Below are 144,179 nucleotides of genomic sequence, written 5' to 3'. Positions count from 1 at the left end.
CCGTCCCATATTAGACGTCCATGTTTATAATTTGAAGTTTTTAAGGGGACGTGCAATTAATGCATTGTCCCCTTTTAAAATTACTAACTTGTCCTTTGTAGTTTAAATATGTATTACCAAGTTTGAAATTTTTTGAAAACATAAAGGACAATGATGGAAAGATAATAGTTATTTGCTTTCACTTTTCAAAGGGGACTAATTTGGGACATCCAAAAATGGAATAGTGGACTACTAATATGGGACAAAGGTAGTATTTTGTTTATTTTGCACTTCAAATTGCTTTAAATATTTGTGTTTATATTTACAAGCATGAATGATTGGTATGGTGAAATACATGTTTAAGTTTTGACATCAATCAAGCTTGTGTCTTTATTTGTTCAGCCAGTTGAAGGAGATCATCTGTTCAATTCCACTCTCTCCCTCCTCCTCCTCCAGGTCTGTTAAGATAATTGTGATTAGAAAGATCTTGCTGCCCTTAGGATTTGATTGTTACTGTACTCTCGGTGATTGTTACTCTTCTATTGATATCGTTCCGTATTGAGTGATAAAACCCCATCAATTGGTATCAGAGTGTAGTACCAATTGTCCCATTATATTAAAGTAGTTAGAAAGAGCATAAAGGGGCAGTACATGCACTATGATAAGATTGTAGCTGCCTTATTATTCTTGAGCAATCTAAGATGACCATGGTTTACAAGCTATTCCAATAAATCATTTCTTCACTTTTGACATAGTGAGGGGGACCATAAAAAATTGCTAATGTTGACACTCAAAAGAAAATCATCTTTCTGATTCCAAGCCTCGAAAGTATGCAAGTCCGATGCTTATGATTTTTTCTACATCAACACTGCGAAATTCAAAAGTCAACTTTTCTCTAAATGTGGGAAGAATGGCGTCACACATGTAAAGGAGAAAAAAAAAAAAAAAAAAAAAAAAAAAAAAATGAGAATTTTGCATGGAGATCATTTAATGAAAGTTTAGGTTGAACAAGGTCTTAATTATTAATTTTATGGCATTTCTTATAAGAAATTTAATTTATGTTAACCTATGTCTTAGGAGTCAAGATAGTTTGAAATATTATTATGGATCTTATTTTATAGAATTTAGTTATTGGTTGATGGTGAATATTATTCAATATAGCACTGGATGTGTTTTAGTGATTATATATCTAGTGCAGGCACGCACTAAGTTTGGGTATTAGACAAGGTATTCTAATATTTAAATTTGCGAGCAAGACAGTTATGGCAGTGGCACAATACTTTGTTGCACATCATGTTGTCTCGAAAATCAAATACTTGCTAATTATGCCATTTAGGAATTGTAGACCCGCTAAGTACTTGAACATTATGTCTTCTATTACAAAAATTGATAAAATATGGCATTGTAACTGCCACATGGTTGGGCAGGAAACCTCTATTAGCCTATCCTATTAGCTGGTGGAACAAAACCTTGCACGGGAGAGAAAGAGGGGGGCTTTTAGAGAGGGACAGAGAGACGATAGAGGAAAAGAAGAGGGGTTTCTAGAGACAGAAAAGGATAACAAGAATGAAACTTTAGAGCTATATTACAATGACTTTTCGAAAGTAGTGAAGTACCAGTGTCGGACACATATTGCTCAGACATGGGTATGAGATATGTGTTGGACACTTTTGGTTAGACAAGTGGTTAAAAAGCACATCCAACAATTCAATTTTATTATATTACTACTTTAAAATGAGTTAAATACATATATTAAACACTATTACATAAAAACATTACTTTACTCTAGAAAATAAAATAAAATAATTAAATAAAATGAATATTTTGCAGTGTTCATGCGTCCATTTGTTTGAAGATTTGACACGTCCGAAGCAAGGATACATACCCGAGTCCATGTAACATAGATTTAGAGAGAAAAGGAGATGAGAAGAAAGTGGGTCTATAAATAGAAAGAGATAAGAAAGAAGGGAGAGAACGCGAACAAGAAAGAGAAGCAAAGAGATAGAGGTGATAAGAAAAGTAGAAGAGAAAAAAGAAGATAGATCTGGAATTTGCTCTTATACAATTGATGCAAGACTGCAGAAACCTGCGCTAGTAATTGATGTTAGAGAGGGAAGATGAAAGAAGAAAAAGAGAAGAGAAGGAAGAAGAGAAAGAAAGAAAAGGAGAAGAAAAGAAAGAAATTAAAGAGACAGAGAGAGCAAAAAGGAACGAAATCAGTAACTTCTAATGATTCTCACGTCATTCATATTTTTTTCCCATTACACCAATTTCTTTTATAGGGAAATCCAAGAGATAAATATTAAAGATAAGAACCAAAGACAAATACAAAATAAATACCAAAGATAATCAAAAGATAAATACTAACAAAATCTAACCCCTAAAGATAAGAAGATAAGAAAATAATCCTAAAACCTATCCTATTCAATCCCCATCTTTATATCATTCAGTTTATATGCTTTCATTAAACTGCAATAGAATCTCAATAAGAACAAAGCGTCCCAGCTGATGAGCTTAGTCCTTCCCTTAATCAACGACTTAACCTATTGTTCATTTCAAAATTTACCCCAACAAGAAGCCCCAATCAATCTTAACCCCTTCTGGCTTCCTCTAGATATTGGTATTCAGTTGTAACACTGACATGCCGTAAGTAGTAGCTGGCTGGAATTTCCAGCAACTTAAATTCTAAACTCTAGCAACCCATAATACAAATCCCAAGGACTTGAGCAGATTCCGACCTATTTAGTCAACAAATCATAAAACCTCTTTCCCATTCTTTTACCCATAAATTTACAAAATTTCCGTAATCTTTGTCTACAACTGAACTAATCATAAGATTCTAAGTTCTATAATATAGTCCTAGATTGTCATAGCCTCATAGGTGTAGGTAGTTTTTTCCGGAAAGGAAATGGTCGAATCACTTGCTCAAGCAGTTATGACTATAGTTGAGTCGAATGAGCACAAAAGACCTGGCAGGTTCAGAGATGAGCCACTATCCAATTATCTGAATAAGAGAACATGGAGATATTGACACCATTTCCCAAGGCATTCGGAAGTAACTACACAACTGGTCAACCTTCAGTATATCTGAGAGAGTTCTTTGTCAAAACTATCAAGGTCAAGGCTCAGTTCTTGATTAGGTTAACTGGTCCCACATTTTCTAACTTGATTTTTAAATGAGAATGCTTTTTACATGTTTGAAGTGGGGAATTTCAAAGAAACTTATACTTGTGCATCCAATATATTTGGTGCACACTAGCTTGTGACTGTTCATTCCATAATGTTGCCTTGCCATTACAAAGGATGATTGGACTCTAATACATTATTCAAACCATTTCTTTGGTTATATTAACATTTATGTAACAGTGGTTTATACTTTCAAGAATTTCTGTGCATTTCAAAATTTACAAAGCTTTTATTGTGTCTCTCAAACATTTAAGACATTTAGCTTATGAAAAGATAACATCAAATTTTACCCAAGTTGAAAATTATAAAGCTCCACATTGTATCGTGTAGATAGATAGCTAATGCAGAAACCATTTCTTTCTTCCCACTTCCAACTACAGGACAAAAACTCTATGAACATGTGTAGCCCAAGTATTCCAAAACAACATGCTAAAAATATCTGAAAATATAAAATGCAGCAAAGAAAAGATTCAAATGTCAAAAGTAAGTCCCACATGTTCAAGTAATGTAAGACTTTCAATTTGACAAATGCAGGGTGTGTTTGAATTGGAACTTCTGAACTGCATTCTTGCCAATTGTTATCTTTTTGGTCCTCCCATTTTAAGCTGCATTCAGGTCAATTATTAATTTTTCAAGAAAGCAAGTTCTATTCTAGTTGTTTCTGCTATTAAGTTGGAGATGGGCTGATGGGATGAAAATATAAGAGTCACCCACTTATGGACACACCATCCTCAACTTTTTCCGGAAAAAAGACTTCTGTTCTATCGCAGTTCTCTCTCTATTTTCACCTCTTTCTATCTATTTACACATAAAATCTCTCTATATTTATACATGTAAAATGGAATAGGTCATTCCATTTCCAAATGCATTACATAAACCCACATACAAGTTTAGAAACAAAAGCAACAGAAACATCATTGTCAGTTACTCACGATGTCCTGAGAGACCAGACCAACATGTCTCCTTAAACTTTCCAAATGGATACTCTGGATATTATGGTTATCTATAAGTATACAACCTGTTAACAAGGGAGGGAGAAAAATTCACTCACATAAAACTGAAAAAGATAGCCTAAATGGCCATAATTGAATGGTCAAAAACTCAAAACAAATTTGTGGAGGAAAAAACAAGGTTAGTAATGTTAGATGGCTCACCGCATATAGGATCATAAAGGCGAAGCAGCAGCTTTACAAGGGTTGTTTTTCCTCCACCAGAGGGCCCAACAAGAGCAACTGTCTCTCCAGCGCTGATATGAATGTCCAACCCATTCAAAACAAGAGGCATGTTGTCCCTATATCTGAATGAGATGTCACAAAATTTCACCTCTCCTTTAACAGAATCTAAATAAATTGCATCTGATTTCTCAATCACCTACATACAAAAACATAATAAGCAGCTAATTTGCAGTATCAAACTTATCAGGACAAAGTATGAGAATTGCAGTAACAACACTAGTTCTTAGCTCAACAAAGGTACACAAAGATAAACTTCATTAAACAGGCATGTTTCAGTTATATTGTATTATTATCTCAATATTCAATATCACCCATCAATAAAGTTGATAGCCTACTACATGGGATACATTAATATGGAGTTACCTACAAAACGAAATATTAATCATCAAGCCAAATATAATAGATATTGACAACAAACTCTACCTTTTCACCATTTATATAGCAATTCAAAGATACGTAGCAAAAATATCTAAAACAACACAGGATTTTTATTGAACATCTCAACACACGAGCACGCGCACACGTGCACGCGCACACACACACACACACACAAAAATCACTTGATTTTCCTACTTCTTTCATCTTTTTAGCAGAGCCTGTACTTTTAAAATTCAATACAGCAATATTGCCAAACCAACAAATGCAAAATTCTAGTGTGTACTCAATTTCATGAAGCCCCAAATTATATTCCAAACACATTGGTCTGAAGCCCTCAAACACCAAGAAAGCACAATAGAAAATTCACACATGCACTAGTACTCAACTGATAGTCACACAGAGAGAGAGAGAGAGAGAGAGAGAGAGACAGTCACAATGGAGGGATGAATTGTTCCACTGATTGTTAGCTCAAGGATTTTAGTTATTTTACACCTTATAGTTTAAATAAAATAAGCATTACAATATTTAAAACATTAGATTACGCGATGCATTTCCGGAAACGTATTAAATGCATTTTCAATCAAATCCTTGAGGAACAATTGTGGCATTAGCACCGATTCCGATATAATATAATATCACATAAATTAAAGCACATGTAAAGGTCTAGATCCTTTCAGGAACTCATCATATATGTAGCATCATTGACTACGGAAACCATGTCCAAGAAAATTCACATGGGTCTACCATAAGAAATAAGGGTCATTAGCACCATCTTCCTTGTCCCAAACATCACAGGAAAAGAAAATAATTCAACTCTTAATTCTGGGTCTCTTCATTATGCTAAAGGGGGAAATAATTTTTCATATAACCTAACAACCCAACTTCAAGACTGCAAGACCCTCTAAGATGTGGCTTAATAATCTTTTTCTAGATGCATTCAACATTATCAGGACAACTCAAACAAACCACTGCTTAATCAGGACAAAAGTGTGAGCATTTTTTTTCTTGGCAATGCTGAAGAAGAGGGATTTCTATAGGAGCATGTGATGCAGTAACAAGAGGAATAGAACATAAGTCTGACTTCTCTAAAACATTCGGAAGGAGAATCCCATCCCAGAGATGGAAAGGCAGAAAAGGTAGAATCAATTTCTTTAAAATCATAGAGAGTAGAGAGAGGTGTACAAGATGCTTAAAAAGGTAGTAATAGGAAAAAGTGTCGTGTGTCATTGTGCTGGGATATTCGATGAGCAAAAGTTGCGTCATGGTATATATGTGGAGTCACTTTAGTGGAAGGTTTGCTTCGACATTGAAAATTGTGATTGTAGATTGAAGACTAGCAGAAGGATCACATCCACATCTTGCTTCAACCTTCATCAATCACACAATATAAGACAGGTAAGTGGCCTAAGAGACCATGTGATCCAGAGTGAACAAATGAGAAACTTGAATTAGGTTGGATCTAATTTAAAACTAATTAGACTTTTTTAAAACTAATTATTTATTAGTTTAGATTTAAAATTGAATATTATTTCATTAGGCATGTATTTGGAAACCTTAATGTTGGTTAGAAAGCTTATATTTTGAGTTTAAGTTGAAAACCAATAGAAAAATTGATCTTGGTAAGGATTTCAAGTTGTGAAAACTGACCTCTGTGTCTTCAAAAATTCATCAAAAATAAAATAAATTCAATTGCGTTATAGCTTTATCAACAAAACTCAACACAATGAGCTTTCCGATGATATATTATATTCTAATTTCGAGTTTGTTTGACCCCTCAAAAAAGTGTCCGAAGTTAGACTTGATAGAACCTGAATGTCGATCAATTGAAGTTGCACCAAAATAGCTTGATTGATCGAACGGGTGCTCAGAGTAGATAAAAGATGTGTTTCCAAGTCCGAAAAGGTTCCAAAACTCATCCAAAACATTCCTAATCAATTTATAATCACTCCAACTCTATGATAAGGCACGTTAGCGTTATCAAAACACAAGAATAACACTAGAAAACACAATTGCACAAGTGTAAGAGTGATAGAGTGATAAAGAGCTTTGTTTTTCAATCACAAGTGAGGTTATTCATAGAATACATTATATTATTGTGTGATTGAGTTCTAAAGCAAGAAGTTTATTTGAATCTTTGAAGCATGGTCAACCACAATACCTACACATTAAAGGATTGTACAAGTAGTCATTTGAGATCAAATCACAGGTTGGAGAAGTGGATCGCATGAGGAGCAAATCTATTGACGAGTGAACTGTGTGCCTAGAGTCTGGTGGATCAGTTTGTGTCAAGAGTCCGGTTGTAATACTTCTTTCTCATATAGGATTTGGTTTGCCTGAATTAAGTATATTGAATTTTCCCATTTGGGGTTTTCAAGTAAAAATAGCGTGTTCTTGTGTGATTGCATAATTTATTTATTTCTACTGATTCAGATTGCTGTGTTTTACAATATAATTGAGATAATTAAAAAATCATTTATTGTTAGTTAAAATTTGACAAGATCTATTTAACCCCTTCTAGATATATTTTAGGCACTACCTATACTATCAGAGCCTTGCGTATTCATCCTGCACTTATCAGGTAAGCTTTTAATAACCAAGGCTAAGAATTATGCAGAAAATGGTGGTTGTCCAATTAACATTAGCCCCTCAAATGAACAATCCTACCCAATTCTCCAAGGCAAAAATCCACCACATAATTAAAAACACCATTTAAAAAAATAAAAAATAAAAAATAAAAAACTCTTTGGTACTTCCAACTCAAAACAAACAAAAATGTTCAAAGATAAGATGACGCCTTTAAGAAAAGAAAATCAATGATAGTGCCTCTAATTCCAAAGAGCCAACAAGTGACTTCCAAAATTAACTCTGAACTTCTATTCCCTTTTTTTTTTTTGTTTCCCCTGTGAGAGCAAAATAAAAATTCTATATAAAAGAAGAGAGATAGAAGAAGGAGGCATCCCTCATAGAGACGCCAGAGAGAGAGAGAGAGCTCCATAATATTTCTCTTAGTCAAAAACAAATTGTCATTGTCAAAGGCCATCACCCAGTGTGGCCACCATTAAGCATTGTCATTGTTCCAAACAAAAAATTATTATTAAAATGACACAAGAGATAGTTCTGCGCAATTAGGGCATCCAGTCAAGGCTTGTAAGCATTCCACAAGCTAGGAAGTATGCAACATAGCTTGAATTATCTACAAGATAGGTAAACAAGGAATTTGATGTTTAACCCTACTATGTATTGTGCTTCATTATCCTTTATTTTCCATTTTACTTATTTACTGTATAGCTTCTTACAGTGCGCATACCAAATTAATTAATAACCAAACTAAAATATAGTCAAAGAGATCAACCAATAAATTACCTGAGATTTGAACCTGGTCAAATCAAACAAGCGTTCAATAGCTGGCTCTCCTTGCTTCAACTCATTATATGCTTTTCCCACTCCCTGCGTGATTCTTTAATTTCAGAAAGATAATTTAAGACAGCTCCTCAGAGGCTGAACCATAATAACAGCAGAAAGAATTATTAGTAAAAGATATTTGGACTGTTATACAGAGAATATAAGATAACAAAAAAGCTGTAAGCTCCAGCTGGTAAATGTAATAAAGCAGACAACAGCTACTAAAGAATTCCTTTGCCATATCATTTACCATCATATCATTCAACAAGACTTTAGTTAATCAATCTATCTTAATAGTTGATGTAGCCCAAAACAGCATATAGTTAATGCAATTTCTCTTTTATCATGCATCACCCTTAAAAATCATAAGACCATCACTACAATCCAGCAACATTACATTATATACCCATATTCAGAACCTATCAACATCTTCATTAAATTTACAAACAAGTTTCCATAATTCCATTACATGTTTGGTGCTGAATAATCAAAATTCCAGACAATAACTATGCTTCAGATAGTTAAATAAGAGCCTTTGAAAAAAAATAAATAAATAACTCAGACAAAGATAAGGCACACTTTTAAAGAGTTATTGAGTTGGTCCTCTCTGCATTTCTTGATAACAGATTTAATATTTTTTAACAAGAAAGAAGAAGCAAATAAGTCAAAAGATGCTTGAAGAGTTACAAAGCCTAATCAAATCCTGCAAAAAGTTGTGTATTGACCCCATCCCACCATGTCACTATTTGCTTGGCCTGCGTGGCATCTCCAGAACAACTGGTATCGTCCAATTGGAGATTGAACAAGGATACACTTCCTCCTGCATGTGATCCACTAGGATCATGATGTGTATAATATCTCCATTTCTGCACACCAACTGAGAGTCTGACAGGTCTGTTCTTTTGCGGGACAACAGGCGTAGTTGCTTAATCTTCTACCTCAACCTGTGGACACCAAGAACATGGTTCACCTAGCTCACCTCTTGACTGAGAACCACCATCGTGGATCTCCCACTGTGCACTAATATAATGCTGATTCTTAGAGTTGTGTTTGTCCCCATTTCGATCTCTAGCACCTCAATATGCACAACCAAGGCCTTACACCAAAGCCGCCTCAAGGTGCATGCACCATGACGCATCATATGCCCACCTAGGCAGGAAGCAAGGAAGCTCCTCAAGCTCTGTTGCAGCCTTTGTATAATGCCAGAGTTGCATCATGGTTTGTAATGGGACCCTTGAGATATTTGGCTGATCGTTGAAACAAATGGTATGCCAATATTCTCAATCACAGCCTAAATTTTGGTTGGCCATAAGAGAGAGAAATGCCACATGCCCTCTGGAAATGTGTTTTCTATAGATTGTTTTTGGTGCACTTTCCACCTTGCCTACAAATACTTCCCTTTGTTTTGCTGGCATCTCCACATCCCACTTTTTTTTTTCTTAGTTGGTACTCACATACCCATGCCTCCACTGAGGCTTGAACCCCTAACCTCCCTATGAGAAGTAGGGGCTTGGTACCGCTGGACCACTGGCCCGTTGGTATCTCCCACTTTCTTCGACACGTGTGTGAACTACTATCAGCTATTCTCCGTACATGAATTTTTCAAATAAAAGGGCTTCACCCCCTACTTCAGGCCTGAATTAGAGGTAAGGAGAATAGCAATCACCTTGAGTTTATCTTGCATATCTACAGATCTCATCATCTCAGATACTGCCCATTCTCTCTCTCCTCTGAGCTGCCACCATTTTCACCATAATCCAATGTCCTAGGACCTCCCTGTCCTACATAGAACACCTTTATATCCAAAAAGTGACGGATACCTACATTTTGGTAACTCAAGTGCAAAAGTATTCTTGAAGGTTGGTGTGGAGAGTCACAACAAATGCAACACAGACAACATCATTGCACAATTACCAGTTCACACTGCTAAGACAACTACACCAAGCAGACACCATGGCTCCTCAGGCAATTCATTCATGTTTCACAAGTCTGATACTGGAATCTATTTTCAAATTAAGACTCGACTCAATTACAATGGAACTCAGTAGTGAAAAGTGGCAATTAAACAAAGGAAAATCCAAATCCTGCACCTATCCTCCTACACCAATAAGAGAGTTCAAATAACTGCTATCTCTTGATACTCACCCTACTTATCCCCTCAAAATTGCCACATCCAGCCTTTCCATACTCAAGCATTGGACCTTATTGGCCAATATCCCTGTGAGCATGACAGCGCTATGCATTAAATGAATTAAATAATCCCTCTGGCTCAATCAAGGCTCACCTATAGCACCCCAGCCAACAAAGGTCAAGACCCTTCGGTTAGGCTCACAAAAATTCTCGAGTTCCCACTTTTTAGAAGGCTTTAGTTCCCACAAAAAAAAATAAAAAATTAAAATTAAAATTAATAATAAAAGAGTGCCTTTTATTTTTCAATCACTCATAGCCTTTTATTTTTCTTCTTCTTCTTCTTCTTCTTCTTCTTCTTCTTCTTCTTTTCTTTCCTTAAACCATTAATTAACATGCTCTATATGATATCACGATCATATTCAGTGGATCCTACTACTCAAACTTACCAAATATTTAAAGCATATGAATATTGAAAAATGTGCATTGATATTGACCTGTCAAAATATCCATTTTCGAAAAAATAAATAAATAAATAAATTATTAGTTGCGTTACATATCATGAATTGTTCCAATTGTACATTGATTTGATTGAATTTATATGCGAGAAGAAAAGATAAATGTGTATTGATTTAGTTAGTCCATTGCAGTGGGACCCGACAACATAACAATAGAAGCTAGGAAATGTAGGAATTGAATGGCTAATAAATTTATTCAATAAAATTCTAAAACAAGGAATGATGCCAAGTGAATGTAGAAAAACTAGGATCGTTTCAATACAAAAAAATAAAGGTGATGTACAAAATTGTGGTACTTATTGAGGAATTAAATTAATAAGTCATGCCATGAAATTGTGGAAAATAGTTATAGAACAAAGATTAAGGAATGAAACGCCAGTGTCGGAAAACCAATTTGAATTTATGTCAAGGAGATCTACTATGGAGGCCATTTGTTTACTTAGGGAATTGATAGAAGATGTAGAAGTAAACAAACAGATATACACATGATTTTCATAGACTTACGATAGAGTTCCAAGGGATGTAATTTAGTGGGTTTTACATAGAAAACGAGTGCTTTTAAATCGTATAAATATTATGGATATGTATAGGATACAAAGACTAGGGTTCACACTGTATGTGAAGAAACTAACGATTTCTCTATAAAAGCAGGATTACACCAAGGATCAGTAGTTAACCCATACCTATTTACACTAGTCATAAACGAAATAACAACAGAAATACAGGAAGATACCACAGAGTGCATGTTGTTTGCTGATGACATAGTTTTGTCGGATATTTCTAAGGCTGGCTAAGGAAGCAAAATTAGAAACTTAAGTAATGCATTAGAAACAAAAGGGTTAAAAATTAGTAAGACAAACAAAATATATGGAATGTAAATTTAATAAAAATTTGGAAGTAACAATATAACAATAGAAATCCAGGACCATAAGATTAATCAAAATCATCATTTGCAATACTTAGGATCAGTAATACAAAAAAATAGAAAAATAGATAATCATATTGCCAGTAGGATGGACCAAATGGAGATAGGCTAGTGGTATCCTATGTGATATAAAAAATAAAAAATAAAATAAAAAAAAAAGTTAAAAGGAAAATTTTATACATCGTTGTTAGGCCGGCTATCTCATACAAGGCAGAGTGTTGGGCATTCAAAAAGAAACAAAAACAATGCATTCATGTAATGGAAATGAGGATGTGGGGTGGATGATAATAATGATTAGAAAAGATAGATTTACTAACCAAAGTGTGAGGGGGACTAGGAATAACACCTATTAGCTTGCATAGAAGGTAAGAAACAGCGAGGCCGGACTAAACTAACATGGAATGAAGTAATTAAAATAATTTTAAAAATTAAATATTAGAGGTGAAATGGCATATAATAGAACAGAATGGAAAAAGAGAATTTATGTGACCAAGCCTATTCATCTGGGAAAAAAAAAAAACAAAAAGGGCCGGGAAGAAGATAATTTAGCTAATCTATTGAATCGATACGTTAAAACGTTCTTATATTTTGATCTTGATTAGTTGCATTGCATATTTAAAAAAAAAAAATTCTACACTTGGATTTAATATACAATTTCATCAAACGCACAGTGTGTGTTGCGCTTGGGCTCTAGGAGACCTTGGCCCCTGTGTGCGCACTAGGCCTTTAACAACCACACCTACATGATGCCTAACAATTTTTTTCTTTTCTGACACCTCTAGTGCAATAACATATCCTCATTGATTGTCATTTTGCACTGTTGAACCTCCACTCAAATAACTTCGGAAGGTTTATTTGTGGAACTCTAAGTAACTACAAACAACTTAATTAAAAAGAATATCTCATTCTTTATTTTGGTCACTTCTGATTGGAAGTAAGAGATCTTGCATCTTCTTATCTCATGCGTCCAATAGTGTTAATACTCACCTCTATGCCACTATCAACATGCGACACATTTGATCTCATCTTCACAATGCAAATCCTTCTATTTTCAGTTATGGATCACAACTAATCGAAACTAAAAAAAAAATATTTAATTTAGCTTTTCACAATAAAAGGCAACTTCAAGCTTACCCTCTTCAACACATTGTTGGTAGCACAAAACATTCCTAGCCTTTGATATCTGTCATGGTAAAAATATCGATCGACTCTTCTTTAGGTTGCCATGAAGAAATCACCCAACTTTTTTTTTTTTGATAAGTAAAATTTTATAAAAAGCGCTCAAAAGGGGAGCAAATCCCAAGAGAAACACACAAGGCCAAAAAGAGCCTCTAAGCCTTCAAAGAGGCCAAAAAAACAACAATCTCCTCTACAGATCTATAATCTCTCCATGAAACCCAACAAAAAAGAGTGGAAATAATAGAGAACTTAAGCATAGAAATAGACATCTCCTTTCCTTCGAAAAATCTCCTATTCCTCTCAAGCCAAATATACCACCACACACATAGAGGCGTAGCCCTCCAAGCATCGTGAATATGAACCCCCACTGTACAACCTCTCCAAGCCTCAATCAACCCTCTAGAGGATCTAAGCATAACCCAAAGAATTCCAAACAAACCAAGCATCAAATCCCAACAATCCCCAGCCATGTTGCATTGTAAAAGAAGGTGATTCACTGTCTCCTCATCACGAAGGCACAAGTAACAACGATTGACCACCACCTGATTTCTCCTCCTCAAATTATCCTGGGTTCAGAACCTACCCAAAAGAGAGGTCCAAGCAAAGAAGGCCACCTTGAGGGGAGCCTTGGAACGCCAAACAGACTTCCAAGGGAAAAGGCCTTCAGGCTCTTCCGTAAGACACCTAAAAAAGGACCGAACATCGAAATGACCCTGAGAGTTAGAAGCCCAAATCCAACTATCAGAATCCCCAGCCATAATCACCTGGCGATATAACAACTCCAAAAAACGAGTGACATCCTCAATCTCCCAATCATGAAAGAGCCGCCTGAACCGAACATCTCAAGGCAGTCTCCCGTTATCAAGATGATAACAGTTGACCACCATGGCCTGCCTATCCAAAGCAATCCTGAAGAGTCGTGGGAAAGGGAGAGCAAAAGGAAGATCCCCACACCAAATATCCTCCCAAAAACTGATCCTCCTACCATCCCTGATTCAAAATCGAACATTGGAGAATTCATCCCACCCTTTCCGAATGAATTTCCAAACCCCCACCCCCTTTGGACCACGCACCTCAAGAGCGCTCCACCCTCCATTGCTCTCCCTATACCTACTCGCTACAACCTTCCTCCAAAGCCAATGTCTCTCCACCCCAAACCTCCATAACCATTTCCCAAGGAGAGCCTTATTGAAAGGCACCAATCTCCTAAACCCTAAACCTCCACTCCAAATCGGCCTGCACACTTACTCCCAACGAACCAGATGAAACTTGAACTTCTCAACCCCCCCCCCCCCCCCCCCCCCAAAAAACCCAAAGAAAATTTCGCTGCAATCTCTCAATCCTCTCACCCACAGAAGTGGGAATCTGAAATAGAGAGATAAAATAAGTGGGAAGTCATGAAAGGGTGCTCTTTATCAGAGTAACCTGACCACCCTTGGAAAGGTACTGCTCCTTCCGACTCGCCAACCTCTTCTCAAATTTATCCATAGCAAGATCCCAACTCCCCACACACCTCGAAGGAGGTCCTAAGGGCAAACCTAAGAGTAAGATATGGGAAAAGAACCAGTACGACATCCAAGAATATAAGCAAACATCTCGATCTCAGGGACCTCCCCACCGGCACCAAAACGTTTTTTCCGACATTCACCTTAAGCCCGGAGACAACTTGGAACCAGACCAAAACGCATCTCAGATATCTTAACTGGGACACATTCGCATCACAAAGCACTTAAGTATCATCCGCAAACATCAAGTGGGAGATTTCCAACTGACTAGCAGCATCCCTGCCCACCCGAAAACCTCTCAGAAAACCCAACTCAACAGCCCTCCTCATCAATCTACTAAGGGCCTCCATCACAAATAGGAAAAAAAAGGGAGAGAGCGTATCCCCCTATCTTAAGCCCCTCGAACTAGTGAAAACCCCATCGGAGCTCCATTCACAACGATAGAGAAACGAGCACTGGATATACAAAAATGAATCCATCGCACTCCAAACCCCATCCTCTCCATCAAGTAGAAAAGGAAGATCCAACTCACATGGTCGTATGCCTTCTCAATGTCCAACTTACACAAAACACCCGGAACCCCACTACTCAATCTGGAATCCACACACTCGCTAGCAATAAGAACTGAATCCAAAATCTGACGGCCTCCCACAAAAGCATTCTGAGAGTCAGAAATGACGCCATCCAAAACCTTCTTCAACCTAGAAGCCAAGACCTTAGCAATCAACTTGTAGATGCACCCCACCAAACAAGATTCCCAAAGACCTCTTTGTTTCAAATCTTAATGTCTTCCTTCAAAAGACGCAGTTTACCTACGAGAGAATGACTTGGAGTGCCAACCACTCCATACCCTTCCCACCAGGATCGGACTCTCTCCAAAAATCCCTCAGCACGAAGCCACATATTTTTGAATCTGAAAAGGGATCTTCTACTACGTAACCCACCACAATCCAACATCAACGGAGCAAGGTCAAATAAAGGGTGAGCCAAAGTAGCCTAAACAACATCAGAAAACTTCTCCCTCCTCCCAATCACTCGACACATGGAATTGTCAAGTCGAGAAAGAGTAGGAGGAGAGCGACCACTAAACCAAGTAAAGGGTCCTCCCACTAAGGGCAAATCAAACAGCCTAGAAACATCAATGAACGCCGAGAAGGACTCCATGTCTAACGTCCACCTACCCCCGTCGTCCTCTCAAAAGGAGAACGAACAACATTGAAATCCCCTCCAACACACCATGGCAGCGACTATCGCCTTTGAACATCCCCCAGCTCCTCCCAAAGCAAAGGGCGCACAATGTCCTCCGTAGACCCATAAACACCATAAAAAACCCAACGAAAACCATCCTCCGCCAAAGAGAGCACACACAAAACAGAGAATCTCCCAACCTGAGAGTCCACCTTAGACACCCATCTGTTATCCCACATAATAAGGATGCCACCCGAAAAGCCAGTCGCATCCAAAACAAACCACTCCACAAATCTCCCACCCCATAGGCTTCGAACAATCATGTCCGTCATCGATGCAATCTTGGTTTCTTGCAAACACACTACATGACCTCCCCCTTTACGAATAACCGACTTCACGACTTTTCTCCTAACCGAGTCATTAAGACCCCGGACATTCCATGATAAAGTTTGTAACTTCATAGGGAAACAAATGAGTTTACAGTCTCTCTCCTCCTCCCACTGTCCCTCTCCCTGACCCCCTATTCCTCCTTTCATAAGAGACAAAAGCCATGGGGCTCTGCATCTCCCTCTCACTCACCCCGGCCTGAAACTTCCCCTACTTCCCATTCTTTCCAAATGCTGAGAATTAAGAACATCAAGGAACATACTTGTCAACTCCTCCATCCTACCCTCGAAAGACACTCCCAAAAGAGAACCTACCTTTACACCCTTCTCCCTCACCCACTCCTCCAAACCTTCCACTCCCTCAACAGGAACAGCAACTTCCACACACTCCCCCTCCAGTCTAACGACGGCCAAAGGAACAAACAAATCATTATCCGGCTCAAATCCATTCCACTGAACCAAACACAAATCCCCATCAAGAGAAGAACACGAAACACCATCCCAATCCTTGAGGACAGAAGAGGAAGGTGAGCTACCAGCCAACGGAGTCCCAAAATCCTCATTAGATAGAGAACCCCTTGGCTCACCTAAAAACCTTTCAAAGCCAAGTGAACCCGTAGCTCATTTAACAAAACAGCGGCAATAACATCATCAAGATTAATCTACACATCACACCCCACACAGACAATGACATTCTCACACTCCATATCAAAAGACCGAGAGGTTCCCAACCTGTTGACCTGACATACACCATGCAACTCCTCCAACCCAAGCTCCATACCATCCTCAAAAACCGGAGATAGATTTTTGGAAACAGAGGTCATCACTCCCTTCTCCAACTCCAAGCACTTCCTCAACACCCCACAAGAGGGAGGAGGAGGAGCAGAAGAAAAAATAAGATGAAAGAGCCCAGGCAAAGAGATGGACTTACCCGAAACAGAGTCGGAGTTCAAACATAGCACCCATTTTTACTTCTCCTTACGTGTCCACCTTCTTCGTATTGCAGGAAGGAGGATCTTCTTCTTCGCTCTCAGATGGTGCCCCTGTGAAGGAATCCTTGCTCGTTGTCCAGCTCTATGAATGGGCAAACCAGGCAACTAAAAAACAAGGCCATCATCTGAAAAAGCCAAAGGCCCAAACCTATTACCCACAGCAAGCCCAGAACAAGCAGGATCAGAACCCGGCCCAGCCAAAAACCCACAGCACATGCCAGTAGAAACATCATTAGAGCAATCCTTTGAGTGGGCCGCCTCACCTCTATCCTGTCCACGAGACGATGGGTCATGAAACCCATTATACATTGGCCCAAAAACCGGCCCACAAGAAGATGGGTCATGATCACGAACAACCATGGCCCCATTCACCGGCCCAACAATAAGCCCAACTTTCCACATATGTTGTTAACTATGTTACTTGGACCCTCCAATTTCCCCTTCATGCACCCGTGTCGACAGAATACGACATGGATATGGGTATGGGTATGGGTATGGGATATGCATCTAACAAACAAACTCAATCAAACTCCCTAACCCTTCGCATGCCATGATTGAAGAAAAAAGAACTCAAATTTGATAGCAAAAATGGATTTCCTAGTTACTTTATTGATGAAAACCCTGTTTCATATATAACTTAAATAATAATTGAGAATACTCTTACCAAAAAACAACATAATATATAAAATATAATTTCTTGAAATGCTTATTGTGTGTCTATGCTCATATTCAACTTTTGGACGTTGTTAAGATAATAGAACTTAATGTTGCATATTCGTAACAAACTAGTAGGAAGGAATATTCACCTCATGAATCACTGACTTACCAATTAGGGTTTTATTTTATGCATTCAAATCATTAATCATGTTAAAACTCATTGCATGTATGCTTTGATACAGAATGCATAAAACTGTTTTTTTTTTTTTTTTTTTGATAAGTAATAATGAATTAAAAAAGGCGTTCAATAGGGGAACGCATCCCATAAACATTAGAGAAACGGGAGTCTAAGGCCCCAAAGAATCCAAAAAAGTAATTAAGTCATCAAAAGAGGAACAAGAACTCCTCTTCACATAACTAAAGAGAACGAATAACAAAAACTGTTTTAGAAACTTAAAATCCTAACTGAACTAGGACAAGAGTGTTCAATCTATAGAAGGATCGATTGTACGTCACTGGACTAGGTGTGATCAATCGAATGGTGCAGAATTCAGTTTCCTTTTCTAATTACAACTCTAAAACCCAAATTTTTTCTGGATTAGAACACTACATAAACATCCCTAAGCTCTGAAACTCATACAGAAAGAAAACAAACACATCTAGAGAGATTTATAGAGAGAATATAAGCACATAGATTGTATACTGTTCTTCTCATCATCTACCATGTTGCATTAAATTGTGAATTATTCTTCAGAGTATTCGTCGTCAACTTGCAAAGCCTAAATTGTCATCAACACCAAATCACAAAATAAGCAAGGGCTTGGATAACAAGCCAATGATATTAAAGCACTGTTGAAGAGCGAACTATGTGAGACGCAAGTGTGTTAACCGGCATCAATAGAGTTCGAGGAGCACGTTTGGCGTGAGTTTTGGCCAAAGGTAACTAAGGAATTCTTGGAATTAGAATCTGGTAACTTATGGTTATATTACATAATTTCTGTTGATCTGCCTAGACTAGATTTTTCTACGTTAAAGTCGTGTACATGTGTGATTGCTTACTTGTTTATTTTTGGTCTCTACAGCTTAAATAATTTATATTGTTGCATTTGGACTAAATTGCTAGAATTCAAAAATCAGTTAATGTTAGTTAAAAATTGATTAAGATCTATTTACCCCCTCAATATTTATTTCAGGACATAGTGTACTCTGACGTATCAGTCTTGGGCAACACTCCTAGTCTTCAGACATGTACCCCATATCCTAAAATTTGGGACAAGGAAGTCCAACACTTAGACACACAACTGGACAAAATACCACTAACCCGAGTCCATGTAACATAGATTGCTACAAAGCAACCACATGATACTTCCTGGTGGTAGCATTCCCAATCTGTCTTCTGTATCTCAGTTTGCTTAAGATGTCCACAAAAGACTACACATGATACTTCCTGGTGGCAGCATTCCCATATCCATCTTCTGTATCTCAGTTTGCTTAAGATGTCCACAAAAGACTAAGTTACTTAGCTGGTTGCCTTTCCTTCCGCAATTATGAAGTTAAGCTCCTCTGCCTAGTAGGTTAGTTACTCTTTTAAGTATTTATACAGGATGGGAGATTTTTTATCATGCTCAAAGATGTCTGAGCTTTCATCACTTGCTGCATCTACTACTCTAGAAAGAGAACTTTGATTGTATCCATTCATCCTTGAAGAGGATACAACTTGTAAAACCCATTTGGGATTGCTGTTAGAATGATGAAAGCGCTTTTAACAGTAGAGCTGCCACAAAATTGTTATCAGTAAAAATCATGTTATGTGTTTGGTGATGCATTTTATAAAGCACTTTATACTTGAAGCACGTTTAAATTTGTTTGGTAATAATGTTGTTTAAAGCACTTTTATTACTAATTTACTATATAAGACATACACTAATAACAATGTTGTATGATATTAACGTGCATGATTGCTGGTTAACAATTGCATGATTGCTGGTTAACATTGCATGATTACGGGTTATAAAACTAATTTAAATCCACGTTACAACTGAAAATTAGTTTAAAATTTTCACTCTACACAAGCTATAGTTTCTGTGTGGCTTACAATGCGAACAATGATAGTGATGCAGATCAGTAAGGGATAACACTATATTTATAAAGAAAAGTGAGGGACTAAATTGTCAAAAAAAAAGTAGTTACCTAATTTTGCCTAGAACGCAATTCCAAAAGCTACGATTTTTGGCTTGACGTTAACGCGCTTTTGTTTAGGAAATATCTATGGCCTAAACGTACTTTTTTAGTCACCAAACACATCTAACCGTATTTTTTTCAATCAAGGCGTTTTAGCCGTAGAGAAGCAATCCCAAACAGGCACGTACTCAAACTTATATATCTAAGATTTTTATAAAAGGGTTCTGAACCCTTGAAGTCTAGGTGAGAGGTGCTCACTTAGCAAAGGAGGAACAAGCTTGTGAAGCCTTGTAAGGGTTTGCTCCACCTGTGAAGGGGAGCTTGATAGTGGAGGTTTGAAAATCTAAAGAGGTGCTCTTGAGTTGTGGAAGTAGGCACGAGGTCCGAACCACGGAAAATCGCTTGTCCTAATGTTTGCATTCTTCTACCCTTGCCTCTTTACACTTGGTTTTATATTATTGCTATATTTGGTTGCACAGCAAGTGTTTGGGAAAAAGGCCAAGAACTACAATAGTTTGCCTAAACATCCCCCCCCCCCCCCCCCCCCCCCCCCCCCCCCCATCCCCCAAAAAAAAAAAAAAAAAAAACCCTACCACACCGCCCACCCCACCTCCTCCTCTTCTTGAGTCATTGTTTGGGCAACAAATGCCATGTAAGTCAGAGAGTAACATGGACTCTATTATCAACTCAAGTCAAAGAATCTTAAAAACCCTACCTAGGGAAATAAAAAGAGAAGAAAGAGTTATTGTTTAGTTAAGACAAACAAATTAAACTTCCACCAATATATAGATCATCAGGCAGGACATTATTTTAATCCAATTTATTTTGATCTACTTGTGTCAATATAAAATTCATGAAGTTCAAGTTGATGTTATGAAGTCCTTCTAGGAAGTGAAAGTAAGAGACATCAATATCATATTCATGCATCATTGCAGGATGCTATAACAACTCCTGAAGAGTGTGGATTCAAGACCATGGGTGTATGCCACCAACATAGAACCCGAAACTTATGTATTGCCACAAACGTAAAACTGGGATCTTTACAACAAAATCTATTAAGGTTATTGCACGAGTAAAATTGCATCTTATAACTCAGTTCCTAATGCAAAAAAAAAAAAAAAAAAAAAAAAAAAGGAGAAAAGAAAAGAAAAGAGAGGGAGAGAGAGAGAGAGAGAATGCCAAGAAACATCTCTTGAGGTTTCTAAATAATACTGGTCCCTCCTAAAGTTCCACCAATAACCAATTCACTCTAGCATCATTTACTGCCCCAGCCAGTGAGAAGCCAAAAACGACTGTTGCACCCTCAAAATAAAAAATAAAATATCAGATATACTTACTAGAATGGTGGCATCAGTATTATAACAATTCTATTTTTTTTTTCAATTTACTGTGAATATATCAAAACAACACCTAAAAGCAGCCCCCCCAAAGGGACCAAGAGAGAGATGGTATAAACCAAAGTTATTGTGAATAGATAACATTACCTGAATTGGCTCGATCAAGAGAACCAATGATGTTATAAAAGAAACAACACCAGAACAATTGAAAGAACTACTTGACACCACCATCGAGCCAACACAAAATATAAACAATGCCCCAAAATATATAATGTGTACTATCTGAGGAATTAATGCCTTCATTTTCTTCTTTCTCAAACATTCGGATAGATCAACATGAGCTAGCCATTGAAACCTGGCACTCTCGCAGAGCTCTGCATTGTTTGCCTTCACAAAGAAAATCGAAGGGAGGACCTAAAACATAGCAATATATACAACCAGTTGCATCAATGAATAAGAAAAAAACAATCTAATGAGAGCGTTCACCACACATTTGAGAAATGACAGAGAAGATACTGACTAGAACTACTAGGTAATCAAGATGAAAATCGCCTAGAATATCAAGAGAAAGGACAATGATAAACTGAATGATGAAGATCAGGCAGGTTAAGAGGGAATCCAAATAAAGAAAAACAAACAATGTCAATCTAAACAAGCTGGACATTTTAGCATAACCAATACAAATAATGAAGGTCCAAGTACTCGCAAGAAAAAAGAACCATAACCAAAAAAAAAAAAAAAATCCCCAGCTGATGACCCCCCGACCCCCCCCCCCCCCCCCCCCCCCCCCCCCCTCCCTCCTCTTTTTACCCACGAAAATAGGAAAAAAAAACATGGAAATGAAGCCCAAGGGATAACAGTGTTCCAAGTAAAAGGACTAGCAATAGCATGAAGGTAATGAATATTAGCCAGAGAAGATAAAGGTGGTGGCAAATGCCATGAAGTTAAAAATATTAACAAAAGAAAATCAAGCAGAACCATGGCTTTCTTGTTATGAAATCAAAATGTAGGTATGGGGAAGGAAAGAAAACTAAGACAAAACAAAAGGTAAGACCCTGGGTCCGTGACAAGCAACCCTATAACAACAGAGGCCAACATTGGCTCCACCATAGCCAAATGTGACCTGGGGAAGCATAATAATCTAATTCTTCTAGCAATGGAACTGAAGACTGGTCTATTACAACTTTCAATGTAAATTCTAATACTAATAGTCTGTCCACAACCCAAGCCTTCCCATTGGCCCCCGGGAAAAAGTACACAGGACCTCATTTTATGTTGACCTTCATGCATATTTATGTGCCAACAGAGTCTCACACTTCGAACAAGTAAGCATGTATGCCGGGGACTTGTGTGAGATTTTATTTTATTTTATTTTTGATAAGTAAAAATGTATTAGAAAGCGTTCAAAAGGGAAACGCATCCCAAGAGCTGTACAAAAACCAAAAAAGAGAAAGGGAAGTCCTATGGACCCAAAGAACCCAAAGAGTCCACGATTTCATCGAAAGATGTACAATTTCTCCCCAAACCCCAACTAAAAAGAGAACAAATAATAGAAAACTTCAACGCCCCAATGGAGGATTCCTCCCCGTCAAAAGATCTTCTACTCTACTCTTTCCAAAGGCTCCACCAAACACAGAGGGGGGTCACCCTCCAAAAATCGCGAACATGTGGCCTCACCCTTTGGCCCCTCTAAATGTCAATCAAATCCCTTGAGGTTTGGGGCATAACCCAGTGGACACCAAAAAGTCCCAAAATAAGACTCCAGTAGTCATGAGCCACAGGACAATGCAAAAAGAAGGTGATCTACAGACTCTCCATCATTCTTACACGGACAACACCGGTTGACAATGATTTGTCTTCTACTCCTCAAATTGTCCAGAGTCAAGATCCTACCCCAAGCTGCGGTCCAAAAAAAGAAGGCCACCCTAAGAGGAGCCTTCGAATGCCAAACCGTTTTCCACGGGAAAGTGGTGTGAGATTTAACAAATATATAATGGAACCAAGGCAAAAGGAAGCAAGGAAACCAAAAGGCTTTAATTAGAAATTGACAACCGGTGGCTGATTCTGCCAAGAGGAAAAATAATTTAAACAATAGTTATCAAAGTTTGATCATGACACAACTAAGTCAACATAATGTCACTGCACGTATATAACCCTCATTGTGGGTCCTATAATACCAAAAGCCCTTCCCATCACAAGACATATATCTAAACATAGGACAACTATATTTGTACATGAACACAGTTTGCACTACTATGAATTTGTGATACATACAAAGCCACTCTAAACAGACTCGAGTAGGAATATCAAATGTGAGTGCATGTATAGGTGCTAGATTTGTTAATCCCTAAATTACAGGAAGAAGGCGTGCCGCATTATTGAACTCTATATTTTTTCTTGTCTCAACCTTAGCATAAACTTAAGTTTCTATCCAAATTAAAATATTAAGCCTGCGTGCTTGATTCAAAGTTGGCAATACACCATGGGAACATATAAAGACAATCTAGATAAGTTCTTTCAAACTAGGAATCGTTCTTTGTTCTTCTGCATTGTTCAACATTAGGCTTTTTAAAAAATAACCCATGCCCAAACAGATGTCATGGTTTGTCAAAACAGGTATTTTATTGAAGTCTCCATGTAAAAGAAACACAAATGATAATTGCATAATTTATACATAATTGATCTCCGAAATTATATTTGTTAGTATTTTATTTTAGATTATTTTATAAGATGCCACCTTACCAAGAGGATACAATCAAATCGTCTTCACAACAATATTAAAACGAAATAAAAGAATAATGCTAGAAAAAGGAGAACTGCAAAGTTGCAAAGCAAACTTTATCTGCTGTAAACATAATAATCCATTCGCTAATCTCCAAAACTAAACTGATTGAACCCTAGAAATTACAAGGCTTTATATAGAATTTCTTCCTCGCCAATCCTAGCCTCAAATTAACTAACTACCAAATATAAAATAAAACCAAAATGGTAAAGCTGCTGAAAATCTGAAAACTACTCAAAAAGGAAAGCTGATGAAAATCAGAAAACTACTCAAAAAGGAAAGCTGATGAAAATCATTAAACTACTCAAAATAAGGAAACTTTCAAAATATGGAAACTTTATGAAGCATCACCTAGACCAGCTCCTATTCCATTTGAGGAAAGGTGTTGGGATGGTGGCTTTAAGGTAAAAATTCCTGAATTTGTAGGATATCTTGGTGTTTCTTTCAGGATTGGGAGATAGAGGAGGCCATTCGTTTCTTGGAGTTGCTGTATCGCCAAAGGATTGTGGAGGAGAATTCGGATTGTTGGTCTTGGGCAGCAAACTCTCAGGGGCTTTTCGAGGTGAGGTCTTTCTTCAAGTGTCTCTCTTTTGATCCTGATGTTCGTTTTCCTTGGAAGTCTGTTTGGCATTCCAAGGCTCCTCTCGAGGTGGCGTTCTTTGTGTGGACTTCGATTCTGGGTAGGATCTTAACCCAGGATAATTTGCGTAAGAGAAGCCAGGTGGTGATCAATCGTTGTTATATGTGTCTTAGTGATGAGGAATCAGTGGATCACCTTCTCATTCATTGCTCTTTGGCTAGAGCTTGTTGGGATTTGATGCTTGGTTTATTTGGGTTTTCTTGGGTTATGCCAGGATCTGCGAGAGGGTTGATTGAGGCGTGGAGAGGTTGCCCTGTGGGGGTTCTCAGTTGGAATGCTTGGAGGGCTACGCCGCTATGTGTGTGGTGGTGTATTTGGCTTGAAAGGAATAGAAGATATTCTGAAGGAAAGGCGATGTTGATTTCGGTGCTTAAATTCTCGATTATTTCCACTCTTTTTTGTTGAGTTTCAGGAAAAGATCATAGATCGTTGAAGGAAACTGTTGATTTTTTGGCCTCTTTGAAGGCTTGAGTCCTTTGTGGCTTTTTGTATTTTTCTTGGGATCCGCTCCATTTTTGAGCGTTTTTTATAAAATCTTTATTTATCAAAAAAAAAGAACCACCACCACAGGAGGAGGAACCTATCTATAACAATGATGACGAGTCCAATGAAAAAAAATTCATCACGCGTGAGGAGACATGGTTAGAAAGTTTCTATCATGATTCAGGGAATGATCCAACAAGTGATCAGTCATGGTTGTTCATAAAATCTACTACTGTAGAACCATTTGTTGAGTGGAGTAAGCCTCTAATTTTTTATGAAGAACCACACATTGAATCATACGAGTCAAAAATGCCTATGGATTGGGATCAATTAGCAATCTTTGAGAAGGAGGCTACAAAAGAAGAATCTCAACATGAAGGAAGCTATGAGAATGTGGTGTTAACAATAGCAATGGAGACACAGGAAGCGCCTAACCTTTCACCGACCGGAGTTTTGCAAGAATACAAGTCTGACTATTGGTTGGTGTTTGAAGATTCGAGCACTAAAACAAGTTTACATAGCTTGGAAAATGTGGTGGATCATAAGGCTTTTGGATTCGTGGAGGTCAAAAATAATGGATGTAACTTTTATGATATGATTTGGAGTAAATTCTTGGAGCGCACTACAACTGTTAGGAGTGCGTTGGAACAAAAATTAAAGTTGATTAAACTTCTATTTGAGGATACATGTTCCACTGAGTTTTGCAAATCTACCCAATTTCAAAGGAAAAAGAAATCTAGCAAAATCCATGCTGATTATGCAAATGTGTTCTTTGTTAGTGTTAGAAGATTATTATGTTTGATTCGAGTTCGGAAAAGTTCATGGAAATTTGCTTCTAACTCAAGGACGAGTTTTCTCTCACCTGGAGGGACTGATGCAGTGCAAATGCAAGAGGATTTTCTTCAAACAGTTGAACTGTTGAAGATCCTAGGAAGTCTAGATTAAAATTGCATTAGTAGGGGTAGCATTGTTTATGGGTCTTAAATCTGTCTTAATTTTATGTTTAATGTTTGCTTTAAGCTCTAGTAAGGGTATTATTGTCATTTTGGTTTTATTTTATAAGTCCTGTGCCTTTTAAGTGAGTCATTTTTTTTGATAAGTAATAATAAATTAAAAAAGGCGTTCAATAGGGGAACACGTCCCGTGGACAAAGGAACCAGGGATTAAGGCCCCAAAGAATCCAAAAAAGAGATTAAATCAACAAAAGAGGAACACGAACTTCTGTTCACCTAACAAAAAAGAGAGCGAATAATAAAAAGTTTCAATGTCGCTGTAGACGACTCCTTCCCTTCAAACATTCTATTATTTCGCTCCTTCCAGATACACCACCAAATACAATGTGGTACAGATCTCCAATAAGCACGAACGCTCCTACTCACACGACAACCTCTCCAACTATGAATTAGCCCCCTAGTAGAGCGTGGCATTACCCAACACATGCCAAATAGGCCAAGAATGAGATTCCAACAATCGTGCGCTACAGAGCAATGCAATAGGAGATGATCGACTGACTCCCTATCCTGCTTACATAAACAGCACCAATTAACAAGAAAATTTCCACTTTTCCTCAGATTATCGATCGTCAGAATTTTTCCCCAAACAACAATCCATACAAAGAATGCCACCCTAGTAGGGACCATGGAGCACCAAATAGTCTTCCATGGAAAATCATAGGATGCAAAATTAGACGGACATAAAAACAAGGACCTTACTGCAAAACCCCCGTGAGAGGAAGGAATCCAAATCAAATTGTCAAAACCCCTGCCAATTCCTTCTTGCCAATACAATTGATCCAAGAAAATGCTCACCTCTTCCAACTCCCAATTCTGAAATGAACGCCGAAAATGAACATTCCACGTAATCCCACTATTATCAAGCTGATAACAGTTAGCTACTATGGCATGTTTATCAACTGCAATACTATATAACCTGGGAAATGTACGACATTAAGGCTGGTTCCCACACCAAAAATCATCCCAAAAGCAAACGCAACTACCATCCCGGGAGAAGAAAAGGCATCCCATCCTTGCCGAATGGATTTCCAAGCCCCAACTCCTCCCGCAATAGAAACCGGACGTGTAGTCCATCCGCCAACATCTTCTCCATACCTGCAAGACACTAATCTACGCCAAGGACGATGTCTTTCCTTCCCGTATCTCCACAACCACTTACCCAGAAGAGCTTTATTAAAAGGGATCAATCGTCTAATACCAAGACTCCCCAACTTAATACGCTTGCAAATTTGCTCCCATCTAACAAGATGACACTTGAACTCATCTCCCCTTCCTCCCCAAAGGAAATTCCTTTGAATTTGTTCAATTCTATCAGCAACGGAGCATGGAATTTGGAACAAAGAAAGAAAATAAGTGGGAAGACTTGATAAAGTGCTCTTAATGAGAGTTACTTTATCCCCCTTAGATAAATATTGCTTCTTCCAACCAGCCAACCTCTTTGCATACCTATCAAGTACAGAATCCCAACTCCCCACTAACTTGGAAGAAACCCCTAGGGGCAAACCCAGATAAGGGATGGGAAAGGAATTCACCCTGCACCCAAGAACTGCAGCTAAAGAAGAGATGTCTTCAACATTCCCAACCGGGACAAGCACACTCTTGGCCACATTCACCTTTAACCCGGAAACTGCCTGAAAGCAAGCCAGAATACAGCTCAAATATCTAAGTTGAGACACATCAACATCACAGAAAACCAAAGTGTCATCTGCAAAGAGTAGATGTGAAATCTCCACCTGATTGTCAATATCTCTTCCCACCCGGAATCCATTGATAAGACCAAGATTCTCTGCCCGGTGCCGGCGCCGGCGCATGAGTCTGCTTAAGCCTTCCATAACAATTAGAAAAAGAAAAGATGACAATCGGTCACCTTATCTTAAACCTCGAGAACACCCGAAAAAGCCAGCTGGAGAACCATTCACAAAAATTGAGAACTTGACAGACGAAATACAGGTCTCAATCCATGTCCTCCATTTACTTCCAAACCCCATTCTCTTAAGCAAATAGAGAAGGAAACTCCAGTTGATATGATAATAAGCTTTCTCAATATCAAGTTTGCAAATAACTCCAGGAACACCGCTACACAACCTTGAATCCACACATTCACCAGCAATAAGAACTGAATCAAGAATTTGCCGTCCTCCAACAAAGGCATTTTGGGAATCTGAAATAATCCCATCCATAACTTCTCTCATTCTATGAGCCAGCACGTTAGCTATGAGTTTGTAAATACAACCCACTAAGCTAATAGGACGAAAGTCCTTAATATTTTAAGCGTTTCCCTTCTTAGGGATAAGGGTAATAAATGATGCATTGAGCGATTTTTCAAAAACACTAGTAGAATGAAACTCCTGAAAGGTACTCATCACTTCATTTCTCACAACCGCCCAGCTTTCCATCAAAAAGCGCATAGTGAACCCGTCTGGCCCCGGGCATTATCCCCATTACAACTGGATAAAGCCTTAAGAACTTCTTCTTCAGTAAAAGGAAGCTCTAACCCATCTCTCTCCAGCACAGAAATGGCCTCAAAAGGAAGACCATCAAGCTTAGGTCTCCAACCTAAAGGTTCTGTGTAGAGCTTCTAATAAAAAGAAACGATCCCACTACGCACCTCTTCCTCCCTCCACAACTCCACGCCTTCAACCCGTAGACGACCTATATGATTACTCCTTCTGTGAGCATTAGCAAGTCTATGAAAAAATGTTGTATTACGATCACACTCTTTCAACCAAAGAGCCCGGGATTTTTGTCGCCACGAAATTTCCTCCATGCAAGCAATCTCAGCAAGAACTGCCTGACAGGAAGCTCTCCTAATAGAAAGAGACCCCACATTCCCACCCGCCTCCTCAATCCGATCAATCTCAGAAAAATCAGCAAAGACTCTATTCTTCCTCCATTCAAGATTTCTAAAAACATCCTTATTCCACTGCTTAAGAGCGAGTTTGAGAGCTCTTAATTTCTGTGTTAATATGAAGCTAGGTGCACCTATAACGATCACACCCTCCCACCAAGAACGAATAGTCCCTTGGAAGTCCTCCGCTCTCAACCACATATTCTTGAAACGGAATGGGGTTTTCCTATAACATAAACCCCCACAATCCAAAACTAAAGGAACATGATCAGAGGTGACCCTTTCTAAGACCGCCTGAACAACGTCTGGGAATTTTTCTTCCCACTCCCCGGATATCAAAAATCTGTCCAATCTTGAGAGAGTAACTAGGTCTCTACCATTAGTCCAAGTATAGGTTGCACCTTCCATTGGTAGATCAATGAGAAGGTGCTCATCAATGAAGTCGGAGAACTGATCCATGTCTATGGACCTTCTTCCTCCAGTAGACCTCTCTAAAGGGAACCTGACTGAATTGAAATCCCCACCTAAACACCATCTAAGGACTATTTAGTCATTTTGTAGCTCCTTATTCTGTTGGAGAAAATACTAGCCTTTAGATTACATCTATTTGAAGGGCTAGGATTATATCTTTGCTAGGGTATCCCTTGTGTTTTAAAAAAGGGCTGTTCCAAGTTGTAATCAGCAGCCTTTTATGTATTATCAATATATCTAGTCTGTTGTAGCAGCTTTTTATCTCTCCCTTTTGTTAGGGTTTGAGTTGTAGGTGTTTTAAGCAATTTGTTAGATGCTCTTGCACTTGGGCTTGCCACTAGGTGACTCAGCCAGGACGGCGGGCAGTTGGGACCCGATGATTGAGCGGTTTGAGAGAAGGTTGGCTGGATGGAAAAGGCAATATCTCTCGAAGGGCGGAAAAGTTACTCTAGTGAAGAGTACATTGTCCAGTCTTCCAACTTATTTTCTTTCGCTTTTCTAGATTCCCTCCTCTATTGTTGGAAGACTTGAGATGCTTCAATGGAATTTTCTTTGGGGTGGTCAGGGGAGGAGTTTTTTATCATCTTATCAAGTGGGAGCGTGGGATTAGGTTTGCAGGCCCTTTCAGTTGGGAGGGCTTGGGATTAGAAGATTGGCCCCTTTCAACAATGCTCTCCTAGGCAAGTGGTTATGGAGATTCGGCAGTGAAAGACATAGATTATAGAGGATGGTCATTTCATGTCGCTTTGGGGAGGAGAGAGGGGGTTGGTCAGCTAGGCCAGTTATGTCTGTTGTCGGCGTGGGGTGTGGAGATCCATTGGGAAGGGGTGGGATGAGTTCTCTAAACATATTAGATTCAGAGTTCAGGATGGAAGGGACGTCCGGTTTTGGGAGGATACTTGGTGCGAGGATCGCCCATTGTCTTTTCTATTCCCAAGGGTGTTCAGGATTGTTGTTGACAGACATGCTTTGGTTGTTGACTGCTATCGTCTTGATAGCGGTAGGTTGCCTTGGGATGTGCGGTTCCGACAATCCTTTCAGGATTGGGAGTTGGATGACGTCACTGGTTTGTTGGCTATCTTGTATAGACAGGAGGAGGATAGTACTAGTGCGGATTCCTTGACTTGGGTGCCTTCTACACAGGGGACTTTTTAGGTCCGGTCCTTCTTTTTCTGTCTCTCCGGGTTTCACGGTACCACTTTCCCATGGAAGGCGGTTTGGCTGTCAAAGACGCCTCTTAGGGTGGCCTTTTTTGTGTGGACCGCAGTTTGGGGTAAGATTTTGACTCTGGACAATTTAAGGAAGAGAAGACAAATCATTGTCAATCGGTGTTGTCTATGTAAGAATGATGGAGAGTCCGTGGATCACCTTCTTCTGCATTGTCCTGTGGCCCATGACTATTGGAGTCTTATTTGGGCTGTTAGGTGTCCGTTGGGTCATGCCCCGAACCTCAAGGGATTTTATTGACATCTGGAGAGGCCAAAGGGTGGGGGCGCATGTTAGCGATTTTTGGAGGGTGACCCCCCTTTGTGTTTGGTGGAGCCTTTGGAAAGAGCGGAATAGAAGATCTTTTGACAGGGAGGAATCTTCCATTGGGGCGTTGAAGTTTTCTATTATTTGTTCTCTCTTTTGTTGGGGTTGGGGGAGAAATTATTCATCGTTAGATGAAATTGTGGACTTGTTGGGTCCTTTGGGTCCATAGGTCTTTCCCCCTTTCTTTTTTCTGGCTTTTGTACAGCTCTTGGGACGCGTTCCCCTTTGGAACGCTTTCTAATACATTTTTACTTATCATAAAAAAAAAAAAAAAAAAAAGCTATTCGTTAGCTTAATCTTGCTCTCTGTTTTCCCTTCATCAGATTTATTTCTTTTCTTTCAAAGCTGATTGCATTAAAATATCTATTTGTTCCAGGTGTAGTCACTTGTTTTGATCTTCTTATTGCTATCAAAGTTGTTAATAGATCAGATCATTAATTGTTCTTTGCATTCTATAGATTCCGGTGAATGGTTTTAAAATTCCCAGTGAATAGGTGTTATCATGTGTATGGATTGTGAGCATATACAAATTGTCTGGATTCTTTAGAAATTTGATAGACCCACTGTCCTAGTTTTTATCTCAGAAATATATATATATAAAGAGAGAGAGAGAGAGTGTGTGTGGGGTATGGGTTTACAAAATTACTTTTTCAAATGAAACCCCAAACAGGGTTTATCTTCGCATAAGGGCTTGATCATGATGGGCTCATGGAGATGAGAGTTCCTTTCCTTTGATATGCATATACATACATATATATATATATATATATAAACTTCAATTCAAATCCTATTAAAAAAATTCTAATGCTTCAATGTGCGAAAATGAAATGGGTTTCCCAATTTTATAACTAACTGTCTAATGCCAAAATGAAAAATGCATTTATCCTGATTCATTGCTCATCCATCTGTCTCTCTGTCTCTCGTTGCCTACACCAGCATCTCTCTCGCTGCCGAGCACCCGAAAGAATTTCCCCATCTCTGTCTCTCTAAACCTCTTCTCTTTCTCTCTCTAAATCTATATCTGTATGTATGTTTTACTTGTGTAGGAAAATTAGGTCTTGTGATAAACAATTTTAAAAAACACAAAACAAATTGAAAATGGGATGAGAACAAAGGAAGGAGAGAGTGTGAGGCGGCATTGTTTGGTTCTTGGGTCTCATTAATAAGAGATGGCAGTACAATAAGTTTTTGTTGTTATTTGAGGGCATTTAAGTAAAACACGCAATTCTGTTATTCCATTTGATGGTCCGTCACTATTATGGGAGTTCCCTTTTACAAGGTTTACTTTTTAGAGGAGGACAAAGTAATTTTTGAAACCATAGGGGAGGTCCGTGTAATTATGGCAAACCTTGGAAAGGTCAGTGACTCAGTGTAATTTACGCTATTTAATTGAAATTATGCCTAACCAAGGATAGATCATCTATGAATTTAAACAAAAATATTATGTATTGGATGTGTGGAAATTAAATTGAACATTTGGTAAATTTGCAATTAAAAATAGAAGTTGTGATGATTAGAGATGGAATTCCAAGCGTTGGTACTTATTTCCATTGTTTTTTTATTATTGTTCTTTTAGCTTCAATCACTCAATTTTTGGATTGAATTAGTTAAGTTATGATTTTAGAATTAGGTTGTCCTAATCAATCCCCGTGGGAACGATCTCGTAATACACACCATGTCTACACACGATTCGTATACTTGCGAGTTTACTTTGATTTAGATTGATCTATTAATTAAGTTGATTTAAATTTACATCAACAAACTATTAGGGAAATAGTGGATGATAATAGCATGTGAAATGAACATGGCATGCACCTCAAGTCACAACTCCTGAAATTAAACAGATAACAGTAAATCAACATGATACAGTTAGACAAGAATGACCAGGACTGCAATTTAACATGCATTGAGAATGTATTTGAGAACAGATAATTAGATATTAAGGACTAAGGACCAAGGTTGTTAGAATTGGAACCATAGGATCGGAATCGTAGGATCAGATAGATTCTATAAATCTATTAGAATTGTAACTCAAACCAACTTTCTAAATCAAATATTTCGATATAAGTAGAGAATAAGGCAAAATAACCAAATAAGACACTCTAGAAAAATCAATTAACATTCAAACATACTAAGACACATGACAAACATTTAAAATCAATTTCTTGATTTCAACAAAAAAATTCAGCAAAACAATCAAGCAAAATCTCAGAGAAGAAATTAAAGTAAAGCCTAAACAAATAAAAAAAAAAAAAAGGGAACAGAGAAGTAGAGAGAGAAAAGTACAATTTAGTTGCCTAATTGTGTGACCAATTTAGTAGAAAAGTTATACTTTGGTTAAAAAAAAAAAAAAAAAAAAAAAAAAAAAGAGGAACAAAATAGAGATAGAAAGAACAACGGAAATAAATGAAGTGTCACTTAGTTTTTGTTTCATAACAGACAAAGAATATGTGGAATAGAATTTATGTTCCTCGTGCTAAAAATAAAAAATAAAAAAGAAGGAGAAATTAAGAAGAATAAAACAAAATAGAGGAAATTTTTGAAGTTTTGAGTCATACCTTTGAAATTCAGAGTTTGATCATCTCTACATTTGACGTTTCGTTCTTTGGTTTTCTTTTTAAAAAATTTCCATGTAATTAAGCTAAAGAGTTGGGCTTAATATTTTAAAATGATTAAATTTATTAGTCCAAAATTAATTGTAGACCCAAATAAATCTAGAAGAAAAAAATAACACGATTAGCAGAATCGGTAGGATAGTGCGATCCTATGCAATTCTACAATCCTAGTTCCGATTCTACAGATACTACTAAGATTCTACATCCCAGCGATTTTGGATGGGACATCAGGATCAGTTTGGCAATTTGGGATTTTAATCGGGGCTTTAACAACTATGCTAAGGACAACATTTAATCTTTTGATAGAAGGGAAATATGCATTCTAACAAGGATGAAACAAGTACTTTCCTATGGACATGCTATGGGCTATGTTACTCTTCTTTCTCCACGACATAGTATTTCTTCTCTATGTAAAAATGCATATAAATGTTCTATATGTTTCAAAACCCGCAAGACATTATAACATGGAAGAAACAATACCAGCTATTCAGTTATTCAATAACAAAACAAAATATACCTCATTCAAGTAGGCTGACAGATTACCAATGCTGAGATGTGCCTTCTTTGATATCTTATGGAGCTTTTCACCAAGATATGCAATGACAAGAGCCATCGAAGGAATCACCTTGAGTATACCAGAGAAATTTTCCATCTCAGAACAACTATATGAATAACTCACATAAGAGCAAGAATAAAGGGCAAAAAGTATCTAGTTATTATTTCCTCACCAAAGCAGAAATCAATGAGAGACTAGGACTGATAACCAACATCTGGGTGGCCATTGCTGATAATTGCAGGGTACTAGGAATGATGGTCTGCCACACAAAGGAATAAAAATAAAATATTAAAGGAGGGGATATTGGGGGGGAGTATATGGACATGACAGTGGCTAATTTATTAAATGCTATTGTAGAAATTAGAATCAAATAAAATAAAAAATTAAGTAATAACATAAGGAATAAAAAGTTTGGAGGAAATTGTCGAAAAACCTGCAATCCGTGCTTGCTTAGATTTATTCTGTCTCCTAATCACATTCTTTCTGATTGCTCATTCTCTTAACACCCTCCACATATATCTTGCTGAATTTCCAGAACATCAATTTTACCTTTTTCTTTCTTCTTTTGGGTGTGTATTATGACTCAAAACCTTCAGGTCTTGGTTTGGCTGTCTCTTATATTAAGACTTTTCAACCCAAGTCCATGGAGGAACCTACCTATATCTTAGAAGCCACTAAGGCATAATGTGGATGTGATTTGGCACAATGACAGGAAGCCTGGAGATCAAAAGTCAAAAGGCGGGTACTAATTAATATCTACAAGTCAAGATGTAACAGCCCTCACCCTACTCAGACACAATATAGTCCGTTTTTGGCTCCCCCGGACCAGTGAGGTCACCCATCCTGATACTACTCCAGAGTAAGCACGCTTAACTTTGGAGTTCTGATGGGTTGTCATCACAGCTTTAAAACAAGTTGTGTCACAGAAGGGTGTCGAACCTTACATATAGCATTTCACCTTTCTCAAGTGATGTGGGATCATAATACCCTGTAACCTCCCAGTGTGGTAGCTCGTTCAGTGTCTCGCACCCACCCACATCATATAAGTCGTCACAATCACCCCCTATGGGGCCCAACATCCTCGTTGGCCACACTTCCAGCGGGACTCCAGCTCTGATACCATTTGTAACAACCCTCACCCTACCCAGACACAATATTGTCTGCTTTTGGCTCCCCGGACCAAAGACTTCCTAAGAGGTCACCCGTCTTGTCACTACTCCAGAGTAAGCATGCTTAATTTTGGAGTTTTGATGGGTTCACGGCCGTCATGGTTTTAAAAAGTGTTGTGTCATAGAAGGGTGTTGAACCTTACATATAGCACGCTTCACATTTCCCAGTCGTGTGGGATCATGATACTAGTGTGGTAGCTCATCCAAGGTGCCACATCACGCTCGCCCACAGAGGTCATCACACAAGATGAAGAAATGCTCAAAGTCCCCAAGCTTTTTCTATGCTAATCTGGAATGACTTAATAATCATAAAATCAACTCCACCATTCAGATACACACTTACCAATTCGAAGCTCAACATGCACTTAGATAAATATGCCTATATATGACAACTAACAATTTGTACTATAACCCAGAGTGACAGATTCTACCACTATTTTCAGTTCAGTACAACTCAACTCAACAAAGGCTTCCCCCAACTACTTGGCATCAGCTATATGAATCCTATTTTTTCCATTTTGCACTGACCAAGGCCATAACCAAAGTCAAATCAAACTTATCATATCCTTCCTTACAAACTCTATCCACAATAACTTTGACATTATAGTGCAAACAAAGAATGGTGCCTTGAAAACTTTCTTGTTGTTCAATGAATTCGAAGTGCATCCTTGTTTCTATAAAAAGTATTAATTAAGGTTTGGAAATACTAAGTGTTAGCTTAGAAAAATGGTAAAAGTGTTATTAATGTTGTGAGGGGATTCTAATGCTCCATTGGTTGGAGGGATATAAAAATGGGTGGAAGGGAGAGGGGGAGGGATGGATGGAGCATCCCTAGGCAAGGGAAAGTGTCTCCCTCACTTTTTGTTTGGTTGAATGGAAGGGATAGCAGAAAGGATTTTTCACGTATTTCTGAGTAGGTAACATCCAAAAGAATTTATTCACTCATTAAACAATTTGTGTTCAAAATAGCAGGAAGAATGTGTTCAAATTATCTAGATTCAGGATTGAAAATCTATGTTCAAAATATCTAGCATCTACAACATAACAATAAATGTAGATTTTAAGAATGAAAAAATCTAGATAAGGTAAGGAGTGAAATTTGGCTATAAATACTCCAATGGGTTGCAAAAATAAGAAATCAATGTAACCAAATTTCATTCATCCTGAAGAGAGACCAATATATTTATTTATTTATGTGAATGAAAAAAGCAACTCTAGTACCAAACAAACAAAATAAAGTTAAGACTCGAATCACATGGACTGATTAGTTCTACAACACAACCAAAACACGTATAAATGTGCGGAGTCTTTTGGCTTAAATCACATTGACTGATGAGTTGTACGACAGTGTTTGGGACCCAAATCAATTGCCATGCTTAACCACGAGTCAAAGATTTTTGCCTGATTATCAACTGTTTTCCAAAGGTGTACTATTAACGCAATTCGAATTAAGGTAAACAAAGTTCTTGTATTTGCTTCAGCAGCTTCGCAAAAACCCATGACTGTTAATGTTATTTATGCGAGAGAATTTGAAGTAGGGTTTAAATTGATGAAGGTTAAAATAAGTCATTTTCTAAATAAATTAGTGTTAAAATAGGTATTACACATTAATAAGTTAAATGATCATTCTTTCCTTCCTCTCTTCCACCCAATTTTGGGCGGATAAAAAATCAACAGCTAGCAGCGCTTAGGAGAGATGCTTCATCCCTCATTGCTTCCTCCCTCCTTCCCTTCCCTTCCTTCCAACCAAACAAGACAAACCTCTTCCATACCTTTTCTGCTCCATCCCTCCTCAATCCTTCCCTCAAACAAATAGAGCATGCAAGTCAATCTAGGAGAAATCAGGAGTCATTATTAGTTATAGGGTAAAGTGCAAAAAAAACCCCTAAACTATGTCGGAATTTGCAAATAACTCCCCTAAAGTATATTTTGTGCATATTACCCCTTGAACTATCACATTTAGTTACAAAATGCCCCAATGTCTTGACTATATTTCATTAAATGACCATAATGCCCTTTCTTATTGAATTACACTTAATCCATTTTTCTTATTGAAATAAATTATGAAAAAAATTCATACTTATTTGATGACATATTTTCCATTAAATTTGCATAAATTTACCTTTCATTTTTGAAATTAATTGTTTAAATAAAAATCTTAAGGAAAAAAAAAAATTAAAACAAATTGAGTAATTTCTTAAATTTCATTAATATATTGCATAAAAAAGAAGGTATTTTGTATTTAAGTAATTTATTAATTTTCGAATATATTGCATAAAAAAGAAGGTATTTTGTATTTATGTAATTTATTATTTTTTCATGAATATATTGCATGAAAAAGAAGGTACTTTTATGGTTAAAAGATTGAAGTGAGTATAATAAGTTTTATTATAAATAGTAAATTTTTAACAATAAGTTAATCATTTTATAAAATTGTAATTAGAATTTTTTTTTTTTCATTTTTATGATAAATTGATAGTAATAATAAAATTAAGATAAATGGTATAATTAATATTTTGATAAAAGAAAAGATAATAAAAATAATTTAATAAGAAGTCACAAATTTAATGAGAAAGGGTAAAATAGTCTTTTGTTATGGGTTTGTCCTTAATTACAATAAATCAATAGTTTAAGGGGGTAATTTGTAGTTTAGGGGGGTTACTTGCAAACGGGCAATAGTTTAGGAGGGTTTTTCTGCGCTTTACCCTTAGTTATATTATATAAAGGACAGCGTGTCTCTACTGTAACAGATCTTAATCAATATAATTTAGAGATATTATCAAATTATTAACTTTTCTTTACGTTTGTTGCAAGTAGTATCAAAGCCTTTCCAATGAGATCTATGAACATTGCGGATTTTTTTTTTTTTTTTGATAAGTAAAATGTATTAGAAAGCGTTCAAAAGGGGAACGCATCCCAAGCTATACAAAAACAAAACGGAACCTATGAACTCAAAGAGCCCAAGAGGTCCACAATATCCTCGAGAGAAGAATAATCTCTTCCCCAACCCCAACAAAAAATAATACAAATAATAGAAAATTTCAGCACCCTAATGGAGGACTCCTTCCCATCAAAAGATCTTCTATTCCGCTCTTTCCAAAGGCTCCACCAAAAGCAAAAAAGGGTCACCCTCCAAAAGCCTCTCGCCTGAGCCCCCACCCATTGGCCCCTCCAAATATCTAGCAATTCCCGAGAAGTCCGAGGCATGACCCAATGAATACCAAACAAACCAAAAATGAGACTCCAACAGTCATGAGCCACAGGATAATGCAGCAGAAGGTGATCCACTGACTCCCCATTAAACTTATAAAGACAGCACCAATTAACAATGATATGTCTTTGCTTCCTCAAGTGGTCCAAAGTTAATATCTTACTCCAAGCTGCAGTCCATACAAAAAAGGCCACTCTAAGAGGCGCCTTAGACATCCACACCGTCTTCCATGGGAAGGTGGTACCATGAAAACCAGAAAGGCACACGAAAAAGGACCGGACCTGGAACATCCCCTGTGTAGAAGGCACCCAAATCAGGGAATCTGCACCAGTGCCCTCCACCTCCTGTCTGTACAGGAGAGCTAACAAACCAGTGACATCATCCAACTCCCAATCCTGAAAAGATCGCCGGAATCGCACATTCCAAGACAACCTCCCGCTATCAAAGCGATAGCAGTTAGCAACCATAGCATGTTTGTGAACAGCAATCCTGAACAGCCTTGGGAACAAAAGAGCCAATGGCCTATCCTCACACCAGGAGTCCTCCCAAAACCGGACATTCCTTCCATCCCGAACTCTGAATCTAATATGTTTGGAGAATTTATCCCACCCCTTTCCAATGGCCCTCCCCACCCCCACTCCACTAACAGACCTGACTGGCCTAGCTGACCACCCCCCTCTCTCTTCCCCAAAGCGACACGAAACAACCCTTCTCCATAATCTATGTCTTTCACTGCCGAATCTCTAAAGCCACTTGCAAAGGAGAACACTGTTGAGAGGGGCCAATCTCCTAATCCCAAGCCCTCCCAACTGAAAAGGCCTACAAACCTGCTCCCATCTGACAAGATGATACTTAAACTCCTCTCCACGACCCCCCAAAAGGAAGTTCCGTTGAAGCATCTCAAGTCGTCCAACAATAGAGGCTAGAATCCGAAAGAGCGAAAGAAAATACGTTGGGAGGCTTGACAAAGTACTCTTCACTGACGTAACTTTACCACCCTTGGAAAGATATTGCTTTTTCTAACCAGCTAATCTTCTCTCGACCCGCTCAATCACCGGGTCCCAACTTCCCACCCTCCTGGCCGAGTCCCCCAGCGGCAAACCCAAATACGCGATAGGGAAGCGTTGCGTCCCACACCCTAAAATAGCAGCCAGAGTGTCCACCTCCTAAACCTCCCCCACATGAACAAGCACGCTCTTACCCACGTTGACTTTCAAACCAGAGACAGCCTAAAAGTAAACCAAAACACATCTCAGATACCTCAACTGGGACACCTCTGCCTCGCAAAAAACAATAGTGTCATCCGCAAAAAGCAAGTGAGAGATCTCCATCTGCTGAACTGAGTCAGGGCCGATCTTGAAACCCCTAATAAAACATAAGTCCACCGCTCTTCTCATCAACCTACTAAGGGCCTCCATAACGATAATAAAAAGGAATGGGGAGAGAGGGTCCCCCTACCTCAGGCCGCGAGAACTGCCGAAAAACCCTGTAGGAGATCCATTCACCAACACCGAAAATCTGACAGTGGAAACACATGAAACAATCCATTTCCTCCATCTCTCACCAAAACCCATCCTCTCCAACAGATAGAACAGGAAATTCTAGCACACATTATCATAGGCTTTCTCAATATCCAACTTGCAAAGAACACCAGGAGCCCTACTGCAAAGTCTAGCATCCACAGTTCCACACATTCACTGGCAATAAGGACGGAGTCCAGGATCTGTCTATCCCTAATGAAAGCATTCTGAGACTCAGAAATAACTCCATCCAGAACCTCCCTTAATCTAAACGCAAGGACTTCTGCGATGAGCTTGTAAATGCACCCAATCAGACTGATTGGTCTAAAATCCTTGATGTTAGAAGAACCACCCTTCTTAGGAATAAGGGCAATAAAAGATGCGTTTAGCGATTTCTCAAACCGCCCCGTGGAATAAAACTCATGAAAGGTGCCTATAACCTCGTACCGAACCACCTCCCAGCTCTCCAACAAAAATCTCATAGTAAAACCATCAGGGCTTGGAGCCTTATCACCATTACAACTCTTTAAAGACTTCAGCACCTCCTCCTCCGAAAAAGGCCTCTCCAACCCATCCCTTTCCAAGGCAAAAATAGAATCAAAGTGAAGACCATCAAGACGTGGCCTCCATAGAAGAGGCTCAGAATAAAGCCTTTGGTAGAAGGAGACAATACCGCTTCGCACCTCCTCCTCCGTAGTCAAGACCGCACCATCCACACATATCCGCCCAATGTGATTACTCCTCCTATGAGCATTTGCAGTTCTATTGAAAAACTTGGTATTTCGGTCTCCCTCTTTAAGCCACAAGCTCGAGATTTCTAGCGCCACGAAATTTCCTCCAAAACTTCAATCTCCACACATTCTGCCTGTCAAGCTGCTCTCCTACTGCGATAAGATTCAGAAAGATCACCCTCCCCTTCCAATCTATCAATCTCAGCAATATCAGCCAATGCCCTATTCTTCCTCCACTCCAAGCTCCCAAAAACCTCCTTATTCCACCTTTTGAGATTATTTTTCAGAAGTCAAAGCTTTCCTGCAAGAATAAAACTCGACGTACCCACCACCAAGTTCTCCTCCCACCAAGAATGCACAGATTCCTAGAAATTATCCGCACGAAGCCACATGTTCTCAAATTTGAAAGGAGTGCTACGAGATCTCAAACCTCCACAGTCCAAAACCAAGGGGATGTGGTCCGACGTCACCCTATCCAACACAGCCTGAACAACATCCAGAAACTTCTCCTCCCAGTCACCAGAAATCAAAAATCTATCAAGACGAGAGAAAGTTGGTGTTTCCCTTCCACTGGACCAAGTGAAAGAAGCTCCCTCAAGAGGAAGATCAATAAGCAGGTGGCCATCAATAAAATCAGAAAAGTGTATCATAGCCTGAGTCCACAGACCATCGGTAGATCTCTCCGCCGGGGACCTAACCACATTAAAATCACCTGCCACGCACCAAGGAAGAGACCACCTCCCCTTCACCCCACTCAACTCCTCCCACAAACCATCCCTCACACCATCATCAACCGGCCCATACACCCCAGAAAAGCCCCAAGTGAAACTATCCTCCTCCATCACAAAGGCACAAGACAGAGAAAAACTCTCCCTACAAACATCCACCTTAGCCATCCATCTCCTATCCCACATAAGAAGAACACCGCCTAATGTCCCAACAGAATCCAGCGCCTCCCACTCAACAAACCGGTTACCCCACAAACTTTTCACCACACGATCAGTCATAAAATCAATCTTTATTTCTTGAAGACACACCAAATGCACCCCCCATTTCCTCACCGCCATCTTCACCACCTTTTGCTTGCCCGGATCATTTAGACCACGGACATTCCAAGATAAAAGTCGTAGCTTCATGAGGAAACAATCACCCCCTTACCCCTCCCTCCTCCCCTAACACTACCCCTCTCCTTCTCCCCCCTAATCAACCTATCATAATTCACATCAAAACACAGGTTCCTTAGCTCCCTTTCCCCTCTCCACGGAGTAAGGTTCTTCTCCTTCCTGCTCCTCCTTCTGGAAAATTGAATCATCTCCCCCTCTCTCCCCCTCTACCGTGGCTGAAGAATTGCTAAGGCCTGATCACGATTGCCCTTGCAAGAGACACCCAACAGATCACTAGTGACCCCAATATTAGCCTTGACCCATAATCCAACACATCATTCTGGATGAAAGGGTACGGGTTGCAGTCAACAGTTTGATCATCAGGCAAAAATCTGTGCTTCTGCAGCTCCTTCAACAAAAGAGAGGCTGATTCATCGCTGAGGGAAATACAGAAATCTTTTCCTCCCACACAAACAGTCACCAAATCAGGCACAGGGCCCTTCAAACAAGACACTGGGCCACCTTTTAAAGATGAACACAGCCCTTCCGTTCCACCCAAAAAAGGCTTGGCCGGCCTACCCATCTCCTCCCCTGAAGAATCATATCGAGAAGCTAAAGAAAACTCCGAACAAGTCTCAGCAATCCCAACGCAATACCAGTCGTAATCCCAGTCCCCAGAGAAACAAACCGTCCCATCGCTTTCTAACAACCCAACAACCCCAAAATCAAAGCCAACCGTAGAGCTCATCACATCCACCGAGTCAACCTTAAGAACAGGCGATAACATCTGCTGCCTCCCATCAAGAACCCCCCCCCCCCCCTCCCCCTCCCCCTCTTACTTCTCAACCACTCACAAGGAGTAGAACTAGAGATAGAAACTGACGAAGAGTTCTGAACATGAGGGGAAAAAGACATACCTGGACACGAACGGGGTTCCTTACGGGCGACCCACTTCTGTTTGTCATTTCTGGTCCATTTCTTGCTGGGTTGCTTCAAGAAACTCCAAGAGAGACCATCCTTCTTCATGGAATTACAGTCGCCATTCTCATCATCACCCAAAAACCCAGACTGAAGAAGATCAAATCTGTAACCCGAGAGCCGATTCTGACAACACGATCCATGCCGGAAAGTCTTCGGACAAGCTCCAGCCCCCTTCGTCATGCTCAGACTCACCTTCGCCCAGTTCACCTTCTCTTTCCTCGACCAAGAATGTGAGGCCGATCTTCTCTGTGACGTGTCCGGAGGAGGTTCTTGAATAGTAAGGCTGTGAGTCGCTTCTGAAATTGGATTGGGCTGCCCACCTTGAAATGAAATTGAAAGATGATTGTTTGGGCCCCATTTAACCACCCTATCCTTAGCCAATCTTAGCTTAACCTGAGTTGGTCCAGAAGAAATAAGAGGCCCAGAAAGCTTAAGTCGTCCATCCCGCTTAACGGACTTTGAGGGCCGCCCCGGCCCAAAAGATGGCCCAGACCCACCCCGCTTATGCGTAGCCCTCCCAGTCACTTTCGAGCCCACTCCATGAGCCCCACGCTGGATAGGCCCAACTACATCTACCCAACAGAAGCAGAATTCAAAAAACCCCGAGGATCACGTGACTCAACACGTGGAAGAACAGCAGTCTTCCACTCACAACGGGCATCATTTCTCCTCCAACCACGTGTCACAGAAGCATCCTTCCCACTACCACTCGGCTTAGGCGCGTGGCGGCTCACACGTCCCTGACCTTGAAACTGGCTGTTCTGCATCTCCACCTTTTGGAACTCCGGCTTAGGTCCAACCCCACCACCAGACCTGCGTAACAGACGGACACTAGCCGATGCCGCCGGTGGTCCCAAATCACCTTTTCCGATACTTTTCCCAATCAACGGGACCATGATCGGAGCAATTTCTTCAGATAAAGAGATTCTGAACGCCCACCATCCATCCTCCACAACGATACTCGCCGGAATCACACCACCGTCAGCCACAGTGAGCACAATCCATTCCGTGTCGCTCATCTCGAAGGCCTCCACATCTCGAAAACCTGACACGCATCACCAATGGCGACGAAAAGCTTCTGGCACCAAAGATGCAATGGCAGGCCATCCAAAATGACTCGCCGGTAGTTATTCCTCAACCTTAACCCGGAACACCCGACCCTATAGTACCAGAGATCGATGAAAAGTTAAGCCTCACCCCAAGATTTCTTGCCCCAGTCCAGAACCTTATGAGCCTCCAACGCCGACGGGAACCAGAACAACAAAAGCCCGTCCAGCAGAGAGTTAACCCTAACCCCGCCCGAAATCAACCAGGTCTTCGTGCCCAACCTTCAATATTCTCCAAAGACCCCACCTCTCTATCAAATCTCCCAACAAGGCAAGCCCTAAGAACACGTTCTCGAGAGGAGATGTTGAGATTGTCCACCCTAAACACATGATCCCTAGGAGAAGGAATCCGTTCCACCTCCCCTTTCAGATCCAGGCGAGGAAGATAAGCAACCTCCAAATAAGACAACTTCTGATTGTCAAGCATTTTCATGAACAGATCCACAAAACAACAAAACAAAACGAAGCCAACAGAGAAAAAGAACGTAAGAAAGAAAAGTAGCAGAGGATTTCACCGTCGTTAATGACTTCGGTGACTGGTCAGAGCAGTAGACTACGGCCACATCTCTACCACGGCAAGCTTCCTCCGGCTGCTAGGGTTTATAAACCACTTCATTAAAACATAATTGTTGTGAAAAGTGGAAACAAAACATGTAACATTGCAGATTTATTACTAGGCAAGGAAGTAAGATTGTAATAGCCCACTCCTTCACATGGCATGATATTGTCCGTTTTGTGCCCGAGCCCACACGGTTTTGTTCTTTGGTTTTACCCCAAAAGGCCTCGTACCATTTGAAGTGTATCAATCCTACATATATAGCAATTCCCCTTTCCACACACAGGCGATGAGGGATCGTGCACTCGTAGCTTGCCAGTGGCTTGCCTCACACCCGCCAACCATTTCCCCCAAGCACCCGATCACAACAGCAACAGCACCAACCAATCGACGATTTGAAAAAGCCTTAATTTAATATTTTTTTTTTATGTGTAGGCAAATTTATTATTATTATTATTATTATTATTATTTTGGAAAATCATATCGGATTTTATGGGTTTTTTTTAATGCCGAATGAGTAGTCGAGCTCGATCAGGGGCAGCCAATGCTCGAGCAAGCTCGAATACTCCAAAGCTCAGCTTGGCTCAACTCGTTTATATATGTGTGTGTCATGCTTACGCATTAAGAAATCTATTTTACACATGATTAATTTCTATATGCTAAGTTTCTAGATCTTACTTATAAATATATATATATATATATATATATATATCCATTTGGTATTCCTTATGTTAGGAAAACGTTTCCAATATATGCTATAAGCTATATATACTTAGTTTACAAATTTTCTAAACTTACTTAGGCAAGTGTTTATGCGTTAAGAAAAGTTTTTAAATATACATATATGTGGTTATTTTGGCAACTTACTTGTGTTTTACTTAAGTATGAGAAAAACTTGTATGGACCTTAAAATTGCATGAAAGTTATTTTTCTTTACATAAGAGTCAAAAGGAGAGATTATCGGTCGAAGCTCGATCAATCGAAGTTTCATATATTTTGATCTCAAGTTGTGTTAGTAAAGATCGGAGACATCTCATCACCGATTGATCGACATCTTATTTATATCGATCACGAGATGAGGTGCCTTATGGTTATCGGAAGATCGAAAGGTTCATGCATGTCGATGGACCGACATGTCATATATATCGATGGATCGACATGTCATATATATCGATCGATCGACATGTCATATATATCGATCGATTGACATGTCAATCTTTAGACATTAAAACACTCTTGCAACTTCAAAGGGAACTCGATTAAGTTTAACTCAAAACTCTCATTTTCATTCAAATATTCAATCTTTATACATTAAAACACTCTAGTGACTTCAAAGGTACCTTGATTAAGGTATTTTCATTCAAAGACTCAATCTTTACACATTAAAACACTCTCCATTAAATTTAGATTCAAAAGTCTCATTTTCATTTCAATCTTTATACATTAAAACACTGTAGTGACTTCAAAGGAACCGTGATTAAGGTATTTTAATTAAAAGATTCAATTTTTACACATTAAAACTCTTGTGACTTCAAAGGGAACTCGATTAAGTTAAACTACAAACTCTCATTTTTTAATGTCATATGTATCGATCGATCGAAATGTCATAAATATCGATCGATCGACATGTCAAAGCTGTGAAATCACAATTAAAGCTTCAACATCATCGATCGATACCAAGAGTATTCCGATCGATCAACGCCGCGGTTGCTTCGTTCGTCGTACATAAAAATGCAGGGAAAACTTTCCTAAACCAGATTTTTCACTCATGAAAAGACCTAATACTTTGAGAACAGGTTGTTCACTTATATAAGGAAGCCTCGGTTAGACTTAAACATGGAGCGGAAGAATATTTTTCATATAACTACTCATCTCTTAGGTTTTGCATGTTTTTATATATTGAGTTAGGGAGAGTTGCTTAGAATCTCAAGGGTCTTCATATGTTTTATCAGTTGAAAAGAGATTCATAACCTAAGAGGCTGAGAGTGGATCTTTATTGTTATATGTTAACTCTCTTGGGTAGATTTGTTTTATTTTATTCAATCTAGAAACCATATAGAATATGTTTTTGGTTATTGGCAATTGAAGAAGCCGAATTCTCCTACAACTAATATTCCAGAGGCATGAAGCAAAAAGTTGGGATAAAACAAACACGTGGGTTGGAGTAAAGCAGTTGGTTCAAAACTGAGTGTGTAGTAGAACAATTAGGTCAAAATAGACACATGGGTTGAAGTAATACAACTGAGATGCTTGGAGCAAGTTAAAGACAATTCAAAGTAAGGATGCAGTGCCTAATGGGATTGATGTGGATCAATGGGATTATGTAGTTGTTAGATGGATGGGCTAGAGGATAACTAAAGAGATCTTCTAGATTGCACTAAAGTAAGGCAATTGGATTGAAACTGATGGTGGCGTAAATCAATTGGTCGTGGAACGGGCATTAAGGATTTGGTGTCTTGTAGAGTGTGAAGGTTAACTATGTTCGTTGGAACTAGACTAGTTATAATCTCTTTCTTCATAGTGGATTGGTCTTGGCCTTGCAAAAGGCTCCCGTGATTTTTTTTATCCCCAGGGGTTTTTCCACCTATATCGGTTGTGTTTTGTTCTCTCTTTACTTTATTTTTGTTTTTATTGCTCTTATTATATTTTTGAATTGAGAATGCATGCTTGATCTTTATTTTCACAAGTATTCTAAATAAACATATTTAGAAGTAAATTGAGATCTTAATAAGAGATCTTTTAAAAAGGGAGTTTTAAAAGCAAATCAAAATTTTATCCATATTATTTAGGGTAAAATGCACTCACACCCCACCGCCCCGGTTTGGGTTAAAGACAGATAGCTGCAACTTATATAATGAAAAGGACTGCTAGGGAAACCATTGCTAAACCCTTGTTAATTTTGCTTATAAAATAATATACAGATTGAATGAAGCGGGGGAAGAGAAATGGAGAGAGAGCCAGCAGATCAGTGAAGAAAAAATTACGGATATGGAGTTTTATGTTTGTAAAGGAGAATCCTTCAGTCCGAAAGTGACCCGTAAAGGATGCTATTTTTTGGGGACAAATTCAACCAGTCCCGTTGATGAGCTCTGAATAATGCATATTCGAGCCCTTAAACGTACATGTGTTAATGCCTTAGCGATGCCTTTATCTCGGTTCTTATGTTTGTTTTCGTTTATTAGCTATTTGTAGGTTTTTATCCAAAGAGATGGGCAATTCCATGTATTTAGAGCTTTTAGCGATGTTCTCGATGCTTAAGAAGATATTTGGGGCCTTCCAGGTCAATTCGGGACTCAACTGAGAAGATTTGATGAAGTTTCAACTTTTAGGGCTCGAGCACTATTTAGTGCTCAAGCACTAGGCAGCAGGGCTCGAGCACTAAACATCAGTGCTCGAGCACTGGTGAAGAAAAATTGAAAAAAAGCTAAGTGTTTAGCAAAAAGACGCTTCAAAAAATATTTTAGAAAATTTGGCTAAGTATGGAAGTAGTGCTCGAGCACTGATGTTAGTGCTCGAGCACTATCATCCTAAAAGTTAAAAATACATGTGGGAAAGTTGTGAAATCACTCCTTTTTGGTTCCATACGAGTCCAGTTGACTCCAGAAGCTGTAAAGCCCATCCTAGAAGGGTTAGGACTCAGTTTCTACTATAAAAGAAGATAAAAGGACACATTAAAGGGGACTCCTTCCGCTTAGCACTTTTGATATCGCTTGGCGGCTTTTAGGCTTTTGAAGATTGAAGAAAAAGATCCTAAGGAGTTTTTGGTGGTCCATGGAGATGGTTTCTACAACAACAATGAAGACATCCTTCCTCTCCATGAGTAGCTAAATTCCATCTTAGGGCAATGATGTAACCCTAGTCCGAGTATCATGGTTTGATTGTTCTCAACTTTGGGGAATTTTATAGTTTATGTATATTGATTGCATTATTGTGAACAATTGACTTAGTTTTCCTAAGCAATTAGATTTTTAATGAATAAAATTGGTTTTTGATAAAATTGATCTCGTCTTAAAATTAATTTTGCTTTAATCAAACTCAAACTATTTTTATTATCAGAGATTGGCGGCTAAAGGCTTCTCTTAACGGTTTAAGTAGTGATCATGCAATGGTGCCTAATTGAATTGTGAATGAATGTTTTGATACTTTATGCTTAGGAAGACGACTTATACTACACCCTAAATTAGAGTAGTTAGGTAGATAATTCGTGTCAACCGAAGATAGATTATTGCTTAATGTTGATTCATCAATTATCGTCTTGAATTGAATTAGAATGTACTTGTAGTCAATCAATTCCTGAGTATACATAAAAGTGAATTCCCCATAGTTAAAGCAATTGACCATGTTACGAGGCTGGCAGTGAAGTCAAGCCCTATGTTCCTCTTCCCTTGATCTCAATACTTGATAATTTAGTTTACTTTTCGTTTTAATGCAATTTAGACTTATTTCATTGAATTAGATTAGGATTAATTTTACACTTAACAATCCACCACAATGCTTGAGGTTCGAGACCCTCAACATAGCCCTATCTTACAAGGATTCATTCTATTGCGAGTGGTTTTTATCATTGATAATATACACATCACTCGTCAGCTACTAACTTAAATTTTTGGCTTATTTTCTATGACTCACACTTAAGTCGAATTTGTTTCCAACCACTAATAATTCTCATATTTATTTTTAAAACTTTTTACCTTCAATTTTTTTTATTCTTCAACGGTGCCCCCACTCAAAAAAAAATTTGGGTCCATTAAAATGATTTAAGAAGGTTAAAATGGTAAATTCATAATTCAAATAGATCAATTCATAAATCAAAGGGCAATAAGGTACTGCTACGTTTTGTACTTGATTTTTACAGTACTATCTTTGTCAAGTCCTCTTCAATTAATATTGCCTTTCAAGTTAATTGATAAAACAACTTTCACTATCGCAAGAGAACTTTGTTTTCTTTCTATTTGTTGCACATTGCCCTCCCCTTGGCCTTACCCTCAATATAGACCATGTCACTCATTCTAACTAGCTCGCGTAGCGGTCTTCTTTGTACATGTCCAAACCATCTTAATTGAATCTTCCATTTTATTTCAAATGGGTGCTACAGTGTTACTTCAACCATTTCACGAATGTGCCCATTTCTAATCCTATCCTTTCTTATATTGCCGCGGATCCATCTCATCATTTGCATTATGATCTATCTAAGGCTATAAACTTAGTAAAATCACATATTATCATATCCTTCCTTACCAACTCTACAAATATAAATTTTGGCATTCACGAACTATGTCACTTTTTCTGTTACGACAAACACAACAAACCAAGAACAAATCAAGAAACACAATACAAAAGTAAAAATGCCACACACAAAGAACACATGTTTACGTGGTTCACCCCAAAATCTGAGCTACGTCCACGGCGAAGATCCGACAAAAGATTTCACTATGCAAAAATCAAGAGATTACAATTTTCAACCCCCAAACCTTGGCTCTCGCTCTCTCTCTTTCTTGCGATTTTCAATGTTCTCTTATTACCCACTCCAAACCCTTATATAATAGGCTACAAGAGAGTTCTAAATAGGATCCAAGACCCGCAAGCAAAAAAAAAAAGGTCAAAAATTTTCCTTAGGGATCAAACCAAGGTCGCAGTGCAGCCCTGGCTGAAACAAAATTCGGGCCACAACATCGCACTTTCTAACTGGCACACTTGGATATCTTCTTTATAATTCAAACCAACTTAATCAATTCTCTCAGTTTACCTCCAATTAGTGCTACTGCAACTATTTCATGAATGTATTCATTTATAATCCTATTCTTTCTTGTCTTGCAGCACATTATCTCAGCATTCACATTTCCGCCACACTCGTGTTATGCATATGTTCTCTGTGACGTTCCACAACCCTTAACTATGTAGATGCGTTTTAAGGAAAATCGTTAGCACCAAGAGGAGAGTGTGTAAAGCAAACAATGTTGGGGCAGGTCGTGACAAGTTGTATAAAAGCCTTAGGTTCGAACACCTTAGGACGATGAGTAAGGATTTGAATCACATGTTGACTTGAAATTAGGTGTCTAACTTATTGTTATGTTATGTTTTGTGAAGCATGTTATGTGCCAAGTGTTAAGTCTGATGTTATGTCTGCAATAACTTGAGGACATTAAAATGTAACCATGATTAACCCTTTTCTTATGACTTTATAGAACGATACCGCCACGTAGAGCAAAAGGTAGGGCTGCAACTCGGGCGGGTTGGGCGAGCTAGAGACTTAATTCGGGCTCAGCCCATGTACAAAATCTTTTGCCCAAGCCCAGCCCAAGCCCAATCCTAGCCACCTAAGCCCAACCCATAATTAACTTCTCATGCCCAAGCCCGCCCATGAGCTCACGCCTCTGTATTCAGAATGTAAAAAATAATAAATTTGTGCAGCTACAAGGACTCGAACAGCATTCCTCCAAGAAAAATCTCAAACACACTACCAACTAAGCTATTATACACTTGTGAAATAACATAGTTTTAAAATAAATATACCCTTTTTGGGCTCGGGTTGGGCTTCGGGCTTTATATAATATCAATCCAAGCCCAGCCCAAATTTAATTCGGGCTCAGAATATCTAGCCCAAGCCCAGACCCAGAACAAAAAAACACTGCCCAAGCCCTGAAAATTTCGGGCTGGGCTCGGGTAAATTCGGGCTGGCCCAGCCCGAGTTGCAGCCTTAGCAAAAGGTGCAGCAGCAAAGGCACAACAGGTGCCCATTGATAGTGCCCAAATTGTGAAGGAAATGATTGAGGCCATGCAAGAGTTGGTGAGGAACGCTCGGTGTGAGGCTCAACCCCAAGCTAGGAAGCCGAGTCTAGAGCCATGACTGGTATGAGAGTTTCGGCGGATGAACCCGCCTGAGTTTCGAGGTGACCCTAATCCTATGGTTGCAAAGGATTAACTAGAGAAGGTGACCAAGATCCTGAATACTCTCCGAGTCCACGAAGATGAGTTGAGGGTTTCCTTTGCTTCCTTCCAATTCACTGGTGATGTTGCTCAGTGGTGGAAAACAATCAAGAACACCAACAATGTTAAGAATATAGAGTGGGACACCTTCACATGGTTGTTCCTTGATAAATATTTTTCATAGGTTGTGAGAGATAGTTCACGAATTTTATATAGAAGGATACAACGGTGAACCAATATGAGGCACGTTTCACAAGACTATCCCGCTTTGCACCAGAGTTTGTGGCTATGGAAGAATTTAAGTGGAAACAATTTAAGAAGGGACTTAGGATTGGTATCAGGGATAGGATTTACCACAAAAGTTGGGGGCTATTCAAAGCAAGTTAAGAGAGCTATGATAGTTGAGGAGGGTCAGCGGGACTCGAAGAGGTTTTGCGCAGTCTAAGGGTTCTAGCTCACACAACTGGGAGTCACCCTATTAAGAGGCAAAAGGAGGATACTTTGCATGTCTAGGGGCTCAGAACCAGCAGTTTCTACGACTGGGAGGTCTTCTCGAGGGTAGGGGGAGTGCCACCAATGTCGTCAGCCTGGCCACTACCGATCTGATTGCCCACAGCTATATCATCCATTAGGCAGAGATTCGAGGACTTGCTTCCATCCGGGTCATGTGAGGAGGGATTGCCGCAAGGAGATGTCACTCATAGCGGGACACGACCACAGCCACGTAGTACACAGTTCACACCCCAATTCAGTCAGGTTTTAGACCACCACAGCTACCACAGCTTGCATCCTTAGTTCAAAGTTCTAGGCTATGAAGGGAGACACCCATAGTACCGCAAGTCGACGGATAGGGTAATGGGGAGGAGGCTAGCACAGCCAGAAGACTCAGGGTCGGGTCTATTTAGTTATTTCATCAATGGTTCAAGGTATGTTCTTATTGTCCAGCTAATGGTTGGAGTACTGGTAGATTCAGGTGCATCTCATTCATTCATTTCATATGCCTTTGAATATGCTTTTGGGTCAGAAAGCAAGCACCCCACCCATTATAGTCTCTTAGCTGCCAAATATTCTCTCTCGTAAAGAATAGTTGGCTAATTGTTGTGTTATAAAACTTTCCTTTAAATTTTAGCGAGATACCCCGATCACATAATACACTGATGCACTTCTCTATTTAACCCATATTACCTTTGATTTTATGATCAACATCATCTAAGGTTTCTCCTTCAATATAGATAATTCAGCCAAATCACGAAAATATTCACTTTTATATACCTCTTGATCCTCAATCTTCACTTTTTTATGCCTCTTGATCCTCAATCTTCACCTACATCCCTATTTATATTTCTAGATTTACTTAAGTTCATCTTCATGTATTTAGTCTTATTCCTACTTATCTTAAACTTTAATTCTAGAGATTTCCTCCAAACTCCCAATTTAGCAATTACTTCTTCTCTATAACCCAATAACCACCATCATCCTGCAACTTAGAAAGAACTACAGAATTTCAAAAATGTCTTGAGCGAGAAATACATTTCTCCAATGACAATTCTTTTTAATTTCCATATTAAAAATTCAAGCACATTCTGATAGCAATATTTCTTGCACTCAATACACATATAGGTACATGTGTGAACATATAGAGATACTTACATTCAAAATAGCATACACAGTGTCAGCTACATCCAAAGCTTCAGCAGTGATCCGGTAGGCAATGTCGCCGGACGAAACACCATTACCAGCTTCAAAAAACCCTAGATCCCTCTGCAAAACCCTTTCAAAAACATGAACCCTGACCTTATACACAGAATTCAAAGCCGCGTCCCAGAGAAACGCTTGCTGCCAGTAATTGGCAACCAAGCGAACCAAAAACAACAGGCCCACTACCAAACCCTCCTCACTCAACCGAACCACATCAGGGTCACTCAGGATCACCGAGAAGTTTCCAATCCTAGGGACGATTTGGGAGAGAGAGTACACTGAGACTGCACTGCATAACCAGCCCTTAAGAATTGGCTTCCACTCGGATTGGACATAAGGTTTGATGGAACCGAGGGACGAGATTGATTGGTAGAAGCGGTTGGAACGACAGTAGATGGTGGATGATCTGACGAAATTGGAAGGTCTGAGAGTGAGTCTTGGGCGAGCATTGATGATATGATTTGTTTTCTTTTTAAAATTAAAATAGATTTCTATTGAAGAATAAGATGATGAGGATGAACACAGTGCCATTTTCTTTTGGAGAAAAGTTCACTGATCTGCTCTACCATGCCATTTGTACGACAAGAGAAACGCAGTCCATCTTTCTCCGCCGCCAATTCTATGAAATGCAAATTCATGACACGTGTAACTCTCGTCATCCTAAATTATTAACTAACAGAATTAAAAGATTTTTTTTTTTTTTTTTTGATAAATTAAACTTCCACGGTTTTTTTTTCTTTTTTTGAAAAAAAAAAAAAAAAACAAGACATGGTTGTAGAAATTGGATTCAAACAGCTCTTTAAAAATGTGAAAAGTTAATATTACTTTTTCATATTTTATTAATTTCAATAATAAAATATTATAATTTTTAAATGACATTTTTGCTCTTACAGTACACCTCACCACTCTCCCTCTCTCTCTAACCTCTCACCTCTTCCACCACACACCACACAACACCACGCCAAGCCGCCGCTGCAGTAAAAACAGAGGCAAGAAACAACCATGGCCTCTCACTCTTTGGTCAGTTGGCGTGGGTCTAAAATATATATATATATTAAGAGTGACAGATGGACAAGTCGGGTCAGATTTGGGCAAGGTTAAAAAATGGGCATGTCAAACAAGGGTCAAGACCCATATTTAACCCACTCAAAATGGGTTGAAAATTGACGGGTCAAAATTGTATAGGGTCAACACGTTATGACTCGTGGACTCTTTAATTATTATTTTATTTTATTTTTTTAAAATTATATTTAAAAAATGTAGAGGGTCAACCCTTTAAGACCCATATTGATATTTAAAAAATAAAATTGACCTATGAAACCCTCCTGACCCACCCAAAATATTGATATTTAAAAAATAAAATTTTCCTAAAAATTTTGATGTTTACAAACATGGAAAAAGAAAATGTAATTTGTATATTTGAAAAAAAAAAAAAAATTGACCAGTGAAACCCGATCTACCCGCCTAACATTTTGATGTTTAAAAAAAAAAATTTTCTTAAAAAAATTGATGTTTACAAACATGGAAAAGAAAAACATATTTTTTATATTTGTAAAAAAAAAAAAAAAATGGCCCCGTGAAACCCGATTGACCCACCCAAAATATTGATATTTACAAACATGGAAAAAGAAAATGTAATTTGCATATTTGAAAAAAAAAAAAAAAAAAAAAAAAAAAAAAAAAAAAAAAAAAATTGTCCGGTGAAACCTGACCAACCCATCCAAAATTTTGATATTTACAAACATAGAAAAAGAAAATGTAATTTGCATATTTGAAAAAATAATATAAAATAAATTTTGACCCGTGAAACCCAACCGACCTGGCCAAATTTTTGATGTTTTAAAAATAAAATTTTCTTAAAAAATTTGATGTTTACAAACATGGAAAAGGAAAACGTAATTTGTTTATTTGTAAAAAAATAATAATAAAAAAAAATTAAAAAAATTAAAAAAAAAAAAATTTGACCCATGAAACCCGATCAACCCGTCCAAAATATTGATTTTAAAAATAAAATTTTCTTAAAAATTTTGATGTTTACAAATATGGAAAAAGAAAATGTAATTTGCATATTTGAAAAATAAATAAATAAATTTTTACCCGCGAAACCCGACCGACCCACCCAAAATTTTGATGTTTAAAAAATCAAATTTTCTTAAAAAATTTGATGTTTACAAACATAGAAGAGGAAAATGTAATTTGTATATTTGTTATTAAAAAAAAAAAGACCCATGAAACCCGCACAACCCACCTAAAATTTGGGCTGGGTTAGCCGGCCCAACTTGCAGCCCTTCGTGAGAGAGAGAAATGGGTTGAGTGTAATATAGAATAGATGTGTGTTGTGTGTCTATTATGTGATAGTGAAATATAGGTTGAATGTGGGTAACCATATCTAACCCATCTTGACCCTCAAATTAAGTGGTTAAAAATTACTCAACCCATTTTTGACCCATCTAAAATATGGTTTACCCATAACCATTAAAAAGCAGGCGGATATGCGCGGGTTGATGGTTTCTGACCCATTTTGCCACCCTTAATATATATTAATACAACTTACCTTTTCAAAATCACACTTTCTTTACTTCACATTCCCTACCTAGAAAATGGAAGGTCAGTTGGCTTGGGTCTATATACGTGTGTAGGGCTGCAACTCGGGTTGGGCCAGCCAGAATTTACCCAAGCCCAGCCCGAAATTTTCAGGGCTTAGGCAGTGTTTTTCTATTCTAGGTTTGGGCTTGAGCTAGATATTCTGAGCCCGAATTAAATTCTATTTGGGCTTGGGTTGATATTATATAAAGCCTGAGCCCAGCCCGAGCCTGGAAAAGGTATATTTATTTTAAAACTATGTTATTCCACAAGTGTATAATAGCTTGGTTGGTAGTGTGTTTGAGATTTTTCTTGGAGGAATGTTGTTCGAGTTCTTGTAACTGCACAAGATTTCCTATTTTTTACATTTTGAATACAGAGGCATGGGCTTATGGGCTGGGCTTGGGTGGCTGGGATTGGGCTCTAGGCAGGCTCGGGCTGGGCTTAGGCAAAAGGCCCAAGTTGCAGCCTCAGCGTGTGTGTGTGTGTCAATACACATATTACACACCCCCAATTCTTCAACTTACCTTTTCTAAATCAATACTTAAGCACCCCGATTGCAATCACATATATACATAAAATCAAACCCTAGATTCACGCCCTCTCCCTTAAACCCACCACTAACTCCCTAGCCCTCACTAGTGACTACTATTGCCGCCATCACCCCCAAAAAAGTCGTCTCCGTTGAACCCTTGGATATAGCCGCCGAATCGGGTAGGGAATTAATTTGGACACACAAAATCGGATCTCACGCTTAGGGGCGAAGGTTGTAGGTGTTGTTTGCGCCCCTATCGCAGCCATCGCCAAAGTCGTCTGGTATATATATTAGGGCTGCAACTCGAGCGAATTGGTAGGTTCGGCGGGTTTGAAGTATAACTTGAGCCCAACCCACCATATGAAATGCTAAACCCAAGTCCAACCCTAACTCTTTCTTCAACCTTAAATACTCAACCAAAGCCCAATCCATCTTTCTACTTTTAAATTCGGGCTTGCAACTCAGGCTTAGATTCCGGGTAAAAACTTTAGATTAATTCGGATTACTCATATAGCTAATCCTTGCACCGAAATTTTAATATGATCTTGAATTAATTTTAGATAAAATTACTCTTAAACAATAAAAAGTTCAAAGACTTTTTTGTAAATTCTTAATAAATTGCAAATCAATTTTTTGAAAATTATTGCTCTTAAATGTTAACGTACAATAAGTTAAAATTTAACAAAAGAAGTTGAAAAGAAAAAAAGTAATCATAATTTAAATATTATATATAATGTATTTAAAAGTAAAAATATATATGAAAATAATATTAGAATTCGGGCTCGAGTCGGTTCGGGTTGCTAGTACCTCAATCCAAGCCCAACCCTAATTAAATTCGGGTTGAGCTTTTTCAACCCAAGCCCAACCCTAATTGTAAAATGATACCAAACCCGTAAAAAATCGGGTTGGGCTAGGGTTAGGTTCGGGTTATCTAACCCAAGTTGCACCCCTAAATTATATATTGAAGATTTGGATGTTTGAAGGTAATGGTATATTTACGTGTGTGATATTTTTTTTAATAAACATTATTTGGCTTCAAAAGTTAATTTTATTTTTCAAATAGGTCAATGTATAAGTTGGCAATAATATCAATTCATTATGTATTAGATGTGTCAGTTGAGGTGTATTTGTTAACTTTATTAAATCTGAGGGATGTCATTCTTCAGAAAAGACCTAACTTGTATATGGCTAAGATCATCAAGTATAATTTGCCAAATAAATGTGTTTGATAATAGAGTATTTATTATTATTTTTATAATAAAAATAACAACTAATTGTTTGTCAAAGCAATATTTGAAAAGGAGGACATTCTATTTTTCTCTAATTATACTCCACTTACTTTTTTTCTTTTAAAGAAAATGAGAAGAAGGTCTATAAACTCATTAATGCACCATCCCTTACTTTATAATACCACAACTACTATTTATACAACTTTAACTTCCTTATTTTTCTTTTTACCGTTTTTACTTCTTCTTTATTTATTTATTTATTTATATTTATTTTTTGTATAGGTTATGTCAAAATAGATAATTTATTTTATAGAGATTAAAAAAAAAAAAATTGTCTTATAAAAAGAGATAAATTTTTTTGGATCCTTTTTTTTTTCGTACCCCCTTATGTTTTGGATATTGATAAAAGATATAATTGTTCAATAAATATCTTTTTTGGGGTTTTTTTTTTATTTTTATTTTTTGTCTGGTCAAAAAAGGCAATTTATTCAACAAAAATAATTTTTTTGGTCCTGGAAAAAAAAAATCAAAAAAATTATTTAATAGAGAATTTTTTTTCATTTTTTTTGGTCTTGTCAAAGAGACATAAAACATTAAAGACAAAGCTAAAATCTGAAAGGGTAGTTGTATGATTTGAAAATAATAATCATTTACTTGTAAAGTTAGAGTTAGAATTACCATTTATTTTAAAATGGAGTGCAAAGATAGAAAAGTGGAGTGTTGATATCGCCTCCCTTCGAAAAAATATAATATATATATATTATATATACACACACATGTATTACTTCAGTCCTGTACAAATTTTAATGCATGGAGTTGCTAAGTAGAGAAAATGACCTATTTATGTCCTTTTCAGAAAGCCTTTAACTTTTACGTTATGTTTGGTTGGAGGGAAGGATTGACGGAGATGGATAAAATGAGGGATAAATGAATCTTTTCGTGCTTGGTTAGAGGGAAAGGAAGAGAAGGAGCTTCCTTCATGTTTTTCTATCAGCCCAATTTTGGAGGAAGGGAGGAGAGAGAATGGATAACTACCTACAAATATATAATTTACAATTTTAACCTTCCAAAAAAAATTGAAATGGATATCTACCTTTTATAATTTAATATAATGAGGGTATATTGGTAAAAATAATATAAAAGCTCTTTTTTCCATCTTTCCAACCAAACCAAAAAAAAAAAAGTGTTACACCATTCATCTTTTCTACCATCCATTTTACTCAACCAAACAAAAAACGAGTTAGGGAGACACCTTTCCCTAATGCTCTGTTTGGTAGGATGGAAAAAAATTGGATAGAATAGAGAGAAGAAGAGATGAATGAGTCATCCTAGGGAAGAGATTGTGTTGGTTAGATGGAAGAGAATGAGATAATACCTTATTTTATTTGTTATGAGAAGAGAAGAGAAAGTGTTAATTATAAGGAAAGTTTTGTAAATTAAAAACATTTGTAATAGCATTGTCTTTCTTCCTCCGTGTCTTTCGTCCATATTTGGAGGGAAGAAAATTTATGTAGGAGGAATGATAACTCATCCATCATTTTTTCTCTTTTCCCCCTTATCTCCTCCTTACCAAATAAAGGAAGTTTATGTAACACCCCCACATTTTCCACGCATAAGTTGATCAGGCTTATACACGAAAAACGAGGGATGTCAAAAACAATTGGCAATATACAAGTATGGAATACAAAATGATGGAAATAAAAGAATTTAGACAGGAAAGAAACATTAAATAATACAACATCCATCCATCCTTTATTTAAATACAGTCCTCCATTACAACTTGGAAATCCTATGTCAAGGATCCCTAAATATAAACCTGAGAGTTCGACGTCAAAAGTAAATAAAAAACTGAAATTGAAGTAATACGTAAAACTTCTACCCTGGACTGGATCGTAAGAGTAGATGAGTTCGGATGGTGGTCCCACACTGCTAACCTCAACCTTGAAACGGGTACTGACCGTATCCTGAAATAACAACAATGGTGGGTCAACCCCACGAGCAAGTCCTCTCTACTATGACCCAAATCAGAGAATCAAATAAATTAATCATTATGAATCGGATGAGTACTATATCTGTATACATCCTAAGGGAATTATCCGATGTATAACATGACCTCAACCAGAATAGACGGTGATCACTTAGACTCACACTAGGTGGTTAAGTGTCGCCTTTCCCTACCCGGGAAATCAGCTATTATACATGGTGTACGGTACTGACAACACAGACTATAACGAACTACACAGTGATAACACCTCGCAAAGTACTGATGAATATACTGAGCATATAAATTAGGCAACACATGCCAACAATATTAATAAATATACCGAGTATGTCAATTAGGCAACACATGCCAATAATATTAAACCACATACCCCGACAGCCACACATCTGTCTATCGCAACGAATGCATAAGGTATAAATGAATCTAAACTTATTAGCCAGCTCATATTATTCTATATGGCAACACATCCATATAATATAAATGCGACATAATTAAACAGTCCATTTATTTCCTGAAATGCACACAGCATAATGATCATGGTTTATATATCAATTAACAGTATAAACATCCCATAAGATATCATGGATAATTTATCTGACTACAACCATGGCCTTATTTAATTTATCAGTAATGGTTGATACCATTTAATAAGATAATAACACTATTTATATTTAACAACGTCGTTAAATAAATCACATTAGTATCTGTACTGTGAACGAGCCAATAAATGCTTAGAAAAGATTAATCGGCCATAAGAATAAGTAACGGGTATTAAAATAATAATTTCGTGGCCCGTTAAACCCGTAAATACCAACTCAGTACCTAAAAATCCAAGTTTAAGGTTCTGGAATTTACAAAACAGGCCCTAGGGGTATTCTGGTAATTTCCAGTAGCTGTAGAGACCCCACACGCGCCCTCACGCGCCTCCCAGAGCCTCCCCACGCGCAGCCCAACCTTCCCCACTCTCCCACGCGCCTCCACGCGCGTCTGGCATCAGCCACGCGCTCCCATGCGAGTCTGGAGAGTCCCACGCGCGCGCACGCGCTGCCACGCGCGCACTAATGCATCCTGATGACGCGGCGTGTGCTGGTTGGTCGGTTGTACCATTTCTATGTGGGCGCGCTACACTGGATTGATCCAAGGCTCCTCCTTTAATCCAACGGCTCCTGACTTGCGTGCACCATGCTATTGTGTGCTACGCTACACTGAATCGATCTGTGATTTAAAATCCAATCTAACCGCTACTGATGCGCGCGCATAGTAAGCCTTGTGCGCCGCACCACATGGGATCACTCCGGTCACCTTCCTCGTTGCCGGTGGCCGGAAATCTCGCCGGAGTCTCGCCGGAAATTATAGAAAAATCCCGAAAAATTCTAGAAAATTCTAGAAAAATCCCTAAAGCCTTATTTAATTATTTTTAGCCATTATTAATTTCATAGGACATTAAATAAATATATACCATCCTATATAATTAAAATTTCACAAATTTAATAAACTAAAATTCCTAATTTATTAAACTCCTTACATGGTCTCTATGCTCTAAAATCATATAAATAAACTAAACAATTAATTTATTAATTCAAAGGGGAAAAATAGATAATAACTTGCCTTTTTGGATTTAAAATAAATCCGCCGGTCTGCGCGTAGTCGGGTAAAATCGCCTACACCGGTCCAAGCTTCTTTCTCTTTCTCTTTTCCTTTCACTCTTATAAAATAGCTCACTAGAATTTATACTTTGCTTCTAACTCCCTTTCTTTTCTTCTAAGGTAAGCTAGTTAATTTATATACAAAATATATAATATAAATATTACAAATATCTAATTTTTTTCATCTACTAACCATCTTCTCAACCATAAGGCTTCAATTCCACCCATAAACATTGATGAAATCCTATCCTAATCTCTAATTTCATCATGACATTGGTTTAATACTATTATTATTATTATAACTATTACTATTATTATTACTAATATTATTATTAATAAACTTTTATTATTATTATTATTATTATTATTATTATATTATTATTATTATTATTATTATTATTAAACTAATATAATTATTATTATTGTTATTACAAAATAATATATTATATCATCATAATACTTTATAACACAAATATAATACTCTAATTAACTAATATTGCTTAATTAAACATAATCAACAAATAAAATTAATTATAATAATACATGCACAATTAAATGAATAAATTTACTATTTTAACATACACAATTAATTTACATGCACCATTAAATGAACTTAATATAACAATGTAGCATGCACAATAATAGGTAAAGGAATCCACACATAATTGAATTTAAATAAACTAAACTCTTTAATTAATTATGGGGTATTACAGTTTATTTCTTCATTCATGTCTTTCAGCCATCCATCTTCATTTATGCCTACCAAATGGCTCATAAAGATGCTTCATCCATCCCTCCCCCTCTCTCTTCCATCCATTTTTCCATCCCTCCAACCAAACGAAACATTATTTAACTTTTTCTTGCTTTTTATTTTTAAAAAGTTTGGCAATGAAAATGTGTTTTTGTAATTTTATTTTGTAGTTTTGCTACTTCCAAGACAAGTAGAAATGGTAAATGTTGGAATATGTTTTAAAATTATAAATATTTACTTTTATAAAATCTCCTAGAATGTTTTTAAAATTACTGTTTTATAATTTATTACACAAAGAACAAGTTGTCTTGTTGGTGGATGAAAAATCGAGTTTCATTTTCATCTTTCTTGATCGGTTATATGATCAAATGATCAAAATCATTTGATATCAAGTGAGTGATGAGTTGCTCAGACGGTTACATGATCTTAATCGTCAGATCAAATCTACAAACCGGATTTTTTTTTTTTCATTTTCCTTTTCTTTTCTCTATGTGTTCAAAGTGTTAAATGCAATGTGGGGAATTTATTTTGGGTATCTGGGATGGTTTTTCGTTGTTCTGGGAGTTTTCGACTCCTTGGTTTTCATGTTCAAGCTTGTTCATTTTAGTCAGGTAAATGGACTAAGGATGACGGGCATGTGTATATGATTCCTCGAATAGGTGGTTAAAGATCATGATGTTGTGGAAATGGAAGTTTTAAAAACTTTTAGAGGGTTTTTCAAATAAAGATCTTGATTCATGTGTAGAGACAAGTTTTATGCATGAAGAACATGATGATCCATTTAATTAGAGTTAGAAACTTACATCAAGGTTTGAGTAAACCTCAAATTTCTTCTCTAAAGTAAATGTTCTCACTTATTGTAGATCCCTTTGTAACCTAAACCATCAGCTATAACGCTGAATTAGTCTGCAATTACTGATACAAAGTCAGTAGTATGCACTAAGTCACTTGGAACGGAACTGGTTTCTTACTTACCGAAGCTTGCTATAGAACCTGGCTAATTCGATATCCTCTTGTATGTCAATTTAGCAAACCAATGCCTTAGTTGTAGGAAAATAACCGAACCGAAGGGCAGGTTGAGAGTGTATGCTTTTCTATCCTCCAATAAACAATCCAACACAATTAATCCTCCAATAATAATCTGAATCCTCTGATACTAATAACCATCATGATTACAATTCGGGATTCCATCATGTGGACCCCTAATAAAATTCCAACTCGAAATAACTAAAATGAAGAAATCCAAAAACTAAACATAAAGAAGAATCCTACGTAGAAGAGTGATGAAGACTGTCTTTGCTTAGCACGAACAATCTCTAAGTCTGGAACTGACGAACACCTGAAAAATAATAGTGGGTCAGGCCCACGAACAAGTTCAACTCTACTATAGTCTAAACAGAGACCCGATACACGTATACATCTTAGTCAACTCAACAATAACTACATAGTCCGTATATAAATAGATACACACTAAAAGACTTTCACTGGACTACAGAACGGCCTCAACCTGAATAGTAGGTAACATGCAAAACACACATATAGTGGGCATGAGTACCTAGATTTACTAGGCACACCATTATCCACTATATCTAGCTATGCAATATAAACTCCCTAACCACTAATTCTGAGACTTAAGCTCATATCATGGCACATATGTATACATATATAAATCCATCCTATCGACATAAAAGTAAACTATCCAACCATATTATTTCAATGACATGTCATCTAATTGGTTCTGTGGCCTGACACGAATAGGTAGGACTCAACTTATTAGTTAATCCGTCCCTAATATGCCTCCATATCCTAACAATGGTGCATTAATCCACACAAATAGGTAGGACTTAACTTATTAGTTAATCCATCCCTAATATGCCTCAATATCCTGACAATGGTGTATTACATCCACAATCCAACAATTGATGCAATATATATAAATTCATACATAAAATAATCCATAAATAGCATGGTATAATTCTTACCAATAATTCTTGCATAGATTTAAGCAATAAATAGCATGCAGCTAACTAACATCAAAAGTAATTAACTTACGTCTCAATTAAATTAATTATATACATCCTCCTAGTCATGATTAAAATCATTTAAACACAATTTCAACTGTTAAAACAATTAAATAACTAAAAGCATCCATTAAACCACATAGAAGTTATTTAAAATCCCTTATTGTCCAATCTTTAAGCATAGAAAATATATTATACATTTTGGGACTTTTCCAAGTCCATTAAACCTATTTAAATTAAATAAAATAGATTTAAAACAATTCTGGGCAATTAAAACAAATACCCAGGTCGCAGCCCAACTTAGCATGCTCGGTTGTCAATCGAGTCGGCTCGTTCTCAACCGAGTCGGCTCCTTTACCAATTGAGTTGGCTCAGTTCCAACTGAGTCGGCTCGGTTGCTATTGCATGTCGTCTTCTTCGTCTCCAACAACCTCTGTCTGCTCCGATTTCCTCTGTTAAGGGTCCTAATTGTCTGTACTAAGTCCCAAATGATCCCAAATATTTATTTTAATCCTTTGAGCATTAATTAGACCAATTAAAACAAGTAATCATGCATAAACATTCAAGAATAACAAATATATATCTATGAACATATACACTATGATTTTTTTCTTTTTAAGTATGCATACATAGTCCAATTTACTGTCCAATTAACCTGGAATTATCTTAGGCATGTATAGAATACGAAATCTAAGAGAAAGAGATAGAAGAAGAACTTGCCTTTAAGGATTTTGGATGGAAACCTTAAACCTCATTCTTCCTCTAATTTTTCTAGCGGCCTTGGTTGCTGTCAAACTCTCTGTTGCTCTGTCTCCATCCACGAGCAAGCCTCCCTTCCTTCCTCCTTGGTCCAGCCTTAACCTTTGGCCGCGTTTTCTCTTTCCTCTTTCGATTTTCTCTCTGTTTCTCGCCCCTCGCTATGTCTGCATAATGGGTTTTGCCAACCCTTAGTAAACTAATATACACACACATATATATATGTATATATATATATATATATATACATATATATATATATATATGTATGTATATACTAACTCCTAATCTAACTACAATTCAACTTACCTTAAGGAAATAGAAAATAAAAAGGAAAAGAATTGTAAAATATAAAATAGCTATACATATATATAAATCATTTGTTAAAACTAACGTGACATTACATATATATATATATATATATATATATATATATATATATACACACACACACACACACACACACACACACACATTATATTTAACATATAAATATATATATAAACTGACTATGTATAACTATTATTAGTAATTATTAATGATAATAATGATTATAAAATCCGTATATACATATATACCCAATTATATATATATGTACAACTATCCATGGGTATCCATCCCCATAATACTCCTTTCCAAATAGTCCATGTGACTCACTGGGTTGGTCCATGTAATACCCCTAGTTTTAAAAAGGATAAAATTGGAATTTAATTATTTTTATTTCATTTTTATGTGACTAGTTGCTTGGGTGTTTAATTGTTTTCTTTCATTATTTGATTTAATTGTGTAATTTAATTAGTTATTTGATTTAATTGAATTGGTTTATTTGGTAAGTTGATTTAAATGATGTAGTTTTAATTCTTTGATTTACTATTTTAATTTAATTATTTATTTTCATTTCTTTATTTAAGATTAGGGTTTTATTTGGGACGTCATATAGGTATCTGTTATATATGTATATGATTAGGATTTTATCGGCTGACTCTAGTTTGATTAGGGTTTCTGTCTTAGCTCTAGTTTAATTAGGGTTTTCTAAGTGCCTATATATATATGTGTATGAGTTTTTACTGAGGGTTGGGAGAACCTTATTCACGGCACAGTGGAAATAAAACAGAACAAAGAGAGAGTTGAGAGAACAGAGGAAATCTTAAGAGCTACCAAGGAGAAGAATAGAGAGGATCAAGGGAGGGTTGTGGTGGATTAAGTCAAACCCATAGGAGGCTTGAAGGAAGTTAGCAGTTGCCGAAAACTTAGAGACGACGCCGAGATTTCATTACTGAAATCACAGGCAAGTTCTTTTTTTCCTCCTTCCCTTTGGCTTGTATTCTGTGCACCTAGATAGTCTCTAGGGTTTAATTAATCAGGAACTGGAATTTACATGGTTAATATATGCTATATTGATGGCTGTTCATTGTTGAAATTAAATCTGTTACAATTCGCGCAAGTCTGTTTAGTTTTGTTTTCTTAAAGCATATAAATTCTATTGGAATTTTAGTTACTGTATTTTCTTTCAACAACTGTAAACGAATGATTGGGATGCTACTGGGATTAGATAAGACTCCTAAGTTCAGTAGTGAAGAGGAACAGAGGGGATTGGAATGGAATTGTTATTGCAAAATAGTTTCAATTTTATTCCTAAAGCATGTTTCGTTTCGGTAACAAATTTAGTTTTAATTTGATTTCAACTTTTGTAAACGATTCATGGGAGTGTTACTATGGTGTTATAAGACTCTTAAGATGAGTTTTAGAAATCAATAGAGTGGTAGGGATGGTCCAGAGACAGAGCAAACAGACTGAAACGAAGCACCAGGGACTGAAGGCTCTCAAAGGTGGTGAGAGCCGGCTCCATAGAAGTGGGAGCCGGCTCCCACAACAAGTAGAGCCGGCTCTAAGGAGTCCTAGAGCCGAGTCTAGGCTGAAAAAGAGCTTGCTCCAAAATTTGGAGCAGGCTCCCTTTTTATTTTACGATTTGTTTTAATTTTTTTTTAATTTTCTGCGTACTGTGCTTACTATTGGAGCATGGGTTTTAAATCTGTTGGGTTTGGGGTTCCACAGAGAGTTTAGAAGGCTGAATTTGGGTGTTATTAGGACCTTAAATTGATTAGGGTTTAATTCTAAATTGTCGGGACAAACAGTGTAAAAATTAAGACACTCCCTATGTTGCTAACAATTGGAAGATAAATTAATTGTTGAATTAAATTTCAGCAATTTGATGGAATATAATGTGTTTATAAAACTTGTTTTAGAATGCATTCAAATGCATGATAAGGTCATTTAATTATTAATTTTGATCTATGCATGCTTAGGAGGCTAGTTGCTGAATTATTAAATCGTTTCCTGCAACTATATGGTTAATGCTTGGATTTAAATTGCTGAAATATTAAATAATCTTCTGAAATTGTTTTAGCAATTTATTGAATAATAATAGGATTATTTAATCTATTCACATGCATGATGGAGTCCCTGACATATTAAATTTGGTCTATGCATGCTCTGGATGTTAGTTGTTGATTTATTAAATCGTCTCCTGCAACTATATGGTTAAATGCTTGGATTTAAATTGCTGAAGCTTTAAATATTTTTCTGCAATTATTTGGATGGTGGTTTTTGGGTCTGTAAATTATTGAACTGTTATATATGTTGTAATTTACATGGATATGGAGGATTGTATGTACCGGTATGGGACGGTAACATACTAGGGACGGTTTAGCTCAAAACGCATGAACCTAACCTAATGGATTAATGGAATGGATTGAAAGATATCGAATCCTAATTATGACTAAGTCAGATCAGCTGTAACCAAGTTGGATGACTTCCTGGATTAACGGATGGTAGTTAAGTCATATCAACTGAATAAGTTGAGTGACTAACTAGTTGGTTTATTGTATGTCAGTTTAATAAATAGTTGAACTGCATACCTTGGATTTGGACGGACTTTATATATATGTTTATGGTACCACGAGTTGAGCTTGAGTCTCAGACTCGTTGGTTAGGGTGCGTATATGCAGTGGATGCGTAGCTGGCTATAATAGGTTGAGGTGTACCCTGTTAGGTCTAGGTACTCATGCCCACCTTTGGGTGCGTTTTTGCATGTTGCCTTCTATTCAGGTTGAAACCCCCTACATAGTCCAGTGAATGTCCCTTAGTGTGGATATTTATATATGTATGGACTAGATAGCTATTGCTGAGATGCCTAGGGTGTATCTGCGTATCGGGTCACTGTCTGGATTGCAGTTAGGATAGAACTTGCACGTGGGCCTGACCCACTCTTATTTTTACAGGTGTTCGTCAGTTCCAGGCTTAGAGCTTGATCGTGCTGAGCAGATACAGTTATTCACTCCACCGACGACGTAGGAGTATTTTCTTCTCATTATGATCGTTGGTTGTCTTTGCAGTTGTTCATGTTCAGTATTGGAATATTTTTAGTAGGGGTCCACGAGATGGATTCCCGAGTTGTATTAGAAGTAAAGGAGAAGTTGGTGTATTCAAACTAGTTCTTGCATATAAAGTTTATTCGGAGGTTTTTTTTCCATTAAAGGATTTTCATTTTAGTTCTTTTCAGCAAAATTTTATTTATTCCTGTTTCCTATATTGTATTCTGTGTTCGTTAAATTGCTAATTGATTTGATATCCTTGGGTTATCGGGCGTGGGCCTGGCCAACCCGCATCCGAAAATCCGGGGGTATCACAGTCCATTACTACTATCCATATCCAACTCTATTAAAAATAAAATAAACAGTTAAATCATTTAATTCTAACAATTTATTTCAAATAAATAGAAATCATTTAAGCAAGCAAGTTCAATTAATAAACTAAATAAAACGCCATTTAAACACATAATCTAAAATAAACAAACAATTCAAATAAGCACATAACAATTAGCCACGTAATCAAATAATCAATTAAAATGCAATAAAATAATAAATAAATCTTGAGACTATCCTTTGAAAATTAGGGGTATTACACCTAGCTTCATGAGTTGAGAACACTAACCCTAAAATCTTAGAGAGAGAAAATATTTTATTGTCTTCCAAAAATATTGCAGAAAGGCGTAAACTAAAATATACATGGACCCCGTGTATATATAGGCAAAATAAAAATAATAATTGAAGACAATATATTTTTCTCAATCTCTAAAATTCACGTGATATCTCAAATCTAATGGGCCTCCAATATCAAGTTGGGCTATGAGTGAGAATTTTTTGGGCTTATTATTTTCTTGGTTACAATGAATTAATAATTAACCCGGTCCATTATACCATGGACGCAATTTAATTAATTAATAAATCAATTTCTACTCCACTAAAAAAAATTAATTGAACTCCAATTAAATAATAAATAACCTCTAAGTCAATATTGCATTTTGACCCCTCTATGCATAATTAGTTATCGGATAAATAAAGCTATTAATCTGACTACTAAAATAGTATATTTATTTTGGTACCTTTGATTATATCTGACTTGATCACAATAAAAATTTATTTGACAAAAGTAAATAAATATATAGATATTCATTTTATCTAAAACACATGAAGGCCTTCGAATTTTCATTGTGATCAACCATAATCAATACAAAAATAAATACAAGTAGTAATGATGCAAATGTTGAGAATATAACCCTCTAACTATTAATTACATAATTACCTAAAATGCTGATTTTTGGATTCCGAAGAATCTGCCAAACAAATTAAAGTAATTACTAATTAATAAAAAAGTTTATACTTCTCTCATGTTTAAGAGTCAAATGACATGACAGTGATAGGGAGCAATTGCATACGACAACTCTCGTAATATATCTTAACCTAATGCGGATCCGATTCAAGGCTTAGTTAATTAAGAGTCCTCTATAATTACCAACTATGAGCTATTTATGTTCATGTATTGATCGTCATTACATACATATAAATATCTCTTGCAATCAAGTGGACACTATCAATTTCATAATGAATCGAAATATAATATATTGAATTCACCAATAATGTAAAGCATAAATATTTCAGATATGTTAGGAGCATATGTCACTTTAATCTAAATAGGAATTCACTATGCTAGGGCATGTTATTGGTAATTTCGTTGTTAAGTTGTGAATGCCTGCCTTACAACCACATTGTGATTCTTGAAATTGCTAGCAGTATATACGAACTAGTAAGTAAGAAGCTTGATCCCTGAGGGTTTGAACTTGCCTTCTTAATATCTACTTTTATGATTACGGAGTAGGTTAGTGCACCATCTACCCGGCATAGTTTTGTTCACCCTATCATTTTTTAGGTTTGGAGCTTGCTAAGAGTGGTGCCTAGACATTATTTAGAAGAGAAACATGTTTCATTTTGTAATTTCTTTATCCTCAATGTAATTTGAAATAATGTATCCCTAGAAGATGGACTTAATTGGGCTTTAAAGAACTTGGTTCGTTCTAGCTTTGAGCTCTGTCAGAAATGGCACGTTGTTCACCAGAAAGTTTTTATTCTCGCTGATACTGGAGTTGCAAGCAACATGGTCACCAAAGTGGGTTCACCGTCACTGGAGTTTCAAGCTGATTATAAGCTTGAAGCTCGTTGGTTTGATGAAGGAGGACAGCCCCAATGGGGTATATTTGTAATTAAAAAAAAAAATTTTAAGTTTTAAATTTAATATTAAATAGTAAGGTCAAAATTGTCATTTTATAACCTGGTTAACGAGTCGGATACGGATACTAGGGCAATGTGATGACTTTTTAAAGTGTTGGAATTTTTTGAAATAGATTGAGAGTTTATTATCAAAATTTAAAAGTATTGGAGATGTTATGGAATTAGCCTATTATTAATGAAAACGATGGGCCGGATACTACGTGGTAGTAGTCAGTATTAAAACGAGGCAATAAGAAGGAAATCGCCGCATATCCCGCATCTCTTCACTCGGAAAATCACCTCTAGTGAAATAGTAACCCATTTGCTCCATTTTGGAATAAGTGGAGGAGAATTGGTCACATCAATTAAAAATACTGAGTAACTAAATTTTCATCACCCTTGTTTTTCATATATAAAACCTTTAAATATTGTATTCCATATATATAAACGCATTTAAATATTATATCCAAAATACGCCATCTTCTTCTAAAATACGTCGTCTTCTTCCTTTCTCCCTCGAAAAGCTTCATCAGCTTCCATTAATGGACTCTCCAAGGACTTACAACAACTTTTGAACTTTAAAATTTCACTTTAAAACCCAAATACACTCCAAAAACCCATGTAATTATGCGCCGTAGTCTTCCTTTTTCTCTCTAAAAGCTTCATCAGCTTCCATTAATGGACTTTCCAAGGACTCACAGTAACTTTTGAACTTCAAAGCTTCACTTCCAAACCCAAACACACTCCAAAAACCCATGTAATTTCACTGGGTTATTATGCAGAAACTCCAGAGTATCATCCATAGATATAAGCTTTGTTTAACTAAATCTCGATTTTGGGTCTGTTTTTTCTTATCTGATTAAAGAACACAAACATGACTGGTTCACACTCCCGTTAGTAGAATTTTGTTGGGATTTTACGTATAACATAAGCATGAAATATAGTTAGTACTGCTTGGGATACAAAATACGTATTGCTTGGGATGTTAAGTATGATTATGTTGGGATGTTACGTACAACTTATACTAACTTAAATTATAAATTGTTGGGATGCTATGTACGTATTACTTGGGATGTTAAGTAGGATTATGTTGAGATGTTACGTACAAATTATACTGAGTTAAATTATAAACTGTTGGGATGTTATGTACAAATAATCTATTAGGATTATGTTGGAATGTTTCGTACAACTTATATTGACTTAAATTACAAACTATTTAAGATGTTATGCAGTACACAAATAATTAAACAAAAAAACCATGCTAGTCCAGATGTTGCTTTATTCCAATATTGCTATGTTTATTTGGAATAAAATGACCTAGTATACGAAGAAAGGAAAGTAAAAATTTATAGAAACAAATGAATGGAGAAATAGATATGAGAAATTTATGAAAACGAAGGAATTGAGAAATAGATGTATGATTTGTTTGTGATTCGTTTTGGAAACAAATTAAAGAGAATTATCGAGATTTGAAAGAAGAAGAAGATAATAAGTAAAAAATGATCTCTTTCTCTCTCCAACTTTCTCTCTCTCTCTAAAACATTTGGGCAAATCTAAGCAACTGGCGGGATTTGGGTTGATTGATATTTTTTGTGAAAATTAACAAAAGACTCACAACAAACAATATTTTGGAAAGAAATCAAAATTTGGGTTGCTGAAATAGCGAGATTTTGGAAAGAAATCAAAATCAATATTTTGGGAGAGAAGAAAATGGCGGGATTTGAGTTGCTGAAAATAAGGGAGCGAAGAAGAAATAGTATTTATGAACAATGTACACACACATATATATATATACATATATATATGAAAATTGTATATAAAACAAATAAATATGTTTACCCATCTTAATAACTACCTGTTCATTAACAAAAATGAAAGAAGTATGCTTACTATAGGACTAGAGGTTATCCTGGTCCTTTTCACTCTTCCACAATCACAATTGGACAAAATGTTCGGTGGGTGAGAGAATAGTCTTAGGCTTATCTTACTTGCACTATACACACCAACCAACCATTTGTTAAACAATTAAACAAATAGTTATGCACACCACACCAATTGATGAAACTCCAACTTCGTATTTACCGAGAATATTTATGTACTAGTATTACAACAATGCAGTTAACAATGAAGTAGTAGTATTAGCTGCATGTTTTTTCAAACTTCCACTGAAATCATTAATCTAGTACAAGAATGTCTGTATGGATATAGCGATTACCAAGAAAAATGAAATGAAAAAAGATAATTATAATATAATAATAAACAGCGACAAAACTTGAGAAGAATGCCAATTAGTTCACTAGCATCCAATTGTAAGCTTCATTTCTCTTTCAATTTCTTAGTTATGGCAAAGACAGCCCCGGCCACAGCGACGATGATCCCAGAAACAATAATGGCAGACTTGAGCGTTTGCAGCACATCCTTCTTTTCCCTCTCTTTCTTTTTCGCCGCTTCACTTTGCTCCTTCAAGTTCAGTTAAACATTTTTATCATTATCAGAAAAACACCAAATTGTGAATTAGCATATAGCATAACATGTTTTTTTTAGACTATTGCATCATCGTTCACATCATCGTCAACAATTTGAGAATTATGGTTCATTGTAGTGTTTTATGCAAGGTGTATCTTCGACATCGGGTTAACCCATAATTATTTTTCTTGCATTAGTAAGGCATCGTTTTTCTGTTGACTACAATTATTATCCTTTAGAGAGTTGAGAGTGACGGAAATTAATTGCTTTTCAAATTTTTAGATGCCATTAGGAAATATATTGAACATAGTAGTTCATTGACTAATGTTAAGTGAAATTTCATATATATATATATATTTTCTGGTATTGTTGAGCTGTGGCTCAAATTTTATTTGTCTGATTCAGTTTTGAAAAGTTTATGATCTGTTTTTGGTTTTATAGGTATTGAATACGCATTATTGTCTCTATTGTAACTCGGTATAGAAAGGTGTCAAGGTTTTTATTGTGCACAAATAACAGTGAGAGAAAGACTTGTAATTTCCGTTTTTCTCCTGATCATTTCTTCAACGTAACGCAAGTTCTAAGTTAGATTTTTTTTTTTTGTTTTGTTTTATGTGGTGTGTGATTTTTCTTTCATGTCACTTCTTGATTATATTTGTGCTTTGCTGGTATTTGCCATAATAAGTATCACGATAAATCTCCACCCTTTAGGTAGGAGTGTTCTCCGGGAGTACTCCTCCTCAATGCACACATAATCCTGTGAAAGCTGGCATCAAGGAAAGGAAGACGGACCATTTGCCGCCCCTTCCGAAAAGAATGGTCCTAGACCAACCGTTTATAACCCCTAGGGAATTTAACCATCGGCTAGTTGTTCAATAAAAAAGTTTTTTGTTTTTTTGTTTTTTTGTTTTTTTTTTTTTTCCAGTAATATGAAGAAGTAAAACGTTTACCAAAATGTACCTTAATCTCGTTTGAGGTTGCCACTTGGGACGAAATGGGATCAAACTCAAAATCCTTGTTCCGGTCAGGATTCAAATCTTTATCTACGTCGGCAGCCGGAGATGTCTGATCAGAGCCGTCTGCAATTCCATTTGCTTCCTCCGTGCTTGCCATTTCCTCGAACAGAAAAGCTTTGCCTTCACGTATTGTTTTTTGCAGAGGTAGAGAGTAAAGATGGGGCTTTCAAAATCGTGTACAAATAATACTTCACCTATACGTGTGACGTGTCAGTATCCCTAAAAGGTTACTATTTGGACGAAAAAATAGGGCTCTCAGAGGCTCCCCATTTCTTGCTTTCAACTGCCCGCAAAAACTGTTGGAATTAATTAACCATGTCCAAATACTAAAATTACACTCCACCAGTCACCTCACAACAAGCCACATCTGCCATAGTGCCGTTAGTTTTTCCATCATTTACTTGTTACCGGACGTCCACAAATTTCTTGTCAAAGGGCGGTTGTCCTCGCCTACTTCATTTGATTAGGAGAATGTAGAAGAAAATGAGACCTTGCCATCTAAGCAGAGAAATGAAATGGTGAGTATTTTAAATTAGGCCAAATTAGTACTTGTGCACTTAGAGGTCACTAGCTAGTGTTTGTCCATCTATTTAGGATACTGGAAGGATGATCGAAGTACAATGGCTATATATGGAAGTGAAGACTGATTTCAATTTTAAACTCCAACTAGAATTTCTCATGTTTAATAACCTGAACATTTACTACTGTATTGTCATATAAGAGACATAAAGCATAGGACACACTAACAACAACCTATTCATAAAATTTGCATGGTTAAGTATGGATGTCAAATAAAAACAGGGAGGAACTTCCTCCCACCCCAGCTAAAAGAATGAAAGAACTAGAAACATAAGATTGAAGTTAATAACAAGCATAAGATTTGAATTCAGATCTGGTAACCGTTGACCTATGAGTTCCCACAGCTGTATGACCTGTGTCCATTGAAGTTAATTTCTCAATTCCTGGCCCCAAAACCACGAGGACTTGGCCTTCCCGATGCCGAGTCTGCAAACTGCCTCCTTGATTCTGATCTTCTCTTCCTCCTTGCAGTACCTGGAGGAGCCTGAGGTAGGGAGGAAAAATCATTTTACTTTGTCAGCCCAAACTGATGTAGCAGAGAAGAAGACAAGAGGAGAAGATCAGGTAGAAGAAGAAGAGGAATTAGGAGAGAATTCTCAATCTCAATAATCAATAATAATCAAAATCTGTCCGACTCATATATCAAGCGAACAAACATTAAAATACTATAGGCACTGAAATAAACTCTAATCAAACACTACTACCAAATAAACCTTAAAATTTGAAAATACGAATATAATTGCAAATTTTAATGTTCCAATATATATGTTTAACACTAACTTCATCAAAATTTCTAATTTTATCTTTCTCTTTCCTTTCTCCAAAAGTAAAAGTGAATCAATTACGTGCGGCTCATGCTTTCGGGTGGCATATCTTTCTCCATCACCAAGTTACTTCCATAATACCGTAAAGATAGCAAACCCAGGTCAGCAAATCAAAAATATAAAGTTTGAAGTTACTCCAATTTACTCCTGTAAAACCGTAAAGATAGCAAACCCAGGTTGGCATATCAGAAATAGCATTAAAGTTTGAAATTGCTCCAAGTTAGTCCTATAAAAACTGTAAAGATAGCAAACCCAGGTCAGCAAGTCAGAAATAGCATTTAAGTTTGACGTTACTCCCATAAAACCATAAAGACAACAAAACCAGTTCAGCAAATCAGAAATATGAAGTTCGAAAGTTCCAGAATTGCAATCCAAAACAAAGAGATAACTCGGGGACATACGACAAACTTCCATAAGTTATTTGTGTCAATTCCATTTCCATTGCCTCCAAAAGTAATTTACCCGCAGTAGTAGAATGGCTAAATCAGTTTCCATAAATCGAACAATTTTTAAAGATCTGTTTTTTTTTTTGGTTTTTTTTTTGAAGAGTTATCCTTGTAACAAGAGTGAAATGGTGTGGAGTTGACCTGAAACACCTTATTAGCTGATAAGGGATGTGGGTACAAACTATGGAAATGGCATAAAAAAAGGATACTTTTATCCCCCCTCCAGTGCCTCCACCCCTATAGGAGGAACAGGGGCCATAAAAGAGAAATTAAAATATTCATTTTTGAAGGCAACAGTTCAGAGGTTGAATTCCTACCATCATCTTTTTCCGCCTCATTTAAATAGTGATTTAGAAAAACAGGGAAAGAATTGGTGAAATATATTTCTTATTTTAGACAATGCACGACACAACAGAAACGAGGGAGTGCCTAAAAATGATTCCCCCATACCTGAAGGAATCATTGAACTTGGTACCACGTAAAAAACCTTCACTGAACACATTTATTGAGATAGATGTTTTATTCCCTTAAATTTGACTCCAATCATCCTTGCGACAAATAAATGAATGTCGGAATTGGACGCAAAAATGCATATTCATGAACTTTGCTAAATACGTATAGAGTGGCACCTATACATGCAATGAGAACATAAAGCATAGGAAGGCACCTTTTGTTCAGATTTAAGTGCCTCCTCAAGATTGTTCAGTGCAGGAATTGATCCACCTTCCATTACACCCATTAGATTCTTCATACGAATGCGCATTTGAAAAAGTTGAGCGACAAGTTGACTCACCTAATTGGTGTGATAAAAATAAATATCATTGGAAAAATATAAGAAAATATCGACTTGTCATGCTAAAAAAGGAGAAAGAAATAACATTTACAATACCAATCTATAAGTTCTATAACTTTAAATCACCATTCACCCCCTAACCTACATACCTGCTGCTCTGTTTTCCCAGACTCTTGGGCAACTCGCTTCCTCCTGGCAGGGGATTCTGCCAAGAGTTCAGGTTTTTCCCTTTCCTCTGTAAGCAAACAAGTGAATCAGAAGCATTTCACATGGAACAGTATTAATGTTGACGAAAAAAAACACCAAAACATAAAAGAAAGATAATTGAATTAAATAAAAACAAGTACGACTGCAAATAAATCGAGTTGGTCATGAACAGGTCGGGCTTGGCTCATTCAAAGCTCAGCTCCAGCGCGTCCGTTAAGCGAATGAGCTGAGCTTGAGCCAGATTTCTAAGTTCGTTTAACAAACGAGCAGATCAGAACATCATTAGCAGCCCTAAAAACAAGTGTTGCTCACATTTCGGATAGAGAAAACTCATCAGTCATCTCAGTTTGAGAACAACCCTCATAACTACACCCAGAGCTAGTCTTTATTTAATCAGATAGTGTTCACGACAAAAGATACAGATATAGAAAATGCAGCTTAAATGTGGATATTCAAGAAAAGTAAAAACAAAAGCATATTAAAATTTCATCAGAAGCACCAGAGGAAGGTTCAAAAGCCAACCAAATGTAGTTTAAAGCTGGAAAATATAATAAATACACATCTTTGAAGAGCAGAGGCATTTACAATGCTGCTCTAGTTTAGCACATTCAAGGGGTACAAAATTGCATAATTTGGCAAGAACCTAAACACGAAAAATAAAATTGGGAGGAAAAGTGCAAAGAAAGAGTGATTATAAGCAGAAATTAAACAGCAACCATCTTTTTACAATGACATGCATTGAAAACAAGGTATTATAGCTACATGTTATCTGATAGGATCCTTAATAGAGAACCTTAATATGGATGACCCGAGGCACAGGAAAGATGATATAGAAGGACTACTGCCATTTATGTGATATCTCATGTTCAGATTCATCACCTTTTCCTGACATCAATCATAATATTAACCTGCAGTCAAAAGGCCCCTCGGGTAGATACTAATGATGTTATCTTAGACACCCCTACTAAATTGCTCCATGGGATTACCCCCTGTTCTTTTCCTTGTCTGCCAGCTTCTGCTAGCCATTTCGTACAAAGGAAGAACATAGGATATGTAACTTTCACGGTACATAAAAGTTTAACAAGCATACTGTTAGCAGATCTGATAGCCACGATTTATGGAATGACTTACCATATTAGCAGAGATTTGATAGCCACGAATCATGGCATAGAATATGTTGTGATTTGATTTAGATTTGATTTAATTTCCTTTCTTGTAATATAAGCATGTGCTCTTTTTATCTATAAATACTAGAGATGTGAATGAGTGAATTATCTCATTCAAGCCTTTACATAATTCTCTCATTTCTCTTCTCCTTCTTCTATATTGTATTTCTACTCGTACATACAGCAATGTGGTTCTCTCTCTATGTCCCTTTCTACTGGTGGATTTATGAATTTTCTAAGGTATCTTCCTGCTCTTCATTTCTTATCTTTTACTTCCTCCAAATAACCATAACCATCTCCATCTCCATTTCATCTCTTCAGTGTCATTTCCCTTTCCTTATTCCTCAAAGTTGCCATTGTCTGCTTTTGCCTTGACTTTGGTCTCTTCTTCACCTCTCATCTTTATAGTACTCTCTTTTCTTAACCCTTTCCATTTTCTATTCTAAACAACTTCTGCCCAATTCCTTTCTCTCTGAATAAAACCTTGTAGTTTGTTGTTGTGCCCATGCACAATGACATTGTATATATGCTTCTCTTTCAGATTGAAAACAAAACAAACTTTGATCCCATGGATTGGTTCTGTGCCTCATCATGGCATAATTTTCACATTGGAGTTTTCAACTAATCTGCTACAAACTCGAGAAAATGTGGCTACCCAAGTTTTGGCTTAGGTTCAAATTGGAAACAGAGAAATGAACCCAAATTAGAACAAAAAGACCATCACAATAGCCAAACATTTAAACAGCAGGGCATATCAGAAAATTATTTGACATTTACTTCACTGCACCTACTTTTTGTTTTCCCTCCCATATATCCTGTTATTATCCCTGTTTTTTTTTTTTTTTTCAGAGCGTTACTGTCTAGCTTTCTGTTTCATTATTTATTATCATTCCATCTGTTTCCCTTCTTTTCTCAGTTCTTTCTCCATACTGTCTTCTGGTTTTTTTTTTTATTTTTCTGTTTAATTTTTTCCCTTTCTTTCTTTTTTTTTTCCCCTCCTAATTTTACCCTTTTCTCATATCATCCTTTGCAAGATGTATTGCCTTTTCTTACCTCTTTTATCATGTGTAATAATCAGGAAATCAAAAAAGAAGGAGAAAAAGAATAATAATAACCATGAAATGATTAAAAAGCCTAATTCTAATCCCAGCTGCTAGTATCACAGGTCCTAAATGCTCAGTAGCCAGATTCATTGGTGTAAACAATGCAGTATTGCACCCAACCAGTACATAATGCACCTTCTTCACATGGACTTTTGAAGTTTACACTGATAGTGAATATATGTAAAATGTAAATATGTAAGTCAACAATGGGTTCTGAAACTAGAAAATACAAAACAAGCAAAAAGGAAGTTTCATAAAGTACAAAGAAATAGTAGCAATAGCAGTGGAAAGCATGCTGGCCAAATTATTTCAATTCCAATAAAGGAGGCAGCATATGCCTAGGGGGGTGCAGCTGCCCCCTGTGAATTTTCTTTCTTTCTTACATTATGTATATTTGTAAAATTTTACAATGCACCCCCCCCCCCCCCCCCCTCGATTTGCAAAATTATTAATCTGTACCCCACCTTTTTACTTTGCCAAAACCCAAAACTATCAAACTGTTCCCCCCTCTCTCTTAGATGATCGCTGGCTTAAATATACAATTCTTGACCTGATTGTTTTCAGTAATGTGATTGTAAAATATATGGTTTTGATATTTCAGTAATCTTGATACTTCATATTCTTTAATTTCCTTCATTTTCTAAGGAACTTGGGTATAAATGGGGTCCAGCTTTGTTTGAATTACAAGATGGGTTTGGTATTTCTGTAAAGTTCCTTTATTACATATTGTGGATCAGTAATTTTGATGTTTTGGCCCATGGGGGGAGGGTAGCGACATCCATTCTCCGTTTATTGTTTTGATTTGTTGATCTGCTCTTTCTTCTGTGAGTTTAATTAGTATTTAATACATGTTCTTCCTTTCTTCACTATTGTGGGCTGAAAGAGCAACACGACATTTAAGTCTGGATCTTCAAAATCTGGCGATAAAGGCCTCAACCATCTCACTAGGTAATTGGCTGAGTCTAGAAAGATCAGCCAATGTGGATTCTGATTCTGTTCGATAAAATTGAGTATGAAACAATTCTTCCTTTTCACAACTTGAGGTTCCTAGGCCAGACCCTCCAATGATCTTTCCTTTCAAGGATGTACGTTGGCTGTAAAGCACAAGACGGGATCACAAAGTAGACTAAATAGCGTGTGTGCTGCCCTTTCAATCCTTAGACTGTGGTCTGAGCCTTTCACGACAAAGGGATATTCAATCAAAACCAGAGTGAAGATACAGATTAAGAGAAAATGAAAGTCGAGATAAAGAGATATAGACTAATGAGTCAAAGGCAGGCTAAGATCCTATCTTTTCTGAAATGGTTGGAAGACAGTTCTCGCTTAGATTACTGATTTTCTATGGGGTCTGGGCTTTGTTTGAATTACAAGATGGGTTTGGTATTTCTGTAAAGTTCCTTTATTACGTATTGTGGATAAGTAATTTTGATATTTTGGCCCTTGGGGGGAGGGTAGCGACATCCATCCTCGGTTTATTGTTTTTATTTGTTGATCTGCTCTGTCTTCTGTGAGTTTAATTAGTCTTTAATACTTATTATTCCTTTCTTCACCATTGTGGGCTCAAAGAGTAACATGACATTGTAAGTCTGGCTCTTCTAAATCTGGCAATAAAGGCCTCAACCATCTCACTAGGTAATTGGCTAAGTCTAGAAAGATCAGCCAATGCGGACTCTGATTCTGTTCGATAAAACTGAATATGAAATGTCGCGTTGCCCTTTCATTCTAATGCAATCAGCTTATGAAAGAGAGAATTAAATCACTAAGAAGGGAAAACAGAGAGCAAGGTTAAGCTAACGAATAGCTTAAACACCCACAACTCAATCCCAAAGAAAGGGAGAGATAAAAAGCTGCTCTAGCAAGCTGATATTATTGATAATTCGTAAAAGGCTGCTCATTACAACCTGGAACAACCCTTTTATAAGCCACAAGGGATGCCCAAGCAAAGATATAATCCTAGCCCTTCAAATAAATGTAATATAAAGGCTAGTATTCTCTCCAGCAAAATAAAGAGCTAAAAATTACAAGACAGACCTTAAACAGTCACATGACTCACTTAAAAGGCACATGACTTATAAAATAAAACCAAATGACAATAATATCCTAAGCATGAAATAAAACAGATTAAAGACTTATAAATGACTCGAGGCTAAAAACAATAACATAATCGGACTCATCATCGGTTGCCCTATTCATGGAAATTTAGTCTATTTATGAAAACTCAGTCGTGTCTTCTTAGAGTGTTCAACTATTTGAAAATAGTATTCTTCCACTTGCTCTACATCAGACCCTCCAGGTGAGAGAAAATTCGACCTCGAGTTAGCATCATCCTCGCTCGAAGAGTCACCTTGATAAGCAATCAAATGACGAACATTGAACACATCGGATGTCTTGATGTGGTTGGGAAGCTTCAACCTGTATGCATTGTCGTTAATCCTTTCAAGTACTTCACACGGTCCAATCTTCCTTGCACTCAGCTTGTTGTACTCGCCAGCCGAATATCGATCTATGGTCAAAACAGCCCATACATAATCTCCCACATCAAAGATCACACTTCTTTTTTTTTCTTTCCCCTAAATGAAAGGAGTTTATATATAAAACAAAGTAGTGCATAGAAACATATGAGGACATGCCCTCATAAGGGAAACAAACCAAGTCCTAAAAAAAGGGCAAAAACAACATAGACTAAAAGCAACAGAAAATTACAAAATGTCCTGCAGGTTAACCCCCAACACATCAAGAACCTCCCATAGTATACTTTTAGCTAGCTCCTTAGCCATTCTTTCTTGCTTATCACACTTCTTCTACCCTTGTTGACATGTTCTTTATACATCAAAGACTTTGTTATGAATTTCTTTGATTTGGTCTATCAATTCTTCAGCTTTTGTACTCACAAGACCCATTATTGGAAGTGGAACCAGATCTAAAACACCGTTCAGATTCTGGCCATAAACAATCTCAAAAGGACTCATCTTAGTTGTTCGATTTTTGGACCTGTCAAAAGCAAATTCTGCATGAGAAAGAACTTGATCCCACTGTTTCAAATTATTCCCAACGTGCCTTCAAATCAGATTTCCCAAACTTCTGTTAACTTCGGTTAGGATGATAGGCTCACCTAAAGTTCAAATCAGACCCCAATTTCTTCCAAAGAGTCCTCCAAAAATGGCTGATGGACTTTGGTACACCATGTAAACGAACAATTTCTTTGGAGTACAAATTAGCAATTTGAGAAGCATCCATAGTTTCCTGCATGGTATGAAATGTGCCATTTTAGAAAATCTATCAACAACAACAAAGACAGAATCCATACCCCATTGTGTTTGAGGAAGTCCCAGCACAAAATCCATACTAATATCTGTCCATGGAGAAGTCGGAACAGGCAGAGGCATATATAAACCAGCATTAGTTGCTCCACCTTTGTTACTTTGGAAAAGAGGTTTTTTTTTTGCATCAACCGAGGCATAAGTTTTATCTCTGCCAAAGTGTCCCTCATTATGTAACTGAAGAAGGATTTTCTCTCTTAAGGGACAATTAGAAATGCACAATTTTGCTCCTTTAAAGAGAAAACCAGATTGCAAGCAGTAGTCAATCCTCTTACTTCCCACTGCCTCTTCGGGAATCCTTCTAAAGAATGAATCAACAACATACAAATCCTTGAAAGTGTCAAGACCCACAACCTGAACTTACATAGTGAATAGTAAATGAGATCTTCGACTTAAAGCATCAGCCACCTTATTCTGGACACCTGACTTATGCTTCAAAGTGAAAGTAAATTGCTGCAAGTATGTGGCGCATTTGCCATGCCGACATTTCAACGTATGCTGCCCATTTATGTACTTCAAGGCCTCATGGTCAAAATACAATACAAACTCCTTTTGAATCAAATAATGCTCCCAATGGTGTAGTGTCTGTACAATAGTATAGAATTCCATATCATAAGTAGAATAATTCACCCTTGCACCACTTAACTTCTCGCTAAAGAATGCCACAGGTCTTCCTTCTTGGCTAAGCACTGCTCCTATGCCGACCCTAGAAGCATCACAGTGAACTTCAAAGACTTTGTTAAAATCTAGTAAAATAAGGATAGGCGCTTCAGAAAGATTTTTCTTAAGTAGTTGAAAACTTTCTTCCGCTTCAGCGGTCCACTTAAATGGTCCTTTCTTCATGCAACTCGTAATTGGTGCTGCAAGTGAGCTGAAATCCCTGATGACACGACGATAGAATGAGGCTAACCCATGAAAACTACGAACTTCATAGACATTTTCTGGACTTGGCCACTCAATGATAGCTTGCACTTTGGACTGGTCCACTTGAATTCCTTCTGAGGAGACTTCATATCCCAAAAACAGCACTTGATCTGTCATAAAGCTGCACTTCTTCAAGTTAATGAATAATTTTTCCTCCCTTAAAGTAGTCAAGAGAGCTTGTAGATGTTCAAGATGTTTCTTTTCGGAAGTTCTATACACAAGAATATCATCAAAATATACCACAACAAACTTCCCAATATAAGGTTTCAGCACACGATTCATCACTCGCATAAAAGTGCTTGGTGCATTTGACAAACCAAACGACATAACCAACCATTCATAGAGCCCTTCACGAGTTTTGAAAGTTGTCTTCCATTCATCTCCAGGGCGAATTCAAATATGGTGGTATCTACTTTTGAGATTAATCTTTGAGTACACTTTGGCTCCTGAAAGATGATCTAGCACGTGTTTTAGCCGAGGGATAGGAAATCTGTATTTCATAGTAATTTTGTTGATGGCTCTACTATCAGTACACATTCTCCAACTCCCATCTTTCTTTGGTACCAATAAAGCTAGTATAACACATGGACTCATACTTTCATGCACATAACCCATCTCCAATAACTCTGAAACCTTCATATTAAGCTCATCATGCTCTTTAGGACTCATTCGGTAATGAGGCTTATTAAGTAAAGTAGCTCGGGGCACTAGGTCAATGTGGTGTTGGATGTCCCTTATGGGAGGTAATCCATGGGATAAATTTTGTGACATAACATCAGCAAACTCCTCTCAAAGTGGATGAACAATGGTCAGACAATTTGTCCTTGCAAGCTTCTCTTTACCAATTAAAACATATACCACGCCACTCTCCTCCAATTCCTCTTCAAAATTGGCCACAGAGAGTAAATTAACACCCTCCCCCAATTTAGGTTTAGGGGTACCTTCTTCCTCTTTAGATGGAACCAATATTAATTTTTTCTCATCCTTAAAAAAAGTATTAAGTGTTTTTGCAGCCATCATATTGCACTTTATTATCAAATTGCCAAGGTCGGCCAAACAAGACATGTTATGCATCCATTGCCACAACATCGCACCATACTTTATCAAAGTACCTACTACCAATAGATAAATTAACTAAGCATCGTTTAGTGACGGATACCTCATTGCCTTTCTTGAACAAGGAAAATTTTTAAGCTTGAGGATGCACTTCCACCGATAGCTTTAACTTCATCACCACTTATTGAGAAATGATGTTTTCACAGCTTTCGCTATCTATAATCAGCTTGCAAACACGACCCCCAATGATACATGTAGTTTGGAAAATATTATGTCGCAGCCAATCCTCAGGATCTTTGTGTCGTGATGCTATAAAGGACTTTCGCATCACAAGAGAAAGCCTCGTGTCTCCTCTAACGACAGCATCATCCTCATCATCATCATAAATAGGTTCTTCTTCTCCACACCTTCACGACTATTTGCTTTTCGACATTCAGCCGACTTGTGTCCAGGTGCTCCACATTTAAAGCATTTAATTCCTACTCCATTAGGCTGCAATTTAGCAACAGTTGCTCCACCACCGGCTGTAATTGAGGGGCTGCATTGCTGCCACCTTGAGATTGCCCCTAAAAGTTGTAGCTCGATTAGAATTATTTGGTGCTCTATGTGTCCCTCTTGCTTCCTGAATTTCTGCGGCTTTGGCACGTTGATATTCTTAAGGAACATTCCAAATATCTTGCTGATTCAGTATATCCTGCAGATTAATTCGTAAGTCCCCTATATACCGTGCAACCTTTTGCTCATCACTTTCACTAAACTCATTCCTGAGAACAAGTCCAAAGAATTCCTCCGTGTAATCGTCGACAGTCTTCCTTCCTTGACGACAATTATGCAACCTTTGAAACAGTAGAAATATATAAAAAGAATAGAAAGGACAGAATTGCGTAAAGGCTTGAATGATATGAATTACTCATTCACAGCTCTAGTATTTATAGATAAAATGTGCACATGCTCATATTACAAGAAAGGAAACTAAATCAAATCAAAATCAAATCACAACTTATTCTAAAGCATATTCTGTGGCATATTCTATAGCATAGTCAAATCTCTGCTATTATGGTAAGTCATACCATAAATCGTGGTATCATATATGCTATTATATGCATAGTCAAATCTCTGCTATTATGGTAAGTCATACCATAAATCGTGGTATCATATATGCTAACACTCCCCCTCAAGTTGGTGCGTGGATATCTGAAACGCCCAACTTGGACAATGCATTCTCAAACACAATCTTGCTGACGCCCTTTGTAAGAATGTCTGCAAGCTGCTGAGAGCTTGTGACAAATGGAGTGCAAATTTGACCAGAGATGATCTTCTCTCGAATGAAGTGACGGTCCACCTTTATATGCTTAGTCCTGTCATGCTGAACGGGATTTGCTGTTATGCTAATGGCAGACTTGTTGTCGCAGTAGAGTGAGAATGGAAGCGACATTGGAAGGCACAAGTCTGTCATCAAGGTTTTCAGCCAAAGCAACTCACCTACCCCAAGAGCTATAGCCCTATACTCTGCCTCTGCACTAGATCGAGAGATAACATCCTGCTTCTTACTGCGCCAAGTAACCAAGTTACCACCAATAGTGGTACAATAACCTGAAGTAGACCTCCTATCTGAAATTGATCCTGCATAATCAGCATCTGTCCAAGCCTCAACACGTAAGTGACCATGATTGGCAAACAAAGTACCACGGCCTGGACACCCTTTTAAGTAGCGAATGATCCGAATAGCTGCATCAAGGTGTGGGGCACAAGGAAAACGCATGAATTGACTCACGACACTCACGGCATAAGCAATGTCAGGTCGAGTCATGGATAAATAGATGAGCTTCCCCACAAGTCGTTGATACTGACCAATATCTGACAACAACTCCCCCTCAGAATCAGCTAACCGATGATTCTGCTTAATCGGAGTTTGAACAGGACGAGCGCCAAGCTGACCAAAAGCAGAAAGCAAGTCAAAAATATACTTGCGTTGAGAGATGAAAATGCCAGAGCGAGCCCCCTCAATGCCCAAGAAGTACCGTAGGGGACCAAGATCCTTAATCTCAAACTGACGGCCAAGTTAGCTCTTAACCTCATTAATTCCGGTAGTATCATCGCCGGTAAGAATAATATCATCGGCATACACAATGAGAGCAACTGTCTTACCGCCTGAATGACGTAAAAACAAGGTATAATCAGTTGCACTTTGATGGAAACCAAACTTGAGCATAGCAGTGCCAAAGCGATCAGATCAAGCTCGAGAAGACTGCTTGAGGCCATACAGAGAACGACGAAGAAGACATACCATACCAGAATGAGCAGGAGAACGAAAGCCCGGAGGAGGAACCATGTACACCTCCTCCTACAAATAACCATTAAGAAAGGCATTCTTGACATCTAACTGAAATAAAGGCCAAGATCGAATTGCAGCAACGGAAAATAATACACGGTTGGTATTCATCTTGGCAACAGGGGCAAAAGTATCCTGATAATCTATGCCATAAGTCTGAGCATACCCCTTGGCAACCAATCGGGCCTTGTAACGAGCAACTGACCCATCTGGATTATGCTTAACTGTAAACACCCAACGACAACCCACAGCCTTTCGTCCAATAGGAATCGGAACCGTGTCCCAAGTCTGATTTTTCTCAAGTGCTTGTAGTTCTTCTGTCATAGCATCACGCCATTGAGGTTGTGCTAGTGCATTTGCAACACTAGAAGGAATAGGAACCGAGGCAACAGAAACAAGAAAACTCCGATAGGAGGGTGAGAGCGCATAATCAGAAACAAAATTAGAAATAGGGTAAGTACAAGAACGTTTACCCTTTCGAAGAGTAATGGGGCGATCATTAAGCGAAACAATAGCTTGAGAAGGCGGAGCTGGTGCCGAAGGAACAGGGTAGTCGATCGTGGGAGTAGAAGCTTGTACCTGTTGTCTTCGACTATAAACCTGTGAAAAAGGAACAATTCCCCCTGTTAGAGGGGTATCACGAGGAGGAATCATAGAAGAAGAAACAGGTAATGGTAGAGGAGTTGAAGACGGAAGAAGGTGATCATCCATTATATTCAATGGGAACCATTCAACTCTGAGAACCAACTGAACCACTATAGTATGGTGTATGCTCAAAGAAAGAAACATCCATGGATATAAACCGCCGACGACTGGGAGGATGGTAACACCTATAACCTTTTTGAGAGTGAGAATAGCCCAAAAACACACACTTCAGAGCCTTGGGGTCAAACTTTGTACGAGTTTGCCCCAACTGTTGAACAAAGCACACACACCCAAAAACTCGTGGAGGAATCAAAAAAAGAGATGAATTGGGATGTAAGATTGAGATGAATTGGGATGTAAGATTGAGAGTGAGGATCCACTCTTTTTTGTTGGGTTTTAGGGAGGGATCATAGATCTTTGGAGGAAATTGTTGATTTTTTGGCCTCTTTGAAGGATTGAGTGGCTTTTTGTATTGTTCTTGGGCTCTGCTCCCCCTTGGAGTGTTTTTTTTATAAAATTTTTTATTTATCAAAAAAAAAAGATTGAGAGTGGGGCTACAAAGTTAAGAATCCTAGAAGGAGTCCTATTAATGATGAAACAGCGGTAAGAACTGCATCTCCCCAAAATGACTGGGGAACATTCATGCCAATGCAGATTGCTCTAGCTAAGTCAAGGATGTGGCGATTCTTTCTCTCAGAACGACCATTCTGTTGAGGAGTTTTAACATTAGCCATCTGATGCTTAATCCCAAATTCTGTACATTACCATTGTACCTCCCCATAAGTGTACTCTGTACCCTGGTCAGATCGGAATTTTTTAATGGTACGACCATATTGAGTTTGAACCATTGTCATAAAATTTTTAAAAAAGGTGTATACCTCATTTTTGGTTTTCATAAGATAAACCCAAGTAACACGACTATGATCATCAATGAACAACACGAAATATCGAAATCTAAGACTAGAAGTAACTGGGCAAGGACCCCACACATCTGAATGAACAAGATCAAAAGGTGTTAAAGCAGATTTATTACTACTAGCAGGATAATTGGAACGAACATGTTTAGCCATATGACATGTTTCACAGGATAAATCTGACACTGCCACGTTACAAAATAAGGAAGGAAATAAATGTTTCAAATAACAAAAAGAAATATGTCCTAAACGCATATGCCAACGCATAAGCTGGGCTTTATTAGATGAAACAATATTAGAAAATGAAGCTGAATGTGCTTGAGGTGACGAAGGAGCATCCAACAGGTATAAACCGTCCACTTCACGCCCACTACCAATCATCCGTTTCGACACCAGATCCTGAAAAATACAATGAGAGGGAAAGAATGTTACACTACAATTTAATTGTTTGGTAACGCTACTAACAGAAATAAGATTTGTAGTCAACTTTGGAACATGAAGTGTATTTGACAAAGTTAATGAATGAGTAACTGATATGTGACCCTTCCCAGCAATGGAAGATGGAGAGCCATCCGCAAGGCGGACCTTGCGTTGGCCAGAGCAGATACTATAAGATTGGAAGAGTGAAGACATACCGGTCATATTGGCTGAAGCACCAGAATCAATGATCCATGGTGTTAAAGATGTAGATACGCTATGTGCAGAAGCAATAGTACCTGAGTGGGCATAAGTGGAGGTTGGTTAAGATGATGCCTCCATTTGGTTGAAGAATTGCTTGAACTTGTCCAAATCAGCTTGAGTCAAGGCAACTGTGGCAGAAGATGTAGAGGTAGGGTTGTCAGGAGTTGACAACCAGACTGGTTGTGTAACAGAATGCGCAGAGGATCAAGACTATTGTTTCTGTTGCGGTGGACGTCCATGTAGAACATAACAACGAGATTTAATGTGACCAATTTTTCCGCAATGGTGTCACCGTCCAAGTTGTCGTCCCAGAGATGGACCGATGGTAGTGCTCTGAACTGACTGGGATGGTGAAGTTCCTGAAAAGTTGGGAACCCGAATTGCCATAGCAGAACGATTAACGGAAGCAACACCTAATGGATGAGTCCGGCGGCTCTCATCTGACAACACATAGGAGTATGTATCCTCAAGAGTAGGGAATGAAGATAAGCCCAATAAATACACACGAGCATACTCAAACTCGTCGTTCAACCCGGCAAGAAACTGAAACATTCAATTCTTCTCCACAATTCCTGCATATAAAACTGCATCATCTGGATCCTTCCAAGAGTGAAAGGAATCATAATATAACATCTCCTCCCAAATAGCACGAAGCTTGGCGATGTAACCTGAAACTGTCAAGTCACCCTGAGAAATCCTGGTGATATCTCGCCCCAGCTGGAAAATTCGTGCATTATTTTGCCTCTGAGAATAAGTGCGTTGAACTGAATCCCAAATCTACTTACCAATTTTCATAAACATATAGCCAACAGCTATGTTTGGTTGCATCGAATTGACTAGCCAAGACATAACCATAACGTTATTTGCAAACCACTGTGGATATGCCTTCTCTGACTCAGCTGGCTCGTTCTCAAAACCAGTAATATAGCCAATCTTGCCTTTGCCACCAATGAACATCTTGGCAGACTGCCCAAATCAAATAGTTGGAACCATCCAACTTCACTGTGGTGATTTGAAGTCCTGGATTTTCTAATGAGTTGGTGGGAAAAATGGCACCACCACCCACACAACGTGAGCCAAGAGAATTAACAGTCGAGGACCTTGAATCTGCCATAATCTGTCACACGACAATAAATAAAAACTCCAAAAACACCACAAATTCTGTTAATAAATCAAAGGGTCTCCTCAGATCATAAACAATGTCTCCTCAAACCATTCCCGAAAAATCCAAATACATACCTTTTTAAGGAGCGCTGCCCGCTTACATATAGCCAGACAACCTCCTTCTTAATATTCGGAACGTCTTTGTAGACTAATTTTTTTTTTTACCCAAGCCCTTCTAGGTGTTGGAAAGCAACTATCCCAATTTACCCAACCCTAGAAGAGTGAAAAAGAAATTGTAAAACTTAAAAATACTTGTTTTCAATCACAAAACAGGAACACAGAAAAACATGTATAGGCAACGTCACACGATGTCACAAACAGCCTAAGGTAGCACAAGTAACAAGTCTGCTGAAAGGTGTGGAAAGGTGTTAGCTCTGATACCTAGTTGGCTAAGCACTGCTCTTAGCCGACCCTAGAAGCATCACAGTGAACTTCAAACACTTTGTTAAAATCTGGCAGAATAAGAATAGGAGCTCCAGAAAGCTTTTTCTTAAGTAATTGAAAACTTTCTTCCGCTTCAGCGGTCCACTCAAATGGTCATTTCTTCATGCAACTCGTAATTGGTGCTGCAATTGAGCTGAAATCCCTGATGACACGACGCTAGAATGAGGCTAACCCATGAAAACTATGAACTTCATAAACATTTGCTGGACTTGGCCACCCAATGACAGCTTGCACTTTGGACTGGTCCACTTGAATTCCTTCTGAGGAGACTTCATATCCTAAAAACAGCACTCAACCTGTCATAAAGCTGCACTTCTAAGTTAATGAATAATTTTTCCTCCCTTAAAGTAGTAAAGAGAGCTTGTAGATGTTCAAGATGTTTCTTTTCTAAAGTGCTATACACAAGAATATCGTCAAAATATAACACAACAAACTTCCTAATATAAGGTTTCAGCACATGATTCATTACTCGCATAAAAGTGCTTGGTGCATTTGACAAACCAAACGGCATAACCAACCATTCATACAGCCCCTCACGAGTTTTGAAAGCTGTCTTCCATTCATCTCCAGGGTGAATTCTAATCTGGTGGTATCCACTTTTGAGATCAATCTTTCAGTACACTTTGGCTCCCGAAAGATGATCTAGCATGTCTTCTAGCCGAGGGATAGGAAATCTATATTTCACAATAATTTGTTGATGGCTCTACTATCAGTACACATTCTCCAACTCCCATCTTTCTTTGGTACCAATAAAGCTAGTACAACACATGGACTCATACTTTCACGCACATAACCCATCTCTAATAACTCTGAAACCTACCTATTAAGCTCATCATGCTCTTTAGGACTCATTCAGTAATGTGGTGTTGGAAGTCCCTCATTGGAGGTAATCCATGGGGTAAATTTTGTGGCATAACATGAGCAAACTCCTCTAAAAGTGACTTATCAAAAAAAAAAAAAAACTCCCCTAAAAGTGCATGAACAGTGACTGGACAATTTGTTCCTGCAAGCTTCTCTTTACCAATTAAAACATTTAACAAGCCACTCACCTCCAATTCCTCCTCAAAATTGCCCATAGAGAGTAAATTAACACCCTCCCCCAATTTAGGTTTAGATAAATTAACTAAGCATCGTTTAGTGACGGATACCTCATTGCCTTTCTTGAACCAGGAAAGTTTGTAAGGTTGAGGATGCGCTTCCATCGATAACTTTAACTTCGTCACCGCTTCTCGAGAGATGATGTTTTCACAGCTTCCGCCATCTATAATCAGCTTTCAAACACGACCCCCAATGGTACAAGTAGTTTGGAAAATATTATGTCGCAGCCAATCCTCAGGATCTTTGTGTCGTAGTGCTATAAAGGCCTTTTGCATCACAAGAGAAAGCCCCATGTCTCCTCTAGCAACAACATCCTCCTCATCATCATCATAAATAGGTGGTTCATCTTCTTGTGGTTCTTCTTCTCCACATTCTTCCATAAGAAGCTGCTTTCCTTCACGACTAGTTGCTTTTCGACATTCAGCCGACTTGTGTCCAGGTGTTCCACATTTAAAGCATTTAATTCCTGCTCTATTAGGCTGCAATTTAGCAACAGTTGCTCCACCACCTGGCTGTGATTGAGAGGCTGCATTGCTGCCACTTCGAGAATGTCCCCTAAAAGTTGTAACTCGATTAGAATTAACCTGATTATTTGGTGCCCTGTGTCCCCCTCTTGCTTGCTGAATTTATGCAGCTTTGGCAAGTTGATATGCTTGAGAAACATTCCTAATATCTTGTTGATTCAGTATATCTTGCCGATTAACTCGTAAGCCCCTTATATACCGTGCAACCTTTTGCTCCTCACTTTCCTGAGAACAAGTCCAAAGAATTCCTCCTTGTAATCATCAACAGTCTTGCTTCCTTGACGACAATTATGCAGCCTCTGAAACATTGACCGGGTATAGTTATAAAGAAGAAAAGTTTCCCTTAGCCTTTTTCGCATCTTTTCCCAATCAACAATCTTTGGCTTTCCTTGCCTTTGTCGTGCCATAATGAACCGATCCCACCAAGCTGATGCTCTTCCTCTTAGTTTCACAGCAACCAATTTCACCTTTTTGTCCTCGGGTACATCCTTCAGGTCAAAGATTCTTTCCACAGTGGTTAACCAATTAATGAAACCTTCTCCTTTCAGATCTCTTGCAAATTCTGGAATTTCCACCTTAAAACAACCATCCCAACGCCTTTCTTCATATGTAAAAGGTGATGGTCTTGGTGCTGCGTTTCTGCGAAAAGGATTAACAAATTCCTCTTCCAAATTGTCCTCCTCAGATTCGACGCCATCTTGAGAAGGGGCTGGGGTTTGCGCAACACGCAGGGCTAAAGCTTCAATCTGCCTTCTTAGATCTTCTATCACAGGAAGCACTTCTTGTTGATTAACTGCTGCGTCCTGATCAGGATGAACGGCTGGTCTGCAAGGCAGATTTCTTCTTCTTGGTGGCATGTTGCAAAACGTAAGAGAGAAATTTGATAACCCTACACAAAACCAATGGACCAGAACTTGCTCTGATACGAACTAATGCAATTAGCTTATGAAAGAGAGAATTAAATCACTAAGAAGGGAAAGCAGAGAGCAAGATTAAGCTAACGAATAGCTTAAACACCCACAACTCAATCCCAAAGAAAGGGAGACATAAAAAGCTGTTGTAGAAAGCTGATATTATTGATAATTCGTATAAAAATGGTCATTACAACTTGGAACAACCCTTTTATAAGCCACAAAGGATGCCCTAGCAAAAATATAATCCTAACCCTTCAAATAAATGTAATCTAAAGGCTAATATTCTCTCCAGCAGAATAAAGAGCTAAAAATTACAAAAACAGATCTTAAACAGTCACATGACTCACTTAAAAGGCACATGACTTATAAAATAAAATCAAATGACCATGTTCGGGGAGTGGGAGGAGAGGTTCTCAGATGTTGTTCAGGCTACATTGGCTCGTCCTATCTCTGACCATGTTCCGTTGATGTTGGATTGTGGCGGATTGTGCAGTAGGCGCTCTCCTTTCAGAATCGAGAACATGTGGTTGCGGGCTGAGGGATTTCTGGAGAGGGTCCGTCTCTGGTGGGAAAGGTATGGTGTGGTTGGCACCCCTAGTCATGTGCTAGCAGGCAGATTGCATCTATTAAAGGATAATCTTAAGACTCGGAATAAAGAGGTTTTTGGGAACCTTGAATGGAGGAAAAATCGGGTTCTTGCTGAAATAGCGGCTATTGATCAAATGGAGGGTCAAGGGGATTTGGTGGATTCTTTGAAGGCTAGGAGGGCGGAGTGCAAGGCGGAGTTTACTGAGATTGCTGTCTTGGAGGAGATCTCGTGGAGGCAAAAATCTCGAGCTTTGTGGCTTAAGGAGGGGGATCGAAACACTAAATTTTTCCACAGATTGGCTAATGCTCATAGAAGAGGCAATCATATAGGGAGGATTCCAGTCGAGGGGGTCATTTTTTGTAAGGAGGAGGAGATTTGCAAAGGATTCTCAATATTTTTTGAGAATTTGTTTAACAAGTCTGTTGAGTGGAGACCTTTGCTCGAAGGGTTGCAGTTTGACTCCATTTCTGAGGAGGAGTGTTTGGGCTTGGAGTTGCCTTTTTCTGAGGAGAAAGTTCTGTTTGCTTTGAAGAGTTGCAATGGGGATAAGGCCACAGGTCCAGATGGTTTCACTATGAGATTTCTTCTTGAATGTTGGGAAGTGGTTAAAGGAGAGGTGATGGGCACTTTCCATGCTTTCCATTCTCGGGAATCTTTTGAGAAAAGCTTGAATGCCATGTTCATTGCTCTCATTCCAAAAAAGGGAGGGGCTTTGGATGTTAGGGATTTTCGCCCTATTAGCCTGGTGGGTTGCATCTACAAGCTGATTGCCAAGGTGCTTGCTTCAAGGTTAAGGAAAGTGTTGGATGGCATCATTTCGGACTCTCAAAACGCTTTTGTAGGAGGCCATCAAATTTTGGATTCAGTCCTTATTGCAAGTGAGTGTGTGGACTCCAGATTACGTAGTGGAACCCCGGGTGTTCTTTGTAAGTTGGACATTGAGAAGGCGTTTGACCATGTGAGTTGGAGCTTTCTTCTGTATCTGATGGAGAGGATGGGGTTCCGCGATAGATGGAGGAGATGGATTCATTTTTTTATTTCTAGTGCTCGCTTTTCGATCCTTGTTAATGGTGCTCCTACTAGTTTTTTCTCTAGTTCAAGGGGCTTAAGACAGGGAGATCCCCTTTCCCCCTTCTTGTTCTTGTTTGTGATGGAGGCCCTTAGTAGATTGATGAGAAGGGCTACCGAGTTGGTCTTTTGAGAGGCTTCCGGGTGGGCAGGGAGGCAGATTCTCAGTTGGAAATCTTTCATTTGATGTTTGCTAATGACACTTTAGTTCTTTGTGATGCGAACGTTTCTCAGATTAGATATTTGAGATGTGTTTTGATTTGGTTCCAAGTTGTTTCCGGCCTTAAAGTGAATGTGGGAAAAAGTGTTTTGGTGCCGGTTGGGGAGGTCCCTGAGATTGAGACTTTTGCTGATATTCTTGGCTGTCGTACTGGTTCATTTCCCATTTCTTACTTAGGATTGCCTCTGGGAGCTCCTTCGAGGTGTGTGGGGATTTGGGATCCAGTGGTGGACAGATTTGAGAGAAGGTTGGCGGGTTGGAAGAAGCAGTATCCCTCAAAGGGCGGTAGGGTCACGCTGATTAAGAGCACCCTCTCTTGTCTTCCCACGTATTTTATCTCTCTTTTCTAGATTCCCTCTTCAGTTGCGGAAAGGATTGAGAGGTTGCAGCGTAATTTTCTGTGGGGTGGTAGAGGTGAAGAGTTTAAGTTTCATTTGGTGAGATGGGACCAAGTTTGCAGGCCAATTCACAATGGTGGGTTAGGTCTCCGTAAATTGGTGCCCTTTAATAAGGCCCTCCTTGGGAAATGGTTGTGGAGGTTTGGGGTGAGAGACATCGGCTTTGGAGAAGGGTTGTGGCATGTCGTTTTGGGGAAATGAGAGGAGGGTGGAGTTCTTTGGAAGTTAGAGATCCTCGGGGAGTGGGGGTTTGGAAATTTATTCGGAAGGGATGGGATGATTTTTCCAAGCACATTCGGTTTCGTCTCAGAGATGGGAGGAGGATTCACTTCTGGGAGGATGTGTGGTGTGGAGATGTGCCTCTTGCCCTCGCCTTTCCTCAGCTTTACAGGATTGCTACGGATAAGCAGGCCATGGTGGTTAACTGTTATCATCTTGATAATGGAAAACTGGTTTGGGATGTTCGATTCAGGCGTTCCTTTCAGGATTGGGAGATCGAGGAGGTCATTCATTTCTTGGAGTTGTTATATCGCCAGAGGATTGTGGAGGAGGATTCGGACTATTGGTCTTGGATTGCAAACTCTCAGGGGCGCTTTGAGGTGAGGTCTTTCTTCAAGTGCCTCTCATTTGTTCTTGGAGTTCGTTTCCCTTGGAAGTCTATTTGGCGATCCAATGTTCCTCTTAAGGTGGCTTTCTTTGTGTGGACTTCGGTCCTGGGTAGGATTTTAACCCAGGATAATCTGAGAAGGAGAAGCCAAGTGGTGGTCAGCCATTGTTCTATGTGTCTTAGTGATGAGGAGTCTGTGAATCACCTTCTTATTCATTGCCCTTTGGCTAGAGAGTGTTGGGTTTTGATGCTTGGCTTATTTAGTGTTTCTTGGGTTATGCCTGGATCTGCTAGAGGGTTGATTGAGGCGTGGAGAGGTTGCCCTGTGGGGGCTCTCAGTCAGGATGCGTGGAGGGCTACGCCGCTTTGTGTGTGGTGGTATTTATGGCTTGAAAGGAATAGGAGATTCTTTGAAGGAAAGGCTTTGTCAATTTCGGTGCTTAAATTCTCGATTATTTCTACTCTTTTTTGTTGGGTTTTAAGAAGAGATCATAGTTCTTTAGAGGAAGTAGTTGATTTTTTAGCCTCTTTGAAGGCTTGAGGCCTTTGTGGTCTTTTGTATTTGCTTGGGTTCCGCTCCCCTTCTGAGCGTTTTTTTTTATAAAATTTTTTACTTATCAAAAAATAAAAATAAAAAAATCAAATGACAATAACATCCTAAGCATGAAATACAACAGATTAAAGACTTATAAATGACTCAAGACTAAAAACAATCACATAACCGGACTCATCATCAGCTGGCCTATTTATGGAAACTCAGTCTATTTATGGAAACTTGGTCGCATCTTCTTAGAGTGTTTAACTATTTGAAAATAGTCTTCTTCCACTTGCTCTGCATCATAAAGGCTAGTATTCTCTCCAGCAAAATAAAGAGCTAAAAATTACAAGACAGACCTTAAATAGTCACATGACTCACTTAAAAGGCACATGTCTTATAAAATAAAACCAAATGATAATAAAATCCTAAGTATGAAATAAAATAGATTAAAGACTTATAAATGACTCAAGACTAAAAACAATCACATAATTGGTCTCATCAGCCCTATTTATGGAAACTGAGTCTATTTATGAAAACTCGGTCGCGTCTTCTTAAAGCGATCAACTATTTCAAAATAGTCTTCTTCCAGTTGCTTTGCATCACAATCCTTAGACTGTGGTCTAAGCCTTTCGCGACAAAGGGATATTCAATCAAAACTGGAGTGAAGATACAGATTAAGAGAAAATGAAAGTCAAGATTAAGAGACATAGAATAATGAGTCAAAGATGGGCTAAAATCCTATCTTTTCTGGAACAGGTGGAAGACAGTTCTCGCTTAGATTACTGATTTTCTATATAACTCATACCCAGTATCAAAATATATGTTACATGAGAAGGAACTCTTTTTTCTAAGAATTCCTGAATTTAGCTTCTTGATTTCTAGTTTGGGCCAGCAGGAAGGATGTGAATTTCGATGTTGGCCGTCTCGAGCTTTCAATGATAGTCCTTCTTTCTCTAAACTACTGGTTGTCTTCAAAATCAGGTACTATTATGGTAAGATCATCATCATCTTTGTCATTATCCCATTTCAGCTAACATTTCTATTTGCAGTGATTCATTTTGTTCTATGCTTGTTTCAAATTTGGATTTGATCTGAATTCATAGCCAAGAGTTCTTTGATTCAGATTTATTATCAAATAACTAGATTGTTTTGGTTCAATAATTGCTATACAAATGGTCTTTATTTCTAGTAGTGTATTTTTTTTTTTTTTTTGGGTAAATTTTATTTCTAGTAGTGTTGATTATCAATCTCAGTCATATTGTGTGAGAGGCAAAGGATGGTGATCTTGATCGATTTTGTGATTTCACAAATAGAAAAGGGATCATATTGAACCCAATTAGAAGATTTGATTTGTATAATGTAAAATTTAACAATTATCTCTGTGGCAGATTTAAATTAGAAGTTGAATTACCAGGTAGAATTTTGGTAGCCTCTAAAAGTGAAAATGATTATGATAGTAATTTTTACGATGAGAGGGAATGGTTGAAGAATGCAGTATTGCTCAGTAATGCAATCAAGCGAGTTCCATTAATTCATTTGACTAGTAATCTTAAACAATGACTTATCTTTCGACGCATTTCCACCTTATTACGTAGATTGAATTATCTTATTGTTGTTCAAAGATGTCCCCTATACAAAATGGTGGTTAAAGAAGCTAGCACAATTTATTCCTACCAAAGATGCTTATAGAATTCTATACCAAAAACTTTCTTTGAACAGCTAAGCATAGAAAAGACCTGGGGTCATTGCTTCAATCATAGCTTCCATTATCTTCAAGCTCTTCTCTGCCTCCCGAATTTGAGCAGGAGTGATCTGTTTTCATAAAATTGACTGCAGAGTTTATTGTAATTCAATTTCTAGGTTGAGTCAAAACAACAGAAAGTATTGACAAGCCTTTTGGATCTTAGTGATTTGTCCCATCTCAAGTTCATTAAGTATATCATCCGTCTCTTAGTGAAAGAAATACTAGAACTAGAGTGACAAAAGATAGGAGGAGAGAATAAAAATAAAGGAAAACCAGGCTTTTATTATACCTTCCCCATGCCAGGAATCATTCCAATAACACGGCTCATGGAACCCATCCGTGCAACAGCACGGGTTTGCTTTAGGAAGTCGTTGAAATCAAAATTTGCACTCATGATCTTCTTCTGTAGTTCTTCGGCATCTTCTTGGCGCATCTACTCACAATTAGATTATGCGCTATGTCAAATAAATATCTTTACAATGAAAAATGATATGGGATTGACTGGAACCTACAACTTCTTGTGCCTTCTCCACAAATGACAGAACATCTCCCATTCCTAATATACGTCCTGCCATACGGTCTGGGTAGAAAGGTTCAAGATCCTCCATGCGCTCTCCCCGACCTACAAGTTTGATTGGCTTTCCTGATACCTGTCACCGTCCACTGTTAATAACAAGACAAACCTAAATTTCATAGTTACAGAAATTTTTATAATATAAAACCAACAATTATTAAGAAAAGCCAAAAAAAAAAAAAAACTAGTGAAATGAATTGTTGGAATTGCATCATTATTGTTAAATTTAGGAATTATAGAGAAGAAAAACAAACAATGCATATGGGATCTGAAAAATATTTTGGAGAGTTTCCCAGCTGCCCTCTCTCACTTGTTTCATATAACAACTTATATTACAAGGAAAGAGACCAACATGCCCTTATAAGAAATACAAAATACGCCTATATACATTCTAACACTCCCCCTCAAGCTGGTGAGTATATATCATATAATCCCAGCTTGGAACAAATTCAACTGCTTATAACTTAGAGCTTTAGTAAACATATTAGCAAGTTGATCTTCAGATTTAACAAATGGTGTAGAGATGTCTCCACTCAATATCTTATCTCGGATAAAGTAACAGTCAACTTGTTCTCTCACAAAACACTGGATTGAATGCAATGTGGATAGCTGCTTGGTTACCACAAAATAACGGAAGAGGGGTCTTCACTGTCAAGGCAAGTTCTTTAAGAAAATGTTGTAGCCATGTTAACTCGCTAAAGGTGTGGACCATCGCCCTGTACCCAGCTTCAGCACTAGAACGAGCTACCATTGTCTGTTTCTTACACCTCCAAGTTACCAAATTACCACCTAAAAAGGTGCAGTATCCTGTAGAGGATCTTCTAACTAAGGGAGAACCAGCCCAATCAACATCTGTAAAACCTTCCACCTTAAGGTATTCATTTGGTTTATACAACCAGCCGAAACCCGGAACTTACTTAAGATATCGGATAATCCGAAGAACAACATTCCAATGAGGCACTCTAGGAGCACCCATAAATTGACTCGCTACACTAGTTGCATACGAGATATCAAGTGAATAATGGTGAGATAAATTAGTTTTACAACCAGGCGACGAAATCTATCAGGGTTAGGGCTGCAAATGAACCGACCCATTCATGAATAGCTCGAGCTCGGCTCGTTAAAAGCTTGGCCCGGGCTCGTTCGTGAAGTAAACGAGCCGAGCTTGAACACATTTTTTAGGCTCGTTTAATAAACGAGCCGAGCTTGAGCAATGCTGCGCTCGGCTCATTAGGCTCATGAACAGTCTCATTTAAGAAGCCCATTATATTCTTATTTTTATATTGAAGATGCTAGCCCATATATATTAGAAGTGTGGCCCAAAGTTCCTTATGTTTTAAGCCTACTTGTTAAGGCTCATAAGACTAATACCATATGAGCCATTAGCTTACATTAAAATCCAATGACCCTAAACAAACTTTAGGGCAACAAATACCAAATTCACTTCACTTTCACTTGAAACCCTAATTGCCGCATCCACACTTCGCCTCCTCTTACACTGGGGTTACGGATTATTTCTCTCAAATATCTCTCCATCTTCTCTCTTTCTCTTTCATCTTTCTCTCAAATATCTCTCTATCTTCTCACTCTTTCTCTTTCATCCTAGTCTCAACTTTGAAGAAGACCAACAAGTGCCATACACATCACCAGCCCAAAACACAGACGATGGTTGAGAATCAGGCACTGACGGAGATCGACGGCCATGGGACTTTCATCTTTTAAGTATGTGTGTACATATATAAATAGATCTTGAGATGTTTTTGTGTGGTATATATGCATGTGGTTGTGTGTGCGTGTGTATATATATATATATATAAACGAGCTTGAGCCGAGCCCGAGCCCGAACATACCAAGCCAAGCTCGTCCGAGCCCGAGCAAGCCTTTAATTTTGGCGAGTCGAGCCCGAACAACCCCAAGCTTGGCTTGGTTCGATTCATTTGCAACCCTAATCAAGGTTATCAAATAAATCTCTCTCATCAACCAAGAGTTTAGAGTTTGGGTCCATAGGCACATCAATTGGACAACCACCTAACATGTTTCCTCCAATAAATCCAGCACATACTTCATTTGAGACAAAGTTATACTTGCTTAGATCGAGCAACTACAATACCTAAAGAGTATCTGATTTTACCAAAGTCTTTAGTCTGAAATCGATGTTGCAAAAATTAATTTCAACTTAGTCATCCCCGGTGATAACAATGTCATCCATATATACTGCAAGAAAAATGTAACCTGTTTTGGTATGTTGATGAAATTGTGAATGATCTATTTGACATCTATAAAGACCAAATTCTAATGTTGCCTAAGAAAATTTTCCAAACCAAGCTCTTGGTGACTGTTTCAAACCATACAAGGTTTTCTTTAGACAACGAACGGTATGTCGATACTCCCCCTGAGCAACAAACCTAGGTGGTTGCTCCATTTAGACTTCTTCAACTAAGTCACCATGTAAGAAAGCATTTTTAACATCTAACTAAAACAAGGGCAATTAAGATTCACAACAATAGAAATTAAAACACGAACAGAAGAAACCTTGTTTAGCAACAAGGTATGCTTTTAAACGCTCAATAGTGTTGTCAGGGGCTTATTTGTTATTACTTATATAATGTTGGGGCTTATGTGTAATTTCTGAAACTTGTTATTATAAATAGATAGTGGTGTAAGGATGAAAGTATTCTTTCATTATATCTCTCTTTCCCAATCTCTCTCTCTTTTTCAGTCATTCGCTTTCTTCTCTTTTTCTTCATCTTCTTTATCACTTACTCTTGATTTGATTATATCTTAAAGTCAACATGGTATCAGAGCATGGTTTGTAAAGCTCTAGATGTGTAGTTGAAACCCTAGGGCAAGTTTGTGAAAACCTTAGTGGGTGTGAAGGGTATTGAAGAGATTCCAAGATGGGATTTGTTTGCAAGGAAGTGATGTTAATCACATCCACACGTACCGTGTATTTGTTTGGACCTGTTTTTTTATCTATTGCCGTCTTGATTGGTGTGTTTTTTTTTGTGTTCGCGGGGTTTTGCAACAGCGGCTTTTTCTTTGAGATTTCGCGATTCTGGTATGGTCTACTTTGTTGCTTTCTAGGGTTTGTGTGGTGACTGTGTGGTCGCTTTTTTATGCATCTCAAAAGGCGGTAATCTTTCTAGTTGAAGTTTGTGTGTTAGAGAGGTGGTTCTCTACGTATTTTGTTGCTGCTTTTGTTTCTGAGGATTGTATACCCATAAATTGTTTGATAAAATGTCTGGCTCAGAGGTGACTTCAAAAGAAGCTGGGACTTCTCCTAGTCTGACTCAGAGGTAGTAGTGATCACCATCTAGTCCTTTGTATTACAACTCTTAGGCTAGATGAGACGAACTATATGGAGTGGGCTCAATCTGCTCGTATGCATATCACTGGTTGTAGGATGATCAATCATATCGAAGGGACTGTCACGTATCCCACCAAGAGCGATCCTGAATTCAAAGATTGGAGTGCAAATAATGCACTAGTTATGACGTGGTGGTTGCAATCAATACAGCCACAGATCAGCAAAGGGTTCCTGTTTGTGAAAACAGCTAAAGAGCTATGAACGGCTGCGGAAGAGACGTATTCCTCGATTAGTAATTTTGCAAAACTGTATGAACTCCAACAACAGATTTCAAGATTCAAGTAGGAAGACCAAACTCTTGCTAATATTAATACACTCTACGTGGTAAATGGGAGGAGTTAGACCACTACCAAGACTACATACCTGTGTGTGTAGCTGATGTTAAAACATTTCATGCTGTGGTAGAAAGGAATCGAATATATGAGTTCTTGGGTGGTTTGCATCCGAGATACGAGCATGCCAAGGTACAAGTGTTAGGCAGGTATCCAGCCCTACTTCTGTTAGAGATGTGTTTTCGTATATCCAGGCTGAGGAAAGTCGAATGAAGGCTATGTTTGCACCTGTATACACTAAGCCTGGCCCGAAGTACCATCGTCTGAGAAGTCTGTTCTTGCCACACAACAATGGAACAAGCCCAATCCTCCAAAAGGAGGGAAGCAGGATGACAAGAGCAAGTTGAGGTGTAATCACTGTGGGCGTACACGCCACACTAGGGAAACATGCTGGAATCTACACAGTCACCATACTCCAGCTCTAGCTCCAGCTCATGCAAATGCTAGGCCAAGGCTTGGTCCATTTAGGGGGTTATCTACAGCATATAATGCAAAGCGTGAGACTGCTTCTACTGGTCCTCAGGGCCATCGAGTTCTTTGTTCGTGGCTGAACTTGATGCTCTCCGACATCTATTAGCACAACATTCCTCCATTTCCACCTCTAACTTCGCTCAGACAGGTACCTCTCATTAGGCACATCAGGTTTCCACATTATCTGGTGGGCCACCCTGGATCATTGATTCAGGAGCCACTGATCACATGACTGGTATGGCATTTGATTGTTCTTCATACAATTTATGTTCTGGTGAGGATAAGGTTGAAGTGGCTGATGGCACCTTCACCTCCATTGCGGGGAAGGGCACTGTTTCTGCCTCTCCTAATCTTACCTTATCCTTTATTCTTCATGTCCCAAAGTTTACCAATAGCCTCCTTTCTGTCAATCACATTACAAAAGGCTTGAATTGTAGTGTAACCTTTTTTCCATCTCACTGTGTGTTTTAGGACTTCGACACGGGGAAGACGATTGGAAGTGGACGTGAGGACATGACTTGTACTTGCTGAACGCGAGGCCAACTTTTTATTATGTTGCAAATCAATCTAGTGTAAGGAAAAATAAATTTTGTTTTTTGATAATTAAGCAAATTCATTCAAAAAGCGTTCAAAAGGGGAACGCGTCCCAGAAACAACAAAGGGATCCTATGGTCCCAAGAAAGAAATAAAATCAATCATCTCCTCCGGAGAGGAACAAAGCCTACCTGAACCCCAAAAACATAAAGATGTAATAAAGGCCGACTTAAGAACAACAATCGAGGATTCCCTTCCTTCAAAGGATCTATTATTCCGCTCCCTCCACAAACACCACCATAAACACAAGAGCGCCATCCTCCAAAACCCACGAGCATGACCTCCCACATAACACCCTCTCCAAGCCTCCATCAATCCTCTCGCAGATCTAGGCATTACCCACGAAACCCTAAACATTCCTAACAAAAGACACCAATAGTCCAAAGCCACTGGACAATGTAGAAGAAGATGATCCACCGATTCTCCATTGCACTTGCGCATACAGCACCAGTTAACAATGCTTTGTCTTCGCCTCCTCAAATTGTTGAGCGTCAAGATCTTGCCCCACACCACTGTCCAAGTAAAGAACACTACTTTGAGCAGCACCTTAGATCTCCACACTATTTTCCACGGAAATGTAATTCCTGTACTATTTGAGAGGCATCAGAAAAATGATCTCACTTCAAACTTTCCCGAAGAAGCAGGCACCCAAACAAGCGAATCTCTATCTCTGCCACGGGTCTCGTACCGATACAAACGATCTAACAACCCACAAATGTCGTCCAACTCCCAATCCTAAAAAGCTCTCACAAACCACACCTCCCAAGTCAACCTTCCACTATCAAGCTGATAGCAGTCAGCAACCGAGGCATGCCTATCAACAGCAATCCTAAACAATCTGGGAAATGAACGAGCAAAGGTACAATCACCACACCAAAGATCCTCCCAAAACCGCACGTCCCTACCATCCTGAACTCTGAATCTGATGTGATTGGAGAACTCATTCCATCCTTTCCTAATGGATTTCCAAACGCAGACACCAGCAAGAGTCCTCACCAAACACGAGCACCACCCCCTCGTCTCTTCCCCAAACCGGCACAAAATAACCCTCCTCCACAGCCTATGGCGTTCCACTCCAAATCTCCACAACCACTTACCAAGGAGGGCCCTGTTAAATGGCACCAACCTCCTTATCCCTAGGCCTCCGGCCTAAATCGGCCTACAAACCTGCTCCCAACGTACAAGGTGATACTTAAATTCTCCTTGTAAGCCACCCCATAGAAAGTTCCTCTGAAGCCCCACAATCAAAATAGCAACCACGGATGGAATCTAGAAGAGGGATAAAAAATAAGTAGGGAGGCTTGAGAGCGTGTTTTTCAAAAGAGTGACCTTCCCACCTTTCGATAAGTACTGCTTCTTCCACCCTGCAAGTCTCCTCTGAACCCTCTCAACCACCGGATCCCAAACACCCACAGTCCTCGAAGAAATTCCCAAAGGTAGCCCCAAGTATGTAATCGGAAAGCTACTGATTCCACATCCAAGCACAGAAGCTAACTCACCAATATTCTGCACCTCCCCCACTAGAATTAAGGCACTCTTCCCTACATTCACTTTCAAGCTTGAAATCGCCTGAAAACAAATCAGCACCGATCTCAGGTACCTCATCTGGGACACCTCAGCCTCATAAAACACCGAAGTGTCATCCGCAAACAATAAGTGAGATATCTCCATATGATGAGCATCATCCCCACCCACCATGAACCCCTTGGTAAAACCCAACTCCACCACCCTCCCCATCAACCCACTAAGAGCCTCCATAACAATAATGAACAGGAAAGCAGACAAGGGATCCCCTTGGCGCAAATCTTGCGAGCTACCAAAGAAACCGGTCGGAGACCCATTAACCATCACTGAAAATCTGGTTGAAGATATGCAGGCCTCAATCCAAATCCTCCATTTATCCCCAAAACCCATTCTCTCCATCAAGTACAACAAGAACTTCCAGCTCACATGATCATAAGCTTTCTCAACATCAAGCTTGCAAAGAACCCCTGGGACACCACTCCTCAACCTCATGTCCACACATTCACTAGCAATAAGAGCTGAATCAAGAATCTGACGCCCACCAATAAAGGCATTCTGAGACTCCGAAATGATATCATCCAGAACAACCCTTAACCTTAATGCTAGAACTTTAGCTATTAATTTATAAATGCAGCCCAACAAACTAATAGGTCTAAAGTCCTTAACATCCGAAGCTCCCCCCTTCTTTGGAACAAGTGCAGTGAACGATGCATTCAAGGAACTCTCAAACCTACCCTGAATATGGAAGGCATTAAACGTAGCCATCACCTTTCCCCTAACCACACCCTAACTCTCCAAAAGAAACCTCATAATAAAACCATCCAGCCCTGGAGCTTTATTCCTGTTACAACTCCTTAGTGCCTTCAACACTTCCTCTTCAGAGAACGGAATCTCCAAACCATTTCTACTAATCTCAAAAAATGGAATCAAAGTGCAGTCCATCAAACCAGGGTCTGCATAAATAAGGCTCCGTAAACAAACCATGATAAAAAGAAACAATCCCCTTCCAAACATCCTCCTCCCTAACCAGAACCTCCCCATCAATAGTAATCCTCCCAATGTGATTGCCTCTCTTATGAGCATTTGCAAGTCAATGGAAAAACTTAGTATTCTTGTTGACTTCAAGCCATAAGGCTCTAGATTTCTGCCTCCAAGAGATTTCTTCCGACATTGCAATCTCAACAATCTCCTTCTGGCACGCATCCCTCCTACTTTTCCTGACCCTCATTAATGCCACCAATACCTTCCCGCCTATCAATCTCGGCAATCTCCGCAAAGGCACTATTCTTCCTCCACTTCAGGTTCCCAAACACCTCCTTATTCCACCTTTTAATCTCATGTTTCAATCCCTTAAGCTTTTTTGCAAGAATAAAGCTCGGGATACCATCTACCTTGATACCCCCCTTCCACCAAGACCTCACACATCCCTGGAAATCCTCTGCTCGTAGCCACATATTTTCAAAGCGAAAGGGAGTACTCCTTGTCCTCAATCCACCAAAGTCTAATACCACAGGAATATGATCAGATGTCAATCTAGCCAAAGTTGCCTGAACCACGTCTGAACCACGTCTGGAAACTTCTCTTCCCAGTCTCCCGAGAGAAGAAATCGATCCAATCGTGACAAAGTAGGAGACTCTCTACCATTCCCCCATGTAAACTTAGCTCCCTCCAGCGGTAAATCATGCAGGTGGTAACCATCAATGAACTCAGAAAACTGCTCCAAAGCCGATGTCCACCTTCCTCCTGTCAATCTCTCCATAAGGGATTTGACAAATCCCCCCCCCCCCCCCCCCAACACACACCACGGAAGACACCATTGATCCTTCACTAGCCCCAACTCCTCCCACAAAATGTGCCTCTCCCCATCCTTAACTATACACATCAGAAAACATCCAACAGAACCCATCCTTCTCCATGGAAAAAATACACGAGATAGAAAACCTCCCTCTCCGCACCTCCGTCTTCGAAATCCATCTCCTATCCCACATCAGCAAAATACCCCCAGACGTCCCCAAAGCATCTAACCCCCCCCCCCCCCCCCAAAAAAAAAAAAAAAAAAAAGAAACTCCCAAGAAATAATTCGGCACTTCATCAAGAACAAGTGGATAACCCTTCCCCTTTCCTTCTCCCTCTACCCCATTCACGGCCCTCTCCCACCCAGACCCATTACTTCCTTTATAATTCGCACCGGAAAACAAACTGCGAATCTTCTTTCCCCCTTGAAGATGCAAGAAATTTCTCTCTATTTTGACAGAATATCTTTACACTTCAAGAATTTTATCCCTTTTTCCATCTATTTTCAGCCTATTTATAGATTGTTACAAATTTCTTAGAAGCTTCCTAACTGATTCACTACGCTGGGCTTAGTCCCCGGCCTTCTCCAATTATGGGCTTGATTACTTTCAGGAGGCCTTCAGCTTCATTCTTTAACCTTGGGCCTGATTTACGAGGACTTGGTTTGGACCAAGATTACTTATCCAGCCCGTTTCTCATCATGTGGGCCGTACTCGGTCTGCGCCGTTTTTGGCATATCCTCATTTGCCCAGTAATCTCTCCCTAATTAATTAGGATGAGATTATTAATGTGAGCTAATCATGATTTGGCGGCTCAAGGTGATTGCATGGGGGTACGAGCGGTCGACTCAGGAATCAACGTTTTCGAAATTTGAAATCTCTTTACCTTCCTGACGTCTCGGTTATTGGGTCCACCTTTCGTTTATAAACCCCCAATCCGTATTCTCAACCTTCTTTACTGTCTCTATCACATCTCGCTGTCAATCAACTCACTGTTCATCCTTTCTGGCAAATCAAATCTTCCCCGGCGAATCCCTACGAAAGATTCTTCCTTCTCAGCTACCTTGCAGCATCTTTTACAACCTTCAATCCTCTTGAGGTTAGTTTTGTTTCCCTTTTCACTTTTAGAACTTTGTACTCCCTTGGGGATCGTGTTCGTCTTCACCATGCCCATCGATTTAGACATTCTTTGCATGAAACTCCAGCTCCCTAGCAACATCCATATTCAGGAGTGTCCCAAGAATATAGACATTAGAACTAGTGCCGGCCTTCTTCCTGGTGAAATCTTGTTTTCCCTTCTCCACCTAAACATTATTAGATTCCTTTTGCATCCTTTTTTCAGTTACGTCTTTAATAGGTTGAGGTTCTATCCGTTTTGCTGCTTCTGAACCGTAACAGGGGTCTAGATCTTGATATTATAGATCTTCTTCTCTGTTACAAAGTCAGCAAGATCAGGTTGGATGACATGTATTACCATTTTTACCCTAGTGAAAAAAGATCCATCTGTACGGACAAACTCGACTACGAGAAAGGGTGGAAGAAGAACATAATTGGGGTTCGGGGGGCTTGGTTTGCTCCGACTGCCAAGGATTAGCCCGTCCCGAACGCCTTCGGTGAATGCTCTGTTTCTTTTTACAAAAAATTCAAGAACCACAAGAGTGATTGCCCTTGTGAAATTTGCACTCCTCGCTTCTGTTCTTTTCTTTGCACTTCTTTGGATATTCCTCATAACGAACTTAGTTACAGCATTTGCAGGGATAGGATCAACCACCTGAAGGAATACGTTCTGAGCAACGTTCCTTCTTGCTCGGAACTCCTTGTGTCCGAGAATCTCAGCGATATTTCACTCCTCAGCACAACCATAAGTCAGCTCCGGATCCCTTCTTTCAGCAAAAGGAAAGACCCTCCTAGGAGTGTCACCGCTCCTGCCCTGGCTTCTTCTCCAGCCTCGGCATCCACTTCTACCACTACTTCCAGCACCACGCTAAACGTTGTGGCTGCCACCAACCCAGTTGTCAACGCTTCGCCTATCAATCCGAACACTGCTCCAAGGGCCAGTAACCCTTCAAGAGTCACTGCTCCTGTCCAAAATAAGGAACGAGGGAAGAGACCTCAGCTTGATAGTGAAACCAACCCCGATGACATCCCTCTCTCGAGAAGGATCCGACCCTCTGGGGTGGATGCATCCTCAACTCCCCAGACTATGGCTATCAGCACTCCTGGAACTGGCGGAACTTCTACTTCCCCTCCTAAACTAATTCCCCGGAACCCCGATTCATCCGAGGGAATGGGTCGGTTGTCAACACAAATGACACCATGTTCAAGGATGGCCCAACCACTATGGCTTATTACAAGAACTTGTGGTCCCCCAAGGACATCGAGGTGGCAAAGGCGCTGACCCAGAAGGAAACGTTCGGCCGTTTTCCCCTGGCCGCTATGGAGGTAATTCTCAATCTCTCATCTGGTAAGATTAAGTAAGCCTTCATACACTGACCTCTTTAAATATACGCTCGGCTAAATTAGTACTCGTGCATTTGTTTGCAGACTTTATTCGGGATGATGACGATGCAGAAGCATGTCGAGTCATCCAATGCCCAAGCGCGTAGGCTTGCTAGTGTGCTTGATGCGGCCAACAAGGAGAATAAAATCATCAGCACCAAGAATGCCGAACTGATGGTGCAGCTGAACAATGTTGAGAAAGAAAGGGACGTTCTGAAGAAGGACGCAAGTTCCCTTCAAGATGAGCAAAAGGCTCTTCAAACTGAGAAGGACGTCATGCTGACCGAGCGAGAGGCTCTCAAGGCAGAAAAAGAAAATCTCCAGCGCTTGCTGGATGACGAACGGTCAACGCAATTGGCTCTTCAGAAGAGAGCTTTAGATGAACATGAAGCCTTGCTCGGCGTCATAGGCAGGGTTGATGGAGGAATGAGGGCCCTCCATAGTCGTTTCTCTTGGATTGGGGCCCTCAGATATGCCGAAGGGTACAGAGACGGCAATACTTACCGTTCTCCTCCTGAAGGTCAAACTAGCTCCTATGCCGGTCCAGATGACGTTGATAAGGAATTGAAGATCAGCCCGCCTGGAGTTTATGCTGACCCTGACCCCACTCCTGCTGAGCATATCTTTGAGGAATGCCAGGAGATTGTATCTTCTGGGGTCATCCCTGTCCCCTTATCTGTCCAACCTCTGGATGTTCCTCCTCTATCTGCCATGGTCCCTCCTACACCTGTTGATAAGGGCGGAACCCAACCAGATGGGGTGATTATCTAGCTTGACTCTCCTCGAGAAGATGGGGTGGCTAACGATGGAGTGGATAATACCGAATGTGGTCAAGAGACCGAAGGAATTGATATGGCTAGTTGGGACCTGTGGATGTGCCATTTTTTTTTTTTTTTTTTTAACAGTACTTATTTCATCAGGATATTGCATTCTTGTAATCTATAACTTTATGAAATGAATGAAATGGAACTTTTTTGCCGATCCTTGTTCCAACTCTTAACACCAGTTGATTTCATTTTTGTGCAAGTGTTTGGCGTTCGGCTCGTAGTGCCACTTACTTTGCTAAGTGCTTGGCGCTCCGCTAGAATGCCACTTGCCACTTTCACTTTTCATTTTTGTGCAAGTGTTTGGCGTTCAGCTAGAATGCCACTTGCCACTTTCACTTTTCATTTTTGTGCAGGTGTTTAGCGTTCGGCTCATAGTGCCACTTGCCACTTACTTTGCTAAGTGTTTGGCACTCGGTTAGAATGCCACTTGCCACTTTCACTTTTCATTTCTGTGCAAGTGTTTGGTATTCAACTCGTAGTGCCACTTGCCACTTACTTAGTTAAGTGCTTGGCGCTCGGCTAGAATGTCACTTGCCACTTTCACTTTTCATTTTTGTGCAAGTGTTTGGCGTTCAGCTCATAGTGCCACTTGACACTTACTTAGCTAAGTGCTTGGCGCTCGGCTAGAATGTCACTTGCCATTTTCACTTTTCATTTTTGTGCAAGTGTTTGGCGTTCGGCTCGTAGTGCCACTTGCCACTTACTTTGCTAAGTGCTTAGCGCTCGGCTAGAATGCTACTTGCCACTCACTTTTCATTTTTGTGCAAGTGTTTGGCATTCGGCTTATAGGGCCACTTGCCACTTACTTGGCTCAATATTCTTTGCTCAGTCACCTTTTGCTTTCTCTTCTTTTCTTAAAACAAAATGGCATCTTTTATAGATTTTGGAAATTCCATGTATACATTTGTGAGTACATAACTTGAAGCGTGCATTGCTTGAAATAGAATTCAACTTCCTACTAGTAGTACCTTTTCAGGGATGTAGTGTTCCATGGTTTATTGACCAACCTTCCAGCCATGGTCACCAGAACGTATGCCCCCTTTCCTATGACTTCCACAACTCTGTATGGACCTTTCCATGGTGACATCATCTTCTTGACAATTCCCACCTTCTTCTTCAGAACTAGATCATCAGGGGCGAAATCCCTGTGCCTCACCTTTTTGTTGTGGCTATTCATGAGCGTCTGCTGATAAGCTGCAAGCCTTACTGCTGCTGCGTCTCTCTTTTCTTTTAGTAAGTCAAGGTTGAGTCTCAACATGTTATTGTTCTGCTCTTGATTCCATGCTAAGCTCCAAATAGTCGGGACTAAATGCTCGACCGGTATTACTGCCTCAGTGCCATATGCCATAGCGAATGGGCTTTCTCCGGTCGGTCGTCTCGAGGTTGTTCTGTAAGCCCACAGGACGTTTGGGAGCTCATCCAACCACTTCCTTTTTTCTTCCTCAAGCTTCTTCTTTATACAAGCAAAGATTGTTCTGTTCGTGATCTCAGCTTGACCATTTGCCTGTGGGTGGCTAATCGCTGCTAACTTTTGATTGATTCCATACTCTTCCAACAATTCCCTCGCTTGTTGTCAACATTAGTCCCATTGTCCATAACAATCGACCTTGGCACACCAAATCGACAAATGATATTACTCCAAATGAAGCATCTCACTTGAGTCTGAGTCATGCTGGGATATGGTTTTGCCTCCACCCACTTGGTAAAGTAATCTGTTGCAAGTAGAACATACTTATTCTGCGATTTGACGGTCGGTAGCGGGCCAACCAAATCCATCCCCCATTGCGCGAAAGGCCATGGTTTGGCCATTACGTGCAAGTCTTAAGGTGGTTGGTGGATCAATGGTCCGAACCTTTGGCACTTATCGCATCTTCTAGAGAATTCCTTCGCATCTCGCGACATGTTCGGCCAAAAATATCCCTGTGTCATCGCTTTGTGTGCTAGAGACCTCCCCCCTGAATGATTACCACATACACCTTCATGGATAGTTTGCAATATCTGCCTAGCTTCTGTGGGGGTAACACACTTCAAGTAAGGCCCTAAGTAAGACCTCCTATACAACTGGTTGTGCATTATGGCATACTTTGCGGCATTCGATCTGATCTTCCTTGCTTCATCCCTTTGCTCGGGCAGAACACCATCTCGTATATAAGTTATAATTGGATCTATCCAGCTCGGCTCATATGATATGACATTCACTTGGCAAGGATCCGAGCTCGATGGCTCTTCAAAGATAGACGGCTGGCATAACACACCAACCGGAATCACCCTTGCCAATGTCTCTCCAGAACTCGACGCACTGCATGCTAACCGATCGGCGTCCTCATTATGTTCCATCGGCAGTTGGATGAACTTGATTTGATCAAAACTCTTAGCCTTACGCATAACGGCAGAACGGTATGCCTCCATTGTTTCATCCTTGGCTCCATACTCCCCAGTCACCTGCCGAACGATCAGCTACAAATCGCTAAAAGCAACTAAACTTTTGACCTTTAGTTCATTAGCCAGCCTCAATCCAGCTAGCAATGCCTCTGCTTCATTATTGGTTGCCCTGAACTCAAGTCTAATCGCTTAACTCAACGTTGTGCCTTCTGGCGTCTGCAACTTAATCCCAATTCCTGCCCCCATCTGATTCAAAGAACCATCAACGAAAAGCTTCCATGAAAATTCTCCAGGATTTTCCTCCGGGTCCACTACATCACACTCCAATAGGAAATCAGCCACCGTTTGTCCTTTGATGGCCGTTCGAGGTTCATACGTTCTGTCAAAAGAGCTCAGCTCTATTGCCCACTTCGTCATTCTCCCAGACAAATCTGACTTATGCAGAATCACCCTTATGGGAAAAGTGGTCAGAACGACTATAGGATGGGATTCGAAGTAGTGTCTGAGTTTCCTCTTTGCATTCACCAAAGACAGAATCACTCGTTCGGCCTTTGAGTACCTACTCTCCGACTCGGACATTGTTTTGCTGACATAGAACACTGGGAACTGCTTACCCTCTTCACATCGTATCAGAACGGCGCTTGTTGCAATGCTGGAGACTCCAAGGTACAAGAAAAGCTTTTCGCCTAGTTTTGGAGCAGTTAAGACTGGTGGGTTTCACATGTACTCTTTCAACCTGGTCAATGCTTACCTCTGCTCATCCCCCTAAGATTGCTTTCCGTAACTCCTTATTGTATCGAAGAATGGTTTGCATCGGTCTGACAACTTCGAAATGAATCAACTTAGTGCTGTTATGCGTCCGGTGAGGGCTTGCACTTCCTTGACTGTGCTTGGTTCTGCATTTTTCAGTAGAGCCTCCGTTTGGGTTAGGCTAACTTCAATCCCTCTGTTGTTAACCACGTGGCCAAGGAATTGCCTGGAACCTACACCGAACGAGCACTTGGTCGGGTTCAACTTCACACCGTACCTTCTCAGTACTCCGAACACCTCTTGCAAGTGTTGCAAATGAAAGTCCTTCTTTTTGCTTTTTACCACCATGTCATCGATATAAGCCTCTACAGTTTTACCCATTTGATTCTTAAAAATCTTATTGACCAGCCTTTGGTACGTGGCTCCGGCATTCTTCAGTCCAAACAGCATGACCTTGTAACAGTAGATCCCTCGTTCAGTAACAAAAGAGGTCTTTTCCTCATCGTTCGGATCCATAGGGATTTGATTGTAGCCTAAATAGGCATCCAGAAAGGTTAGCCGTTCGTACCCAGTTGTAGCATCCACCATCTGATCAATCTTTGGAAGTGGAAAGCTATCCTTCGGGCAGGCTTTATTCAGGTTGGTGAAGTCAATGCAAACTCTCCACTTCCCATTCTTCTTTTGCACTACAACCACGTTCGATAGCCATGACGGATATTAGACCTCTCTAATGAACCCAGCCTCTAACAACCTATCAATTTCATCAGCAATGATCTGGTTGTGCTACGGGGCGAACCTCCTCTGCTTCTGTCGTACAGGCTTGACGCTCGGATCTACGTTAAAGGAATGAAAAGAAACAGAGGGGTCGATCCCTGGCATGCCCGAATGGCTCCAAGCGAACACATTTGCGTTCTGAGAAAGGAAATCAACTAATTGGCACTTTTCTTCCTCTGCAAGCCCTAAGCCTACTCTCGTGGTTCGATATGCCCTCAAAGGATCAATTTGCACTTCAACCAGAGGTTCTTCGATCAACGCCGGAGGCTCCTCCTCCCCGTTCGTGCTGGGAGGAGATTCCTGTAATTGCTATCTTGGGCTAGCGGTGCAGACGGGAGTTTTTCCCTTCCTAGCGGCTTTCAGAGTTACCGAGTAACACTCCTTGGCTGCAACCTGGTCCCCATGGATATCAATCAACTTATTCCCATCCGGGCTCAGACATCTCATTACCTGGTATAGGGTCGATGGGACTCCCTGGACCCTATGTATCCACCCTCTCCCCATCAATAGATTGTAAGACGGATGGATCTCAACTACCACAAAGCTTTCAACCAATTCCCTCTCGGCAGCTCGAACAAGCAATTCTACCATGCCAATCGATTCTACTTGCTTTCCATCGAATCCCAACAACGGATTTCCAGTAGGTTTAAGTTCCTCAGGCTTGATCTCGAGCGGATCGAACGTAACCCTTGGCCTGACGTTCGCACTGCTCCCTGGATCAATCAGCACCCTTCACACTAGGCAATCTGCCACCGTCAAACTAACGACCAAAGGATCTTCATGAGGAATCTGAACTCACAATAAGTCTGTTTTGTCAAACTTTATCTGTGTTGAGGCATTCTGTTGGTGCAGAGCGTTTACACTGCCTATTCTCCTCTTCATCTGTGCTTTACGGAGACGCGTTCGGAGTAACTCTTCTGACTCTTCGGTTTGTTCAGGTCGTCCATGAATTGCGTTTATAATCCGAACGGGTTGGGTGCTTTGGTGGCTCGATTTCTGATTTCTTTAACCTGTTTAGCCGGTCGGTTCTGCTCCATTGGTGGCCCCTGGACATATCCCTCGAACTCCCCCCTGGATATCACCATCTCCACTTCCCTCCTTAGGTTCCTGCATTCATTAGTTAGGTGACCGAAATCACTATGAAAAGCACAGTGTTTGGATTGATCCCTCTGTTCGAAAGGTTGTCTAATTGGTAGGGGAGAGCGAAACTTATCTTTGTTTTCTTGGAACAACCTAGCCAAGGTAACCTTGAGTGGAGTGACCAGTTCTTCTTCCCTCGGCCTCTTTTCTGCCTTCGGAGGTTTGACGCTGCGGCGGAGCTTGTTTCTACCGGATCTTGGCATTAGACTTCTCCTCTGTTGATATAATCGATGTCTTTCTCGCATTAGCTGCCTCCTCTTCTTCCAAACGCACGAATCCGTCAGCTCTTTCATTCAGCTCATCCATGGTCTTCGGCTTATTCACCACCAGGCTTATGTGGAACGGTGTCCCTCAGTTCATGGCCAGCTTGAATTTTTGAACCGTCGTGGACGGATGACATTCCATTACCATGCTCTTGACAAGGTTGAACCTGGTGAGGAAAGCTTGGAGCTTCTCATCTTCGTGCTGCTTCATTGTAAAAGGCTTGAAACATCTTTGGCCGGGCGCTTATTCCCATAATGCTGGCTTATAAACTTGTCGCACAAATCTTGGAAACTAGCGATTGAGCCTTGGGCCAAATTCTTGAACCAATTGAGTGCTGGCCCGGCCAAACTTGTAGGGAAGCACTTGCACATCAAAGAATCATTCTCCGTGTTCAAAGCCATTTTCAGTTAAATGTGGTAAATGTGATAGATTGGATCAGTCATTCTGTCAAACAGAATAAATACCGGCAAGGAAAATTTCCTCGGATTCGAAGCGTTCAAGATCTCGTCAATGAATCGAGAGGCAACCGTTCGTGCTGACGAACAGAGGGCTTCATTTTCCCTTGAAAACCGTAAGGGAATCCTCTGATCTTTAGATCTCCTCTCTAAACTCCTGTAATCATACGCAGCCATTGAAGGCCGGTAGGGTGGATCAAGCGATCTTTCCTCCATGAACTCCCTCTGCCACGATGACGCAGCTCTATGATGACCAAACTCCATGGCTTCCTCACGCCTCAACCTTCCTTGATTTGGATCAAACGCTGCGGCTTCTTCTCGCATAATCCGCTCGCGATGCGGATCCAAGTGGATAGATCCCTCTCGATCTTCCATTTGACGGACATTTGGCGGTAAATCTCCTGGCACGATCTCCTCACGATGAAGATCCAAGTAATTGTCTCCTTCCTGATCATTTTGATAAGCAACATTGGACTGCAAAACTCTCTCCCCTACTGGAGATGGTCGTGGAATGACCGGAGCTTCTCGACGCTCCATTCCAGCTCTCAATTCTGCATTCTCCCTTCTCAGGACCTCGATCATGCTCATCAGTTCATCAAGCTTCGACTGCTGGCCATTCTCCAATGGATTTGAGCTCTCACCTCCTATCATCATTCCTGATCAGAGCAAAGTCATTAACTGCAAGTTCCGGATCAGATTTGAGCTTCGCTGATGCGAACGTACTAGATCTAGACTCGAACTAGCTGAATTCTGATCTCCTTTGGCCGGATCTAAATTTCTCCTACCGTGAACTTGTCAGATCTAGCTTCACTAAACAAATCACAATTGCGTAGATCTAACGCGAATCTCTCACCACCAGCCAGAATCGAAACTCTGTAAGATAAATTCCGATCGCACCGATCTGGATTCAACTTTCAGAGATTAAGCTTTTTCTTCACGAACTACTCTTAATCGAATCAATCTTGATCGATTCAATCTTCATCGTTTCCCACAGACGGCGCCATTGAAGATGCAAGAAATTTCTCTCTCTACTTTGATAGAATATCTTTACACTTCAAGAAACAGCAGTGACAGACCATCTAGGTCGAGCTTTGCCCTAGCAAAAACTATACCACTCAACTTCCTCCACTTGATTTTTACAGACTTGCCAAGCTCTCTTGAATGAAAATTTTCCCTTGTCCCACATGAACTTATCAATGGAATCATGAATAGGCACTGCATTCAAAAAAGATCTAACTTGTTGTAATCCAGGCCACTGAAAACGTTGCCAGTCCCAAGTACCATTCCTCAACAAAATACTCAAAGTATTAGATCTAGAGATATGAAGAGATCTTAAAATCCGGTGACCAAATGAGAAACGGTCATACCATGACACCATGGATCTTGCATATGAAATATCAAACCATTCCCAACACAGAAATTAACATGTTGTAACATAATATTTCTCATTTCCACCATAGCTCTCCAAATGACAGAATGAGTGATTTTAGGAATGACATTCTAGTAACTTGATGAAGGCGTATATTTATTTCTGAACCAAGACACCCAAAGTCGATCTTTACTTATCAAGAAATCCTAAGTAAGAATAACTCTAGAGGCAGACTGAATATTAACAAGTTTTCTCAAACCAAGACCACCTTCAGCCTTGTCGCTAGTAATTTTATCCCAACTCATGAGATGAATTTTTTTGGAATGATCAGTACTACCCCAAATAAAGTTTCTACACATTTTTTGCAATTGATTGATAACAAAAACTAGAACATTGCAAATACTACACCAATACAAAAATATAGGATTGACAGTGGAGCGAACAAGCTCCACTTTACTAGCAACGGAAAGCAATCTAGTGCACCAGCAATTAATCTTTCCTGAAATTTTATCAATTAACGGTTGACAATTCACTTTCTTCAATCCATAAGGTCCAAGAGGCAACCCCAAATATTTAATGGGAAATTGTTCTTCAGAGCATTTCAGAACTCTGAGCATTATTGATTTCCTTCTAACTGCTCTAGAAAAAATTACAGAGCTCTTTTGTTGACTGACTTGTAACCGTGTTAACTTCTCAAACTTTTTAAATAAATCATCTAAAGCTTTAGCATTGGAGATAGAAGCTATACATGTAATCAATAGGTCACCAGCAAAGAACACATGGTTTAATACAGGTTGAGTTTGAGCAGCAACATGAGTAACAGAAACATCATTCCTTTGAAACGTATTGTTAATAATAGAAGAAAGGTGCTCTGTAATCAAAGTAAACAACAGAGGGGAGAGAGGGCATCCTTGTCTAAGACCTCTACCCGGCTGAATAAAACCATGAGGGGAGCCATTAATCAAGACTAAATATTTAGAGTGGCTAGATAACAATGGAATAGGAAGCGAAATAGCGTGTGTGGAAGTCTTGGGAGTAATATCAAGAAAATGACTTTTATCAGAAGAATAGGGAATAGAATCGCAAAAAGAGACATTAGAACTAGTGATATATTGCTAAAGGGTAGGACTATAACAATGATAACCTTTTTGGGTACAAGAATAACCGAGAAATACACACTTGGTGGCATGAGGATCAAGTTTATCAAAACTAGGTCCAAGATTGTGGACATAACAAACACACCCGAAGACTCTTGGAGTAATAGGAAATAAGGGAGAATCAGGAAACAAAATAGAGTGAGGAGATTTTCCACCTAACGCAGAAGATGACAAATGGTTAATGAGATAACATGCGGTAAGTGGCATAACTCTAAAACCGTTTTGGAACATGCATATGAAATAAGAGAGTACGAGTCACTTCCAATAGGTGACGATCCTTACATTCAACCACACCATTTTGTTGTGAGGTGGAAACACAAGATGATTGATGAATAATATGCCTTTTATCATGAAGATATCTATCAAAAGGAGCTGAGAAATATTCTTTAGCATTATCAGAATGCAAGACACAAATTGAGCATCCAAATTAGGTTTTCACTTCCTTGCGAAATATTTGAAAATGGAAAATAATTCAAAGCGATCTTTCATTAAGAACAACCAAGTCATACGAGAATGATCATCCATAAAAGTCACAAAATAACGAAATCTATTAATGGATGTATGTTTTATTGGGCTCCATACATGTGAATGAATCAATTGAAAAGAACTAGACACACGATTATCAACCCTAGATTTGAAGGGCGTACGATGATGCTTACTGAGTTGACAAGCTTCACATGACAAAGACAACATACGACTAAGACTTGGGACTTTGACACTGCAAAATCGAAAGCGAAGGGTGACCAAGGCGACAATTGCATTGAAATGGAGATAAAGAAGAATGACAAACCATGGGATGAGGCTTAAAGTCAAAATAGTATAAGCCACCAGCTTCAAGCCCCGTACCAATCTTATTCTTTGTCTCGAAATCTTGGAAAACACAATAAGTGGGATAAAACGTAACAGAACAATGAAGGGCTTTTGTAAGCTTACTAATAGACATCAAGTTAAAGGGAAATTGAGGAACATGTAAAACAGATGACATAGACAAGGAAGAATTAAGTTAAGTCGTTCCAACACCTGAAACTTTAGATGATGAATCATTAGCAAGAGTGATGATGAGCACTGAATACTGCATATTCGAGCCCCTAAATATACATATGTTAAGACCTAAAGTGATACTTCTATCCAGTTTTATATTGATTTGTGTTTATTTCATGTTTTTAGGTGTTTTCCCAAAGAAATGGTTAAAACCGAGCTTTTGTGATGAAAGGACTGACATTGAAGATTACAGAGTCGTTGCCGGTCATCTGAAGCAAGTTTGGAGACAAAATGGTGATTTTGGAGAAGTTCAAGTGCCAAGGCTCGAGCCTATGTTCCTTCGGCTTGAGCACAAATCCAACTAAAGCAAGAAAATCAACTAAGGCAAAAAGGCTCAAGCCTAGATCTTAAAGCTCGAGCCCAAACTCAAGGTGCTCGAGCCCTTGCAAAAGTGATCGAGCCAAAAGTGCGTCGAAATGCCAAAAGACCATAGTTGTTAAAGGCTCAAGGCGCACAAAAGCGCAAATGCCTCCTGGATCCTAAGGTGCAAGGCTAGACGCGCGCCCGACTGAAGCGAGGCGCACGTTGAAGAAAAATAGTTACCGGCACATCCTTGTGGTTTTTGCAAGATAAATTCATAATGAAAAATAGAATTTATTAATTCACAACAAATTTATTAATTAATTTTACATAATTAATTGAATTGCGATCGAATGATATATCACATGTTAAATGAAAGAATTGTGATTCACAACACATGTCAAGTTAGCATTCAGAAATATAATTTTTCACACTACAACATTATTTAAAAGGTGGATTGTACATTTAAATTGAAGCAAATTGTAAAATTTGCAGTCAAGGTTTGACATAATTATAATTTTTATATAAAAGATATATATGTGTGTGTGTGTGTGTGTGTATTATATATATGCGTGTGTCAGCGTTCAGAAAAGACTAATTAAGGAAAACGTGCAACCTAACACAAGATTACAGAAATGCACAAACTCACTCAATGACTTTTTTTATCAGTGTCAAACAATTAAAAAGAATAGACATTTGTGGACTATCACAATATAACTGTTTGGATTAATTAATTACTGTAAAACAAAGAAAATAAAAAAAGAGACAAGCATAAAAACAGAAACAGATTGATCATCAAAGTTCAAACACATGCAAGGCACTAACCTAGACAAGCCTTAAAAAAAAAAAAAAAATAGAGGACCAAAATAAATTAAAAAATAAAAAAAGAGCAAAGAGAGCCAAGAGAAGAAGAATAGAGAAATAAATAAATAAACAAATAAGAAAATAAAAGAAGAGCCGAGAGAGGCGAGAGAAAAAGAAGAAAAGAAGAAGGAGAATAAAATAAAAATAAATAAATAAATAAAATAAAAGAAGAGCAAGAGCCAAGAGAGGCTAAGAGCCGAGAGAAGAAGAAGAACTGAAGAAAAGAAGAAGAAGAAGAATAGAGAGAAAAAAAAAAATCTGAGAGATCCAGGCCTCCGGCAGATCCGAGAAGAGAAGAAGAAGCAAGAAGGAGAGAAGAAGAGAGGGAAGGAGAACTTGCAGACGCAGATCCGGCAGATCCGAGAGTCCAGGCTTCGCAAATCAGGCTCGTCACTCTTGTCTTGTACTTCTCTGTCTCTTCTTTCTTTGCTTTTTGGTTCGTTTTTTTTTTTTTTTTTTTTTTTTCGTTTGTGACTTGTAAGTCTTGTATAGGTTTTGTAATAAACAAATAAAAACTAAGAATAAACAAATAATAAACCATACACAACCAAAATAATAACAAAATAATTAAAAAAAAAAAAAAAAAACTATCTTTCAAGCAGGCGCGCTAAAAGCCTTGCGCCTTTCTCTCACAGGCGCTCACCTAGTACAACAGAGTCGCCTTAAGCCTTTCAAGACGCCAAGGTGGCGCCTGGCGCCTCAGGCGCGTGCCTTCGCCTTTAACAACTATGCAAAAGACGCTTCGGAAAACTCCAAGTTGCTAGATCTCGAGCCTTTATCAAAAAGCTCGAGCCTTTGCCAAAAGGCTTGAGCCTAAACCTCCAAGGCTCGAGCACCATGAAGATTCATCCCCAAAATATTCTAAGTGTTGATGAAAAAGACGTTTCGGAAATTATTTGAAGAAAATAGACTAAGTGTTAAAGTTCTACTTGAGCCCTATCTCAAAAGGCTCGAGCCATATTTTCTAGGCTCGAGCCCTTGCTGTTTTGTCAAACTTTTTGGATGCGGGATTTGTCTTAATTAAGTCATCTTCCATCCTAGATGGGCCCAAATTACCCCAGAAGACCTAAAAGTCCGTCCAACCCTTATTACAAGTTAATTCTTCTATAAAAGGAGGCACAAGGCCACATATCTCATATCTCTTTTCCTAGTTATAATTCTCTCAATTGGTGGTAGCTTTTAGGGTTTCAAAGGTGAAGATCCCAAGACGAGAATTGCAGTCCGTGACCATGAAGACCACGACAACATTAATGACATCTAGCGTCGTCATGAGTAGCTAATTCCTTTCTTAAGGCATTGATGTAGCCCGAATTCAAGCATTATGGTTTAATCATTCTAACTTTGGGGATTTATGCATTTATGTATCTTGATTGCATAATTATGAGCAATTGATTACAAATCAATTGGTGTTTTAATGAAATAATGGTTTTTGAATAATTAATACCTTGTCTTAGATTTAATTGTTCATAAATTGTTATCAACCTATCCTTAATGTACGAGAAGGCGCCATAAGGGCTTCTCGGCAGTAAAGATAAAGATTATGCAATGGTGTTCCAACTTTTTTCATGAATGAATGTTTTCATAATCTATGCCTAGGGAAGACAAGTTATACTACAACATTAGTTAGAAGTACGTAGGTAGATAATTCGTGCCAACCGAAGATAGGTTGTAGTTATTTGAAGTTCATGGAACATCTTTCTTTAAACCCGAATTAAATGAATGTTATTGAGTTTAATTCATCTAATACATAAATTGTGAAATCCCAAGGTTGAATGGTTGACCATAATACGAGATTTGTGGTAAAGTCAATCCCTAAGACTTTCACTCTCTTGATCTTATCTTTAATTTAGTTTATTTTTATTTTTATGTTCGTGACAAACAATCAAAACATTCAATCTGTCTCCTTGAATCAAAGTAATATTAATTGGATGCTTAAATAAACTACGACAGTCTCTATGGTTCGACACCCTTAATATAGCCCTATTCTGCGAAGATTCGTACTATTGCGAATGGTTATAATTTGGTACACATCAAGTGACACGTTGAGAGGGGGCGACTAAATGAAGTCTAATAAAAGATGAGAGCAACCAGTCATATGGTCTAACGCTCCTGAATCAACAATCCAGGGACTATAAGCCAAAGACAGTAAACATTCGGATGCAACATCTGATTAAGCAGAGATAGCCATGGAAGATGACGATGACATTGTTGCTAAGATAAAAGCTGAGTATACTTGGCAAGTGGGATAGTGATCATGTCAGATTGGCAAGAAACAGAAACTTGGGTATGTGAAATTGGAACATCCTTTTTAAAAGAAACCTGATTTGCATAGCCAAACGATTTGCCATGAAGATTCCAACAATAATTGACAGTTATGTTACATAGACTAGGGTACGTATGTTGGACACGGGTATGTGTCGGACGTGTCAAATCTCCAAACAGAAGGACACAAGGACACGGCTAAACATTCATTTTATTAATTATTTTATTTTATTTTCTAGAAAGTAATGTTTTTATCAAATAAAATGTTCAAAATAGGCATTAACTCATTTTAAAGTACTAATACAATATAATTGAATGATTGGATATACTTTTTAAGTACATGTCCAACCAAAAGTGTCGGACACGTATCCCATACTCATGTCCGAGCAATAGATGTCCGATGCGGGTACTTCACCACTTTTGAAGAGTCCATGTAACATCGATTGACAGTATGATTCATCTGTCTGCAGTAAGTCCGTGGTTCCATATTAGATGAAGAGATCATAACACGAGGAAGAAATTGACTGAAAACTAGTTTGCCTAAAAAATAACTGACTGGCCAATAGAAACAAAGTTGGCTTACTGTCCAGAACTGAACTGGGCTGCTGAAACTGAACTGGCCTGAACAGAACAACAAAATTTTTCTTTTGCCGGAAACTAGACTTGCCGGAACTGGACTGGCCGGAAACTGGTCGGCCGGAAATTGGTTGGCCGAAAATTGGTCTGGTTAAGAGGATGATCCAAGTGGATCAAATCAGGCTGATCCAGTCGGGTCAATATTAGTGGGTAATGATTGGGCCGAGTCTTGTCTCCTCAAATGAATATTCAATAGCCTCATTTGCAAACGATAACCCTAGCCGCCGCAGGATAACAACTTTCTAAACGACATTGATCACTCACAACCAAGCGATAGCCACTACATGACGAGGGCCGCCACCACCACACACCTATTACACAATGACGATAACGACCACCATGATTACAACGATAATGACAAACACCACGACAGCAACAACCTATGGCGACAAATTTTATGTACGATGATGGCAGCGGTTACACTCTTGCTGGCGACAACGATCAATGCTAACAATGACGAGCGTTCATATTATTGACCAGAATCTTGCTCTAACAACATGTTGAATTTAGGAATTACCGAGAAGAAGGAGCAATGTGTATGGCATATGGAAAATATTTTGGAGAGTTACACAGCCGGCCCTCTCTCACTTATTTTATATAACAACTTATATTAAAAGGAAAATGACCAACACGCCCTTATAAGAAATACAAAATACGCCTATATACATTCTAACAATAATCAAAAACTAAAATCTTTATCTATAAGGATCGTGTTTGCCAATAAGACTACCACATTAATGTCATACTAGCACCCCTTGCAATGACTTCAGGGTATACTAATAATAAATAGCGTATTAAATCAACTATTACGTTTTATAATGTAATATATAATTTCTTTAGGGGCGCCATACTTTTTATCGTTGCATGCATTGCATGTACATCGATCACACCCACTTTGGTGCTCCTTAATAAAATATTAAGATACCAGACAAACTTGAAAATAAGTTTACACTACAAAAGGTATCTAATGCTAACATGTAATTTTCTTTAGAGGCACCATACTTTTTATCATTGCATGCATTGCATGTACATCGGTCGCACCCATTTTTATGCTCCTTAAAGAAATATATTATGATATCAGACAAATTTGAAAATAAGTTTACACTACAAAAGGAATCTAATGCTAACACAGAGCCTAATTTGTAAGTCAGAAAGTATAAAACTCAAAGGGCAGAGATGTGCTGATTTCTTTCATGACAGAGGTAAAAAGAATTACAGAATTAGGTACTTAGATAATGAGGCTGACCTCTTTAACACTCAAAGCTGCTCCACCTCTAGAATCCCCATCTAGTTTCGTCAAAATAGCACCAGTAATTCCAATTTCAAGATTGAATGATGTGACCAAGGCTGTAATTCATTTAAGATAATCAGAAGAAATTAAACCACAGAATTTGCAACAAAAGTATGCGGTCAGACGACTAGTGAATGTCTTAATAGGAAACCTAAGCTGTATGTGATGGTCTGTATAAACTGTCAACAGTATTTAGCACACACCAACAAGACTGATATTTCTCTCATAATTAAAACCTAAGGCTGCATTTGATGGTCTGTATAAACTGTCAACAGTATTTAAGCATCAATAGGACATTATAGTTATGCCTGCTTCTCTCATAAATTTGAGTGACACTGGATATGACAGTTTGCATCAAGAATACCAACAAGACATTGCAATGATAACTTCTTTAAAGAAGTTTAGAAATTGCAATATATACAACAATTTCCTTTTCGTTGTTGAAAACAAATATTAAAAACAATAAAATTTGGTACAGAATATTGTAAAAGAGTCACCAGCTACATGGTGTAAAGAAGGAAGGGTCCATACCATACACCTCTCAGCATAGAGAAACACCCAAATTACACTTGCACAAGAGAGAGAGAGAGAGATGGTAGTAAAAACTCAAGGGTGATTATTTAAAAGGTACCCTGAAACTTCTTTTCCCTCATAATGACGAGAGAAAGTTGGCAACTGATTTATTTATTTTTAATTAATCACCCAATTATAATTTAGCAAAAATAAACACGAACACGCGAAAATGAAGACAACTTAATGCCCAAACCAAAACTTAAAATTGATGCAAAACAAAAAGGACAAATCCTTTAGATAAGAAATGAATTATAATGAATATCAATAATAAATCTAGGAGAGAAAGACAAATAACAAATCAATTTTGACTTCCAGTAATACTAAATTATCACAGTTATGTTATGCAGATATCAGATATAATTCTCTTTTTGAAGTTCTTGATTGCTATATTTTGTTAAAAGGTTGGCACGAGGGTAATATACAATCTTCTTACTTGTCACGTTATGCAGGTGTCAACCATAATGTTTGAAGCTGATGAATGTTTTCATGATCATCAAATAGAATCTGCCTACATGAAATTAACAGCAGTCTCTAAAAAGTGCAAAGGGTTCATGGTAAACTTCATTTAGATGGGTCTGATGCTGCCCAATACATTCTGAAATTAGGTAAAATGCCTCATTATTGACAGTCACTATCATTCCCACAATGAATGCAAAAGAAAACATCACTCTATGGCAATTTTGTAGTATATTCAACATTGTTCTATAGAAGGGCTTTAAATTATTTATTTAAATTGGAAGCTAATACACACAACATGAACCAAGTTGCTGTCGCGAGTAACTGTGAGCTAAATATTCAAACAATTTAGCTCAAATGGAAAATAGCAAATAAAATATTTACTGAAAATAAAAAGGACACAAATAAAGGTCATGATACAAGACATTAACTAAAATAGAACTTCATCAGACTCCAATGAGCAGCGGTGGAGCCAGGAATTTAATTTAGTGGGGGCAAAGGCCAAGATAATTTTCCGTTTATTTAACCAAAATTAAAATATGAAAAGGGTTTTCATAATTAGAACGTTGCATGATAATTTCTTCTGATACATGAGATAATCCCAGTAAATTGGAAGATTCTATCGTAGTTTTAATTATTTGAAAAAATAATTCACAAAAAAATCAACCCATTGATGTTAACAAAATCCTTACCATTTTATTTGTGACCTAAAATGAAATTTTTATTCACAAAGAGTGAGATTAGGTGAGAAAAGAGTATTAAGGGTTTTCCTTTACGGGCTTAGGGTCAAGAAATATATTGAAAGAAGACTTTTATAGTTCTTTCTTCTTGCTTCTGTCCTAGAGAAAGAATAAGAAGGTGAAAGAGAGATATAGAGATGACTAATGTAGAGGAGGTTAACTAGATGTGAGTTATGGGGAAGTGATGTGCAAAGAGGCTTTATGAGAGGAAAATAATAACTAATAAAAGAAAGGGCTGAAGGATTGAGGTTCAAGGCTTCTTTTTTTGGGTTTGGGTGGGGGGGAGGTGGTTGTGGTAAATTTTGAAGTTGAGGCAATTTTATAATTTTGAAAATAACTGATAAAAGAAAGGGCTGAAGGATTGAGGTTCAAGGCTTCTTTTTTTGGGTTTTCTTTTTTTGGGTTTGGGTTGGGGGGGGGGGGGGGGGTGGTTGTGGTAAATTTTGAAGTTGAGGCAATTTTATAATTTTGAAAAATTATATATACAGACCTAAAATATTAAAAAATATATAAAATCGAGTGGGGGTGATTGCACAAAACTCTATGTGGTTCTGCCACCGGTAACAAGCAACTAAGTTTGAACACCTGCAGCTTCTTGGCCGGTCATTGCATCCACAACAAGCAAAACTTCTGTAGGCTTCAGTGCCTGTTTAACTTCTTTTAGTTCATCCATCATTGCTTTGTCTATCTGATGAAAAAAAAAAAGAATAAGACCTAGAGGGGAAATATTACCAGTAGCAGTAAAGGCACACCTATTTGAACTATCTTGAAAACTACCAGAATATTTATGATATAACCTGAAGTCTTCCAGCTGTGTCCATTATGACCACATCCATATTCTTCCTTTTGGCCTCTTCTAGACCCTGCCTAGCTATTTCTGCAGGTTTAACCCCAGCCCCTGCTGTATAAACAGGCACATTAACCTGTCCCAAGCTTACCACTGAATATGAGAATGAATTAAATGGTCGAAGTTGAATAGAAAATAAACGATAACACGTCACAAAGCAAAATAATGAATAAAACAACCACTCAGAATTATTTCTTTCTGGCTAAAGATCACCTAATAGTTTCAAGTATAAGGTATGTTGGTCCTAGTAGCTAGTTGTCAATGGTTTGCCCTTTCAATGTCAAAGGTGTGTTCTCAGGTCCATTTCTTGTTTTGTTTCTATCTCTGACCTGCATTAATCTCTAAACATTGTTTCAAAGGTTGCATTATATTTCTCTAAACACTTGAGGTCCTTTGAAGTCCATTGGAGAAGGTACATTACTTTTAAAGTGGCAGAAGATGTCAAAAGTTCATTCTCAAGTCTATTTCTGGTGTATCTTTCTGGTTGATACCTGCATTGTTCACTTCTGTCATGATCAAGGATAGATATGTAATTTCCAGTGTGCTTTAGATTATTTCAAGTGCATCAAAGATGGTGCTTTGTGTCAGGAAGTTACTTCTCTGGCTAATCTGCTTTCAATTCTGGTTTTGCACATGAATATTGGTCACAATCACTATCAGAGGCAATCCAGTCTTTTCACATGTGCATATGTTCATGTTATGCTTGCCTGGGATGATTCAGTGTGCTTGGGAGCTCAGATTTTCAATTTCCAGACTTCTTCATGGGCTACATTACAGTTTAGCACAGTTCTTTGACAAGTGTCCACTTGAAGGGCACTATGGTCTTTTCAGTCTGAAGAACAGTGGGTTGACACGTATACAATGGTCCTAGAGGGAGAAAAAGATGGCTGTTATACATTTCTTAGGCAATAAGTCTGTGTGTATCACAGAATTGCTATACAGGAGCTGTCAAAAGTGAAGGTTCACTACATGACAAAAGTGAAGGGATTGGCAAGGGCAAATCTGTCATTTCCTTTTGTGAATGTCAGAATATTCTTCCTCAAATGATTGGATAAGAATGCCACATATATTGCCTCATTAGGGTTGCATCATCTTGTGAATGTGTGCCGATAAATATACCCTTATAACTGCTGAAGAAGAGTGCACCATGGGAGGCCAAGAAGTGAGCTGCCATAGAGAGTTTTTTGAGAGCCAAGAATGAGCATAGTGTTTCTGAGTTTTCATTGTTGATTCAAGCCCAAATCCACCCCAGAATGCTAGATTGAAGACCATATATTCTTGATGATACATATGGAGGTGGCAGATAATAATTTTCCGGTGCAAAGGTGAGGTTGAAGAGGTCCAAAGTTGCAGTGGTCACTTCTGGGGCTGATGCAAGTTTTAGACAAGTGTATTTGTCCATTTAACATCTGCAGAAGGTGCTCACATGTACACATTTGAGCTGCAGTAAGTTTTCATATCTCAAACCTACTCAAATCTGGTTTTCTGCTGTTTTACTGTTGTTATTGCACTTATTGATAATATATCTTGCTCTCTCATGGATGTCTATAATTTGAGCATGATTATGAAGTTGATTTAAGGCAGTACAATCTCATATTTGTCTCAGAAAAGTGACCATAAGGATTTTGAGTTATCAAACCTGTGAAAAGGTTTTCTGCAGAAATAGGCTTGATCTGTGTAGTATTTTGAGTATAGCTTGTTGTGATTGTGTTGACCATCATTTGTACAAGTTTGCTTTGCTGAATCAAGTCTATCAGAATCGTCTATGAGAATCACGTTCAGGTCAGGTCTCAGGTGAAATTACCCTTTTACCCCTCAGTCACAGATTTTACAGAAAATAAGGGATTGAGTACTCTAAGCTGTTTTAGGTCTGTTTTGAGTACTGGAAATGTTATAACATGCCACTCTTGGTGTGATTATCTTTTGAGCACGTGTATTTAACTGAAACAAGGTTGTGGGAACCAAGCTTTGAGGTGTTTTGTTGAGAATTGACAGTTTTACCCTTCAGACCTTGATAGCTAGGATTTTCTGGTGCATAAGCTACTGTTTTGAGCTGAATTCTTTGTTACCTTGCTATACGCTTCATGATCATCATTTGAGCAAGGGTAGATTGATGTTTGGGAACATATAAGCAATTGATTGAACTGAACTAGGATCTATTCTGGTTCTTAATCTTGAAGACCAAGCCTGTTAAAGGTTTTCTGCAGAAAACTAGTCCTGTTATGTACTGAATGATATACCTTGCTTCTTGCTGTGAGTTCATCTCTTTAACAAGTGTATTTAGTTATTTGAAGACTCTGTAAACCTACCTCAGGCCTGATTTGAAGCTGCATTGAATAATGTCTCCTCAAACCTTGACTGTTAGGGTTTGTTGTAGAATTTAAGCCTGTTGTGTTCTGTTATTACTATACCTTGCTATGTTCATTGTATCTGTCATTTGAGCAAGTGTGTATTGAGGTTTCAAGGCTGTGGAAACAAAGGAAGGGTCTATGGTGAAGCTGCATTGTGATTTGATATATCAAACCTCAGATTTCAAAGAAGTTGAGCTAGGGGTTCAATTGTTCTTCATCTTTGAGCTGTGATTTCATTCTTACTATATGTAACAGCCATTTTATGAAGTTGAATTTGATGAGCTGTGAGAGCTTGCAGGGTCCAAGCAGGGTTGCTTAGGACAGGGGGAGTGTTGTTAAGCACCAAGTAGAGCTAGTGTGTGGGTAGAGGCTGTGAAAACTAGTTTTCATCTTGTACAAGGGTGTGTGCAGAGAGTGAGACAGCTGAGTGTGTAACTACTTGCATACAACTAGTGGAGATTGCCAAGAACCAAGGTTTTTGATCCCCAAGTTGAGTGGGGGTTTTCCTTGTAAAATCACTGAGTACTTGTGTTTGAATGTGTGAGCCTTCATCTCTCATATTGAACCTACAATTTGTCCAAGTGCTGGAAGAAGATTTACAAAAGACCAATTCCCCCCCCCCCCCCCCCCCCCCCCCCCCGGTTCCGGTTAATCAAGATAACACTTCTTTGAGACTACAAAGTAAAACTCATAAAACATCTTACTATGTCTCAGTCTTAACCAAGAGAACAATCAGATAAGTGGCACAACTTCCAAAACATATTACTTTAACTAAATTAAACTTATTTTACTTTCACATCATTCCAGAACCTTGATAAATTAAACTTAAAGAGCAAGCAAGAAGGGTCTATGAAATACAAAAGCACAGCTGGCAATACCTTAAGCAAGACATTTAATTGTAAGATAAATTCCAAAATCACCTCTGAGCTGATTGCAGGCCCGCAGAAAGAAATCTATTCAGATATGCTAAAAATGCTACTCATACGGCCACCTTCCCCTATTTAATCATTTATAAGGGAATTGTAGATTAATTGACCATTGACATGCCATTGGAGTTGGAACTCCCAAGGCACACATTTGGAGACTTAAACAACATGGAGGGAAGTCTGCTGTTTGAAATAATATGTTCAGGAAATTCAAACCAGTATTAAATAAGGTCCAAAGTAATGTGAGGTCAAAATAAAATATGAGTAAGAGCATCCATGTAATTTGTCATCCTGAAGTAAGAAAAAGTTGGCTCGTTCAGCATTAACCCATCAAAAGTAAAGAAAATGATATCAGACTGTCGTGCCTGGTATCTTGTTAATGGAACTAATGGAGATAATTTTGATATTCTACATTCTTCTTTGACATCTTCAACAAAATCAACATAGAAGGAAAACATAGTAGAAAGCTATGGAATTGGAACATGTCATGGACAATAAAAGTCACATACCTGTTCGCCCAAAATAACAAGTTGGTCAATGGCAGCAGGCCTGTACACATCTCCAGCAATCAGCATGCAACTCTTCCCCTGAGATCCATGTCATATCATAGCTACAATAGACTAACAACAAAGTAACACATGCAGGCACCAGCCACACAAACATGTGTGAGCTTGTGTGTGTGAGAGGGAGAGAGATGCGTTTGGAAACACACCTGCTTCTTAAGATAAAAAGCTAATTTTGCACAAACAGTTGTCTTTCCAACACCTTGTAGACCAGCCAATAAAATTACAGTGGGGCCAGATTTTGCAAAAACCAATTCAGAAACCACTCCACCCATCAATTTTACTAGTTCATCATGTACAATCTGCACAAACCAGTAAATTTCTTAAACACAGTTCAGCACCAAAGATTCATTTATGTAAAATAACAAAAAACTTACTAGTCATTTTGCCCCACTTATAGTGATTTAAAGATGAGAGTGAACCCATTACCTCATCATTATATGATATGGTCATAACTCCTAAACAACAACAACTACAACAAAGCCTTTTCCCAATTACGTGGGGCTACATGAATCCCATATTTCCATTCCGATCATAACTCATAAACAAGCATAAAAATTCCTAACCAACAATTAACAATTACTTGCTCACAAAAGAATCTTGGATGGAATGAAATAAGTCCTAATATAATTTAGAAATGGAAAAAAGAAAGATAACTAAACCAAAGAAATAATAATTATTTGAGTAATTTGACAGTTCACTGACAATATCCACCTGTAATGATGGTTCAAGGCTTCATTCATATAGAAAGATTACAAGATACCCACATTATCAGTAAAACACTTAAGCCAAGACTTTCATCAAGTTCATACCAAGTTTCAGTTCCACAACACTAGCATGTGGGATCTTCATCATATACAGTAACATTGGAACGCATTATTAAGCACACAAGATCACTTTTTATGTACCAAGGCCTGCACCTAGTGGTACTTCCTCTCGTTTCAAAGTGAAAGGTAGAGGGTTCAAGTCTCCCCAAGAGCATTGTGGAGTCCTTTGCCATGAATATACATACATACATTCAACACTATGTTACCTGGACTAAGGTAAGTGTATCGTGTGCGATGTGTGTCTAAGTGTTGGACCTCCTCAAATCCACATCCCAAGGTACGAAGATATGCATCCAAACGTTGGATACGGGTATGTAGACATGTATTACGTATTTATATACATTACATGTTTTTCATTAGTTAATGTTTAATATTGTTGTTTTATAAGAATAAACTCAATTATTACTCAAATTTAATGGAATGTGGTAGAAGAAAAGGGTTTCCATATATCTCATAAAGAAAAACTCATATTTGCTATTAAATTTGAGTTTCTTCTTCCTCTTTAATATTGCCATGTGAAGGATCGGGGTGTCTGATTCAGGTTCATGCATTGGACACATATTCTATACTCATACCCATGTTGTGTAGGGTCGTGTCGTGTCGACACAGGTAGATGAAGGAAAAAATGTGAGTCCATGTAAAAGAGATTCAACAGTTTAGTTGAACTTCTGGTTCAATAAAAGCGCTGGAATGGTTTCTTTTTAATAAGTAATAGATATGCATACTTTGACCAGTTGCTGATCTGGTCTCACTCCTCGAATCAAGCCAACACCAACAGCCTGTTCGCTTACAGCTTGGACAAACCTCCTCACTACAGGAAGGCTTACCTGTTAATAGAATAGAGTTATATTTGAGACACAGTATAAAAAAATGTTATAATATAAAGACTCAATTGCAACTGTTAAACGCAAAATTACAAATATTACAATATAGAATCACTTACATCTGCTTCTAAAAGAGCTCTCCTAATGTCTCGCATAGGTTCCACAATGTTTTCCTTCGTTAATACCTCTGAAAGATAAGGAAAATGCATAATAAAATTATTCAATGCTAACAAAAACAATCTATTAGGGGTAAGAAATTCCAAATTCAGATCCATGTCGACAATTTTGACAAGAATGGCCTAAATTCTACCCTTCTTCTTTTTCTTTTTCTTTTTTTTTTTTGGGGGGGGGGGATTGGGAGAGAGAGAGAGAAGCCAGCACCAAGTGTCTACTTTTCTTGTAAAGATCTTAGTTCTGCCATTAAACTGGAAGAACAGACACAATCGTTGTTCTTTGCAAGGACCACAAATGTAGTTCAGCAGATAAAAGATATTCCCAAGTGATGGCATCTAGTACAGACACGGGTTCGAGAGGAAAAATACACCTCTCTAGGTCATAAGGTTATTTGTCATTAGGCTGCAACAAAATAATTGATTAAACTACAGAGACAATGCCAACACACTTCTAAGTTATAGGGAAATGTTCAAATTGTTAAAAACAATTGGAAGTTAATCTTTCTCAAATGCATAAGCATTTAATGAATTGAAATTCTCCTATTCTAGCAGATTCCTGACTAGTGTCGTTGATTAAGACCAATAGTACACTGTATCAACTCTTCAATAAATCACAATAGACAAAACTCAAAAGTTGTCTATTTTGTAGGTTGGCGTGCCATAAATCTTGTGGACTCCAGAGAATGAGATAATGTAAAACTAGCCTTCTCCAGTGCACAAAGTGACAAACAAATTATGCAATCTGGAATGTGATTCTCTTAAATCATATTCTCGATCCCTTCAGTCAAGCAGACTACATTAAATTGTCTTGGATTTCTATTTTTGTTCCCTAAAGTATAAGCCTAAATATCGATGGTCACATGATATCACAAAACCATTATTCTGGTATTAAAGAAAGAAATAGCTTCATTAAAATGAAATGAAACCAGCATAGCTGTTGCAGCCCTTGAGAGTTGATATCTTGAATAATATTATAGATACTATTTTGGACTGGACATATCCATTCATGAACAGAACAATCTCACCTTTATTTTTTCCTGCTGTATAAGTATTTGCATATAATCAAATGAAAAGGCGTCCTAATTATGGCTACACATATAATTCCTCAGTCTCTTTCTTTTGCTCCGCATCTATGCTACTAATTTAAGGTAGAAGGTCAAATCATGTACTTATAGGCTTATACTAAAAAAATAAAAATAAAAGGGAGAAGGAAATTAACGGCCTTATGCTTGAAAGGAAAAGTAATAAGAAAATTCCATAGCACTCCACCATAAGCCCATTAGAACTAATTAGCAACTAATAGAGTACCGCATACATAAATTTAACTCAAATTGGATTAAAGATCAACAACATGACAGAAAATGTTCTTCAATTTCACCATTACTATGCAAAAATCAATCATCAGTATTACATAACTCATTTCTATTATCTCGTCCTATAACCAATTGGCATACTATATACAGACACATACACTCACACATAAAACATGAGAACGAATAGAGGAGAAGCATAAACCTTCCCCTTTGAGCTTCTTCCACGCTGCTTCGAGGCCACCCGTAAGCTGACCGAACATTTCGGCCCTAACAACACTGCTCCTTTCTCTTCTAACAGTAAGAACACCCTTAGAATTCACCAAGCCCCAAATATCCCTCTGTTGGAACAATTCAAAAGACCAACAACTGACATCATAAAAGTTGCTTGCTTGTTAACCGAAATGCATGGTGCGATGAAGTTTGTTCGTTGGCTACTTACAGTGAAAGAATTTCTTGAAGAGAAGGCAACGGAGAGAGTTGAGGCAGTCCATGGAGAGGAGCACATGCTGTTGGTCGATTTTCTAAAATCGGAGAGGGTTCTATTTTGCGGGAGTGAAGTTGAAGTTGCAGAGAAATGACGGGAAGCAACGGATGAGAAAGGTACGGTGCCTTCCATGGCTGAAGACGATGAGACGAGCTTGCTCTCTCGCTATAATGAAATAGTATTTACCTAATGTGTAATGCTGGTTGTTTGTCCGGTTTTTATCCATTGGAGCAGAAATGTTATGCAATCCCTCCTTCTATCCGATCGATGTCTCAGATACGGTACCTGCCAGACCATCGTAGTTCTTGGTGTAGCAACAACAGACGCCCTCCGATGCATTTAAGGGATTCAAAAACGGATGACCACGGGCGGTTGACATGAGATATGTTATGCATTATGTTTTTAATTCATATCAAAACAAACATTGTGCAGTGTTTTGGATAAAAATTAAAATAGTAACGAAAATTTGTTTTAAGAAATTTAGAAACAGAAACATAGAAAACAAAACATTAGGGCCACGGGAATAATTCCTGATTTATACTTTTAATTTCTAAAATTGAAAAGTAAAATTAAAAATCATGATAAAGTAATTTTACTTTTTTTCTTCGAGAAAGTATTTTCTCTTTTAAAGAAGAAAGAAAAAGTGACAATTTGATACTTTCATTATTTTCTCCACTGTAAACATTAATTACTTTCTCTAGTATTATCCCAACAAAATTATTGTACTACCCCTTCTTCTTCCTCTAACCATCATCCTTTCCTGTCGCCAAGACCCACGCCACAACCACTGCAAGTTTGGAATCGGCCGATCAGTGACCGGCGACGGAGGGGACATCAACTCCTTTCTCTTCTTCTCTCTAACACCACAAACCGCTGCCGATCATCCAATGAAGACTGAAACCTCTTCCTCCTTCTACTGTTGACTCATTATCTCATCACCCCGATTTCTTCCAATTTCAGACCACTATGGCTCAATTTCTTCCAATTTCAGACATTTGTGCCTCAATTTCATCGGATCGCTGGACTGATGTAGGATTTGGACTGACGATTTCCTCTATCAAACTTATCTATTTCTCTATTTTCAACCACATCAACTACTTCTTGATTCCGGCGTCGTTGTTGCCAGAGAAGAAAAGAGGCCATAACTTTAGGACAAGAGATTATTCAACCAGGAAAAGGTAACGGACGACCAAAAATTGATGATAATTACATTGTCTACAACAAGGGTTTGTTTACATGCCTTTTCTACTCTGTGCATGCCAAAGAATTGAGATGACACTTATATGTACGGAGGAACAGATGAGCTCTTTAATCTTTATCAGGTTCTTCTTCGGAGTCATAGTTTCATGCCCTCACTTTTTTCTATGCTTAGTTCGCCGTTGAGAAAGCCAGACAATTATCATCAAACCCAGATACCCTTTTTAGAGAGAGAAAGATGACTACGAAAACAAAAATAAATTTATAATTTATTGAACTTACTTTCTATTTTTTTGCTTTCAAAATATTGAAAGTAGAAAAAATTATTAAACATGATTCCACTTTTTATTTCACTTCAAGGAATCAAAATCATGATTTTACTTTTAGAGAAGTAAAAATAAGAAAGTAAAAGCGTTAATAAACAGGCCTTAGGGATCCATTTAGTAACGAGAAATGTTTTTTGTTTCTGTTGTCAGTCCCTAAAAAGGCAAAACAAAAACAAAAAACGTCTTTAATAATATGTTTTTGTTTACGTTTTTCATATTTGTGAAGAAAGGAAGAAACATAAAAAATGTGTTTCTCATGTTTTCAACACTGTTAAACAAAAATGTTTTTACTATTATTATTATTACATATAAACTGTTCATTTTTATTCATGTTATATACTAATTCTACATATTAAATACTAATAAAAATAATTTTTTAATATACAATTATATTATATTATACATTAGGGTAAATTATATTTTATTTAACAAAAATATATTTTTAAAATATAATATATTATATAATAGTGAAAATTATTTTTTGGGACAAATAAAATTTTGATTTATTATATATTTATTATTTATTTTATATAATATTATTAAATTATTATGCAATGGATATAATATATTATTATACACCATATCTATATTATATTATATTATATTATAGTTATATTATTTAATATTTTTTATTTATTATAATATAATATATGTTAAATATATTATATATTTTATAATAAATGTATAGAAGATGCATATGCATGCACTTATATACATAATTGGTGTGAGTGTTTTTGTCCTAATATATCTTATTTTGTATTTTGTATTGGATATTATTAGAATTTGTGATTTTAAATTAAATATTATATTTTATTATCCTGCATTGGATATTTTTAATATTTGTGAAATAACTTAATTGCATAAATATTTAAGGTTTTTTTTGTACTAATGAAAAAAATTAAAATTAAAATAAAATAATTAAAAAAATGTTACGTAAATCTGTAACAAATATGCATTATTAAACACTGCTATTATTTTCTGGTTTCAAAATTGTGACAACAACAAGTGTTAATAAACGTTATTTTTGTTTTTTTATTGTCATTCGAGAAAACAAAATTATATTTATGTTTTCTTGAGATTGCAAAAACAGAAAACGAAAACATTATCAAATGCACATGTCAAAATTTCTGAATCAATAACATAAAAACTGTTTTATTTATGTTTTGAAAAAATAAATATATATTAATACAATTATAAGTTTTTATTTTTTTCTTAAATGATATTTTTTATAAATATAGAAAATAATGTACAAAAATAAAGTGAGCGCATACTCTCACCAGCAACAACTAGATCCCTAAACAGGATGAACATATCAAGGGCATACCCTTGATAAAAAAATAAAAAAGAAATAAATTCTCAACTCAAATGATATTTTGGAGGCATACCCCAAGACATCCAACGCTTCCGATAGGATACATTTCACTAATTCTCTAAGAACTCTAAATTTAGAATTATGTATCCTATCATTTCTTTCACACCATACAAAATATAAAGTAGCAGTAAAAATCAGCCTGACTAATTTATTTTTGTTAGTTCTTGCTGAGTAAATTGTTGAACTAAACCCAAAATGGATTCTTCTCTCTTGAAATCCCATTGGCATACCTCAAAAAATCCATCCCACACTTCCTTCACATATTCACAATTACAAAACAACTGGTCAATACTCTCTTCATTCTGCTTGCACATGAAACAAATGGAAGCTAGTGCGATTCCTCTTTTCTGCAGATTCTTACTTATGATCACAACATATTGAAGAACTAGGACTGTGTGAATAGACCATCTAGGTCTCCCACCATTCCAGCACAAACAATTCCAGAAAACCTCTAGTCTCTTCACTCTTGTAGGCTCTCGGGCTATCCTAAAAGAGAACTTTTTGGATTGCCACATCAACTGATCCAAACTTCCATGGATTTTGAAACCTGGTAAATTCTTGAACACACCTTGCGTATCTGCAACAAACTTAGTTGCACCCCATTGCTGATCCACCATAAACTCACTCAAATATATTAGCTTGTCCCTGCTAAGTTGTCTCACACCTCTATTTTTGAACCTTTCTGTCACAAATAGGCCATCACACCAGGGGTCCATATAGAGCTTTATGTTATGTCCACTCCCTACTCTATATCTGCAATTTAGTTTGACAACATCCCTAATAGAGATAATGCTTTTCCAAATTGAAGAATATGAGTCTTTAGACACCACATGCCAAAAAAAAGAAAAAAAATGCCTTCTTCAAATAAAGCTTCTTATACCAAGCCACCCAAAGCCTGTTTTTAGATAAAACAAAGTCCCAAGCAAGCACTCATTTGGAAGCCTTATCAACATCTGTCACGCCCCGAATTCGACTCGAGTTGCGAAGAAAAAATAAAAATAAAAATAGATAATTAAATAAATAATTAATTAATTATATTCACTTGAGTAAATAAATAATTAATTGGAGAAAACCGTTGTCATCCACCACATAAATAATAATAATAATAATAATAATGGTTTCATAAAATAAATAATAGCATGATTAATTAACCATTTATATTAGACTATCCAAATGAACCCACATGTACACAACTTAAACAATAATTGTTCAATCCCACTATATAAGTCATGGCCACCATGGCCTCATTACAATCCATAAGGTGATAAATAATGTTAAGGGATTACATGAGTAAAGATAAGAGAGGAAATTCCATAAGAACTCCAAAAGATAAATGAGTGAGTTCCTACGTCATTTCCCTCTTCCAAAAGAATATTACAAACATGTCATCAAATATAATATCCAAAATACACCGTGTGTCAAAATACAAGTCCAAAAGTAAGTTAAACAATGGATGTCACAATTATCACAAGTAGCTCAAAAATATTGTCAAGATCCCAATCAAGCTAGGGATGAGGAACCTCCTCTTGGGCAATGCCATTTCCTGAAAAATATAAGAATCAACTGGGTGAGCAACGAATTGCTCCGTAGGAATGTCTCATGAATATAAACTAGGTTTCTTAAAATTCTACAAACATTGCATGGTCATACAATATAAGGAACATGCTCCCTAACATCCAGTCTCAAGGGGAACCTAAACAGGATCATCCTAGTCTAGCATAAATAATATTAATTCATTCATCAAAACAAACATAAATAATATAGTGTAATGTACATAAATTCACAAGTTGCAATAACACATAAATGCCAACTTGAAAATAAAAGTCGAAATCAATTAACGGGATAACTCGAAACACACCCACACTCCCGGTCACATAGCCATGCTATATGCCTAAATAAAAATAGTCGTTTTCAAATTACTAGTCCGCCGAAAACTAACCGATTGGCCAATATAAAGTAGGGAAACTCTTGTTTCACCCGCGAGCGCCGAGCCCTCGCATTCTCAAAGTAACAACTCCCGAGTATCTCCCAAAATCAACAAACAAGTCCACAAAATAATCCATATACCATGATATGTCCAAATTGCACTTCACATGCGCACATAAATTATACTAATCACACAATCCATGTCATATGGTCCAAATCACTATAATGGCATACTCTTTGATGAAATGTCAACAAATTGGGTATTTTAAAGTTATTTAAATTCATGTTATCATTATATCAAATTTCAAGTGTGTAAAAGTTTAACATCATTATAGAAATATACATTTTCTAAATTATCCTTCACAAAATAACAAATACATGATAATTCCATGAATAAACACAAAATATAAGGCACTTTAATTATAAGAAATTGTACACATTAGGATCTAGGACTTTAATTAACATCCATAATATCAACAATGGAACAAATAACATATTACACATGAAAATTGATATAAAAATTCAATAAAACATTGTGGACATGCAATTAAATCATTACATAATCTCTCTAATTAAACCCACATACACAAGTGTATGCATAACTCACACAATGGTCATAAAATTCCAAAAAACTCCTAGGTTATAAGCACAATACACCCCTACCTCAAGCTAGGAGCAAACCCTAGCTACTCCAAAAGAAAAATGTGCTCCAAATCCAAAATTGATTGAGGGGTTTTGTTCCTCTCATAGTCCCCGTCAATTTTCCTTCTATGCAAGCTTAAAATCTCAAAGGTTAGAGGTGAAATGGTGGAGAAATGGTTGAAGTAAAATGAAAAATAAAAGAATGGGAGAGAGAAGAGAGAGTGTCGGTGGAGTGAGAGAAATGAGAGGATTTTTGGTCTATCTTACACTTTCTCTCTCTATACAAACACACATACATATATCACATACATTCCCATCCACACATATCTTGCTCACTAGTCAACCTAGGCCCCACAACATAACAAAATGCAATTAAAAAAATAAATATAAAAGGAAAATAAAAATGAAAATAAACTTGGTCATCACAACATCAGCAAGCTTCTTCCATTTAAAACCATGTAGCTTAACATTATCTTCACCATGCCCCCATATAAATTTTCCTATTATTTTCGCTATAAATTTAATCATAGCAGCAGGAATAGAATACACAGCAATCCAGTAATGCACCAGAGGAACAATAATAGCTCTCACCATCTTCACCCTACTAGCCATAAACACATTCAACCTTTGCCATCTAGTTGTAGTAACCACTACTTTGTCCATCGGATTTAAGCAATCTGTTCTCTTCAAATTTTTATCAGAATAGGCAAACCGAGGTTGGTGAAAGGAAGTTTACCCAGCTTACAACCTAAGGCTCTAATGATGGTAGACTTTCTCTTGATAGACCCTGTTAGATAAACTTCAGAATTCTCCTTTTTAACAGAAAGCCCAGAAACTAATTCACAATGCTTCATAATTCTTTTCAAAGTTAACACAGAAACAAGATTGGCCTTTACCACCACTGAGAGGTCATCTGCAAAAAATTGATGAGAAATATTTGATCCAAAAAGAAGAAAATAAAAAGAAAAAGTTAAAAGCGAAAAAAGACGATTTTCTTGAAACCCTAGGGTTAAAGTTTTGCATGCCGCAAGTGGTCCAAAAAGGTTCATCATCATGGATGAGGGTAACACCTCCTCCCTCCATCCTCCGACGTTGTCCGCTAGCCGGAATGAGTTTCCTTCACGTCTACGGTGAAGTCTGTTCACTCCTACTTCTTCTGACACTTTCAAGAATCTAAGTTTCTATAGTGCTAGTCATGGTTCAAAGGTAACCATTACAGATGAAGATGTGGAACAAGAAGTAGATTATGGGAAAACTGTTGTTGTTGATTATGTTTTGGGAAAGAAACCATACTAGCACTGATTCAAAGCCTTTGTTGAACGTTGGTGGTCCAAACAATTTACGTTGGTTTACTTGAAGAATTGTTTCTTCATGGTTAGATTCAATAGTGGAGAAAACGTGACGAATATATTATCCAGAATCTATGCCATTGCTAGGATATGGATGACGGATATAAATTTTGCCATTGTTGGGATATGGCTTTATATATATGTGTGTGTGTGTGTGTACTATGATATGAGCTTGAGTTCTCATGATCGATGGTTAGGAATGTTATATTGCCCTTGGGATGTTCTGGTAGATGATGGTACTCATGATTACATGTGTTTTGCATAATGCATAATATCGGGATGAGTCTGCCCTATCGTCCAGTGAGAATATTTAGTATGTATCTATATGTATACTGACTATGTAGTTAGTATATGAGTTGACTATGATGTATTCGATCATTAAGTTTTTGTGGGATGTACTAAAAAGAACTTGTTTATTAGTCTGACTCACTATTTATTTTTAAGGTCAATGTCAGTATCAGGTGTAAATATTGTTCGTGCAAAGCAAAGACTAGTTTCATCACTCTTCCAGTCATCTACGAAGGATTCTGTAGATGATTCTAGTTTATGTTTTTAGTTTTAAGATGTAGACAGTTATTACTGTTACTTATTTTAGTTTGGGTTTTTATAGGGGTCCAGTATGGATTTCCGAGTTGTATTTTGGAGGATTATAGTTATCAGAAGAGATTTTTATTTAATGAAAGTTATTTTGAGGATTTAATTATTATTCTAGTTTTCATTTCATCATTTTATTTATTCTTTTGTATTTTATGTTCGTTTATTGCCGTATTGTTTCTGATATCCCCGGGTCTTTAGGCGTGGGCCTGACCAACCCGCACTTAGAAATTCAGGGGTATCACAAGAGGCCAACCCCGAGAAAATCTAGGAGATTCTTAACATAAGGTCTCCAACATCGACCAAGGAGCTTCAAAGACTGATGGGAAGAATCACAGCTCTGAACAAGTTAATTTCTAGGGTAACTGTTAGGTGTCTACCTTTTTTCGTGTGCTTAGGAAAGCTTTTCAATGGACGCCTGAGTACGAGCAGCTTTTATAGAGCTGAAGGAGTATCTTACCTCACCACCATTACTGTCACGGGCGATGTAAGGAGAATAACTATATTTATATTTGGTGGTTTCTTTATTGGTAGTCAGCTCAGCTTTGGTCCGCCAAGATGAGGGGATCCAAAAACTAGTGTATTATACTAACCGTGCATTCAGGGGGGCAAAAGAAAGATACCCAAGGATAGAAAAGTTGGCATTTGCTCTAGTCGTTTCTGCAAGGAAACTCAGACCCTACTTCCAAGCACATACAATAATAGTACTAGCAGACCAACTACTTAAGCAGGTCATCCGCAAACTAGATACTTCAAGGCGACTCATGAAGTGGTCAGTAGAACTTAGAGAGTTTGATATCCAATACAAACCCAGAACGGCTTTGAAGGCTCAGGTACTAGGAGATGTTATAGCAGAGTTCACCCTAGAAGATGAGCACACGTATAACTTAAATGGGCAAGAAGAAACTGAATATACTTGGACATTATTTGTGGGTAGTTCAGTCAATGCCCGAGGGAATGGGGTAGGACTGGATATTGTCTCCCTAGAGGCAGAAATCATTAAATACACACTCAGGTTTGGATTTAAGGCAACTAAAAATGAGGAGGAATATGAGGCCCTCATGGCCGGCCTAAGGATGGCTAAAGCTCTCAGAGTCGAACAACTAAGAGCATACACTGATTCTCAACTGATAGCTGGACAAGTCCAGAATGAATATGAAGTCAAGGATGAAAAGATAAAGACCTATATGCACAAAATAGAAGATATCAATAATTATTTTGAAAAATGTTTCATTCTTTTGATCCCACGAGAAGATAACGAGCAGGTAAATGCCTTAACCTGAATAGCTACTGCAGAGGAAGATAAAGCCAAACCCGTAAAACACTTGGATAAGCCAAGCACAATCCGGGATTGGCCACAAAAAATCCACCAGATCATCTAAGGCATGGAATGGGCAGAATCCATTATGAGGTACATAAAAAATGGAGAGCTGCCGCAGAATTGCATAGAAGCACGAAAGGTCAGGATACATGCAACCAGATATTCCCTCATTGATGGGGTTCTTTACAAGAAGGGGTTTTCTTTACCTTACCTACGTTGTGTCTCTACCGAAGAGGCGAACTACATTATAAAAGATATACATGAAGGCCTTTGTGGAAACCATGTCGGGGGCAGATCATTGGCACATAAAGCTATCTAACAAGGATATTTTTTGCGTACTATGTAGAAAGATGCGCTTGACTTCGTATGGAGATGTCCGACTAACCCCTCCATTTAAGATATTTCCAAAAAAGAAACCAGAACATTATAAATGTGGCGAACATTCCATTTCTTCATTCTATTTCCTATACCTCGTAGTTGAAAAGGGAATTCATAGCTCACAGCCCCTAACTCTCAAGTGCTAGAAATTCGCCAATGTCCTAAAGGGTCGTGGCCTTTCGCTCAATGTAGAATAGACCTTATCGGTCCATTACCACTAGGGAAGGGACAAACCAAATATGCTATTGTGGCCATTGATTACTTCACTAAATGGGTGGAGGCTGAGCTGCTAGTTCATATTAAA

General features: G+C 38.2%; 3 protein-coding genes across 9 annotated transcripts in view; all 3 read right to left on the bottom strand.

The window, feature by feature from the left end:
* The window catches only part of LOC132313782 (ABC transporter B family member 29, chloroplastic), a 67,737-nt gene extending 14,001 nt beyond the window's left edge, over nucleotides 1-53,736 (bottom strand). The window contains exons 1-7 of one of the 5 annotated variants that reach the window (XM_059812727.1): nucleotides 53,071-53,736; nucleotides 34,289-34,375; nucleotides 34,078-34,185; nucleotides 21,323-21,589; nucleotides 8,142-8,225; nucleotides 4,320-4,536; nucleotides 4,098-4,183 (exon numbers count right to left, since the gene is read on the bottom strand). In XM_059812727.1, the coding sequence (XP_059668710.1) occupies nucleotides 4,098-4,183; nucleotides 4,320-4,536; nucleotides 8,142-8,225; nucleotides 21,323-21,589; nucleotides 34,078-34,185; nucleotides 34,289-34,375; nucleotides 53,071-53,649 (1,428 nt within the window). In that variant the 5' untranslated portion in view covers nucleotides 53,650-53,736. The remainder of the gene's footprint in view (nucleotides 1-4,097; nucleotides 4,184-4,319; nucleotides 4,537-8,141; nucleotides 8,226-21,322; nucleotides 21,590-34,077; nucleotides 34,186-34,288; nucleotides 34,376-53,070) is intronic. The other 4 variants (XM_059812725.1, XM_059812728.1, XM_059812726.1 and 1 more) reach the window with 4 other exon arrangements.
* Nucleotides 53,737-72,317: 18,581 nt separating this feature from the next.
* Nucleotides 72,318-74,340, bottom strand: LOC132313781 (uncharacterized). Its single transcript, XM_059812724.1, has 2 exons — nucleotides 73,674-74,340; nucleotides 72,318-72,707 (listed from the first exon to the last, which is right to left on the bottom strand). Exons 1-2 carry the CDS (start codon nucleotides 73,824-73,826, stop codon nucleotides 72,564-72,566), a joined length of 297 nt encoding a protein of 98 aa, XP_059668707.1. The 5' UTR covers nucleotides 73,827-74,340; the 3' UTR covers nucleotides 72,318-72,563.
* A 124-nt stretch (nucleotides 74,341-74,464) lies between these two features.
* On the bottom strand, nucleotides 74,465-134,995 carry LOC132313780 (signal recognition particle subunit SRP54, chloroplastic). 3 transcript variants are annotated; one of them, XM_059812721.1, is made up of 15 exons: nucleotides 134,726-134,994; nucleotides 134,489-134,624; nucleotides 132,920-132,987; nucleotides 132,702-132,803; nucleotides 131,299-131,451; nucleotides 131,096-131,173; nucleotides 127,260-127,385; nucleotides 127,048-127,150; nucleotides 124,649-124,749; nucleotides 98,540-98,677; nucleotides 98,317-98,460; nucleotides 98,020-98,095; nucleotides 76,521-76,606; nucleotides 76,246-76,371; nucleotides 74,465-74,792 (listed from the first exon to the last, which is right to left on the bottom strand). In XM_059812721.1, the coding sequence occupies exons 1-15, from the start codon at nucleotides 134,900-134,902 to the stop codon at nucleotides 74,685-74,687; spliced, it is 1,722 nt and encodes a 573-aa protein (XP_059668704.1). In that variant the 5' UTR covers nucleotides 134,903-134,994; the 3' UTR covers nucleotides 74,465-74,684. The 3 variants fall into 3 exon arrangements, with proteins under 3 accessions (XP_059668704.1, XP_059668705.1, XP_059668706.1); XM_059812722.1 differs by lacking the exons at nucleotides 74,465-74,792; nucleotides 76,246-76,371; nucleotides 76,521-76,606 and adding an exon at nucleotides 77,871-78,082 and having other exon boundaries at nucleotides 134,726-134,995; XM_059812723.1 differs by lacking the exons at nucleotides 74,465-74,792; nucleotides 76,246-76,371; nucleotides 76,521-76,606 and adding an exon at nucleotides 88,123-88,437 and having other exon boundaries at nucleotides 134,726-134,995.
* Nucleotides 134,996-144,179: the final 9,184 nt, after the last annotated feature.

Source organism: Cornus florida, unplaced genomic scaffold (genome assembly GCF_030987335.1).
Source record: "Cornus florida cultivar Cherokee Brave unplaced genomic scaffold, ASM3098733v1 CherokeeBrave_3.0.0_Hap2_Chr06, whole genome shotgun sequence".
Classification (NCBI taxonomy): Eukaryota; Viridiplantae; Streptophyta; class Magnoliopsida; order Cornales; family Cornaceae; genus Cornus; species Cornus florida.
The sequence above is the reverse complement of the archived record's forward strand: the minus strand, read 5'-3'. Positions and strand labels throughout refer to the sequence as shown.

What these genes read in the sequence shown, in the direction of transcription:
- LOC132313781 (XM_059812724.1), bottom strand. Translation starts at nt 73,826, where the DNA reads ATGGCAAGCACGGAGGAAGCAAATGGAATTGCAGACGGCTCTGATCAG. An exon ending in CAACCTCAAACGAGATTAAG is followed by an intron (nt 72,708 to 73,673) that starts GTACATTTTGGT and finishes CTGAACTTGAAG; the next exon opens with GAGCAAAGTGAAGCGGCGAA.
- LOC132313780 (XM_059812721.1), bottom strand. Translation starts at nt 134,902, where the DNA reads ATGGAAGGCACCGTACCTTTCTCATCCGTTGCTTCCCGTCATTTCTCT. An exon ending in ACACAGCTGGAAGACTTCAG is followed by an intron (nt 127,151 to 127,259) that starts GTTATATCATAA and finishes TTTTTTCATCAG; the next exon opens with ATAGACAAAGCAATGATGGA. An exon ending in GACCGGCCAAGAAGCTGCAG is followed by an intron (nt 124,750 to 127,047) that starts GTGTTCAAACTT and finishes AATGAATTACAG; the next exon opens with CCTTGGTCACATCATTCAAT.